Genomic DNA, 131,379 nt, shown 5'->3' on the forward strand with positions numbered 1-131,379 from the left:
AGTTGGTGGAGAAGAGTGTCAGGAGTGGTTTGTGACAGACAAGTATCAGTAAGAGTGAAAGGGAAGGTCTATAAGAGGGTAGTGAGACCAGCTGTTATATGGGATGGAGACAGTGGCATTGACAAAAAGGCAGGGGTTTGAGCTGGATGTGGCGGAGTTAAAGATGTTAAGATTTGCACTGGGTGTGATGAGGGTGGACAGGATTAGGAATAAGTATATTAGAGGGTCAGCCCAGGTTGGAAGGTTTGGAGACAAAGCCAGAGAGGCAAGATTACATTGGTTTGGACATGTGTTAAGGAGGGATGCTGAGTATATTGGGAAAAAGATGCTAAGGATGAAGCTACCAGGTAACAGGAAAAGAGGAAGGCCTAAGATAAGGTTTATGGATGTGGTGAAAGAGGACATGCAGGTGGTTGGTGTGACTGAGCAAAATGCAGAGGACAGGAAGAAATGGAAACAGATGATCCACTGTGGCGACCCTTAACAAGAACAGCCGAAAGATGATGATTATGATGATGATATACCACCAGGAACGTGTTTAGGATGGAAAGATCTAGGATTGGGCACCAAGTGCCCTCTTTTCTGAGTACCAGGAAAAGTTTGGAATAGAACCCTTGACCTATCTGTTCCACAGGAACAGGTTGAATTGCCCTTATAGAAAGCAGGGCTTGAACTTGGTTTTGTGCCTCTGCCCACTGGTTTGGAGGAAGGTCTGGGAACCATTTTGGGGTTGGCAGTGAGTGGAAGTAAAATTTGTACCCCTGGGATATAATGTTGAGGACCCATCGGTCTTTTGCAATAGAAGTCCAGTTTTTTGCATGATGGGCATGTTTTCCTCCTAGGGGCACAAGCAGTTGGGCAGAGGTGGGGAGTGGAGTTGAGAAGTCATTGGGAATTCTTCCCGTAAGGGGGGTGGCTTAGCACTCCCTGTTTTTGAACTGGAGCCACTCCATTGCTTAGATCTCTGCATACCCTGAGACTGTAGTCTGGGGGTCCGTTTCCCCTGGGTCTAGTTTGAGATGGCCTTGAGGGGGTTGGAAAGGACAGATGTTTCGAGGGGCAATGCCTACTGAATCTAGGAGGCTGTACCTGCAAGAAATCTTTGACTGTCTGCATAGATTTAGCTTTTTATTCCATCTTTTTAAGAACCTCTTCTGCTTTGGTGCCAAAAAGATTGTCCTTATTCAAAGGAGCATCTAGTAATTTTGATTTGACATGGTCTGGCAAGGTTTGCTCCTTAAGCCAAGCATGCCTTCTCATGACAGAACCAGTGACTGCTGCTCTGCAAGATGCTTCTAGGGCATCAAAGCCACACTGCAATGTATGCTTGCTGACTTGACTTGCTGAATGCATAAGCTCTTGAAATTCTTTACTTTCTGCATAGTCCATAAAGGTAGCTATTTTTTGCTTAATAAGTTCCATAATATGTTGTTGGTACTTCAGCATGTGAAACTGGCAATTCAAAGCCCTAATGGCGAGAGTTGCAGAGGTGTATACTTTCTTACCCCATCTGTCTAAAGCTCTGGAGTCCCTGTCCAAAGGGGTGGGATTCTTAGCTGTAGTTGTTTTGATACTTTTAGGCCCCTGGGAGATGACCTCTGGGTCAGCAGTAGGATTTTTGAAAAGGAACTTGAGAGAGTCAGGTACTCTGTAGTACCTATCTGGTTTCCTAGGAGCAGGGGATAAAGTATCAGGAGTTAAACTGTATTCCATAAAGACATCATCCACAACATCCAGGACTGGTGGTATTGCTAAAGGCCTATGTTGTGGCAAGTCTAGAAATTCTCAGTCTCTTTTTGGACTGAGGATAGTCTTGGCATTTCCAGTGGAAATGCTCTCTTAAAGTATGTAAGGTTTCCCCAAAAGAAAAATCATCTGGAGGAGAAGCAGAGGAGTAGATTCCTCTGCATCTGAATCCTCATAAGCATATACAGGCATGTCTTCATAATCAGATACCCCAAAGTTGTCGGACTCTTGGTTTGTTAAAGCTGCTGGGGCCAGGTCTCTTTTTTTCTTAGCAGGGGAAGGCTGACTTCCCCTAGTCAACATAATAAGGTCTTCTGCCATTTTAAGCATTTGATGTTGTGGCAAGGAAGCAGATGCATGAGTTTGGGTTGTCGTTTTTTTAGGCATAGTGCATACTCTTGACCTTAGAAAAAACAGCGAATGGATCCACCAAAACACAGTTTATTAAAACTCTGACATCTCGGCCACAGCCTTCAAGGAGTATAAACCATAAAAAACCACATAGGCATATATACTAATACAAACAAGCAATTCACACAATTATGCCCTTAATTATTCCTAATTAATTACATTAAATTTAATAGCATTCTCCAGTTAAAATCCTCATTCAAACCAACTGGATATAATGTTTTAAATTTTAAAATGTATATTGCTTCTTTATGTAACAACAATTTTTTAATATCCACATTATTATATTTACAATCATGTATTTGTTCTAAAACAGTTGCTTATAGCCCACGACTGTCACTATTATGAAAGTTTAAAAAATGCATGGCCACAGGACTTTCTTCTCTTTTATTGTTGATATCCCTAATGTGTTCTTGACCTTAGAAACTCTGTAGTTTTAGACAGAACTGAAGATGTGAAAGAAGTCATTGGTTTGTGTCGAATATCGTTAGTGCGAAGAATGTCCTCAGAAGCCGGTGCCTGCTCAGTGGCTCTGGACCCATCCAAGGTAGAGAATTCCACAGATTCCATCAAAGAATAGTCTCACAGCATACCGGACTCCGAACGGGTCTCAGTAGAGGCCTGCGAATCCATTGAAGCGGGAATCAGGGGCTGTGAAAGCAACTCACTGAGTACCAGTGAACTGGCGACTAGCTTAATGGAAGCATCATCGGCAGTTTTGGACCTGTGTGGTCTGTCTCTGTCTTTATCCTTACGTTTTTGCGGTAGATCGGTAGTTGGATGGCTTACCGAAGCCATCTCAGAATACGGAGAATGAGAACGAAAGTATTAAGTGACAATAAGGGCCCGACGATGAACAGTTCGGGTGTTGAACAAGGCACAAAATTGACAGCGACGTTGTGGTCTGGGCCTAAACAGATAACGCAGTAAGAATGAAAATCTCGGTGTGGTATTTGCTTTCCACAGGCAAGACAGTTGCTAACTTTTTCTGACATTGGTTAGAGCAAGAAAAAAGGATCCCCAACAGGGTACTTAGCTTTAGAAGACTTCAGGATAATTCAAATTCGATAACGAAAACTCAGGTAGAGGCCAACCGGCACTCTTGCGAACTGCTTCTGCTTCAGGCTCCTCGGCAAGAAAGACTGATGTAAGGCAAGAAAGACTGATATAATGGTGTTGGCTGCCTGTTTTTATACCCCTGATGACTTGACATTAGACCTGGAGCGACAGCAACCGATGCAGAAATACTAAGTCTCTGGTATTCGGGCCGACTGAGGGCTACCTGCAGGCAGATAACCCAAGTGTGATGACTGCAACAGTGAAACACAAAGAACATCTAGCCAATGTTCATAACGTAGAAGCTCCAGCTTGATAGTGGAGAATATAAACTCAACTTCTCCAACCTCCTAGTAACCGGCATGCCTACCACATTCACCTTTCATGACTTTTATATCTATGGTAGCACTGCTGTTGCCCATTACTGTACACCATCCCACTCCACTCAGGCAAATGATAACTGTTTCCAGCCCATCCATCCATCTGGCTTGGGTGGTCAAAGTAATGCTAATGCACAGCATTGGTAGTTGCACTGTAATGCTTGGCCTGGATGTATTAAAGCATAAATGCATTAGTTTTATTGTCTGTTGTCCTTGCCTAGAAGCTGCCTCTTTGCCAGTGTCATAATACCATGTGTCTCTCTGTGCTTTGCCTCTGATGACTGCACACCAAAATCTTCCTCTACTGCTTGCTTTGTCAGGGAGTACTGTGAAGTTCTAAAGTTGTAACTACTTTCATACTACCATATTATGTCACATGGCCCACATCCACTTATTGAAATGCACCACCAGATACAGCCAAACCAAAGCATACAAACAGAATGGTCCACATCTTCAAATGCAGTGTTGTAGGTCATCCCACCAGTCATCTGGGGATTTTGGATGGGGGTCATTGTTAGATATATATATCTTTAGACATTTATAAAGTACAGTTGTATACACTTACCATAAATGTAGATGTTCAAGTGTATTCCCTGTTGCAGTCATTACATTTGGGTAATCTGCTGGTAGGTTGCCCTCAGTCAGCCTGATTAACAAAGTCCTGGGTCCTGCGTCAGTTGCTGTCCCTTCTTCCATGATGTCAGGATGTCAGGGGTATAAAACATGCAGCTGACACCATTACATCAGTTTTTCTTGCCCCAGATGTCAGGTGCCCCCCAAATGGGGAGCAATATATTTATATATATATATATATATATATATATATATACACACACAAAAATATACCTCCAAACAAAAGCAAATACACCAAAAAGGCTTTTAAGCATAGTAAAAGAAAGAAGAGGTATAGTAAAAGGAAAACAGGGGGCTGGATTGAGGGTAAACAGGACTGCAACAGTGAATACACTCGAACATCTACATTTATGGTAAGTGTACACAACTGTCCTATGTTCATCGTGTTTCACTGTTGCAGTCATTACATTTGGATAGATTCCCAAAGCTAAGGTTGGGAGGATGGATTTATACAGCATTAGAAACAGCTATAAGGCCCTGCAAAACAGCAGTGGTAAAGCCAGCTCTGGATTTAGAGAAAATTGGTAAGTGATATTGCTTGGTGAAAGTATGAACTGAACTCCAGGTAGCAGCTTCTAGAATATCCCTGGTAGGAACACATCTGAGAAAGGCTGCTGAAGTAGATGCAGCCCTGGTAGAATGAGATCTGATCCCCTGGGGATAGGTTTTCCATGGTGATTATAACAGAAATGAATACAATGGCTTATCCATTTAGAAATAGTTTGCTTTGAAATAGCCTTCCCCTCTGCCCCTGCAGCAAATGCTACCAGCAGTTGTTCAGATTTTCTTTGAGATTTTGTCCTGTCCAAGTAGAATCTAAGTTGTCTGTGTACGTCCAATGAATGCAGAATCTGCTCTCCCCTGTTCTGTGGATTGGGAAAGAAAGTTGGCAAATGAATGGACTGATTAAGAGCCACACTGGATACCACCTTGGGCATGAATGATGGATTAGTCCTGAGTGACATCCTGTCCGCATGAAAGATGATGAAAGGCTGCACTGCCATAAGACCCTGTAATTCAGATATCCTTCTAGCTGAAGTGATTGCCAAAAGGAAGGCTGTTTTCCAGGAAAGAAATTTTAAGTCTGCAGTTGCAGCTGGCTCGAAAGGAGGTAGAGTGAGTTTCTCCAATACAAAGTTAAGGTCCCAGGCAGGAGTTGGAGCTCTCCTGGGTGGTCTCAAGTTTTTGGCCCCTCTGAGATACTGTTTTAAAAGAGGATGACAGAAGGGGGGGGGGTTGTGTTGTAATGAGCTGAAATGGCTGAGGCATGGAATTTTATGGAAGAAAAAGGCAGGCCCTTGTGAAGCATCTCAGTTAAGTATTGCAAAATTTGAGGTAAATTGGGCACTGCTGTGCTCATCCCTTGATATTGATTCCAGGCACAGAATCTTTTCCATTTGTCAGCATAAGATTTTCTAGTACTAGGTCTTCTCGCCTCCAAAATTACATCCATCACAGGTTTGCTGAGGGATGCTAAGGGGAAATTTAAATGATTAGCCAAGCTGCAAGATTCAGAGTTGGGAGATGAGGGTGCAGAATTTGGTTCTCCTGCTGAGACAGTAAGGAAGGTGTCTGAGGCAGGTGCCAGGGAGAAAGGTGTGTCACACTGCACAGAAGTGGGTACCAGTGTTGGAGAGGCTAGTCTGGAGCAATCAAAATGATTTTTGGTTTGTCCTGTTTGACTTTTAGAAGAACTGTGGAGAGCAAAGGCAGAGGGGGAAAGGCATAGTCTGATAGATTTTTCCAGCTGAAGGACAGAGCATCCACTTTCCAGGCTTTTTTGTGATGAGTTCTTGTGCAAAATTTGTCCAACTGGTAGTTCTGGGGTGAGGCAAAGATATCTATGCCTGGGCTCCCCCATTTGCGTGTCAACATGTTGAAAATCCATGGTTCCAGTTTCCATTTGTGAGGGTCCATGAGATTTCTGCTTAGTTCATCTGCCAGGGCATTCTGCTTTCCTGGCAGGAATTGAGCTTGTAGTTGTACTTGGTAGCTCAAGGCAGTGTTCCACAATACCATGGCTAGTCTGCATAGGGGGTAGGAATGTGTACCCCCCCGCTTGTTTATGTACCACATAACCGTGGTGTTGTCCGTCTTTATCAGTAAATGTCCTGGATGAAGGTAGTCCTTGAAGGCTGTCAGTGCATTCTGTACAGATAGCGTTTCTTTTTGATTGATATGAAGGTGCATTGACTTAGGGTCCATTTGCCCTGAATGCACTTCCCTGCCAGATGAGCCCCCCCCCCATGCATAGTCTGATGCATCTGTAGTTAGGGTTTGGGCGGCAGAGGGTGGTGTAAAAGGCAGTCCCTTGTTTTGGTGGCAGGCCTCTGCCGTCCATAGGAGCTCTAGGCGCTGGCAAGGGATGATAGAAATCATTGTTTCCAGGCTGTGACAATGCTGACTCCATAAACTTTTTAAGTACCACTGAAGTTTCCTCATATGCAGTCTTGCATATGGAATTAGAAGAATGCAGAAGGCCAAGAACCCCAAGGTTTGCAGTATTTGCCTTGCAGATAGCAGGGTTTTTGTGGTCACCTGTTTGAAGTGAGTCACCAAATGAATTTGCTTTTCTGGCATAAGGAAAGCCATCTGGGCAGTTGTATTCAAGCTTGCACCCAGGAATGTAAACTTTTGAGCGGGTACCAGTTGAGATTTCTTTTTGTTTATGGTGTACCCCAGACAGGTTAGAACTCTTTTTACAAATGCCAGATGTTTTAGAAAAATGGCCTGGTTTTCTGCCTGAATTAGACAATCATCCAGGTAGGGATATATCTGAATATTTCCTTGCCTGCTAAATGCAATTACTGGTGTCAGGCAGTTTGTGAATACCCTGGGTGCAGTAGATAAGCCAAAGGGCAGTGCAGAGAACTGATAATGCATACAGTCTGCTTTGAAGCATAGGAATCTTCTGCAAGATTCCCTGATTGGGATATGCAGGTAAGCCTCTTTTAAGTCAAGAGTTGCCAACCAGGCATCCTTGCCTAGCATAGGAAGTAACTGGTGAAGAGTCAGCATCTTGAATTTTGGAATTTCCAGGAAGGTGTTTAGAGTAGACCGGTCCAGAATTGGATGCCATAATTTGTCTTTTCTGGGTACCAGGAAAAGTCTGGAATAGAAACATTGTCCCTTTTCCTCTTCTAGTACTAGCTGAATAGCCCCCATGTTTAGGAGGGAAAGTACTTGTTTCTGTGCCTCTGCCCTCTGATTTGGGGGCAGGTCTGGCCACCCGTTTGGAGTTGGCAGTGCGTGGAAATGAAATATGTATCCCTGGGACACTATATTTAAAACCCATTTGTCCTGGGTTATAAGTTGCCACTTTCTTGAATGAAGAGCCAGTTTTCCCCCTAAAGGGGCAGCTAAGAGGTAAGTGCTTGGTAATTTCAAAGGGAAGTCATTGAGACTGTTTACCATAGGGTGGTGCCTTATTGTTTCCAGATTTGGAAGTGGAAACACCCCATTGCTTAGTTCTGAAAGTCCCTTGGGACTGAAACCTAGTGCTTTTGGAATGTCTGGGCTTGGCTGCAGTGGCTCTGGAGGAAGCTGGAAAGGACCAGTTCTTAGTAGGCCAATGCCTACTAAATCTAGGAGGTTGCACTTGTAAAAAATATTTCACAGTTTGCATAGATTTAGCTTTATCTTCCATCTTTTTTAGAACTTCTTCAGCTTTATTGCCAAACAGGCGGTCCTGCTGTAAAGGAGCATCCAAAAGTTTTGCTTTAACATGATCAGGCAGAGATTGCTCCTTAAGCCATGCATACCTTCTAAGCACAAACCCTGTAACAGCAGCCCTACAAGAGGCCTCTAAAGAATTAAAACCACATTGCAAAGTATGCTTGCCAACTTGTTCAGCTGAATGCAATACATCCTGCAAGTCTTTATTCTCCACACAGTCAGAAATCAACATCATTTTCTGTTTAAGCAGCCCCATGATATGCTGTTGATATTTTAGCATATGAAATTGACAGTTTAAAGCCCTGATTGCTAAGGTTGCAGAAGTATAAACCTTTTTACCCCATCTATCCAGCGCCCTGGATTCTCTATCAGAAGGGGTAGGATTTTTTGCAATAGAAGCCTTAATGCCATTAGGCCCCTGAGAAATGGTTTCAGGGTCCGCAACAGGATTTTTGAAAAGGAATTTGTGGGATTCAGGAACCCTGTAGTACCTGTCTGGTTTGCTAGGGGCTGGAGGCAAGGAATCAGGGGCCATACTGGATTCCGAAAACACATCATCAACAACATCTAGTACAGGAGGTATAGCCAAAGGCCTATGCTGAGGAAGAAGAAGAAAATCCCTACGCCTCTTTTTGGATTTAGAAAAATCCTGACTTTCCCAGTGGAAATGCTCCCTTAAGGTATGTAAAGTTTCCCCAAAAGAGAAATCCTCAGGTGGTAAAGCTGAGGGAATGGAATCCTCTGCATCAAAGTCCTCATAAGTAGGTATGGACAAATCCAGATCATTAGAAGAATCAGAAGAAACAGAGTCCTGTTCAGAAGATTCATAGACAAATTCAATCCTAGGCCTCTTGAAGGGGGGGGGGTGACTACCCCTGATTAGAGTAATTAAATCTTCAGCCATTTTGATAATTTGTTTTTTAGGCATAGGGGCTTGAACATGTGGCCTGGGCATCGGTTTTTTAGACATAGATCGAGATTTAGGCCTTAGTGCTGAAGATGGAATCGGTTTAATATGCAGGTCTGTAGGCCTGAATACACCCTCAGAAGCCGGTGCCTGCTCAGCGGCTCCGGACCCATCCAAGGTAGAGACATTCGCGAGTTCCATATGTGAAGTATCTCGCAGTACACCGGACTCAAAATGGGTCTCAGTAGAGGCCTGCGAATCAGAAGTTGCAGGTATCAGGGGCTGCGAAAGCGCCTCACTGAGTACCGGCGAACTGGCGACTGGCTTAGGAGAAGCGTTGTCAACAGTTTTGAACCTCAAAGACCTGTCTCTGTCTTTTTCTTTGCATTTTTTCAGTATTCCGGTAGTCGGATGGCTAACCGACATAGGATAATTAAACTGAGAACCGAAATATTTTGAAGCAAAAATGTACAGACGACAATAGTGCGCTGATTAAATAAAGCACAAAACCGACGGCAAGGTACGTTGTGGTCAGGGCCTAGGCAAGGTATACAGTACAAATGAAAATCCTTATGAGGTATTTGCTTCCCACAAGTAATACAATTATTAACTTTTACTGACATCAGTAAGGAGCAAGAAAAAGTTTCCCCAATGGGGTACTTAGCTTTTAGTTGAAGACTTCGGTTCTGAAACTCGAAAACGAAAATTTCAGGAGTCGGCCGACCGGCACTTACAAATTGCTTCTGCTTCGGGCACCGCGCGGCAAGAAAGACTGATGTAATGGCATCGGCTGCATGTTTTATACCCCTGACGACCTGACGTCATGGAAGAAGGGACAGCAACCGACACAGGACCCAAGACATTGTTAATCAGGCTGACTGAGGGCAACCTGCCAGCAGATTACCCAAATGTAATGACTGCAACAGTGAAACACGATGAACATCAGTGCATATACACTTCTGTTTGCTAGCATGTATACATTATAAGGTTAAAGGCATATAACTGAATGTATTACAAAATGTAAAGTACTTGGTGGAATCTTCAAGGACAGATAAAAATCAGGTGTAGGGAGTATTGAAAGACTGCTTTTATACAGAAACATTCTCAAACAGAAAAGACCCCCCCTAAGATTTCTTGCCTTGAAACAGAATACAATGAACAGACTGTATGACATCAGAGGAATACCAAAATACTGACTTTACAAGTTCCCAACAGACTGCAAATTCCAAAGACTGCTTTCATATATAAAAAAGACATTAAAAGTGTATGATGTTAGATCTGATTTCTTGTTAGATCTGCATACTGGAGAACATCATCCGTGCTACCTGAAAAGCTAATCTTAGACATTAGAGTTGCAAACTGTACAGTATTGTATGTGTCGTCTGTTGCATTGACAGGTTATTTTAGTAGTAACTGCGTAAAGTTGATAATATGATGGTGAAGAGGTTAATAGTCTGCATAGTTCAGTGCAATAATCAGACCTTTATTTTAGCAAGGCACCAGCAAGCAGCAGTACAGACACCTGCATTTTAATTTTTGTCATCAGCCACAGTTAAAAGTCATATTGTGCATTATAGAACATGTAATGTGTACACCTAATGACTAGATTACACTTTGGAAGGTCAGAGTACACAAAACACAGCCATACATCATATGTACTGGGAGTGGAAATCACTGGCATTGTCTGGCTCGTGCACAGATACACTGTATATCATATCTGCTGTGCTTTATACTACCTAGCAGTTAATGGAATGGGAGCCCTTTTGGTTGACATACCAGACACCTTGAAGAGCAGGGGGGAGGCCTTACTGGTAGTGTATATACAATCGATGGCCCTCAAGACTACAGGGAAATTGAGTATGTTGTACAATACCTGTATACTGATAGTTCTCTCCACTGTTGTCTATGGAAACTATATTCTTCACATACAGCATCATAGTCAAGAAACTGGTGTAGAATCTGCAATGCTAATACCTGTGAAACTTCTACTGCATCTCATGTAGTACACCGAAACATTCCCCATATCATGTATGTTAATGCTACATAACCCATTGTGCTCACTTAGATAGGTAGTCCATACATCCGCCTTTATTTCATGTGTGAATGTCACATGTCTACTAACTTTCACATGGTGACGCTGTCCACATATTAGTTAACAATGGCCTGGTCATATAAGTGATGGTAGGTCAGGTGCTGGCATACCCTTCTGCAATGTGAAGGGTGATGCAATGCAATACCAAGGACACTGGCTATAAAAGCAGCTATTAACACATGCCACTCAGTTAACATTGATGCTACACCTAACACTACTACACAAATTAAGCTTTTGTAAACTGAGAAATTCTGGAAATCAAGAACAGACAAGAATCATGATTCTCACTGCTACATTTATACATCTCTGAATCACTCAGTGTTTGATTTTATCACCCACATATGGAATGAATCTCATTAACATGATGACATTGACTTATATCCCATTATATAATAATTTGTATATTATGCATACCATGCAATTTCTCTTCTGGTGCACTCTGTTTACTTATCTCTGAATCACTGTCTCACTGTGCTTCACCACTGTTGCTATTTTTCACAATGCTCTGAATTAATTGTCTCTGAATATGCCAGTAACTTAATGTGTAATGCATATATATTTTATTTTGCATCCCATGGCCTGGTGTTGAATTTTGACCTCTGGGAATGGCCCAGGTAGTGATGGTCTGTAGCTGAGTTTTCTTCTGGTGCTCCATATTCCTCTCACATTCTTAAAAAAAACAAAAAGAAAGAAAAAAACGTTGCTGAATGAATTACTTACTTAACAAATTAATAGTTGATGGCAGAAAACAATGCCAAATAAGAAGGGAAGTTTATCATGTCCAGGTAGTAGAAATGGCCAGAAAAATTAAGCTTTATCTCAGTCCTTTCACAGAGCAAGCCAATTTGGCATAACCTCTGAACACTGAAATCTGACAAGGTAATGAGACCTGATACAATTCACTCAAAAATTCATAACTAGTAATACTGCTTCAATCTTCAGCAAATAATAAGATGAGGACACAATTTTTGAACCCAAGAAGGTAATATACATGTTTTCCATGGAGCATGCATTGCACTCCATGCACAGACAGCAGTGTAAAGACTCTGGGAAATAACCTGACATACAGTTATCCTATATTCTCTGTCAGGGTGAGCCCCCAACACAGCTGGATACCAACCTGTCTTGCTCTTGTTCTGTGTTCTCCATAATGCTGAGCCTCATCTCAGCTGGCAGTAACATGGCATGTCCTTGTGCTTTGTTACCTCACCTAATCTACAGTTTCCTATCTGCCACTATAGCTATCATGCACCACAAGTGCTTAGTACAGTGCTGAAGTATATTACCAGTTATCTGTCTTTCAATATGCCTATATCACAGTACAATCTCGTCTTCAATGAATTTCTATTTCTGACTTATTTTAATCTGATCATCTGCAATATGGCAACCTCATTTTTTATCATGCTACAACAGTCCTCTCAGCTCAGTGATTATGGTAAAGACGTAATTTAAAGTGACCGTTTCTGAACTGCTGCTACAGTATGCTGTGCTGCACACCCAAGCAGTGCTACTATGCTCATCCCTGCCCATTCTGTAGTTAAGACGTGTACACAGTGCTCATGGACACACACTGGGAATCCCATTCCACTCTACTGGAGTAATGCTTTCCATAGCACATTATTGTTGTCCAATAATATGCACTGCATGGCATCCATAACAAGTGATTATGGACCTGAGGATACCATTTTGCTCTTCATTCTGATGTATTTAGTGGACATGACTTCTTCAGGTGTTGGATTCAGGACAATATTTTCCTTGTACAGCTAGAAAACAATCTTTTTTTTCTGCTCTACTAGGACTATTAAGAGCACCTGCTGGGCCTTTATGATAATTCCTTGTATAATAAAGGCATGTGGCACCACCTTGCTGGTGTGGTGAGTGATAGTACTGGCATCACCCATTCTGATAAGCTGTGCAGCCATCACTATAGTGACCTGTGAACATGCCATCTTGACCTCCTTCAGTGAGAGGCAGAGGTTAAGTGGAGTAGGTCAGTGTTTTATACAGAGTACTATATATATGTTTTGTAGTATATTTTATGGCTATTTGTTGGGTTCCTTGCCTTCTGCTGGAAAGAGTGCATTGTACTGAATAGTTTGTTTTAGTTTAAAGCAGGCAGATACTTATCTTCAAGAAGGTCTATCTAAAGATGTCTGATACACTCTACAGGCAGCAGGTATGCATACCATGTGCATTTCTAATGCAAACAATTAGAATCCTATCTGACACACATGTTCTAATGTGTTGTACTTTTTACTGTTTTTATGTCCTCCTCCTTCTGCAGGGTTGGCTGTGCAGCAGAGGTACCCATTCAGATTTGCCTCAGCCAATATATTTGGTGCTGGGTCACCAGTGACTGCCTGGCCTGCTTCCCAGCTCTGGTGCATGCAGCATCCTGATGAAGTGGACCTCAAGGATTCACTAGTGGCCTCTATGGCCACCTCTCAGGAGAGGTCAGAAACTGCTCATCTGAGTGTGGTCTGGAGAGGTCCACCTTTGTAACCCAGAATCAGGTGCAGTGTTCAAATTCAAGTTTGTTTAGGTACTTGTTTATGAAGCATCTCTATAATCAAGGGATTATAAAACAACTACAGAAAGGATAAAAAATAAAATGAATTGCAAACAGGTATATGATAAAAATGGAATTATAAAATCAAGATGCAGTGTAAATTATGAAAGGAACTAATGGATAAGCCAAATGACATGATGAGAAAAGTAACAGCAAAAAGCAGAATGCAATTAACCAGCATGAAGTAAATTAGTTTTAAAATACCTACAGCCAGAGTTGGTACACCACATAAACACTGTGGGAGAAAGTTCCAAATACTTTGGGCATGACAGCAAAAAGATTGGACTGCAGCAATTTTCAAGCAAGCTTGAGGAACTTACAAAAGTCCCAGAATACAGGTGCAATGTGGCTTAATCAGAAAATATCGAACAAAAAAATCTCCTTTACAGTAAGGAGAAAACTAAGATAAAATCAGTCATGTTTGAATTGTGCTAGTAATCAGACTCCCACACTGGGATCATGGACTGCCTCTTGATGTAGCTGATAGAGGTGATGGACAGCTGGTCGGGTTCTCCTTTGGGCTGATTAGACAGGGTCTCTGCATGTCACCCTGGCCTCATCATGGTCTTCTCCATCTTTATGTATTATTCCACATACCCTGTTTGTAGTCAAATTCTCCCCATCACCAGCTATTATCCCTCTAGCTGCATCCTTCCACTGTTGACCCTCTTTTGTGTCCATGCTACCCATTTTATATTTCTTTCTGTCCAATACTTCTCCTATTCCCTTTTCATCTGATTCAAGCTTGATACTTCCCCTTCCAATCCTTCTTCAAGGTGTAAAATGGCCACTTGCCCCCCTCACAAACAAAAACAGTCTTCGACCTGTCTTTCTTAAAGGTATCCTTGTGTGTTCCTCTGCTCATTCTTACCCCATTTCTGCCTTATCTCCTTCTTTTCTCCTCATTTATATATCCAGAATTGGCACTTTACTGTGCTAGCCCTCTGTGGGCTGCTTGCAGTTCCACATTGCAGCTATAAAACACTTTAGTGCATGTGTGAATGCAAATAGCATGGATGTGACCTTACTTTCCATGCTATCTAGGTCTTGTGACAGTCTGTAGCAAGGCCATTTCACTATGGCACAATTTACAATGCAGATTATTGCCTGGAATACTGGCAGTCTGCTGGCCTTAATATATACTTAAGCAATACTGAACTGCACTAGAACATCTTTGATATTTGCATTGCATATCTCTGTTCATATCCATCTCATCATCTACCACCCACCCAAGCATCAGTATCCTTCATTTTTCTCCTGCTTTGCTGCCTTGTGCATCTGAAAAAAATATTTCATCCCCTTCTTGCTTATGCTTTCAGTTTTTGCTTTTCCACTTTTGTTTTAATTTTGTTCATTGTCTTCCTTCTTCACTGCTTCCCCAAATGTCCTAAATCTTATATTTCCCCTAGCTTTTGATGCCATCTTAGATAAGTATCAGTGACTATTTTGTTTACACTTGTAAGTCCTATTCTGTCAGTGTGCACTACCCCATCTGCCAATCAATCACTGATCCTTCTGTTTTCCATTTATGCTTAAACTTAGATGTTTTTGACAATGGTGTACCCGTTAAAAACCTTTGATTTTGTTCCCCATGGTATTAATATAAAGTGATCATTCATTCAGGAAGCCAGTTCTCATACAACATACTGAATAGTGATTTGGCTAGAGAATCAGGCAAGCTAAGTTAAAATCAGACTGTGCTTCTAACCCTTAGAGTTCATAACAAGAGTTCCTCAAGGGTCTGCATTGGTATCACTTTTTAATACCTTGAAGACAAATACTCCCCTGGCTGGCAAAACCTGACATTCCAAGGTTGATGATGACATGAAGTTAGCTGTCACAGTTGCAAACATTAATAATCACTATATTTGACAGAAAGCATTAGATGATTTCCTATGGACAAATAATGATATTGCACTAAACAGCAAAGATCATGGATTAGGGGACAAAAGATTTACACTTTTACGTACTGAACAGCAATGTGATGTCTTTTGTATCAAAGTTCAAGAATCTAGGGGTGATTATGGAGAATAGCTAACCATTTAAGTTGAATGATTAGTTAATGTTATAACAAGGAAGTGCTTCTGCCCAATGAAATTATTCCTACCATAATATGTTATGGCTCCAAATCCCTCTACAAAGCATTAATATGAAACATTGCTTAGCTTTTTGCTGTTGCACAGTTGTTGATTTCAAGCACACTTCTCAACTGTCCAAATTTTCAGCTCATATTTTTGGTCTGTTCCTCATAAATGTTTGGTTTTCTGTTGTTGAGGATGAAAGCAAGAAAGTAATGACAGGCATGTGAGTTTCAGACTTCATACCCCTCAGAAAATTCATGGTAATAGAAAACCTTTCATTCTGTCAACTTTCTAAGTTTACAAGAGTAATATTTAAAACTGTGCCTATGTTTGGGCCTTGGTTCCTCCATTATTTATGCCTTTGTCCAGATTTTTTGCTCTAAAAGGTTGAGAGGTATGTTTCCACAGACTGGAATGAAAAAAAAATGTATTATGAGACAATGTAGGATGACTATCACACTCAGAAAGGCTGAAATTAAACTACATTCCCATTATTACTGGATGCATGTGTGCCTTTGTAAGGTAAGAATATATAAAGTGCTCAAGGACTACTGCATTATGTGATACAAATGGACGGGAAGCAATAACCCACAACCGTGAAACAAAGACTAGCTACTTAAGTTTGAAGGTTGAGAAATATGTTATTTTTGAACTGACATCAGCTTGTAGCATACCAGCTTTTAAAACCACTCAAGATATATATAACTTTTTTGGGTTATAAGGTACATCAGGAGATTTCTACAAAATGCAAACTCCTTGATAACCTATTTTGAGTCTTGTATCTTGATGCCGCGGTGGTGCAGTGGTAGAGTTGTTGCCTCACAGCAAGAGGTTCTCCCATTCAGTTCTCGGCTGAAGTGCGGGGAGTGCCTTCTGTGTGGAGTCTGCATGGCTCCCCCGCAGTTGGGTGGCGTTCAAAACACATGCGTAAATGGGCATGCCTTCATTGAAGGTTGGATGTTGAGCTGGCACCTCGGCGTTCGTGAAAATCTACTGCCAATCATTAGTGGACTGGAGTTCCGCTGTGGCGACCCCTAACCAGGAAAAGCAGAAAGACATACAACGACATCTACATTGTAAAATTGTTTAAAAATAATAAAAGCTTCCAGCACATACCTGGGAAAGTACAGTTTTGTACCTACCATAAATGTAGATGTCCGATAGGTATGCATCTGCAGTCATAACATATGGGTCGTCCTGCCTCAGGCAGCCCTTCGGTCGGCTGGATTCCAAAGTCTGGGTCTGGGTCTGGCCTCGGCTGATGTCGCACTTTCCCCGACGTCATAGCTACTGGGGTATAAAGGCATCAGCCAACGCCATTTTCCTCAGTGTTTCTTGCCCCAGATGCCAGGTGCCCTCTAGGAAGGCTATATTTGGATAAATATTGAATGTTCCAAACAGTAGCAAAAAATATATATATATACATATATACAAACAAACAAACAAATACACCATAACAGATTCCCCCAGCTAGCTGAAAGAGGGGTAAGCACCCTAGGAATACCACAGAGGGGAAGGAGGGTGGGTAATCCTGACTGCAGATGCATACCTATCGGACATCTACATTTATGGTAGGTACAAAACTGTACTATGTCCTTCAAGGATGCATCTGCAGTCATAACATATGGGTAGAATACCATAGCCAAACTGGGGGAGGAGGTACTAAGATAAGGATGGTGTAGTTAAGATCCCCTGTAAAACTGCAGTTGCAAAGCCTGCTCGGAATCTGGAGTATAAAGGTAGATTATAATGCTTGGTAAATGTATGCACGGAGCTCCAAGTAGCAGCTTCTAATATGTCCTTGGTAGCCACTCCTCGTAGGAAAGCTGTAGTGGTGGCTGTGGCCCTTGTGGAATGAGGCCTGATATGTTCAGGAGCTGTCTTTCCATGAAAAGAGTAGCAAAAGCGAATGCAATTTCCTATCCATTTTGAAATTGTCTGTTTGGAAATTGCTCTTCCTTGCACCCCAGTTGCATAGGCTACAAAAAGTTGGTCAGTTTTTCTGCTAGTTTTACTTCTGTCCAGATAGTAGCGTAGTTGTCTGTGTATATCCAAGGTGTGCAAGAGTTTCTCTCCTTTGTTCTGTGGGTTAGGGAAGAACGTAGGCAAATGAATGGCTTGGTTCAAGGATACCCTGGATACCACCTTTGGCATGAAAGTAGGATTGGTTCTCAGGGACACTCTATCCTTGTGAAAAATAAGGAAAGGCTGCACTGCCATTAATGCCTGTAGCTCAGATACTCTTCTTGCTGAAGTGATTGCCAGAAGGAAAGCAGTTTTCCAAGATAAAAACTGTAAGTCTGCTGATGCTGCTGGTTCAAAAGGAGGTAGTGTCAATTTTTCCAGCACAAAATTGAGATCCCATGCAGGTAGAGGGGGTTTCCTTGGAGGTTTAACATTTTTGATCCCTCTCAGAAATTGTCTGAGTAGAGGGTGAGAGAGAGGCGGATCCATGTTGTATTCTGCTGAAATTGCTGAAGCGTGAATCTTAATGGAAGAGTAAGACAGGCCATTGTGGAGCAATTCTGCTAAGTATTCTAGGATGTGTGCTAGGTTTGCCACTGTAACATCTGTGCCCTTTGATGTGCTCCAAATGAGGAATCTCCTCCATTTAGCAGAGTATGCTTTCCTGGTGGAGGGTCTGCAAGACTCCAGGATAATGTCCTTGACCCTCTGAGATAAGAAAGTTTGGTTTGGTCTTAAGCAATTTTCCAGGCAGTTAGTTGCAGAGTTTTCAAGCTTGGATGTAGGGTCTTGAAATTGTTCTGTTAGAAGAAGAGGCCATAGGGTAGAGGCCATGAGTTCACCTGAGACATGTTTTCAGTAGCGGATACCAGTGTTGTCTTGGCCAGTCCGGAGCTATTAGTATCACCTTTGGCTGTTCCTCCCTGATCTTCAGAAGAACCTTGTACATCAATGGGAGAGGTGGGAATGCATACACTATTAGGGCATTCCAGCTGAAAGAGAGAGAGTCCACCCTCCAGGCTTGTGGGTGGTATGTCCTTGAGCAGAATTTCTTCAGTTGGTGGTTGAGAGGGGAGGCGAACAGGTCTATCTCTGGCAATCCCCATTTCTTTGTTATGAGTTTGAAGATGTCTGGATGCAGCACCCATTCGTGAGCATCCGTGGTAGTCCTGCTTAAGCTGTCTGCTAGTGAATTCTCTTTTCCTGGTACAAATATGGCCTGCAGCTGGATATTGAGATTCAGGCCTATGTTCCACAGATCCACTGCCATCTGGAATTGAGGGTAGGAATGCGTGCCTCCCTGTTTGTTTATGTACCACATGACCGTGGTGTTGTCCGTCCTTATCAGCAGATGTCCTTGCTGGAGGAATGGTTTGAATGCCTCGATTGCATGCTTCACTGCCAGCATCTCCTTTTGGTTTATGTGCAAGTTTAGCTGTCCTTGAGACCATAGGCCTTGGATACATTTGTCCTCCATTTGTGATCCCCATCCTAGGTCTGAGGCATCCGTGGTGATGGTCTGCCTTGGTTTTGGTTTCGTGAAAGGCAACCCTCTGTTGGACTGGCAGGCCTGAGCCCACCACAGGAATTCCTTTTGAAGGCATGGAATGATTGGTATCATGGTTTCTAGACTGTGTCTGTGTTGAGACCATACATTCCTTAGGTACCATTGTAATTTTCTCATATGCAGCCTGGCATGTGGGATCAAGATTATGCAGGATGCCATGAAACCCAGGGCCTGCAGGACTTTCCTTGCAATAAGCTGAGTTTGTTTTGTCAAAGTCATGAAATAATCTGGAAGTTGTTTTTGTTTTTCTCCTGTGAGAAAAGCCATCTGAGTTATTGTGTCCAGATCTGCACCCAAAAAGGTTATCCTTTGGGATGGCACTAGTCTTGACTTTTGGATGTTGACTGTGTATCCCAAGGCCTGTAGCAGGTGTATGACATAGGCCAAATCCTTTATCAATTTTGTCTTGTTGTCCGCTTGTATTAGGCAGTCGTCCAGGTATGGGTAGATTTGAATTCCCTGAAGTCTGCAATGTGCAATTACTGATGCCAGGCATTTCGTGAATACTCTGGGAGCAGTAGATAAGCCAAAGGGCAATACTGAGAATTGATAATGCTCTGATCCTGCAAGAAATCTGAGGTGTCTTCTGCAATCTGGTCAGATTGGGACGTGCATGTATGCCTCCTTGAGATCTAGAGTCACCAGCCAAGACTCCTTGCCCAACATGGGAAGAAGTTGCTGTAGGGTCAGCATTTTGAATTTTGGTACAATGAAAAATGTGTTCAGTGCGGACAAGTCGAGAATAAGCCTCCATTGGTTTTCTTTTCTTGGTACAAGGAATCGTCTGGAGTAAAATCCTTGGCCTTGTTCCATAGATGGTACTCTTTCTATCGCTTTCATCTGAAGTAAATTTTTGATTTGTCTTAAAGCCTCTGGCTTCTGATTTGGTGGTAGGTTTGGCATTCCGCTCTTTTTTGGTAAAGTGTGGAAGTTAAACCTGTATCCTTTGTCTATTGTTTGCAATGTCCATGTGTCCTTTGTAATGCAATTACAATATACTGGAAAAGAACACCAAACTGCTGTGCGTTTGAATTTTTTAATTCTGGTACCTCGGCCTTCGCCTTCTCCTGGAATACAATTCACATGTCAAATTCAAACGCACAGCAGTTTGGTGTTCTTTTCCAGTATATTGTAATTTGTGAAATTCGAGGAGGAGTGGTGGAGTTGTTTTTGTTCTTTGTAATGCAATGCCAGTTTTTTGAGAATGAAGCCAGCTTTCCGCCCAAGGGAGCTTCCAGTTGTTCCCTGGTAGGCGGAATCAAGCGGAATCATTGTGTCTGTCCTGTGCTAGTGGTTGTAGTTGTAGCTGTGGCAGTACTCCTCTGGTTGGCAGGCTGCCACTGACGGCCCCTATAGGCACCTTTGGATTGACCTCTGCCTCGAGGGTGTCTATTTCTGCCTCTGTGCTCTGGAGGTGTCTGGAAAGGGCCAATTCTTGGAAGGCCAGTTTCTGCTGAACCTCGGAGGTTGGACCTGTAGAAATTCCTTTACTGTTTGTACAGATTTAGCTTTTTCTTCCACCTTCTTTAGAATCTCCTGTGCAGGAGAGCCAAATAAACTTTGTTTCTCCATTGGAGCATGTAGGAGCTTAGCCTTGACATGGTCTGGCAGGTATTGCTCTTTTAGCCAGGCATGCCTACGAATTACTGCCCCAGTCATAGCTGATCTAAATGAAGCCTCCAGTGCATCATAGCCACATTTTAAGAAATGATTACTGACCTGCTGAGAGTTGTGTACCAAATCCTGAAGGACGGTCTAAAGGTTCAGTAGAAGAAAGCTTCTTATTCAGCTGATCTAACAAATATTCTTGGTACTGTATCATATGGAATTGACAGTTTAAAGCCCTGGCAGAAAGAGTAGCAGATGTATAAACCTTTTACCCCATCTCTCTAATGCTCTAGACTCTCTGTCAGAGGGTAGGGGATTTTTGGCAGTGGCAGCTGCAACACCTTTTGGGCCCTGTGAAATAGTTTCTGGATCTGCAGCATGGGCTTTATACAGGTGGAAGTGAGAATCCGGGACCCTGTAATATCTGTCAGGTTTGGCAGGGCCGGGGAAGAGAATCAGGTGCAGAACTAACATCATTATACTTCATCAATTACAGTTAGCACTGGCGGTATGGCTAAGGGCCTATGCTGGGGCAAATGTAAAAAAGTCCTTAGCCTTTTTCTCGAATCAGAAAAATCCTGACCCTGCCATTGAAAGTATTCCCTCATAGAGTGCAAGGTCTCCCCAAAGGAAAATTCTTCAGGAGGGGAGGCAGAAGGGATAGAATCTTCAGCATCTGAATCCTTGAAAGGAGAATAGGCCCCTTCTTGATGGTCTGACAAATCAGATCCATCCGTGCAGTAATCAGAGGAGACAGGTTCAGAGGGTTCAGTCCTAGGCCTTTTGTCTGGTGGTGGTTGGGAGGCCCTGTCTGGGTGAGGTTGGGAGCCCCTAATCAAGGATATCAGGTCCTCAGCAAGACTGAGAATCTGAGAACTTGAGGAAGGCCTCTGAGAAGTAGATTTGGCAGGTAAAGCTTCTGAAAGTTTGGCAGCTTTAGCCCTGGAGAAGGCCTTAATAGACATAGAAGCTGGGGGCCTAGCTGCCCCACGTGCAGGTGTAGATATGTCCAATGGAATGGTGTCCGACAAATCTTGGCTAAGCGGTAGGGATTTCTGAAGCCGACTCGGCCGGGGCCTCAGTGGCCTTGGTTGTCGGAGGTAAGGTTTCTGTCGTGGGAAGAACCGATGGCTCGGTTTCAGCCGAAACCGAGACACTCATGGTAAACCTAGCCGTGGTTTCAGCCGAAACCGCGAGTGTCGGTCCTTTTCCTGCATTTTTGGCCAAATGTCTCCGACGGCATTTTATATGCAAAAGCGGAACCGAAAAATTCTTCTGCAAACTCCGACCGACGTCTAAGAGTCTGTCAGTTGAAGGAGGCACAGGCTAAACAAGCTGATACGTCGTGGTCTGGGCCTAAGCAGGGAAGGCAGTAAGAATGGAAATCCTTATGAGGTTTTTTTTTCCCACAAGTTAAACAATTATTTACTTTGTCTGACATCGGCTGAGGCAAGAGAGAGTCCCCAACGGGGTACTTAGCTTTTTTTGAAGTATTCGGTAGCTGAAATCTCTGGATCTGACCGACCGGCACTTGCAAACAGCTTCTGCTTCGGGCACCGCGCGGCAAGAAAGACTGAGGAAAATGGCGTCGGCTGATGCCTTTATACCCCAGTAGCTATGACGTCAGGGAAAGTGCAACATCAGCCGAGGCCAGACCCAGACTTTGGAATCCGGCCGACCGAAGGGCTGCCTGAGGCAGGACAACCCATATGTTATGACTGCAGATGCATCCTTGAAGGACATCAGTAACTAGACAGTGTAGATGGAAGGGAAGAGGAATTGCTGCTCTCGTGTTCTCTATTTTTTATAAGAGAAAAAGAGGGCAGTGTGCCAATGAGGTGGAGGGAGGTAGACCAAGTACTGATATAGACATGGGAAACAGAAGTACAAAATCAACCTTCCAACATATTAAGAGTTATCAGCAGTGCTTGGAATTTCTTCCATCATTTATTTTCAAATCTTCCTTTTTAATTACACATACTGTCATAATAACCTCTTATTTCTGTTTTAAAAGTCATATACAGTTCACAGTCGTATAAATATTTTGATCTGCTAATCTTTCTGCATATCTGTTTTGAAACTCATACTTTTTAAGCTGTACTCTGCCAACTCCACTCAACTACTCACATTTCCAGTTACTTGTAATTTAATATATTACCAGGCAGGCTGTGGGTGAGATGGGTCCACTTTGGATCACTTCACTACACAGGTTAACAACATTTAATAGATAACATCAGTGGTACTAGAGACAGCTGGTGGCAATTCTCTTGCATACAACTGTACTGAATAAGTAGCTATAGAATAAAATTCTGCAAGTTTCAATTCCATCTTAGAGAAGGATACAGAAGAAGATTCTGCAGGAGAGGCTAGGAAAATTTCTAAAACGCAATCCTTTGCTAATGCGTACCTAAAATTAATATTTTGCTTAAAAGGTTTCACCCAATTTTTTGGTGGGGGGATGCAAATACCATTCATCTCACAGGTGGCTGAAAGAAAAATGAAAAGGTATGAGTTGCAGTCCAGACCAAAGAAAGTGACCTGAATGTAACACTAACGACTGGAAAGCAGCAGGTAGGGAGGAAATGCTAATACACACAGAGCTGCAATACAGTTTGGTACTGGTAATGTTTCTGGGCAACATGCCTTGATCAAATGCTGCAGTGGGGTTGAAGAATGCATTACCTAACCTGCTGAAGGGTTTAGTTATTAAAGACAGTGAGCCAGGCTTTAGCCTTTTCCAACTTCTACAGAAAAAGATGAGAAATGGAGTTTAATTTCCACCCCCCCCCCAAAAAAAGACAAAGTTGTGCAACAACTGAATCTCAAAAGCACCTCTATCTGTACTTATGTGAAAGTGAAGTAGACAATGCCAACAATAAGATGCTGAGGCACATAACTCTGTGAGCAGACTCCAAGACACTGAGGTCATCCATATATACATCGTTCAACGGACAGATGCCTGCTTGAGGAACTATGTGTTACACTGTTTCAGCTGTAGTGGCATGGAAATGATGCTGACAGAAAGCATGTAACAGCTGTGAACCTGGCAAAGGAGTAAATGGACTGGTGAAGGAGAATCATCTCTTCAAGTACATGCAGACAGAGAGGAGGATGCAATCTGGATGTACTCAATATACTGCTGAACTGCAAATATATCAGACTTTCTGCTTCCCAGCTGTATATTTCTATTAACTAACCAAAAGTTCTGAAAATGATCATTCTCTCTGTCTTCATTTCCCCCTGCTTTATCATATTTACTAAGAAATGCTACATTGTATGTGTGAAGAAAGCTCTTTTAAGGCAATTATTCTATTCTGTTTTTACCTTGCCATACACAAGAGTACCCAGAACATTATTCAACAATGATTAAGATCCTTTGCAGCTTGTCTGGCACAAGTGTTCTTTTCTGCATTTATTTTTATTTTACATTTGATAACCAGGAAAGTCCACTGGACACAGGTCCTTTTCCAGTGGAGGCCCCGGGGAAAAAGCTCCACAAATAACATATACAATTTGATTATAACACATACATCAACAAAACATAATTTGAAAGAATTAACAGTCTTGAAATGCTATGCACACAGATAAATCAAGGAAAAAAAAACATTACATTATAAAACAGTGTAATATATATTACAATGAAAAAGTTGTAGGCTATAGCAGTAGATACAGCCACATATGTGTAGTAATTGTTTAAGTAGGTTAGTAGAGATTGCAATATAAGAAATGTAGAATTAGCCTGGACTGGTGCAGGTACACAGCCACGTAGCGTGGAGGTGAGTTCTTAGTGCTTTCTTAAACTGGGTTAGTGAAGAGGTGGAAGATATGTGGGTTGGTAGTGAGTTCCATGTTTTAGAAATGCTGTTAGAGAAGACTGACTCACCTGCTGTGTTACTGACTTTAGTTACTTCAAGAAGGAATTTATAACTAGAGCAGAGATGAAGTAGGTTTTGCAGTGAATGTGTGTTTTCAGGTTGGTAAAGGATTTTATCTTCTAGCCAGTTAAGCTGCTTTAAAGATGAGCAGTGGTATGATCTGTATGGGGTATCTGAGGTGAACCTGGCTATTTTGTTATAGCAGGAGTCTAGTTTAGCTAGGTCTGTCTTCCTGAGTTTAGTAAGAATAGGAGAACCATAGAGAAGTGAAGAGATCAGACGAGTGTGTGCTATAGTGGATTTTGTGTATTTGGTAAGATACTGTCTATTTCTGTAAAGGATGCCTAGTTTTTTATGTACTTTTTAATGCTCTGAGCAATGTGTAGGTTGAATCTCAATTTGTTACCTATCTCAACTCCAAGAAGTTTGGTGTGTGCTGTGGGAAAAATAACAGTTTTATTGTTGGATGAGATGTTAAAGGTGGGGTCTGTGGAGGTGGATCGAGTAGGTTTAAAAAGAAGTTTGGTTTTATAAGGGTTAAGAATAAGTTGAAGCTTGGTAAGCCATGTTTCTATTGAGGTAAAGGATTCTTGTGTAAGTGTGTGGAGTTCATGTAATGAGGAAGCTGCACATATTAATGTGGAGTCATCTGCATATTGTATAACAGATGCATGAGGAAGTGTGAAGGTTGTTGGTATATAGACAGAAAAGTAATGGGCCAAGTATTGAGTCTTGGGGTATGCCAAGGGTGACTGGAAGAAGAGGTGAAAGCTTGTTTTGCCACAAAACTGCTTGCTGGCAGCCAGTTAAATAGCTTTGGAACCAGGTTAAGGAGGACGGCCAAGTCCAAGAAGAGTAAGGGCTTTGATAAGTACACTACGACTAACCATATCAAAGGCCTTAGACAAGTCTAGAAAGGTAGCGGATACATATTTGCCATTGTTTCTGTGGACGTTGACTGTATTGGTGAAGACATTAGAGCTGTGATGGTACTGTGAAAGGGACAGAAACCATGCTGAGTGTTAGAGAGGAGTTTGTTGGTTTGCAAGTAGTCTGTAATTTGGGTATGCATGTATCGCTCCATAAGTTTGGCTATAGGGGATAGAATAGCTACTGGCCGGTAGTTTGTCAATTTTGTAGAATTACCTCCTTTATGGAGAGGGATAATATGGGATATTTTCCAGATTGCAGGGACAAGGGATTCAGACAAGGATCTATTAATAAGAATGTTTATAGAGTATGTTATGGCTTCGGCAACTATTTTTTAGAAATTCAGCTGGTAATTTGTCAGAAGCTAATGTTGTGGGTTAAAGTTTTTTGAGGCATTTTCTTAGCCTATCAGTAGAGACAGGTTGGAAGTGAAATGTGTTATAGATGCAGGGTGTTTGACAAGGTTTACACTTATCAAATCATTCGTGAAGAAGAAACTTAAATTAAGCCAAATTATTTTGTGCCCTCATATTTTTCTCACTTGCACACAAAAACAGCAGCTATGCAGAAGGTGAACTTGAGTGTCACTGAGACACTTTACCATGAAAAACTCTTTGTCACATTTATCACATTAAAAAAAATGTGACAAGAGTTTTACTAAGTACAGTGCTCAATCTCTTCTTTCAGTTGATGTTTCCAACAGTTTGAAAATTTGCTGAGCATTAACAAAAACAGACGCCAGATCAAGGCATATTAATTAAAAAAAAATCACAAGACATGATTCATACCACATTACTCAAATGCCAGATCTCCACAATTAAACATTGCCACAAATCTTTATTTTCAAAAGAATGAAAAAACAAAGAATCATCTGTATAATTTGTCAATGCCTGATATAGAAGGTGGATTCCAGAATAATGTATATGCTATTTAAAACACCCAACTCCATTTTTATTATCTTTACCACATACGAAATGCAGTTGTGTTTAGACTGTACAGAAATAACATTCTATACAAACAAGATAGTCTTTGCTTCTGTGTGAACCTCCCATTTCTTGTCTTTCAATACCAGTTCTTGAAAAATGTATTTATTTCATTCCTTGGTAGGAAAATACAAACAGTATTATTTAAATAATTCACTACTATTAGAAATAACACTCGTTCCATTTTCATATTCTGAGACACTTGCTAGAGATAAAGACTGCTTATAGCCTGTGAACAGTGACACAACAATGTCCATTTTCAGACCATAAAAAGTAGTGAGTAAGCAGAACAAATACATTGTTTTATAACTAAACAGAGGCTGGAGGTAGCTCTGAAGAGAGATAAATTCAGGCTGCTTGAATATGCTTCTGCAGATCAGAATACTCATTTAAGTCTAATGTGGGTATGCTATAACTAAAATCTGCCTAATGCAAAAAAAAATAAAAAACAGTATTTTACAAATAATTTAATTTCATCATCAACCACCACCCCTATCCTGGTTGTACCCATTTTCTAAATGCAATAATACCTTTGGGTGTGTTGGAAAGTAGGAAACACAAGCCATCACTGTTCAGATATATATGGGTGGTACATTTCTCCCAATACCACATGCCCTTTTATGTATTAGTGTCTACAGCTAACTGTAAAGGAGATACAGAAATGCTTCTTTCAGGGCATTTCCTCATCCTTACAACAAAATACCACAAAGGCAAACAAAGATAACACACATTTCTCTTAAGATGAAAATGAGCACATTCCAAGTTGGCTGCACACTGCATAACAGCTTAACTTTGGCTCTTCCATTGTAAAAAAATAGAAACTGAAAGATAAGGGCTAGGAAGTCTGTCAATTTGGTAAATGTATTTACTGGGTGGTAAGAACACAGCCTGGATGCAAGCAAAAAAGAAACTAACCGAGCCTGATACAAAATAAACTAGAAAAGATAATTAAAAATGATTGGAAAGAATCCTGCAACTTTGCAGCAAAAAGCAGCTCAAGCTCCAGTTCTGGTAAAAGACATGGATTCCAGTAATCTAGAGGAAAAAATAAGTCAGACATACTCAGAACTCATAAAAATAAATGAAACACTGATGGAGTACATCAACTCAAATAATAATAATTAAAAAAAACACTGGGAAAATGGAAGAAGCTTTAACAGATAATCAGATGAGCTAATAAAACTTCAAAAATCAGAGACTGACATGAAGAAAAGGCTGGCTGAGTATAAGACTGCTAAAGATATGCTAAAAATGGCATAATAAGAGGACACAGCATGTAGGGAAAATCTGAGATTTTCTGCTGTACCAGAGAAACTGGAAGGAATAGACTATATTAATTTTATGACGGCACAAATAAGCAACTGAACTGGCATTCCACAGCAGGATTTGTTAACTGAAAGGGTGCATAATCTGTATGCTCAAAATCTGCCATGAAAAAGTAACCAAGAACTATTAGCAGAGATGCAATCCTACCAGCAGGAGGAATTGATCCTGACAAACTAGAAAGTACAGTGTTTATAGAAAACTATTATTCACTGTACACTAAGCAGAAGAGAAACAAATTTATCCCAACAGTAAGGGAATGCTGAAAGGTAAGTGCGAGCTTCAAGCTGATGCATCCAGTTGTCTTCAGAATGTTTTTTTTTTTTTTCTGGAGGAAAAACTCATTTTTTTATGTAGAACAGGCTAAGGAGGAAATATAAAAGTTTGTCCAACAAAAAAGTGAGCCATCAGTCAGAAGGGGACTCTGCTTCTCATTCTTCCGATAACAGAGCACATGGAGATACTTTGCCAATTAAACCTTTTCCAATGTTCAAAGAAAAACGCTTGAGGTACACAGAAAAGCACAGGAGTTGACTAGAAGAATTGGGAATACCTTAAAATATAACTGGAATCTGGAGTTGGGAGATGGAGATGAACAGGAAGAAGACTAGCAACATAGAAATTAGTGAATAAATGTGAGATTATTAAGCATCAGTCACATTTGTGAAATATCACAATCCAAGGAAATGTGGAAAGAATGGACTTTTGCTGACTTTGTTAAACCTGAGGGGAACTGAAAGGTATTTGCCACACTTCATGTCATTAATGCTTGATAAGACCTGAAGAAAAAAGGAAGAGTAAGGGAAAAGGTAACTAAGTAAACCAATTTCTGTTCTTAACAGTTTTTCTTTAAAAACTGCATGTTTTATAACAAAGCATTTTTAGTTATTGTTGTATGTGATAAAGATACTAAAGTAAGCAGATACCATTCTTTCTTTTTTAGTATTAACAAAATGAGTGGTGCAGTGGTTAGCATTGCTGCCTCACAGCAAGAGGTTCTCCGGTTCGATCCTCGGCTGGGATGCCTTTTGTGCGGAGTCTGCATGTCCTCCCTGTGTTCGCGTGGGTTTCCTCCGGGTGCTCCGGTTTCCTCCCACATATCCCAAAGACATGCTGCAGGTGGATTGGACACTCTTAATTGGTCCTAGGTGTGAATGTGTGCATGTGTGTGCCTTCTGTGGAAGGTTGGGCGCCGGGCTGGCAACTCAACACCGTAAAACTCCACTGCCAATCATGAGCGGACAAGGTGATCCGCTGTGGCGACCCCTAACCGGGAAAAGCCGAAAGAAGAAGAAGAAGAGGCATTACAATGCAAAAAGAGACAAAAGGCTGAACAAAATCCTATTTAAGTTAATAGGCTGTAATCTTGTGTTGCAAAAGTACAAAGACCATAATATATGTAAAGCTGATATATGTTCTTTTACTTTAGCACAGGTGATTTTCTGGATTAAGACCTTTGGCTTAATCTAAAAACAAGTTTTAAGTGGAAACAAGCAAATAAGAGAACACTGAATGTAATGTAAAGTTTTAGTTTAGCAATAAATGTTTTCAGCTTGTCTTCAGAAGCCTGTGGCTGAGGGCTACATGTTTTTCTTTTCTTTCCATGGAGACAACCTGATTATAGGACAATACGAGAAAGCCAAAGCACAGGTTTCTTCAAGGCTAAGTGTCAATATTTTCTGACAGCATGCAAGCTGTTTTTCACATCTGGGAGAGGAATAAAGATAAAAACACCAATTATTGTAAGTAAGAACACAGGCCGTAACATATGTATTCTCATGGATAACCTCATCTTTATGTTAGATAAGGCCTGTGTTCGCAGCTGTCTATTTGGGACAACTGTTTCCATTAGGATGGTTAAACTTCATTATTTGAGGATATAAATAGTTAGGAGCGTTTGTAGTAAGTTAACTGATTATGGGGTGTGTTTTTTTAGGGTTTTCATTAAAACATAAGTCTTGTAAAATGTGACATAAGTTTAAATAGTGGAGATGATGAAATGTATAATAGATCAACCTGCCAAACATTAGTGGGTGCATGTAGCACAAAAGAAGGAAACAAGACATTTAAAAAAGCTGTCATATATAATAGGTGGGAATAATGACTTCTTATCATAACAACATTTCCATATTATCATGGATTGTGAATGGCTTCACAGTATAGACAAAAAGGAAAGAATATTTAAGTATATTAAGAAATGCAGAGTGCAAACAGCAATACTACAGGAGACATATTTGAATAAGAACTGTGCATGTGAATTTGACAAAGAAAGGATTTCAGGATGGATATTCCACAGAATATCAGAGACAAAGAAAAGAGGTGTGCTAATATTAATTGTTAGAGGAGCACCAATACTGATCTTCTTCTTTCAGCTTTTTCCCAGTTAGGGGTTGCCACAGCGGATCACCTGTCTGCTCATGACTGGCAGTGGAGTTTTTATGGTGTCGAGTTGCCAGCCTGGCACCCAATCTTCCACAGGAGGCACACACACGCACGCACTCACGCCTAGGGCCAATTTAGAGTGTCCAATCCATCTACAGCATGTTTTTGGGATGTGGGAAGAAACCGGAGCACCCAGAGGAAACCCATGCAACCACAGGGAGGACATGCAGACTCTGCATAAAAGACACCCCAGCCGAGGATCGAAATGGAGAACCTCTTGCTGTGATGAAAAAACAATGGAAGATTTGTGGTAGTAAGGGACTACTGGCAAGGGATGAGAATTACACTGGCATATATTTCTGTTCCACCTAATTATGGAGCTTAAGAATATTTTGGGAGAAATAATCAGTTTCAGAAGAAAGTATTACTTAGAGGTAGGGACTGGAATTTGATTTGCAAAAATGAGGATGTATCTGGCAGCCTAGAAGGAAAAATATAACAAAGAGGATAGATTTCTGAATGTATTTATGAATATATTAGGTATGGATCAAGTGAATTCAGTAGCAGAAACTCTGACAGAAGTTGGGTATTATTCCCCGAGGGTACAATAGCTGGCCTTGACTAGACAGAAATTACTTGAGGTTTGGACACCCATCCAATAACTATTTCAGATCATGCACCAATAACAACTAAAATAAAAATGCAGAGTAATAAAATGAAAAATAGACACTGGTGATTCCCACATACCAGTTAAAAAGAGAGGAATTTATGGAATGGGCAGTGGAAATTATTCAGGAGTTATTAGGGAAGATAGGAAGTACTCCAGCATTTATAACTAGTGAGTGGGATAGGATGAAAGTGGAGTTTAAAAACAGGGTAGAAATAAAAGAAAAAGAGATCTGGTTAAGAACTAATAATTATTTAGAGGGGCTGACAAAGGTTAAAGTATTGCAGAACAAGGGGAATCTCACAGAAGAAAAGGTGCAAATGTAGAGCGCTAAAGACAAAATAAGTGAGTACCTTGATAATATGCATGAATTTAGAAAGATTATTGCTACACAACTGTTTTTCTTTTCCAGAGCACAAAAACTTTTAGCTCAACAACTTGGGGAACAAAAAGTAAAAAGGGCTGTTGACAAACTTAGGGAGCCTATAACAAGTAACATAACCAGATATCCTGTAGAGGTATTAGACATTTTTACGAAGTTTTATGAAAATCTGTATAAAACAGAGAAATCAACAAGACACACAAACAGAAATATTTTTGGAAGACTTAAATATGCCAAGGTTAGAGGTAGATGAGGCTCAACAACTACCAGTTAAGACAGGAGGAGATGAGATAAAAATCATGATGTACGACTACTCAGCAGGAAAGTCTCCAGGAATAAATGGTAATCAGGTGAAAGTTTGGAAGCTAGGAGGGAAGAAAGTGATCTGGAAAGTTTTGGTAAACAGTATTTTAAAAGGAAAGGAAACACCAACATCCTGGAAATAAGCTGTGGTGGCTGTAATACCTAAAGAAAGTATAGACCCATCAGATCCAGCTTCATATAGGCCCATTTAAACTTTAAACCATGATTATGAAGTGTTTATGTCTACAATGGCTAAAAGAATGGCAAAGGCATTGCCAAAATTGATAGATATGGATCAATGAGTTTTTGTGGAGGTCAGGCAAACATCTGACAACATTAAGAGGACAATGATGACCCACAGGGAAGCAGAATCTAAGAAAATACCATTGTTGTCGGTCGGTCTTGATGCAGATAAAGCATCTGACAGAGTAAACTGGTATTATATGAGTAGGGCATAATAAGGATAAATAGGGGGATATATGAGGTTTTGGAGGCAATAATCAAAATGGGAGGGTTCCTCTTTAATAAGCTGTAACTGAACCGAGGAACCAGGCAGGGGTGTCTTCTTTCTCCTTTGTTATTTGTACTATATTTAAGACCGCTGGCAAAGAAAATAAGAGACTCTAATTCAAGGATACAATCAGTAAGGTAATCAAGAAACTTTGCTTTACTTCTAGATGACATTATTTTGTACATGATAAAACCAGAAAAGGACATCTCAGTGTTGTGGAACATTCTGAGACAATTCAATTGTTTGGGGGGGATATAAAATTAATGAAGCTAAAACAAAGGCTATAGCTGTAAACTATGTACCTACACATGAACTGGTTCAACAATATCCATATTTATGGGGGCATCTTAAAATGAAATATTTGTGAATATAGGTTAAAATGATTCTGATATTGCAGCTAAGGGTATGTAGGAAGAAACCAAACAAAAGAGAATAAAAAAACTGAAAAACTGGAAGCTGTTGCCTATGGATAGCAAGATACAGATGGTAACATGGTTTTAGTCCCTTTAGTTTTGAACATATGGAAGGCATATTTTTATTAACCAAAGAAGAAGTTGTGGATAGTAATTAATAAAGAGTTGAAGGATTTTTATCTGGGAGAGAAAATGGCAATAGTCAAGAGGGATAAGCTGATCCTTCCAATACAGCAAGGTGGTTTAGGATTACCTGATTTGAATAGGTATTTTAGAGCTACACAGTTAAAGCACTTCTACAAAACACAAACAGAAAGCTACAATTCAAAGTGGAAAGGGATAATGATGAAGTAGGGGGGATTCAAGAAATAAGGAGTGTGTGGAATTTTGGATGCATTACTTTAAGGAATATAACAATCATACAGAATATTATATTCATAGCAGAAAGTATACTAAGAACTATGCCACAATGGGAATGAAGAAAGGACATTCTGTCAATAGGGATGATTGCAAATAGGAGTACAGAAAATAGGTAAGAAGGGCTGGAATTTAATGGAGGAAGCTTGCAAAGGAACTAAGATATTCGAACAAATAATTAGAAAGGAAAAGGTAACAGAATGGGAAGAGGTCAAGAAGACATTTGCACTGAAGGCTAGAAACCATCTTTCCTATAATAGATTAACAGAGTATAGGCAAAGAGAAAGGAATAGGGAAATCTTAAGTGGAAGTCCTGCACTAAAAAAAAATACAAGATTATTTGACGAGCGGTAAAAAAAAAAACAAAATAAAACGCTGTAAAGCTTAGTGGAAACAACTGTATTCAGTTGTTTCCAATACGCTTTATGGAGTGTGTGTGTGTGTGTGTGTGTGTGTGTGTGTGTGTTTTGAAAGACCTGTGCTGGCTGATTTATTGTTAAAAATGGGACGATTAGTAGGGCATATAAAATATTGCACGATAACTACAATAATAGTACAGTTGTGTACACTTACCATAAATGTAGATGGTCGAGTGTATTCACTGTTGCAGTCATTACATTTGGCTAATCTGCTGGCAGGTTGCCCTCAGTCGGCCTGAATTCAAAAGTCTTGGGTCCTGCGTCGGTTGCTGTCTCCTCTTCCACGATGCCAGGTCGTCAGAGGTATAAAACAAGCAGCCAATGCCATTTTCTTTAGTTTTTCTTGCCCCAGATGTCAGATGCCCCCAAAAAGGTAGCAAAAATTTATATATATATATTTATATATATATATATATATATATATATATATAAATATATATATATATATATAATGCATCATTATAAACTTTACTTCATCTACAAGCAAATACACCACATAGGTTGTAGAAAGATAGAAGGAAGATAAACTCCAGAATGAAAGGGGAATGGCGGGAGGGTAACCTGAACTGCAACAGTGAATACACTCGAACATCTACATTTATGGTAAGTGTACACAACTGTACTATGTTCTTCGTGTTTCACTGTTGCAGTCATTACATTTGGGTAGAATCCCAAAGCTATGGTTGGGAGGCTGGAGCTAAACAGCATTAGGTGCGGCTATAAGGCCCTGCAGAACTCCAGTGGTGAAGCCTGCCCTGGACTTAGAGAGGTAAATGATAATGCTTTGTAAAGGTGTGAACAGAACTCCAAGTAGCAGCCTCTAGAATGTCTTTGGTTGGTACTCCTCTGAGAAAGGCTGCTGAAGTAGCTGCAGCTCTGCTGGAATGAGACCTAATGCCCTTAGGCACAGGTTTACCATGGTGTAAGTAGCAGAAACGAATGCAGTGGCTTATCCACTTTGAAATAGCCTTTCCTTCTGATCCTGAAGCATATGTCACTAGTAATTGCTCAGTTTTTCTTAGAGCTTTAGTCCTGCTCAAGTAGAATCTTAGCTGTCTGTGTACATCCAAGGAATGCAGAATTCTCTCCCCCTTGTTCTGCGGATTTGGATAAAAGGTTGGCAGATGAATAGTTTGGTTAAGAGCCAAACTGGAAACTACCTTGGGCATAAATGTTGGATTTGTCCTTAGAGACACCCTGTCTGGGTAAAATATGATAAAGGGCTCCACAGCCATGAGGGCCTGTAGCTCTGAGACTCTTCTTGCTGAAGTAATTGCTAGTAGCAGAGCTGTTTTCCATGATAAAAACTTTATATCAGCAGTAGCAGCTGATTCAAATGGAGGCAGAGTGAGCTTTTCCAACACATAATTGAGGTCCCATGCAGGTATTGGTGATCTAGGAATTTTTCGCTCCTCTAAGATACTGCTTTAGTAAAGGATGAGAAAAGATTGGTGGCTCCATATTGTAATGAGCCGAAATGGCAGAGGCATGGATTTTAATTGATGAGAAAGATAGGCCTTTGCCAAGCATCTCAGTCAAGTATTGTAATATCTGAGGAATATTTGGTTCGGCTGTATCAGTTCCTTGTGCTTGATTCCAAGCACAGAATCTCTTCCATTTATCAGCATAAGATTTTCTAGTACTAGGCCTTCTGGCTTCCAAAATGACATCCATCACAGCTTTACTGAGAGGTGTTGTTCGTATAACTACATGATCAGCCATGCTGCCAGGTTGATTGTGCAGGATCTGATTGTTTTGCTGGGACAGTAGTTGAGGTCTTTGAGGTAAGGTTCAAGCTGGGTATTGAGACAAGTTCCTTAGGACTGGGTACCAGTATTGGCGAGGCCAGTCCGGGGGCAATTAGTATCATCTTTGGTTTCTCTTGTCTGACTTTTAGGAGGACCTTGGGAAGAAGAGGTAGTGGAGGAAAGGCGTAAACTGGTTTTTCCAACTGAAAGACAGAGCGTCTACTTTCCATGCTTGTCCGTGATAAGTCCTTGTGCAGAATCTTTTCAATTGATAATTCTGAGTGGAGGCAAATAGATCTATGTCTGGGCTCCCCCATTTCTTTGTTATCATGCTGAAGACTTGTGGATCTAGTTTCCACTCGTGAGGATCCATAAGGTTTCTGCTTAAATCGTCTGCCAGAGTATTTTGCTTTCCTGGCAGGAATTGAGCTGGAAGATGTATTTGGTAAGGCAAAGCTGTGTCCCACAGTGCCATGGCTAATCTGCAAAGGAGGTATGAGTGCGTGCCCCCCTGCTTGTTTATATACCACATGACAGTGGGGTTGTCCATCTTTATCAGTAGTTGTCCTGGATGAAGTAAGCCCTTGAAGGCTGTCAGGGCATTTTGAACAGCTAGCATCTCTTTCTGGTTGGTTGCGGCGGTGAAGTGGTGCAGCAGTTAATGCTGTCGCTTCACAGCAAGAGGTTCTCCGGTTCGATTCTCGGCTGGGGTGCCTTCTGTGTGGAGTTTGCATGTTCTCCCTGCATTCGCGTGCGTTTCCTCCGGGTTCTCCGGTTTCCTCCCACATTCTAAAGACATGCTTCTGGAGCATTTCTCCCCGGGCCTCCGCTGAAAACAGGATCTGTGGAACCTAGTCGGACTTTCCCGGTCAACAAATGTTAAATAAAAATAAATAAATAAAAAATAAATAAATATGTAGATGCATTTGTTTTGGGGTCCATAAGCCCTGAATGCATCTTCCCGCCATGTGGGCCCCCCAGGCATAATCTGATGCATCTGTTGTTAAAGTTTGGCTGGCAGGGGGTAGAGTGAAGGCCCATCCCATGTTTTGGTGACATGTCTTTGCCCACCATAGAAACTCCTGTTGTAGACAGGGAATGAGAGGAATCATTGTTTCCAGACTGTGACAATGTTGACTCCATAAACTTTTTAGGTACCATTGAAGTTTCCTCATATGCAGTCTTGCATATGGAATCAGTAGGATGCAGGATGCCATGAAGCCCAAAGCCTGCAGAATTTGTCTTGCAGATAATTGAGCTTTTGTTGTCATCAGTTTGAAGTAAGTAGTTAGTTGCCTTTGCTTGTCTGGCATGAGGTAAGCCATCTGGACAGTTGTATTCAAGCTTGCACCCAGGAATGTTATCTTTTGAGAGGGTACCAGTTGTGATTTCTTTTCGCTTATTGTGTACCCTAGGCATGTTAGAAGCCTTTTCACAAACGCCAGGTGTTGAAGAATCATGTCCTTGTTCTCTGCTTGAATGAGACAATCATCCAAGTAAGGATATATTTGAATACTTCTTTGTCTGCAAAATGCAATTACTGGTGCCAGGCACTTTGTAAAGACCCTGGGCGCAGTAGATAAGCCAAAGGGCAGTGCAGAGAATTGGTAATGCATTAAGCCAGCCTTGAATCTGAGGTATCTTCTGCACAATTGTCTTATTGGGACATGCAGGTATGCCTCTTTTAGGTCTAATGTCACCAGCCAAGCATTCTTGCCCAGTATGGACAGAAGCTGCTGCAAAGTCAGCATTTTGAATTTTGGAATGTCCAGGTATGTGTTCAAAATTGATAAATCCAGTATTGGCCGCCAGGCCTTGTCCTTTCTGGGTACTAAGAACAGTCTTGAGTAAAAACCTTGTCCTTTTTCCTGATCTGGTGCTGGCTGAATGGCCCCCATATCCATGAGGGACGTAACCTGTTTCTGTACCTCTGCCCACTGATTTTTATGGCAGATCTGGCCAACCGTTTGCCATTGGCAGAGTATGGAAATGGAATCTGTATCCCTGTGATACTATGTTTAGCACCCACTTGTCCTGGGTTATTAACTGCCAATTTTGAGCAAAAAGTGCTAATTTTCCCCCTAAAGGTGCTGCCAAAAGATAAGTGCTTGGTGAAGGCAGAGGGAAGTCATTGGGACTGTTTTCTGTATGTTTGCGCTTTATCTCCTCCAGATTTGGAGGTAGAAGCGCCCCATTGCTTTGACCTGTATGAATCTTGTGCCTGGTATCTGGAACCCTTAGGGTATCTGGATTTGCCCCTTTGAGCTCTGTCTGACACAGGAAAGGACCAATTTTTTTGTAGGCCAGTGTCTACTGTATACTCACCTTCAGTTAGCTGGCGATATTCACCCCAATCCAGGTCCAAATTTCTCTCCTACAAATCCTGGTCCAAATTCCTTTCCTACAAATCAGCCTAGCACCAACAACAAGTTTACTAATCAAAACCTCAAGTTCCTCACAATCAGCGCACGAAGCTTAACAAATAAATTAACACTCTTCCATGCCTGGCTTACCCATAATTCCCCAGACATAGCAGCCATCTCTGAAACCTGGCTAAAACCTCACATCAATGACTCTGAATTCCTACCTCCAGGATATCATTCTCTCCGATCTGATCACACTAACAGAAGAGGTGGTGGAGTTGCTTTAATCTACTCCAATCTCCTAACAATGACCCCATACCCTAACACCATACCCTCTCAATAATGCAGAACTAGTCATTGGTATACTAAAAATAAACAACCATAAAAGCATCTGTACTATTTCCCTCTGTATTCCTCCTAGTAACAATACAAATACTTTGGAAGACATCCTCTCATGTCCTCTTCCAACATTAAACTAGAAACCTTTATTTTGGGAGATGTAAACATTGACTGGGGAAAGATCAGCAATCCTAATCCTTCCATTACTATCAACCTATTCAACTACACTCAACTTACTAACTCCATTACTAGACCTAACAAAACCAACCCCCCTGGCACCATACTTGACTGGATACTTGTATCCCATCCTAACAAAGTTATAACATCTGGTGTCAATCCTGACCCTTTAGGAGACCACCTCCCTGCCTTCTCCATTCGAGCCACTCTCACCTCCCCTCACTCTCACCACTTTATTCAAACTCGTAACCTAACTAACTTTGATCAAAATTACTTCTCTAACTCCCTTAAGCTAACTAACTGGAGCCCTCTAAAAACACTTCCTCTAGACGAAGCCGTTGACGATTTCAATTCTACATTCTTAACTGTCCTTAACTCCCACGCCCTGATAAGAAGAAAAAGAATCAAAACTAAAACAACCCTTTGGCTCACCAAAGAGACAAAAAAGACTATGCAGCAAAGGAACAAATCCTGGAAAGCTTACCTTAAAAACAAACAGCCTGAAATTTTCCTTCAGTTTAAGCAATTAAGAAACCTGGCCAAAAAACTAGTCATTACAGATAAAAAGTCCTACTACATCAAACTACAAGAAATCCCAAACAATTTTGGAACTCCATTAACTCCCTCCTCAGACCTGGTACAAAAAACAACTCATGTCCAGACTCCAGTAAATCTGACCCTGAAATTGCCTCACTGTTCAATTCCTTCTTCACCTCTTCCATCGCCAATCTAACCAAAACTTTCTCCAACAACAACCCTCGCCCCTCATATCAATCTTCCCTTCCCTTTCTACCCCCCCACTTTCGAACTCAAACCCGTACCCACTGACCTAATAAAGAAACTGCTCCATAAACTCAAGCCTTACTCCAATGCCCCTGATAACATCCTATCCTCCTTCCTAAAGATAGCTTCTGATTCCATTGCTATACCTATCAGCATCCTAATAAACAGGTCTCTACACGAATCCTATGTACCCAAACTCTGGCGTTCTGCTTTCATTCTTCCACTTCACAAAGGTGGCAAGAATTGTAATGTCTCTAATTTCCGTCCCATTGCCATCCTCTCCCCTATATCGAAAATTCTAGAAAAATGTATCCACCTGCAGCTCTTGCCTTTCCTTACTGAACACCAACTACTCTCTCCTACCCAACACAGCTTCCGCCCAGGACACAGTACTTTCACCGCCCTTCTCTCCTTTCTTCATTCTGTGAACTCTGCCCGGGCAACGGTAACTTAGTATAATCTGTTCTACTAGATCTATCCAAAGCCTTTGACACCATCTCCCACTCCCTCCTTCTAAACCATATCTCTAACCTCAACCTTAGACAGAAAGCTCTTTCCTGGTTCACTAGCTACCTTTCAAACAGGTCCCAAGCTGTGAAATGGGGCCAAGCAACGTCAACCTTCCTTCCTACTCCTACCGGAGTACCACAAGGTTCTATTCTTGGCCCATTATTATTCAATATCTTCATTAACGACTTCCATAAAGCTATCCCCAACACTACAATTGTGCAATACGCTGATGATTCCACTCTGATCTGCCATGCCCCTAACCAAACTGAGCTCCAAGCTCTAACCCAAACAGCCTTTTCAACCACTGAAAATTGGATGTTCCAAAATCACCTCTCCCTTAATGCCAACAAAACTAAGATCCTCCTCTTCCCCCCTCCAAATCCTCATCTCTTGATAAAAATTCTTTCCATATTACCAGCCTTACCAACTCCACTATTGAGATAGTAACCTCCACCAAACGTCTTGGTGTTACAATTGATGACCAGCTGAAATTCAATACTCACATCCAGCTAAACATCAAAAAAACACACATAAAACTTGGCTTATAGTACAGAAACAACCACTTTCTGTCTCCTTCCACTAGACTAACCCTTGCCTCTACTTCCCTCCTTCCCTCTCTACTATATGGCGCCCCTCTGCTCACTAATCTATCATCTACTCTCACCTCCAAATTGGAACAATGCTACAACAAAATATCCAAATTTGCAATCAATGCCAAATCCTCCACTCATCACTGCTCCTCCCTTCACTCTCTAAACTGGCTTGAACTCCCCAATCATCTTACCTTTCTCCAACTCACCACAGCCCATACATTAGTGTTCCACCCAACTAACTGTCCTGCTCTTTCCAATATTCTTCTACCCTATAACCCCCTTAGATCTTCTCACCAAAACCTGATCACAGTACAAAAACCCAAGTGCCCAGCTGGCCAACTGCTCTTATCCTTTACCCTAGCTAAAAAGTGGAATGCCCTACCCACCTCTCTAAACACCTGCAACAACATAGAATACTTCAAAACCCAACTTATTCCCACCTTTATCTAAATAGAATATGTAACTGCACTCTTCAACCTACACCTTTCAAACTATCCTCCTCCTTCTCTCTTGGCTAATCTCTATACTTAACTAAACTTTTCTAGCCTCTCCAAAAACACTAGCTGTATAAGATACTAATACTTTTTGCACTATATGCAGAAGCTACTAAGCCACCCTAGGCTGACCTCCTTTCCCCCCTCACCTCTTCTAAAATACTAATTGCATAAGCTACTAAACAGTAAATTCTTCTCTTTTACAATATCACATAATGTTTTTTTTTTTTTTCCTGCTGAATTTAATCTGAAACTGTTAATACTTATGGTATTTTTAGCCTTCTGATTTCAGTATTGTGGACTATTTGTAGCTACCTGTTAATTCTATTGTACTTTTTGTCTGAACTCTTTTTTGTAATAAATACTGTTGTTTTTGTGGAGCTTTTCTCCCCGGGCCTCCACGCCCAGTGGACCTCCCCGGTAATCAAACTGAAATAAATAAATAAATAAATAAATGAATAAATACTGAAACTTGGTGGCTGCACTTTGTAAGAAGACTTTTACAGTTTGCATAGACTTAGCTTTGTCATCCATTTTCTTTAAAACCTCTTCTGCCTTAATACCAAACAGAGTATCATGCTGTAAAGGTGCATCTAGTAATTTAGCTTTAACATGATCAGGTAAATTTTGTTCCTTTAACCAGGCATGCCTCCTAATCACAGATCCAGTAACTGCGGCCCTGCAGGAGGCCTCTAAAGAATCAAAACCACATTGCAAAGTATGCTTTCCAACCTGTTCGGCTGCATGCAATAATTCCTGCAATTCTTTATTTTCTGCACATTCAGACATCAACATAATTTTCTGTTTCAGCAATCCCATAACATGTTGTTGATACTTGAGCATATGAAACTGGCAGTTTAAGGCCCTAATTGCCAAGGTTGCAGATGTATAAACCTTTTTTCGCCATCTATCCAGTGCCCTTGAATCTCTGTCAGAGGGGGTTAGATTTTTTGCTGTTGAGGCCTTAACTCCCTTTGGCCCTTGTGAAATAGTTTCAGGATCAGCAGCAGGGTTTCTAAATAAAAATTTCTGTGAGTCAGGGACCCTGTAATATCTATCAGGCTTGCTGGGAGTCAGAGTCAAGGGTCAAGCTTGACTCCAAAAACACATCATCCACAATGTCTAAAACAGGGGGTATGGCTAAAGGCCTGTGCTGAGGCAGAAGGAAATCCCTGAGCCTCTTTTATGATTCTGAGAAATCTTGACTCTCCCAGTGAAAATGCTCCCTCAAAGTATGCAAGGTTTCTCCAAATGAATAATGATCAGGTGGTGATGCAGATGGTATGGATTCCTCTTCATCAGAATCCTCATAGGGAGGTATAGATAATTCCTGATCAGAAGTGGAATCAGAAGAAACAGAAACCTGATCTGAATATTCATAATCAGTGTCTTGCCTAGGCCTCTTATCTGGAGGGGGATGGGAACCCATGATCAAGGTAATCAGGTCTTCAGCCATTTTGATCATCTGTTTTTTAGGCATAGAGGCCTGTGCACGTGGCACATGCATTGTTTTTTTAGTTTTAGAATTTGCTTTTGTCTTTGGTTTTGCAGCTGTCATCGGTTTGATATAAAAATTTTGAAGCCTGAATACACCCACAGAAGCCGGTGCCTGCTCAGCGGCTCCGGACCCATCTGAGGGAGATACATCCGTGGGTCCAATACTTTGTGTATCTCGTGGCATGCCAGCCTCCACATGGGTGTCGGTAGAGGCCTGTGACTTAAAAGTAGCGGGTATCAGGGGCTGCAAAGGCGTCTCAGTGAGTACCGGTGAAGCTTCGTCGTCGGTTTTGGACCTAGACTGTCTCTCTCTGTCCTTTTCTTTGCGTTTTTTACGTACTCCGGTAGTCAGATCGCTATCCGATGACATTTTTGGGTAGTTAAATCTGTTTCCAAAATACTTTGAGGCAAAACTATACCGACGCTTAATAGTGCATTGGTTAAATCTAGCACAAAACCGACAGCCAGGCACGTTGTGATCAGGGCCTAGGCAAGGAATACAGTATAAATGGAAATCCTTATGAGTTATATGCTTTCCCACAAGTAATACAATTATTAACTTTTTCTGACATCGGTATGCAGCAAGAAAAAGGTTTCTCCAACGGGGTACTTAGCTTTAGTGAAGACTTCTGAAACTCAAACTCGAATATTTCAGTAGTCGGCCGACCGGCACTTGCGAAATGTTTCTGCTTTGGGCACCGTGCGGCAAGAAAGACTAAAGAAAATGACGTCGGCTGCTTGTTTTATACCCCTGATGACCTGACGTCATGGAAGAGGAGACAGCAACTGATGCAGGACCCAAGACTTTGGAATTCAGGCCAACTGAGGGCAACCTGCCAGCATATTACCCAAATGTAATGACTGCAACAGTGAAACACAAAGAACATCAATCAGAGGATGTCAGAAAAGATTGGGAAGAGAGATCAGATAAGCAATTCACAAATAAACAATGGGAGGACATATGCATGGCTTCCAAATATGCAAAGTCTACAATATTTAGGATTTTTGCTTTGAAGTGTTTGCAATGGTACTTTTATACCCCAAGCAGACTCCAAAGATTTTTTTCCCCACATAGATGGTAAATGGAGGTGCGATGGCAAAAAAGAGGTACCTGGGTGCATCCGTTTTCAAAGAATAAAGAGCTGGTATACTTTAAAAGTTCCCTGCAGAGTACTCTGTCAGAAATGATAGGCAAGCAATGAGTTTAACTAAGGAAATTATTTTTTTTTTGAGCTGGGATACCGGACCTGAACTGTCCAGATATAGTAAGGCCCTGTCAATTTTAGTTCTGGTGGCTGCCAAAAAAAGCAATTAAAAATAGAAATCAAAGTATAAATCAACAGTACTTAAAGTAATGAATATTGTAAAAGTGATAAAAGAACAGGAGGTGGGATCTTTAGAAAAAGGTAGCAGCACATTACATAGAAAGAATGGAAACTGGGGGAACACTACATGCAGAAAAATGTTTTGCAGGAGGAATGAGGTTTGAGAAAAGTCAGGAGCTGAACAATTTTATGTAATGTTGGATTTATTATATTGTATAGAAAAACACATGGGATGTACATGTTTAAAAATATGAACCTGTTAATATGGTTTGTTTGCTTCTAAATAAATACAAGTTTGCCTGTGTCACTACTATTAATTTAAACAATGGTATTTAAAAAAGATGAAAACTAGCAACATAGAATAATCATGGCAATAAAAAAGTTTATATATATATATATATATATATATATATATATATATATATATATATATATATATATATATATATATATATATATATATACATGGGTCTACTGTAAATGGTCGAATTCCCACAATCTCGAACTTCATATGGCCGACCCCAGATCGAGTTTGTGAAAGCTCGACCAGACTGCATGGATATATTAGTGTTATGCTCAAAAGAGATAGAGCTTGGAAATTCCTCTTGCAGAGGTCATAGCTACCCTCCAAAAAATAACAAATTAAAAACACAGAAGTAAGGAAAATTTATTCCTTAGGAAACTTACTATAATACAAATTCAGGGAAAGCAAACATTAACTTTGTTTTAGACATTTTTTTTTCTCCCTTCCTCTCCTTCATGGTTACTGGCTCGGCCCTGCAGTTCCTGTCCAAAACTGGTCTAATAGCTGTCTACCTTGCCCCCCATAGTCTTTAATCCAGTATACCAAAGCCAGTCATAAATAGGGCATCCAGGGATGTGGCCCATGTAAGAATCCATCCAGAGGTTGTCTTTCTGCTTTATGAACTACCCATTCCTCCCTACCTTTTGTCCCCAATAGTATGCCTGAGGGAAGGTGGACATACAATGGAGAGATGCAAGTGTTATCACCCCACCTCTGCAGCAGTTCAGCCATGTCTCCACCCTATAACCCTCTTTAGTCAAGCCTACCATGTGCTATCCTCAGTGTCCACCAGTCATAGTCATCGTAAATGTCCACTCGCCCAAGGATAGTGACATCCATCCCTCCCTGACACCTCCATTAGTCACCAGAGTTGCTAGTCGAATCCGGAACGCCAAGGTCATAGTCAGGGCTTTATCCCTCTATACCACTAAAGTAGCTTTGAAAAAGCAAGCATATATGTTAATGGTGGAGAGGTTTGGTCATGAAACTGCAGACAGTAGTCCAAGAACATGAGATATCAATGAAAGCTGTTTGAATAGCTGGTTTCTTAGCAACAACAGAACTGCAGCAACTTCATACAACACCCCAGATCTCATCAGCACCTAGTCCTCAAGTCAGTTGTTCTGCTTCAAAATTATATGCAAGGGATGCAGTGTAGGGCAAAGAAAAACATTTTACTAGGTAGACGTGGAGGAAGGAATGTAGCAGGTCAACAGAATAAAATGCACAGGTAAATCTCCCTTCCACAGTATTAATAATGCATCTTAACTTTAGCACCCTTCAGCAAAAATGCAACAGCTTGTGTTTTTCAGGATCTACAATTGCAAGTACTACACAGCACTCCTCTGTCTCATGCATACCTCTCAGCTGTTCGCGATTTTTAGGGCTATCCCTGATTTTGACTCAAATTTTAGCTCTAGCCCTCTTAATTCCTCCTAACACTGGTGCCTTTGTTGTGGTTATTAGTCTATCCGATAGTGACGCTGTGAGGAATTAACAGGCTGTACGGACTTAACCATTGTCTTGAAAGCACTTTCACATCACTTCATTACTGAACTGTTCAGCTAGGGCTGTTTTAAAAACAGAGAGAGATTCTTTGCATTTTATTTCAGCAAGAAGCTTACTCCAAGGACTTAGCCTGGAGAAAACTTTTTCTCCTATATCAGCTTTAAAGGGAGGTCTTCATACGGAGATACTGTCATCTTTGGTGTTTCTTATGGAGTAGGACTGCTCCTTAAAGGGGAGATGCCTTCTTAGGAAAGGTCAGTACCCCTACTTTAATACTATGAATAACAGGATGCCCAGGAAATGGGTAGATACCTTTGAAAACAATTAGGATGATAGTGTTTTTATTGTCAGCTACAGTAACATCAGTTAGTTGAGGAGATTTACGAAGGGATGTGAATAATATGACATTTGTTTTGATGTAATTAATTAGTAGTTTATTATTTGATGCTCATTTACATAGTTTAGTGAAGAAATGTTGCAGCTGGGATTGCAAGCTGGAGTTATTTGAATTTAGAAGATGAGTGTTGTTAGCATATAAAGTAACATTTTAAGATGAGAGTTTTTTTGTAAGATTAATGAATATAGAGAAGTGGTCCTAAGATTGCACCTTAAGGGAAACCAGTATTTAGCATTCCCTTGGTGTGAGATGATTAGTGGCATGGACTCGAAATATCCTACTTTCTATATGGCTTTGGAACAAATTGACTGTATTTTCTTCAAAGTTGAATTTTGCCATTTTGTAGAGAAGTAAATTATGGTTAAAAGTTTCAAATGCCCCAGTCAGGGCTATAGAAAATTTCACCTGGAATAAGTGCATCATTCATATTGCAGTAGATAGCATCAGGTGCTGAGAGCAAGGCTGTAGAACTACTGAAGGAGGTTCTGACGCAGTGAGGTTTGTCAGAAAGTAACCCACAGCTATTTACATGTTTTAGTAGTTGCTTGTAAAGGATTCTTTTCAAATACTGTACCAAGATGGGATAGTACAAAATACATCAAAAATCATTTAGGATTTTGGGACAAGTTACATAGGGAAGGGGACGATGGAGTGTTTTAAAGTTGGGGGTACTATTCTAGTGCTTAAGGAAAGGTTGTATATGTAAGTTAATAGTCTGGATATTTTTCCTGCCGAGTATTTGAGGAAGGTGGTGTGGAGTGTAGAGGATGTGAAAGAGGAGTGCCTTTGTTTTTTTTTTTTTTTTAGAAGGTTTCAGTTTCTTCTAATTATTGAAATTTCTCTGAAGTGGAACATGGCAGCGTATCTGGCTAGTGGATATAGTTGATTTGGCTATTTGTTACTACACTGCTGCTATTACTTCAAGTAACATACTCAGTAATGACTTAAATGGATGAGATGATGGCTGTTATTTGCTAGTACACTGCTGCTAATACTTCAAGTAACAAACTCAGTAATGACTTAAATGAATGAGATGATGGCTGTTATTTGCTAGTACACTGCTGCTAATACTTCAAGTAACAAACTCAGTAATGACTTGATGAGATGAGACATTCTCTGTAGTTATTGGCCACATTATTCTGCAAATCACACCTTACAGTACTCCAGGTAGGGCTTTTACCTACAATTTGTCCAATCAGACGTTTTAGTTCCTTGCAGAACTGCTCGTGCTTGCTGCTAGCAGACATTTGTTTCTTAAGCAGAGGGAGCTTTTGAGAGTTTGTTTCTATTTTTGGTTGCTTTCTCAAACCAAGGCAGTTTTAGTGCAATTCTTTGTCTTGTGGGTGGGTTTTATTTCCGTAATGCTTATGCATCATCTTTCGTGTTCAACAGATTTTTTGTCTCATTAGCCACTGGCATATTTGTCCCCCAAGCCTCCTTCCTCCAGCGGAGATGGCATCTTGAACAGAACGGAGATTATTAATAAAGTTAATACTGCTGCTGCTGGAGCCTTGCTACGGTAGAGAGGTGGCCAATCAAGGTTATTTAGAGATTGATTGAGGATGTTCTGCTTATGTGTTGGAATGGATTGCCTATAATAATCTGTGATGTACATCTGATAACATTAAATGACCAACAGAAGACAGTATGGGGCAGTGGATGCTTAGGGAATTGGGTAGGATGGTAATATTGCTGCATCTGTGGGCTACATTTCAGATGATGAAATAAAGCATAGTGTGTTTGCCTCATTTTAGGTTGGACCTTATTGGATGGTTTTACTAGTTGTTCCAGGTTAAGTTGTGCTAATACATTGTTCAATTGTTTGGCCTACAGTTCCTTTAGCAATAAGTTGAGATACAGTATGATGGTGTTTTTCCTATAGCCTTTGGGGAAACTTCTAACAAGTGTCATGAAGGAGGGGGAATGTGAATAACTGCCAAGTGAAGAGGAGTGTGATTTCCTACAGTTAGGATAGCTCTAATCCAGTGTGAGGCTTAGTTATCAGCTTGGTTGGCACAGCCTGAGTCAGTGTAAAAGGTAGCATTTTGTTTTATAAGCAGCATGACCCCCCCATCCTATTACCAAAGAGGACTGTGCAGTTTGATTGGATGCCATGGGAGGGGCAGATTGTGTCTTATAGCCTGGTCTCTATTATGAAAAGTACATGTGGGCTTTCTGCTATTATCCAATTTTCTAAATCTGCCCATTTATTGCTGATGTTATATGCATTGAAGCAGGCTGTTTTGAGATCACTGGCAATTGAAGCTATGGCAATAATGGAGTATTGGCTAATGTTACAGCTGGGGAGGTAGTGATAGCAGTAGGGCTAATTGTAGTGTAGGACCTGGGTTACTGTGGAGCTCTCCAGCTTTTAGTGGTTTAGGTTTTATGTAGGAAACTACATACTTTAGGTTTGTCTCAACACTTAAAGGAAGCTTGATGCACTGTAGTAGAAATGCTTGGAGTAGATGTTGTCTCCTGCTTATATAAGTAATGTATTTAGTAATACTATTAAGATGGAAAGAGTTTGATTTAGGGATATCTAATGAATCTGATATGTTATTGTGATTAGTAGTGCTGGGTAGGGGAAAACTGTCTACAAGGTATAGGCAAGTTAGGCTTAAAGCAGTAAAAAAGCTCGACAAGTACAGTGTTGAGAATCGCACATATTAACTGGGATTGTTGTTTATAGTGGAGGTGAAGTTGGAGTATGGAGGATGGAGACAGTTAGTACCATGTTGGAGTGTTTAGTTAATGAGCTCGTTAGCGATTAGTTTATTGTATGCAGAAGTGGCAGTTATGAATGGTATACAAGATTAACTGGTATTATAGTTGCAAGTAGGGTTACTTAGCTGAGAGTTCATTACCACTCATAGGGTGTGAAGGATTCTGGGTGAGACAGGTTTTGTATTAGCTAGTTTCCTGAAATGAGTGGAGGAAGTTGGTGACTGATGGGCAAGGGATGTGGTTGGAGAGTATAAATATAATAAAGGGTGAGGAGCAGACTGGAGCTAGCCCCATGCCTCATCAAAAAAAAAAAAAAAAATCAATCAATGTTAGGTTATGTCCTTTGTCTGTAATTCTATCCATTCCACATATCAGAATGGCCTCGGGGTCTGTGGTTTTGTAAAAGTTAAGCAGAGGCAGCAGATGTCCTCATAGGGAGCTTTTACAGCTATGCTTTGCCTTGACTGCTGACCAAGTGGGTTCACTATCCCAGGCTAGGTCAGGAAATAACAAGTCATAAAGTAACAGCAAATTCAGAAGCACTGTCAAGCAGACGAGAGAGAAAAGTAGTTGACTACTACACTAATTTTGTTATAAAAGCAACTTTGCACTTACTTAAAGACTAAGAGCAGCAGCTGAAATACATTTCAGAAAATTAGCAACAGGTTCTGTTTCTTTAATTAATATTAATGCAAACCACAGGGTTGCATGTGTACAACTTCACTGGGGATAGGCATTTCCTAACGTTGCATCACTCTGTTAAAATGAGATAACTGTATGTCCTCAATTACTATAACCTTTAATCTATCTGGTTGTTCTTGCTCTGAGTATAAATAAGGGCAGATTTAGGCAAAAAGAACTAGATGTACATATTTAAAAAAAATGACTTTATACCGAGTTCAAATTATCCTTCTAGTCAAGTCCACATCAACTGAAAGATGGTAGAATCAACAACAATCAAAATGGTGGAGGTGTTGATTTGTCTAACAGATGGATTTCAAAATAACAGCTAATGAAACTGACAGTTTTCCAACTTGATTCAACTGGCATTATGTTTTATTTTTAGGGGTTATATTCACAGTTTGTTATCCACGAGGAACTTAGATAAAAGCTCCAAAGGCGGTGGTGTCTCCACATTCATAAAGGATGTGCACACTTCCAGACTGGAAGCCCAACATAACGCATCAGAGATACTTCAGGTGCAGCTAACATTGGGTAAGACAGCGATTCAGGTCATAGCCTGCTATAGGTCCCCAATCGTGTCCCAATACTCACACTCCATGTTCCTAAGCACCCTGCAGAATATTAGGGTCCAACCTAACACTCTCTTACTAGGTGACTTCAACTACCCCTCCATAAACTGGGTAAACTGCTCATGTACCAATACATTTGCCCAGTGTTTTCTGGAGTTCATTAATTCCAATGCCCTGGACCAGCTCGTTCTTACCCCCACTAGAGGTAGCAACATCCTTGACCTGGTCATTACTAACATGGGCAACCATTGCTCTACACCAATAGTCAGCTCCTCCCTGGTTAGATCCGATGACAAACTAATCACCTTGGAAATCCACATCCCCCCACCCCCCCCCCAGCAAAGGTAGCCACCATGAAAAACTTCTCCAAAGTTAACTTTGGGATCCTAAAAAACAGAGGTGGCTAACTTCACGGCACTCATGCAAATGGAGAATATTTGCATTACTGCAGATTAATACACCAATGCACTGTAGGAACACGTACACAAATGCATGGATCTCGCCATACCCAACAGAACCAAGACATGGAAGCCAGTCTGGTGGTCCCCTGCCATAAACAAACTCTACAACAGAAGTAGGAAACTGATGCGGAATAAGATGAAGTCCCAAGACTGGAAAAACTCCCTTATCTGCCTCAACAAATAGTTGAGATCCCTCACCAAATCCTCTAAAGCTAGGTATGAAAACAAAACTGCAGCAGATAATAAGGACAACCACAAGGCCTTCTACAGTCATGTAAAGACTCTCCATGGCAATACCCAGATTTGCTCTGAGCTACTGCACAATGGTACCTCCTATACCGAGCCAACAGATATTGCAAGTATACTGGCAGACAGATTCAGTGCCAACTTTACCCCCCCAAGGACCAATCACAACACCAGTAGATTGCCAGGCACCCAGTATTACTGCTGCACAGGTTAAAACAGCGCTGTCCAAGGCCAAGAATACAGCTTCAATGGGACCTGACAATATCCCTGGTTGTGTTCTACATGAACTACAGCGTGAACTGACACCTCACCTGTGTGCTCTGTTCAATCACAGCCTCACCTCAGGCTTTGTCCCTGCTGAATGGTGAACAGCTACAGTTATCCCTCTCCACAAAGGAGGAGCAACTACAGACCTTGGGAACTATTGCCCCATTAGCCTGACTAGTCTGATATGCAAAGCTATGGAATGCATCATCATGGACCCAATAACCAGGATATAGGGAATCTCCGAACTCTGGATCCCACACAGTTTGGTTTTGTGAAGGGTAGATCATGCCTACTCAACTTGGTCGACTTCTTTGAGTCAGTCACTAGAGCCGTGGATGAAGGCAAGGTGGTTCATACAGCCTACCTTGATCTGGCCAAGGCTTTTGATACCAATCCATACAGGAATCATAGAAAAACTCACTAAGCTTGGCATCAACCCCTATATCACTAGGTGGATTGCAAACTGGCTCACAGATAGAACCCACAGTGTGAAAGTAGCTGACTCCAAGTCAGACTGCCAATTAGTCATGAGTGGAGTCACACAGGGTTCAGTCCTGGGTCCTCTTCTGTTTGGTATCTACTTCTCTGAAGTCCAGGCCAACATGAAGGGACTCTGGCTAACAAAGTTTGCAGACGATTGCAAGTTGGGAGCTATTATTAACTCCCCAAATGATGTTGACATCCTACAGAATGGCCTCACTGTGACCAACGACTGGTGTCAGAACCATGACCTTAAGCTCAATGCCAAAAAATGTGTCGTCATACCCTTTAGGAAAAACCCAGTTCCCATGAATTACCACATTGATGTTAGTCCACTGAACACAGAAGACATTATAAGAGATCTGGGAGCACAGGTTGACAGCAACCTCTCTTTTGATCACCACATTGCCACTTGGTCAGAAAGTCCTTCTATGTGGCACATCTGTGACCTGAGACGTACCTCTCTGGACTACATGAAAAAAGAGACATGGAGGAGCTCTCAGATCTTGTAGCCCAGGTCGATATGACCCTAGCCCTGAGTAGCATCCTGCCATCACCCAGAATGACACCACAGTACAAGGACAAAATGATTGACTTTAACAATTGGCTAAGCTTCTAGTGTCATTCTAAGGGAATCCAGTATCTGTCTGCCTGGGATGACATGATCGACAGACTACGCTGCTTTGCCAGAGATGGCCTGCACCTGTTGCCCGTGGGATTCCGGATACAGGCAAAGGCTCTTGCCACCCCTATAGTGCCCTTTTTAGGCAAGGTTCAAATGACAAATTCACCACTGTAACAGGTACAAGCAAGCAAAATCTGAGGGAAATGCTACTCAATGCTAGAAGTCTAAACGTCAAAATGCACTCATTCGAGGCACTCCTTAAAATGGAGAACATTGACATCTGTGCAGTGACAGACCTGCTTCAAAGCTCCAGAGAGCACCCCTGCATTACCAGGCTATAATTCATACCAACTGAGACCGAAACACTAAAGGTGGAGGCGTGTCCATATTCATTAAGGATATCCACACCTCCAAGCTAGTTGCTCAGCATAATGCATCCGAGATTATCCAAGTTCAACTAACTCTGGGCAAAACCACAATCCAGATTGTAGCTTGCTACAGACCCCCCCCCCCCCACCATGCCCCAGGATTCCCACTCCTTGTTTCTTGATACACTGGAAAATATTAAGGTAGAACCCAACACTCTAATAATGGGTGATTTCAACTACCCTACCATTAACTGGGAAAACTACTCATGTACCAACTCTTTTGCTCAACGTTTTCTGGAAATCATCAATTCCAACTCCTTGGATCAACTTATCCACACCCCCACCAGGGGCAGCAATATCCTAGACATGGTCATCACCAACATGGGTGACCGGTGTTCCACACCAGAGGTCAGCTCCTCGTTGGTCAGATCCAACCACAAGCTAATCACCCTAGACATCCACATCCCGCTCCCACCCCCCATTAGGAAAACAACCGTAATAAATTTCTCCAAAGCCAACTTCACGCTTCTCAAGACAGAAGTGGCAAACTTCATGACACTCATGCAGATGGACAATAGAGGTACGAGTGCTGAATCCTACACAAATGCACTTTATAAACACTTACACAAATGCATGGATTGTGCTATCCCTAACAGAACCAAGATGCTATCCTCCAAAGAAAGGAAGCCAATCTGGTAATCTTCTGCCATAAACAAACTCTACAACAGGAGAAAGAAACTGTTGCAAAAAAGAGTAAAGTCCCACGATTGGAGGAACTCCCTGGTCAGCCTCAGTAAGAAGCTGAGATCCCTCATAAAATCCTCCAAAGCTAGTTATGAAAACAAAATTGCCACTGATTCTAAAGACAACCACAAAGCATTCTATAGCTATGTCAAAAATCTCAATGGCAACACTCAGATCTGCTCTGAGTTACAGCACAATGACACTAAATATACAGAACCAACTGATATTGCCAACATCCTGGCAGATAGGTTCAGTGCTAACTTTACCCCCCTCTCACCCCCTAAAGGGCCCATCTTTATACCGGAAGAATGCAAAGTTCCTGTAATCATGGTTGCACAGGTAGAAACCTCACTCTCCAAAGCCAAGAACATAGCATCCAAGGGACCTGACAACATCCCAGGTTGCCTTCTACATGAACTACAGAATGAACTGGCACCCCACCTAAGTACCATGTTCAATCATAGCCTCACCTCAGGCTTTGTGCCCATTGAATGGTGCACCGCAACAGTTATCCCACTCCACAAAGGGGGAGGGGCCACAACAGACCCCGGAACTACTGCCCCATTAGCCTGACGAGCCTCGTCTGCAAGGCCATGGAACGTATCATCATGGAACTCATAAACAAAGACATTGGATATCTCCAAACTCTTGACCCCACACAGTTTGGGTTTGTAAAAGGCAGATCAGGTCTCCTAAACCTGATAGACTTCTTTGATGTAGTCACCAAAGCCACAGATGCGGGTAAGGTGGTTCACACAGCCTATCTAGATCTCACTAAGGCATTCAACACCACCCCCACTCTGGAATTATAGATAAACTCACTAAACTAGGTATAAATCCCTATGTCACAAGATGGGTTGCCAACTGGCTTACTGACAGAACCCACACTGTGAAAATAGCAGACTCCAAATCAGACTTCAGACCAGTGACAAGTGGAGTACCACAGGGTTCAGTCCTGGGTCCTCTCCTGTTTGGTATCTACTTCTCTGAAGTACAGGCTAACACATGAGGTCTTTGGCTAACTAAATTTGCAGATGACTGGAAACTAGGAGCCATAATCGAAACTCCTAATGATGTGGACATTCTACAAAAGGGCCTCACTGAGACAGATGCATGGTGTCAAAGACATGGTCTCAAGCTCAATGCCAAAACGTGCATTGTCATCCCCTTTGGTAAATACTCTGTACCCATGAACTACCACATAGGTGGTAGTCTACTTAAAACCGAAAGTGTGATAAGAGACCTTGGGACACAGGTGGACAGTAGTCTCTCGTTTGATAATCACATCGCCACAGTAGTCAGGAAATCCTTCTATGTGGCACACCTCATCACAAAAGGTTTCTCATCGAGAAAAAAAGAGGTCATTGTTCCCCCTCTACTCATCACTCATTAGACCCATTATACAGTACAACGCCCCTTTTGGTATGTACCTCACAAGACATCTACAACAACTGGAAAGGCCGCAAGAATACCTCACAAAGAGGATTACTGGCTTCAAACAGATGCCTTACGCAGACCGTCTCAAAAAACTCCAGCTTTACTCCATTGCATATCACCTACTCAGAGGCGATCTCTGCCTAACATACAAAGCTATGTCAAACCCAGAGCTGTTGGACATGCTGTACTTAAAGAAATCCCAATCCCTCCGATCTACACGCTCTAGGGGACCTAAACCTTGTCACCACAATAAACAGAACATGCTGGAGGGATAGATTCCTGTCCCAGAGACTTCCCATACTCTGGAAAAGACTACCTACCTATGTCAAACAGAGCTCCTCATTAGCACTCTTCAAGAAAAATCTTGATGATTGGATGGGTAATAGGAAACTGACCCCGGGGATCACTTCTGTGGTTCTGCTTGACAGGGGCACAGGAAAATAATTTTCTTGGGTGGCGAAAGCCAGGGTACCTTTTTGGCTAGGCTTGTATAGGCCCTAGGGCCAATAGCCTAGTACCCAGCTATGAACTTCTTATTACTAAGGGTTTTGCATCCAGGAAGAAAGAGGTCATTGTCTCCCTCTACTCTTCCCTCATTAGGCATGTACCTCGCTAGACACCTGCAACAACTGGAGAGGCCGCAAAAGTACCTCACAAAGAGGATCCTAGGCCATAAACACTTGTCCTATATGGACAGACTCAAAATACTCCAGCTATTCTCTGTCTCATATCGCCTACTTAGAGGCGAGCTCTGCTTGACTTACAAAGCCATGTCTGACCCAGCTCTGTTAGAAATGCTACATCTAAAGAAATCCCTCCATACCACACACTCCAGAGACCTTAATCTCATTACCACAATTAACAGAACATGCTGGAGGGACAAGTTCATAACCCAGAGACTGCCCATGCTATGGAACAGACTTCCCATACATGTCAAGTAGAGCACCTTGCTGACCCTCTTCAAGAGAAATTTTGATGAGTGGATGGGAAACAGAAATTTCACCCCGGGGATAACACCAGTGGCTCTACTCGACAGAGGCACTGGGAACTAAGGTCGGGTGGCACTATGCCAGGGTAATCCTATGGCTAGACTTGTAAAGACCCCAGGGCTATTAGCCTAGTACACACCTATATCACAACAGTAAAGCACATAAAAGCAAATAATACAACAAAAATGTCACAGGATACCTTCTCCTTGAAAAGGACCAGACACCAGGCAGGGTAAGGTTATAAGCGCTTTTGTTCCCTTTATTCATACTCAATACAAATGGAACTTCATCAGATACAAAACCTTACACACTGCCCCTCTTTTTTATATACAATTCAATTGATTAATCACAAACAGTTAACTTAAATGAATTAATTAGTTAAGTGTGCTCTCAAGTTACAAACACATTAATATGTTCTTTCTTTAAAAATATATAGCTGTGTATAATACATGAATAATTCTCCTATAAAAACACATATATAATAAACATTTCATCTGTTAAGAAAATATATTTATAAATAACAATACATATATTAGATACTAACTTAATTGCTTCTATGTTCAACCACTTAAACCATTTTTATCTAATTTTGTCTGCCTTTAAATGAAGCAAGCTCCTTAGAGAAATCCTGTCATTGATATCAGGAAAAACTATGGCATTCAACAAAACCTGCCAGTGTGTTTCCCTGTATTCTAAAAAACATGGCCAATTACCACCGCCCCCCCCCCCCCGTCTACCTACCTTTTTCAATACACAGAATACGAATGTTTTAAAATCCTTACAGTTTATGCTGTGTCTAAATAAGATATTTGTTTTGTCTTGTCTCTTAATTGCATAAATGTGTTGGTAAATTCGCTTTTTTAACTTGTTTTCCGTTTTTCCTATATAATATGCACAGCATGACTGGCACAAGGCCACGTAGACAACTCCTTTTGTATTATAGTTATAATTCCCTGTCACTGGAATTATTCTATTTTGACCCTCTATCACTATATTCCTGCATTCACAGATGTACCTACATTCCCTGCAGCCATTGCATTTCCTCATACTACCTAATGAAATCCTATCTTTGTCTTGCTTCCTTTCAAATAAGTTCTTAATGTTGGGTCCTCTTCTGAAAACTATTTTTGGTTTATTACTCAATTTTCAGTTAATCCATATGCCCCAAAAACACAATTCCAGTTCTTTTCCACCATTTTACGGACCTCTACACTATCCTCATTATATGTTAGCACAGAGCAAGTAGTTACCTCTTCTGTCTTCTTAACATTCAACAAACTCTCAGGTTTTTTTCAATAATGGGGGATAAAAATCTTCTCTCCTGCTTGTTGCATAACTCTCCTGTCCCTGTTCTCTGTCTCATTTCGCCTAATTAGAGGCAATCTCTGCTTGACTTACAAAGCCATGTCTGACCCAGCTCTGTTAGAAATGCTACATCTAAAGAAATCCCTCCACACCACACACACCAGAGACCTTGACCTCATTGCCACAATTAACAGAACATGCTAGAGGGACAGGTTCATAACCCAGAGACTGCCCATGCTATGGAACAGACTTCCCATACATGTCAAGCAGAGCACCTCGCTGACCCTCTTCAAGAGAAATCTTGATGAGTGAATGGGAAACAGAAAATTCACCCCGGGGATAACACCAGTGGTTCTACTTGACAGAGGCACTGGGAACTAAGGTCGGGTGGCACTATGCCAGGGTAATCTTATGGCTAGGCTTGTAAAGGCCCCAGGGCTATTAGCCTAGTACACACCTATGAACTGCATAAAGAATTAGGTTCTATTCTGGTTGTGGGGCTACAAAGCAAGAGAAGTTTGAAAAACTGAAAGTGCTGTGCCCCTTCCGTTTATGAGATAAGAACTAAGGCATCTCCCATTTGAAAAAGTTCTAAAATATTTATATTGCCTGGTAGAACTGGCAACTACAAATGCTCTACTCCAGAGACTGTACAGATGGGTTACTTCTTACCACAAGTTTGTAGATTTCACCTGATAGCACCTCCAACCCACCCACCCCCACCAGATAAAAGGTAGCTAAAATGGTTAACCCAGTTCTAGGGTGGATAGTTTCAAACAGTACACTTTCATTGTAATGAAACTTAGTGCATTAGCAGTATGAGAAATGCCACCAATGGCTCAAGAAGATATCCAACTGCTAGGACTTTTCAAAAGGAAAACAAGCTTCAATTAAGTAGAGTGTTTCCACTTGGAATACCAGCAGCCCTAATCAAAATGCCACCAATGGCACTAGTATGCTGCCATTTGCCAAACTTTACACCTTAGAACATTAAAACACATGGCTTGAAAAATGTGCTATGTTTCAATTTGCCGCTCAGTCAGTATTTTAAGATGCCCTGCTAATGGCCACAGTGGTCTGCAATCAACCAGTCCTAAACACTATGAAACAAGCCGCTGATAAGCATAGTACAGCTACACTTAAAACCATATAAAGCTATGTAGTTACAGCTAGAATCAAAATCAGTTATGCAGTTTTCAGCCGGAAGCTGAACTATTATAACTGCATCATAAATAATTGTCCATACTTGTATCCTTACGTAGTTCAATTGCTGAATGAGTTGGTGATGGGAACTATTAGCATTTAATCAATTCTAACATAACACTTCTAGCTGGATACAGTAAAATGTGTATTACATTCAAAAGATGTTTCATTGGCCAATGGATAACAGCCCACCGTATTGTGCCCTTTGGGTGTCAGGTATCTCCTGCTTACTTGGAATGTAGCTGGCCAAATCAAGCATCCATTTACATATAAGAGCTATTCAAAAACCGTCAGGAACAGGCTTCAGCATTCAATAATAGCTCTAAATGGCTGAGATACAAGAACTCCAGAACATGCTGAAACTCTAAGGGTGTTGTACGTACATCTGCCTTACTAAACAGCACGGCTTTGTTGTAATGTTATGGCTCACCGGCCGTTTTGCACAGAAATGGGCGTGGCCAGAGTGATCGACAAGCCTAATGTCTGTAATGTGCTATGCAAATGATGCATGACTGGCATGCAATGCAGATTTGTCAGTGACATCATGCATACATTGATTGATGATTAATGCATGCTTGCATGCAGTAAAGTAAAACAAAGCCTAGTTTTCTATATACCTTTGACTGTACTTGCAGTAACAAACTTTAAAAACCAAAGATGTGCTTTTGTTTACTTGTGTGTCCACTGCTAGCAATAGTAGAAATGTTTTAATGGAAGATAACTTGTTTTTAATTTAGTCTGAAATAAAACAAAAATTAATTAGTAAAACTATGCGGATGAGTAGTTATACTCCCTGTTAACGTTTAGAAACGTTGGCGTTATGTTTGGAAACATTGCAGTATGCACCATGCTTCTGTTTTCCGTTATTTTGCCTTTACTATGAAGTTACCCACAGCAGTAGGACAGGAGCTGTGAACTTGATACTACTAAACTTACTGCAACACATTAGTTTGCTTGCCTGTATGTTGAGTGGCAGGTAGGTTTTATTAAACAGTAGTTTACACTGCTGCCTTTTATAAACTTCACCCTGATATGCATGGTCATGGCTTTACTTAGAACCGTATTGCTTGTAGATAGGGAAGTAAATTGTCAAGCTGTGTCCACCAGTTTAAAAAGATATGGCAACATGGTACTCAGTTTAAATGGAGAAAGCCCTACAAGCTGTATCTTGCTTAGCAGATGTGCCTTTTCCTCCTCATTCTGTGTATTTAAAATTGCATTTTTGATTTCAATTTTCATTTAACGTGCACAGCTTATGCCTCTGGTATTCCCCCTATAAAATTGTACTGAGAGTTATTGCAACAGCTTGAATTTGTGATAAGGTGTACTGTTGAACAGAATGTTAAGTGCCTACCTCCCAACACGGAGAACATTTTTGTGTAGTTTGTGCCCGTCTCTTGTCAGTACACTTACGTAGTAACTTTTTCTATACTGCCTGATGCACAGAATGACAGGATCAGAACTGCTTGCATGCAGATGGGTGTCTGTATTCTAAGAAAGTCTGGCAATAAAGGCCTTAACTGCTGCATGTTTTCATAATTTCATCTTCTTTCTCCTTGTGTCTGGCCACCTATTGCCATACACTCCCCATACAAATAGACACACATGCATGTGTAGACACACACACACACAAAAATACTCACCTATCTATAGCAAATAAAGACTGCTAGATTTATTGGCAAAATGAAATTACAAAAGGTTGTTTATTTTATTTCACTTTATTTTTCAGGCCAAGTTTGGAAGAGTGTATGCCTATAAGTTGTTCTTCTTTTGGCTTTTCCCAGTTAGGGGTCGTCACAGCGGAACTCCGGTCCGCTAATGACCGGCAGTATTTCTTTACGGTGCCAAGGTGCCAGCCTGACTCCCAACCTTCAATGAAGGCACGCCCATTCACGCATGTCTTTCGTACTCCACTCGACCGCGGGGAGGACATACAGACTCCACATAGAAGGCGCTCCAGCCGAGAATCGAACGGGAGAACCTCTTGTTGTGAGGCAACAACGCTACCACTGCACCACCGCAGCTTCCATAGTGTGTGCCTATAAGTCTAAAGATTAATTTAAATTAGTTGTTGAGTCTGACTTAATGGCAATGTCCACAAAACTTTATTAGTTTAATGGTAGTACAAACCTTTGCTAAATGTCTAGACATTTTATGTAAAAGTTCACATTGAAAACATTCATATGCTGTGATGAATTTTCAGTACATTACCTTATTATAAAATTTGGACTGGATAACTTTTTTCCAGGTTTACCTCTTGACATGGCAGCTGTATCAGTGCTGCACTGATTAGTACATTTACTCATTTGTCACGCGAACCCATGACCTGTCCCATACCAAACAACTGATAAAAATATTTAGCTGCTTTCCATTCAAAAGTATACTTGAATTAAACTGGTTTTGCTCTGTTGTAGGAATACATGCTGCTCGATTCCTTGTACCTTGTCTTGCTTTGTTGGACAGGGTAATTAACACACACACACATTTTATATTTATATATATATATATATATATATATATATATATATATATATATATATATATTTATATATATTACCAAGCCGCCCTGTTTGGTGAATGAACAACTCCGCAGTATGTGCCTGCTTATCAGAATGAATATTTCCTACAGTAATTCTGTGCTGCGGTGGTGGTGCTGTGGTAGCGTTGTCGCCTTAGAGTAAGACGTCCTGTTCGATTCTCAGCTAAAGTGTCTTCTGTGTGGAGATATGCGTGAATGGGCGTACCTTAGTTGAAGGTTGTGCGTCAAACCTGGCAAGCCGGTACATAAAAATCTACTGCCAATCATTACCGGACCGGAGTTCTGCTGTGGCGACCCCCTAACCAGGAAAAGCCAAAAAATACAACAACAACAACACAGTAATTCTGTATCATGTAATATTTCCAAAACTTTCCTTGACCAGTGTCTGTTCAAAGACTAAACAAGTCTGAGTATGTGATTCTTCATCCAGATGAATATTCAAGAGGAAGAGAAACAAATGACAATGTTTACTCATGATTACTGTCTGACGTCAACCTGTTGCTGGGTGTTAGGCAGCACTTGCTACTGCGCATCCAGTCAGCCAGTACAGTACAACATCACCAACAAAACAAGTTAAGGCAATAATGAGTCAGCAAATAAAAACATTACAGACCCATGTTTGAATTTATCAGCCTTCCCATGCATGCTGCGTCACTTTGCTAAACATTTAGAACACAGCAGCATACTCGCGTAAACCTTGAAAACAAAGGTATTTGGTAGGTCACATGGCTGACGAAGTCCAGATGAAATGCACTTCTTTTGCATTTAGCTTGACCTGAGACAAGAGTACATTTCCTTGCATAATCAGAATAGTATGAACTTATAGCTCATATCACGCTTGAATCCCACTGTTCTGGTTAGCAAGTAAAACAAAGTATACTTTTGCAAAACATATTCAGATGAAAGCTTATTAGAATGCCCACTTAATTTCACACACTCATATTATGATGAAAAACACTGTAGGTTCTCAGCCCAAGGATAACATGAGCTAAAGATCAAATGACATGTGCCTGAACCAGTTTAAATAAAATATGGAGAAGACAAAGCATCAAGTGTCACGGTGAATTGTTTCTGTCTGTTTTACAGTTTTACCTTGCATGTACAGCTGTTGCTGCAACAGTGGGGGGAGGGGGACGACTAGGATAAAATCTTCTCTGTCTTTCGTCACTGCTAAAGGAGAAGCTGGCTGCCAAGAAGCTTCTGTGTCTTTTGTTACTGCAAAAGTAGAAGTTGACTGCTGCATGTTTGCCTGCCATTTGTGTTTCACCCAAATTAAAAATGTACACTACCAAATTAAAGTAAAGACTTGCATTTTTGAAGACATCCAGTAAATCCTTAATTTTTCAAGGGGCTTCTCCAAAGTCAAATGACTCAATTTTCCATGAAGTAAAGCAAATGTTCCATCTGTGCCTATTCTCCACTAAAAATTTCAGTTTGTGTTTTTTTTTTAATACTGTAAAAGCTGGACCAAGGTCACTTTCAGCTACAACCTAATTTCTGTGTAAAAAAAAAACACTACAATTAGGATAAATGCAACAAAACCAATGGACAGTATATATACATGTAAAGCACATAAATCAGGACAGAGATGACTGTAAAGTCAACAATGAAAACACTGCCAAGAGGAAGAAAGTACAGTTGTGTACATTTACCATAAATGTAGATGTTCGAGTGTATTCACTGTTGCAGTCATTACATTTGGGTAATCTGCTGGCAGGTTGCCCTCAGTCGGCCTGAATTCCAAAGACTTGGGTCCTGCGTCGGTTGCGGTCTCCTCTTCCATGACATCAGGTCGTCAGGGGTATAAAACAAGCAGCCAACTCCATTTTCTTTAGTTTTTCTTGCCCCAGATGTCGGGTGCCCCCAAAAAGGTAGCAAAAATATATATATAAAAACTGTATATACATGCATCAATACAAACTTTACCTTCATCTACAAGCAAATACACCACATAGGTTGTAGAAGATAGAGAAGGAAAGATAAACTCCAGAATGAAAGGGGGATGGCGGGTGGATAACCTGGACTGCAACAGTGAATACACTCGAACATCTACATTTATGGTAAGTGTACACAACTGTACTATGTTCTTCGTGTTTCACTGTTGCAGTCATTACATTTGGGTAGAATCCCAAAGCTATGGATGGGAGGCTGGAGCTAAACAGCATTAGGTGCGGCTATAAGGCCCTGCAGAACTGCAGTGGCAAAGCCTGCCCTGGACTTGGAGTAGAGAGGCAAATGATAATGCTTTGTAAAGGTGTGAACAGAACTCCAAGTAGCAGCCTCCAGAATGTCTTTGTCTGGTACTCCTCTGAGAAAGGCTGCTGAAGTAGCTGCAGCTCTGGAATGAGACCTAATGCCCTTGGGCACAGGTTTGCCACGGTGTAAGTATAAGAAACAAATGCAGTGGCTTATCCACTTTGAAATAGTCTGCTTTGAAATAGCCTTTCCTTCTGATCCTGCTGCATATGATACTAGTAATTGCTCAGTTTTTCTTAGAGCTTTAGTCCTGCTCAAGTAGAATCTTAGCTGTCTGTGTACGCCCAAGGAATGCAGAATTCTCTCCCCCTTGTTCTGCAGATTTGGATAAAAGGTTGGCAGATAAATAGTTTGGTTAAGAGCCACACTGGAAATCACCTTACGCATAAATGAAGGATTTGTCCTCAGAGACTCCCTTTGTTTGTTTGTGTCTTTCGGCTTTTCCCAGTTAGGGGTTGCCACAGTGGAACTCCGGTCCGCTAATGATTGGCAGTAAATTTTTATATGCTGGCTTGCCGGGCCTAATGCACAACCTTCAACGAAGGAACGCCCATTCACGCATGTCGCCACACAGAAGACGCTCTAACTGAGAATCGAACGGGCAACGTCTAACTGTGAGGTGACAACGCTACCACAGCACCACCACCGCAGGTAAAATATGATAAAAGGGTCCACAGCCATGAGTGCCTGCAGCTCTGAGACTCTTCTTTCTGAAGTAATTGCTAGTAGCAGAGCTGTTTTCCATGATAAGAACTTTATATCAGCAGTACCAGCTGGTTCAAATGGAGGCAGGGTGAGCTTTTCCAACACATAATTGAGGTCTCATGCAGCTACTGGTGATCTTCTAGGAGGCCTTAAATTTTTGGCCCTCTAAGATACAGCTTTAGTAAAGGATGAGAAAAGATTGGTGGCTCTGTATTGTAATGAGCCGAAATGGCAGAGGCATGGATTTTAATTGATGAGAAAGATAGGCCTTTGTCAAGCATCTCAGTCAAGTATTGTAATATCTGAGGAATATTTGGTTCTGCTGTATCAGTTCCTTGTGCTTGATTCCAAGCACAGAATCTCTTCCATTTATCAGCATAAGATTTTCTAGTACTACGCCTTCTGGCTTCCAAAATGACATCCATCACAGCTTTACTGAGAGGTGTTGTTTGTATGCCTACATGATCAGCCATGCTGCCAGGTTCAGTGTCTGGAGTTGATTGTGCAGGATCTGATTGCTTTGCTGGGACAGTAGTTGAGGTCTTTGAGGTAAGGTCCATGCTGGGTATTGAGACAAGTTCCTTAGGACTGGGTACCAGTATTGGCCAGTCCGGGGCAATTAGTATCATCTTTGGTTTCTCTTGTCTGACTTTTAGTAGGACCTTGGGAAGAAGAGGCAGAAGAGGAAAGGCGTAAACTGATAGGTTTCTCCAACTAAAGGATAGGGCGTCCACTTTCCATACTTGTCTGTGATAAGTCCTTGTGCAGAATCTTTTCAATTGATAATTTTGAGGAGAAGCAAAAAGATCTATGTCCGGGCTCCCCCATTTCTTTGTTATCATGCTGAAGACTTGTGGATCTAGTTTCCACTCGTGAGAGTCCATAAGGTTTCTGCTTAAATCGTCTGCCAGAGTATTTTGTTTTCCTGGCAGAAATTGAGCTTGAAGATATATTTGGTAAGTCAAAGCTGTGTCCCACAGTGCCATGGCTAATCTGCAAAGGGGGTATGAGTGTGTGCCCCCCTGCTTGTTTATATACCACATAACCGTGGTGTTGTCCGTCTTTATTAGTAGTTGTCCTGGATGAAGTAAGTCCTTGAAGGCTGTCAAGGCATTTTGAACAGCTAGCATTTCTTTTTGGTTGATATGTAGATGCATTTGTTTTGGGGTCCATATGCCCTGAATGCATCTTCCCGCCATGTGGGCCCCCCAGGCATAATCTGATGCGTCTGTTGTTAAGGTTTGGCTGACAGGGGGTACAGTGAAGGCCCATCCCACGTTTTGGTGACATGCCTTTGCCCACCATATAAACTCCTGTTGTAGGCAGGGTACGAGAGGAATCATTGTTTCCAGACTGTGACAATGTTGACTCCATAAACTTTTTAGGTACCATTGAAGTTTCCTCATATGCAGTCTTGCAAACAGAATCAGTAGGATGCAGGATGCCATGAAGCCCAAAGCCTGCAGAGTTTGTCTTGCAAATAACTGGGTTTTTGTTGCCATCAGTTTGAAGTAAGTAGTCAGTTGCCTTTGTTTGTCTGGCGTGAGGTAAGCCATCTGGGCAGTTGTATTCAAGCTTGCACCCAGGAATGTTATCTTTTGAGAGGGTACCAGTTGTGATTTCTTTTTGTTTATTGTGTACCCTAGGCATGTTAGAAGCATTTTCACAAACGCCAGGTGTTGAAGAAGAATGTCCTTGTTCTCTGCTTGAATGAGACAGTCGTCCAAGTAACGATATATTTGTATACTTCTTTGCCTGCAAAAAAGCAATTACTGGTGCCAGGCACTTTGTAAACACCCTGGGCACAGTAGATAAGCCAAAGGGCAGTGCAGAGAATTGGTAATGCATTAAGCCAGCCTTGAATCTGAGGTATCTTCTGCACGATTGCCTTATTGGGACATGCAGGTATGCCTCTTTTAGGTCTAATGTCACCAGCCAAGCATTCTTGCCCAGCATGGGCAGAAGCTGCTGCAAAGTCAGCATTTTGAATTTCGGAATGTCTAGTTATGTGTTTAAAATCGATAAATCCAGTACTGGCCGCCAGGCCTTGTCCTTTGTGGGTACCAAGAACAGTCTCAAGTAAAAACCTTGTCCTTTATTCTGTTCTGGTACTGGCTGAATGGCCCCCATATCCATGAGGGATGTAACCTGTTTCTGTGCCTCTGCCCATTGATTTTTTGGCAGATCCGGCCAACCATTTGCCATTGTAGAGTATGGAAGTGGAATCTGTATCCCTGTGATACTATGTTTAGCACCCACTTGTCATGGGTTATTAACTGCCAATTTTGAGCAAAAAGTGCTAATTTTCCCCCTAAGGGCGCTGCCAAAAAGTAAGTTCTTGGTGAAGGCAGAGGGAAGTTATTGGGACTGTTTTCTGTAGGTTTGTGCTTTATCTCCTCCAGATTTGGAGGTAGAAGCGCCCCATTGCTTTGACTTGTAAGAATCTTGTGCCTGGTATCTGAAACCCTTAGGGCGTCTGTATTTGCCCCTTTGAGCTCTGTCTGACACAGGAAAGGACCAATTTTTTGTAGGCCAGTGTCTACTGAATCTTGATGGCTGCACTTGTAAGAAGTCTTTCACAGTTTGCATAAACTTAGCTTTGTCTTCCATTTTCTTTAAAACCTCTTCTGCCTTAATACCAAACAGAGTATCATGCTGTAAAGGTGCATCCAGTAATTTAGCTTTAACATGATCAGGCAAATTTTGCTCTTTTAGCCAGGCATGCCTCCTAATCACAGATCCAGTAACTGCGGCCCTGCAGGAGGCCTCTAAGGAATCAAAACCACATTGCAAAGTATGCTTTTCAACTTGTTCAGCAGCATGCAATTAATTCCTGCAATTCTTTATTTTCTACACATTCAGAAATCAACATCATTTTCTGTTTCAGCAATCCCATAACATGTTGTTGATACTTCAGCATATGAAACGGGCAGTTTAAGGCCCTAATTGCCAAGGTTGCAGATGTATAAACCTTTTTTCGCCATCTATCCAGTGCCCTTGAATCTCTGTCTTAGGGGGTAGGATTTTTGGTTGTTGAGGCCTTAACTCCTTTTGGACCCTGTGAAATAGTTTCAGGATCAGCAGCAGGGTTTCTAAATAAAAAATTGTGCGAGTCAGGGACCCTGTAATATCTGTCAGGCTTGCTGGGAGCCGGAGGTAAGGAGTCAGGGGTCAAGCTTGACTCCGAAAACCCATCATCCACAATGTCTAAAACAGAGGCTATGGCTAAAGGCCTGTGCTGAGGGAGAAGAAGGAAATCCCCAAGCGTCTTTTTTGATTCTGAGAAATCTTGACTCCCAGTGAAAATGCTCCCTCAAAGTATGCAAGGTTTCTCCACATGAATAATCCTCAGGAGGTGATGCAGATGGTATAGACTCCTCTGCATCAGAATCCTCATAGGGAGGTATAGATAATTCCTGATCAGAAGAGGAATCAGAAGAAATAGAAACCTGATCAGAAGATTCATAATCAGTGTCTTGCCTAGGCCTCTTATCAGGAGGGGGATGGGAATCCTGATCAAGGTAATAAGGTCTTCAGCCATTCTGATAATCTGCCCGAGGGCCTGCATAAGCATAGCCAACAAGGTTCCCTGGCTTATGCCACCCAAGAAAGTTATTTTCCTGTGCCACTGTCGAGCAGAGGCACAGAAGTTATCCCCGGGGTGTATTTCCTATTTCCCATCCACTCATCAAGATTTTTATTGAAGAGTGCTAATGAAGAACTTTGCTTGACATAGATGGGTAGCCTGTTCTAGAGTATGGGAAGTCTCTGGGACAGGAATCTATCCCTCCAGCATGTCCTCTTTATTGTGGTGACAAGGTTTAGGTCTCTAGAGCATGTAGCTCAGAGGGATTGGGATTTCTTTAGGTGTAGCATGTCCAACAGCTCTGGGTTTGACATAGCTTTATATGTTAGGCAGAGATCACCTTGGAGTAGGCGATATGCTATGGAGTAAAGCTGGACTTTTTTGAGCTAAATGATGTATTAAAGTAAAAGGATTTTTTGTTGCTGTTGTGTTTGTTTTTTTTTTTTTTTTAGCTTGTGTAACTCTGACACACTGCGAATATTCTGCTTACAAATTAATAATTTTGGCCATAAGGGCTCTAATTGCTTAAAATAACAATGTTGGTTTATACAAAGTCATCAGAGTCCAAGTGCTAAGTTTTTCACATCAATTTAGAGCATTTTATTGCATCTTATATCTACTTTAATGTTAAATTAACCCAGTAATTGTTATAATGTGGTTATGAGTATAATGATATGGAAACTAATTAATCACATAGCAGGATTGTTGTCAATGTATTTTTCTGCCACCTTGGTATCAATGCCGGATTTCACTGAACACTAGCGGCCTCCTTTTAAGAAATCATTTTAACATTACATTAACTGGTATATTTTCTGTTCAGGCACTGCATTTGCAACACTCTTGAATCTTGTGTACTTTTTTATACAGGGTCCTTCAGCTTTGCAGATAGGTACTTCACTAATACAAAGCCGATAAGTGAACTTTAGTCATCGGTAATGGCCGTTAAGTACGATCATTGCACCGCACAACAGAAAGATCAATATTCATGCCAGCACAAGTATGAATATTTAGTAGTGTACCCGCACTGTCAGAAAATCTCAGAGGGAAGGTGTGGTTTGGGTGGGACTTGCTACTGCGCATCCTGCGAGGTACTTCATTAATACCAGTAAAAAAAGGGCACAGCACAACCATCCATATAAAACAGGGTTTATTACAACAAGCTTTCGAGTTGAAACTCTTTTTCAAGAATGAATCAATGCATTACAACCACAGAATAAATGTATAACACCAACTAAAATGCTTCATTACAACCTAAAAAGCTTCATAGGACAAATATAATATTTTTTTATTAAACTAACAGTATTAAACCCATTTTAAAACTAAGACAAGCATATGTCACTTAGAATATTATATTTGTCCTATGAAGCTTTTTAGGTTGTAATGAAGCATTTTAGTATACTATTAAGTTGACTTTAGCTTTTAGTGAAGTTTTTCTAAACTAGGTTTAGTCAATTAATTATATAAATTGCATAATTATATAATGTGTTTATGAGTTATGTTATGCAATTGGCTGGTGTTATACATTTATTCTGCGGTTGTAATTATAGACTCATTCTAGAAAAAGAGTTTCAACTCGAAAGCTTGATGTAATAAACCCTGTTTTATATGGAAGGTGCCCTTTTTTACTGGATTTAATTTTGTATTGGTTTACCAGTATATTTAGCTGTTCTACACCTGGTTCTTGGACTCTGTACTTCAATACAAAGCTGAACTTTTGCTATGAGGTGACAAAGCAAACCACAGCACCATCCAGGCTCAATGTCACATGAATCAGTCACCTCCCCTGCCACTATACAACTTAATCAGCATGGTAACTGTCCCTTCTGTCCATCTGTATTCAAATAATTCCACTTAATTACAAATGATTGAACTGTACCTAGCTAAGGAAGGTTTGCTCAAAACAAAATTCAAGAAAAAGTTGTGCACATGCACGCACGCACACATGCACACACACACACACGCATACTTACACACATGCACGCATACACGCAGCTAAGCAGCAGATTAAAATGCATGTCAGTATTCTGCTGGTATCCGCTTAGATTCTGCAATGGAAAAGACTGGTGCACTTTATTGATGAGTGCTACCTGCTGTTCAGCAGAGAAAGACTTAAGGACTTTTTGGCTTTGTTGAAGTGTCTTACCCCACCAGATGCTCAGATGCTCAGTAGCAAGCCCAGCCCAACATTCAGGAACAGGCTGACATGACACAGCATACCTGAATAAATATTTCCCTGTGTTTGTCGTCCGCAAGAATAGTCATTGGGATCAGCAAGCACATACTGCAGACATATTTAGTCAATGAAAATTCAAAGAAGTTCAGTAGAAGAAAGTCAGACTGCGGGACCTTTTGACTTGCAATACAGTATTTGGTAATCACTGTGCGGAAGTGTTTTTTTTTTTCTATTTGCCCTGAGAGGAACCCTAATTTGTCCAGTTTACTAGATTAACAGAGTTACAGTTTTCGATGTACAGTGATTATTTGTGGTTACACAACTGTTAAGTTATTGGTATACTTTAGTTTATCTCTGCAAGTAAAGGTTGCATTCCTCACCCTTCACCTGAAAGTTTTGAGTTTGTAAAGTGAGACTGAGCAAGAAAGCATCCTCTATGATTTATGGAGGGTCTATATTAACCGATTGAAAAACCTACACATAGAATGCCTTTTCACCAACCACTAAACCTCGAAAATTTCTAGGGGGGAAAAAAAAATCGCTTGGCCATCATCGTGAATTTGCCCTTTATCCCATTGTAGTGCGATCTTGGAGTTGGTATATTTAGTTAGGGGAGGTGAGCGGGGAACAAAGCCCACCACATTGGGGGTGTGGGGAACAAAACCCCCTCACTTTGATAGGTTTGAAATTGTGTGTTGTTTCTGGTTGGCCAAGAGATTTTTTTCCCCTAGGAAAAAATCTCAGTGGACAGTCACAGAAATGGATGTTCGATGTTTAGTGGTCGGCAAAAAGTCATTCGATGTGTAGGTTTTTCGATCAGGTAATATAAACCCATTTATGGACTGTCTTAACATTCGTGAGTCAGTTAAAGGTAGAAAAAAAGTGATTTTCACATCAGTAGCGAAGAAGTAATGGTGTGCCATTGCAGGGGCATACTCTTTATTAAACGTATCTTTTATTTTGAATTAATTTAAACCATTTACAGGTTCCGGGGGATCGTAAAAAGGTAACACAAAAAATATAAGTTTGTAGTACAGCTTACAGAATTTTCAGAGCAAAAAAAAAAAAAAAGTTGCAGTGCACAATATCTTGTAACTGAAGTGATAGCAAATCAGTAATCAATTGATAAAACATAGTCATTGGGAGAGGTGTTATGAGGATAGAAGAGTGCACTGATAAGGAGGTAAAGATGGATCCACACCTGAAATGGGAGACTAGCAAGTATACAGATATAATCACAAAAATGAGAGTAAGAATAGGCTGAACATATACGTACACAATATCTTTTTCATAAGCCTGGGGTGTTACATTAAGGTGGAAAAGTGTCAGCATTGCATTTGTTTGACCCCGAGATGAAATGAGTGTTAGTATTACATGGTGTTCCTTACTGCATCACTGCTGCAGTAGCCTTGGCTATGTGGGTTATATCCTACCCAGGATATAACAGTCAGCCAACTCCCAAAGCTTAAGAGCACCTTCTACGTGCCAAAATTACTGAAAGCTCAAGCTAGGCAGGGAGAATAAGCAGCCTGGGCATCAAGCCTTTCAGAGCTTTCCTATCACCAAAGAGTGCGCCCTCTTGCAGGCTTTCAAGGCTCGACAGTTGGCCACTGTTATTCCATAAATGGGCAGATAAGTTGCCTTCGTGGGGAAAAACTTTCACATTTAATTTTTATGATTATAACAGTACATGATTTTAAAAAACTAGTAATAGAAAGATCACCACAAAATGTGAACCAATGAAAAACAGAAAGCCAGGAGTGAAATGACCCAAAACTACACCTTTATTTGAAACAAACCAGTATTTCTCCCTGGGCCTCTGCTGAAAATTGTTTTTGTTCCGTCAGAAGTAAAACTGACAGGCATTTGAATTTCAGACTTCATATTCTTCAGAAAATACATAGTAAAACAACTTTTTATTCTAGCAATAAATATATAGTAACACAACCTTTTATTATAGCAATTTTTTAAGTTTATAAGATGACTATTTGAAATTTCTCCTTATTTTTGGGACTGTAATACCCTGTTATTGGCTTTGTCCAGGTTTTTTGTGCTAAGGTTGACAGCTATGGCAAGAACTGAATTCACTGAATATGTTTGAGGGCTGTATTCCCTCATTACTGGATTTGTCCAGGTGTTTTGTGCTAAGAGGTTGACAGCTATGGTGAGAACTGAATTCATTAAATGATAGCCATTTAAGTTTCAGTCTTCCTCTCTTTCACAAAGCAGCTGATTTGGCGTAGTGGTATGTTGCTCTTGACTGTTTTGCACAGGGACCTTGGCAGTAAAATGTACGGTGGTAACACAGCATTTTTCTTTCACAAAGCAGGTGATTTGGCATAGTGGTATGTTGTTCTGACTCTTTTGCACAGGAACCTTGGCAGTAAAATGTATGGTGGTAACACAGCATTTTATTCTAGCAGCTTTCCAAGATTATACAAGCAATGTTTAATGTGTCCCTGGTTTTGCCCTTTGACCCACCCCAATAAATTTGGCTTTTTCCAGACTTCTTGTGCTGCGAAGTTGAGATGCAGTTGAGTATTGCGTAGATTTTACAAGGAGCTGAGAGCTGCAGGGGAAGAGACGTTTAGTGCTGATTATGCTAAGTTGGCTCACACTGCTAATAGCACAACAGGTTGTGTACTTGCCTTTGATGCAGTAGGTTGTTGGTTCTACTCCCATAAGGGGTGAATGCTGCCGTACTGAAAGTTAAGATACTAACTATGAGCCTGTTATGAGTTTGCTATCCATTTCCTATTGCAATATTACTAGCTTATTTTTAATGTAATTTAGGCAATTTATTCCTCAGGGGCATCAGACACTTTATTTTTCGAAGAAACCATGAAATATAAAGGTGATTGCTAGCAGTAACCTCTTCATTACAGATTTATTTAACGTGGAATTATTTAGATGAGTTTTTTACTACTTCAGAGATTGTGCATATTTACTGATAATGGTGGACTGCAGAATTGTGCATATTTACTGATAATAGTGGACTGTAGAAGTTTGAGTAGACTTTTATGATGGAAATGTTCTGAATTGGGCAGTTTTGTTTCATTGTTTACTGGAAAAATGTTCAAAGCAATAGGAAGGTGTATCAAAGAGCACATGTATGTTTCATATGCAAGGGGCCTATGATTTGAAAACAGCCCAGAATTATTTTTTATCTGCCATGGGTAAAATGTATTTTCTTTGAATGTGGGTTTTAATGTTGTTTCAATGAATGTGAGTTTCAAGGGCAGAGAAGTTTTAATGCCAAGTTTGTTTAGCAGATATCTTAGTGTTTGTGCTGTAAAATACAAAATAAAACTTTCAAATGAAGTCCAACTCATCATAGAAGTAAAGCAGTATGCACATTAGTGTTTATGGTAAATGGAGTGAAATAGCCAAGTGATGGTTCATTGGAATGGTTGCAGAGGCTCCATTCAACCATGATTTTGTCAGGGGGGAAGGGCAGCAAACTCAGACAGGCCCAGCTGAAATATACCTCCCAACTGTCCAGATTTTCAAAGAATTAATAGATTTTTGCTTTTTATTTTTGGTTTGTTCATAAAATTTGTAGTTTTCTGGCAAATCATTTAGGAATTAAGTCACTGAATAATGATACACTGAGTTTCAGACTTCATAACCTTTAGAAAAATGCATGTTAAAGTAAGAGCTGTTCTAACAATTGTTTCAATTTATACAAGAGCAATTTTTAGTACTGTTTATATGTTCCCAATATATTTGGCCTTGTTCAGATTTACTGCATTAACAGATTGAGAGGTACATGCAAATAAATTGCTTTATAGAATTAGGCATAGCCAACCTCTCAACTGTCCCCGATTTTGGCTCAAAATGTTGCTCTTCCCCCTAATAATCCCTCCACAAAATAGCAATTTTGGAAGAAAACATGGAGGGTTTACAATTAAGAAATAACTGTAATAATCAAAGTTATAGATTACTTGAAATGCATGTAGATTCTTTTATTTTGTCAGCTGCTCAAGTTAGCAGTACTAATATTAAAGTGCCCCTTCTTTGACAGGTTCCCAGCTGTATCGTGTGGCTATTTTATATTTTTGCATCACATTTTGGTCCATTTTTCATAAAATTGTGTTTTTTGGCAAATTAGTGACAAATCACTAAAGACTGAAGTTAGAAAATGACAGACATTTGAGTTTCAGATTTTATACCCTTAAGAAAATTCATACTAATGCAATACTTATTCTATTATCTTTCTAAGTTTATTAGAGCAATATTTAAAAATTGTCCTTATTTTTGGGCCTTTGCCCACTTCTGTGTATGGCTTTGTCCAGATTTCTTACTCTGAGGTTGAGAGGTATGACAAATGTGTCAGGGCCATCACAGTCAGCCAGAGACATTTCAAATTGTGACATACTTGTTGCACCCCACTCCCCCATGTAGTGACTCTGGTTGTGTCCAAGCAAGGCAAGGAGTAGTTATGCAGTGTAAATGTGCAGTGTGTCCCCCCCATCCAAGGTAGACACAAGTACTACAGTGGCTTTTCATCTGTCCTTGATTTTGCAGAACGGTCTGGTTTGTCATATTTTGTACTGTTTTTATGCTTATTACTCAGATTTATGCTTATTACTCAGTGTCTGTTGCTCTGTGTTTAAGTAGCAATGCTTTAATGACCATAAGGTAAGCTTGTCTGAGATCGTAAGATGCAAGTAAGCTTTAATAAGCATACTGTTAAAGAATTGCCAACATTGAAAGCCTTTCTGTTGTTGCCATGTAGAAAATACTTGACTAGATAATGTATAAGCCTTTGGTATTAAAGGACAGGATTCCATTATTTTAAAAAGCTCATTACACTTGTTGGAGACTTCCAGGCATCTCTACAGACTTTACCCGTAAACTAAACAGAATGCCAATCATGTGTGGTCCATAACCTGTACAGTAATCCTTTAAGCAATGTATCTTGAGCTTGTTTCTTGTTTGCTTTTCATTTTTTTACTTTGATCATGTTTTCCCCATGAAACAAGTAGATAGTTGTCAGGCAGCAGGTCTTTTTTGGATAAGAAACATTTTTACAAGTGGGGGCATCACAGATTTCTACTTTCAGCATGTTACTTGGTACTTTAATAAAGCTGAATATAAATTATAATTAGAACTGCAGTGCAAGGAGAAGTGGTTTGAGTTGAGTGCTTCTGGTTTTTCTTATACTTGATTTTGACTGGCATTCCAGTAATGTATTTAAAAAGTAATTTATTTTTTCATGCCTCACAACCTTTTGTTTCCATCTAGATAATAAGTAAGCTGTCATGCAGCCAATGCATTGAAATATTTTTATTCTTCTACACTTATTTTTGTCTTGATTGGACTCTCATAATGATGGTTTGCCACCCAGGGCAGCGTATTTAATTAAAGTGAGTTTTTGTGGTTTTGAGCATAGCTCCTCCCCTTTCTGGGTGGCCACACCCCTTCCCCTTGACCCCACTCATTCAGCTGTCTCCTGCAGCCCCCCTTTGATTTGAAGTCACCAGCCGCCACTGGATCAGACAGGAGTCCCCGTGGACTATGATGTTTGTAGATGACACTGATCTGTAGTGAGAGTAGGGAACAGGTGGAGGAGACCCTGGAGAGGTGGAGATATGCTCTAGAGAGAAGAGGAAAGAAAGTCAGCAGGACTAAGACAGAATATGTGTGTGTGAATGAGAGGGAGGATAGCAGAATGGTAAGGATGCAGGGAGTAGAGGTGGCGAAGGTGGATGAGTTTAAGTACTTGGGATCAACGGTTCAGAGTAATGGTGAGTGTAGAAGAGGTGAAGAAGAGAGTACAGGCAGGATGGAGTGGGTGGAGAAGAGTGTCAGGAGTGATTTGTGACAGACGAGTACCAGTAAGAGTGAAAGGGAAGGTCTACAAGAGGGTAGTGAGACCAGTTATGTTATATGGGTTGGAGACAGTGGCACTGACAAAAAGGCAGGAGTCAGAGCTTGACGTGGCAGAGTTGAAGATGTTAAGATTTGCACTGGGTGTGACGAGGATTTACAGGCTTAGGAATAAGTATATTAGAGGGTCAGCCCAGGTTGGAAGGTTTGGACACAAAGCCAGAGAGGCAAGATTACGTTGGTTTGGACATGTGCTGAGGAGGGATGCAGAGTATATTGGGAAAAAGATGCTAAGGATGAAGCTGCCAGGTAACAGGAAAAGAGGAAGACCTAAGATAAGGTTTATGGATGTGGTGATTGAGGACATGCAGGTGGTTGGTGTGACACAGCAAGATGCAGAGGACAGGAAGAAATGGAAACAGTTGATCTGCTCTGGCGACCCCTAGTGGGAGCAGCCGAAAGAAGAAGAAGATTGGAAGCTGATATAAACACCTAAAATCCTTAGAATATTTACAATAACATCACACAACATGTCACTTAGGTAAGTAAACATTAAAAACAATAATTAATAAGTACTCATTAAAAATAAACTGGTTTTAATCTCAGAACACATCCTATCAAAGTCTTATCATTTAAACCTGGATCCCCGGTACTTCCAGAGGTTCTTAACTGTGCACATTTTCTATTATTTGATTAAAAGGCAGATGATAGGAATACTTATTAAAAGAGATAAGCTTCTGCATTTTACTGCATGATTGGGGTCTGTTACAATGCTTGTGCAGAGGAAGAAAAAAAACAGTGCATCAGTGGTAGCCCCTTGGGTAGTTATTCTGCATTTCACACAATACTCCATTTATATAATGTGTATTGTATATGTAAGTGAAGTGTAACACTCTTTTTACCTTGTACGTTTTTGTTGCCGACTAAAAACATTACTATTTTATATACATACTATACGTGAACATTTTTATTACACATACACTACAGTAAACTACAGCAGAAACTGTTGCAGGTGCAGACTTGCAGCACACCTCGTATGTGATAATCACAAAGCGATGTCTGCATGATGTCATTAGCAAATTTGCACGTCATGCCAATCATGACACATTTGCATATTACATCACCAGCTTTCTGCTTGTCAATCATGCTGGCCATGCCCATCCCTGCACAAATCAGCCGGTGGGTTAAGACACTCCAACAAAGCCGACTTTTTCTTGGGGTAAGCCAAAGTAAAATAAAACAGACTCTAGGTCTGTTGCTTCGGCGTGGTGATACTATCATCACTGCTTCTTTTTTTGGACTTTCTAAAAATGCTGAACTAATCAAAACTGGTCAAGGCAATTTGAAGCAGCTAGCTCTATGAAGTACAAAGCAGCTTATGTTTCAAGTGTGGGGGAGGGTATAACTCAGATTAGGTCCAGTAAGTGGCAACTATGGATGCTATTTATACTGTTTGCCACTTCTGTACAGGATCTCACTCTACAGCCATTACTCCTCTGGTATGAGAGGATTTAGTTAAGGTGGTTTGCACAGTCAACAAATAGTGCCACCCCTTTGGCTGCCTCCACTAGAGGCTATAAAGTACAGTTTGATGAGAGAAGGACCCGAACACACCTAAGACATGCTGCACATATTCTACTATACAGGAATAGTGAAGTATAATCTGCACTACTCCCCTTCCCTCCACCTTTGCCAAGACAGTTTATTAACCATATGGATGGACTGCTGGGCTATGTCTGGCTACCCCCATGGTGCTGGTAACTCTAACTGCAACTTACAGGAATGCTTGGAGTACTAACCACTGAGAATGGGATAACCATGTAATGCCTCTTTCCACCAAGACGTACTAACACAAGAACTGATGCTAATAACTTGGTGGGTGAATTCTGCAGTACCAGTTTTGCTTTTCAATAAAATGTCCTTTTACTGCAATTGGCAACAATTTTAAAAAGATGCACAGCTTGACAGCCTTGGAGAAAGCACCCTTTGCTCCCACTAAGTTTTTTTTCCTGCCAAAAAGGATGGAATAACTAACAGTTTTAACTTACCGGTGCACATGAAAATTCCTCTTCAAAAAGGAGTGAGGGAAAATACAGGTTCAGTGTAGTACACGTCAGGATCTAAAGTTTCTGACAGAGCCACAAAAACTGAAAGAAAAAGGAGGGGAAAAAAGGCAAAAACAAATGTTAGAATACCTTACTTTTAACAAATGAAACAATGCAATACACATATATGTGAGCTTTTATATTTTTCCAGAGCAAAGGAACAGCCAGATACAAAGTGTAATTTCAAGTTTGCCTTAAGTACTTCAAAAAATAAAAAGGCTATTAACTCGGCTGATACAAATGGAATGTCACAAATGTGATACTAGCACGGACAAAGACTTGTGATATCCGTACTTTGCTTTTACTTTAATTCAGTCAGGACCATATTTGTAAGCTACATTTAAGCTTTGTAAAACACACAACAGGAAATGCACTGTGGAAGTCTACTAATAGGATGCCCTGTCAGTGACACAAAGAATACATTTGATCCTTCATGTAACCGGTGGCACAAAAATATGTTGGAAAGCTATAAACTTATTCCACAGTAACTGTATAAGAAAATGCAGTTTCACAGGAAAGGATTGATTGTTGCCTGTAAATGCAAGATCATAAAGCTGACAAGGAAAACAAATAATAAAAAATGCAATTAAAGGATTCTACATAGAGATGTTAGACCTGGGATGGAAAAGCAGTCAATAGTATGCAAACATGAAAATAGTCAATTGCAATTTTAGAGGTTTGAATTGGAAAAAAATGTTGATTACACCTCTGGTGTATGTGTAGGACATTGATAAAAAGCTAATATATACTTGGAGTTAAAATGAATGCAAAGTTTCAATGTCTACATCTATGAAAGTCTGCTGTTTTGCAATCTGTCTGAACATTTTACCACTTAACATAGTTAAGGGTTCAGTATTCCTTCATTTAAACACAGCTATAATATATATATATATATATATATATATATATATATAAACAGAGTTTTTTTTAAATATTCTGACTATACAGCTGATTCTTATTTTCTGCTCACTGTGCAACTCTCTTGCATATGCAATGTGTGCCACTATTCTAACGCTTTTATTTATTCCCTTTGAAGAGCTTGTGGATGGTAATCATTTACTCAGTATTTGCTTACTATCTGAGGAGAGCATATTGTTTAGCACTTCAGGTTGCTGAGCTGCTGGTATCTGTCACAAACTGTTCAGACTGCTTAGCACATTACCGTTTTATTACTTTAAATTTGTTATAAAAAAAGGACGGGCATGGTAGCTTGTATGTCGCTGATGCTATCCAAATAATCTAGAGTGGTGGCAGTACTACTTTGCCAGAAGAAAGGTTGTGGGGAATTGGAGAATTTCACCAGTCTTCCTTGGGAACTCTGTGTCCTGAGGTGTGTGTATGTGAAAAATATTTGTTTGAAAGACAGTCTCCATGGACAAGGAGCACTGGAAAACACTGAGGTGCAAAGAGACAATGGTGAGAAAACAATCTGGGTTTCTGTGCCAAAGAAAGAGCTCATGGTCAGCATGCAGTCCTAGCTTGGGTGTGGCTATTGGAAGCCCATATACCATGCACATTCCCTGTATGGACATGAGACCAGGTTGCATTTGGCAAATTGGTTAATGAAATAGGTGTGTGCACACTTTATCATCTGAGAAACTGATCTGTCAAAACATAAAAAGGAGAGCTAAAGCCTTGGATGATATGGGAGACTCTTGCTTCGCATTTAGCACCTCTTACTTGAAAACACAGCTACATGGTAGGTTACCACAATTTCAGAAAATGATCTGCTACCTGTCTGTAACTTAACTGTAAAGTTGCCTGCCAAAGTAATATGTAAAAATGAAAGGCAGGCTACAATAATCAGCCAAAAGTCTTACTCCATCTGTCAGTGTTTTCAGGTAAAATTTTAAAAGACAGATTAGCACACCTGTTTAAACAACAACTGTACTGCTCAAAATGAGAGACAGTGGCTGCAACTGCAAATGCAAAAAGACTATCTGGTTCTGTAACAGCAATGTACACAGGCAAATATTGTAGCAGGAAGTTAATTTATCAGTAAAGGAAAAAGAAAACACAGAGCAGGTCAAAGCTTAAGAAAACAATGATGTCTCCATCCATTTTCTACATCCACTTTTTAATCCTTTACAGGCACCGTGCACACCATAAATACCCCAAACAGCAATGTGGACCACTACCAATTCACATTCCCATTTTTCCTCTAGGATATATTTCCTAGTGTAAACTCATAGTGACAGAGAACAGCATGCAAACTCTACCCAAAAACCACCACTTCTGGTAAAAGTACTGGAAAACTAAATGTTTAACTACTAGGTAACCACTGCACCAATGTAGTACCTAAACTTATAACCCCATAAATAATTTTAAACAAAATTATAAATAAATTTGCATGTTTAAGTATGCATTTGTTATCTGCAAAGTACGCTTTTGTAAAGGTAATTGCTGGGATTTCCTCTTTTGCTACCCTCAGTTCAACAATTCTTCTCATTCTCCCATGCTTGACGGTGATACATACCTTCTGTCACTGTATGATGCAGCATTACATATCAAGCTAAAAAGGACACACTTGGTCCCTGCAACTTTCAGTTCAACCTTTGTAACCTAAAACAGTACAACATAGTCTTGCATGTTCTGTTTAATATCAGACAATAGCTATGTACCTGACCAACAACGGAAAAAACATCCAGAACCTCAGAGGGACAGTAACAGGATAATGAACAGTCACTGCAGGTTTCAAGCAATTAACAGATATCAGATTAATTGGCATCAGTTATATCAGACTTCAGAAGACTTTTACTGTGGGTAATGGATGGGAAAAATCCTAAGCAGTGAAAACTAAACCTCCTGGGACATCAGTGCTGCAGGAATACCTATAGGAAAGGGATCAGAAGGCAAATGTCTGAAGCACTGAAGTGTCAAATGCAGTCAAATTCCAAAAAGCAGCATCTGCGCAAGTGAACTGATGACTTAGGAACAGATTCCAAAAGACTTACACTGGGGTAAGTCATTTACATCGACAGCAAGGAGACACACAGCAAGTCCTTTGAAAATGGGGCAAGCTTTCACTGGAGTAAATTTCTTACAGCAAGAGAAGGTCTTTTGGAATCGGGTCCCAAGTGGCCACAGGACAGATGCTTATAATGGAACACTTTTGAAGGAAGCACTTGAAGCACTCCCTCCCACAAGCACAGACCAAATCACAGCCAAATTCTTCTATGGCATGTCACCAAAGATTGTGGTTTGGTATAATGGTTAAGGTGTTTGACTCACAGACACAAAATACAGGGTTTGATTCTCACCTTTGGAAAAGGAAATTGGCTAAGTTTCGAATGTCCTATTAGGAAAGCTGGCCCAGCAATTAGCTATAACCTTATGAAACCATGAAACTAAAATAGAAAACAAACATTTTTTAGGAGTGGGACGTTGGCATAATGATCAATATGTTTAACTTACAGGCACGCAAGGTTTGATTCTTACATGAGGCAATTGACTAAGCTTAAAATTGCTCACAAAGGCAGTTAACCTAGTACTAATCTATAAACCTAGAAATAACGATGCAGTTCAACACATTAAAAGCAAAACCCTACCCTGAAATTAATTTTTTTGTGTCATTTTATCCTTGTTTTCCGATTATTTTAATGCATCAAAATCACTCTACGTGCTTCTTACAAAATTTTAATGTGTTTTTCACAAAATGCTCTCTCTTCAGCTCTTTTTATTGATCTTTCAAAAGCTTTTGATATGGTAATCCACACATTGCTTATAAATATTCTCAAATCACTTTCTCTTGACACTCTAGCTGTACAATGGTTCAGCTCTTATCTGAGCGACAGGCAGAAAGCTGTTATGTGGGAAAATAATCTATCATTCCACCTGCCAGTTACACTAGGTGTCCCCCAGGGCTCCATTCTAGGTCCTCTATTACTCTCTATTTTTATTAATGATCTCTGCAAAGCTACTCCTCATGCAACCTGTATACAATACGCAGATGATTTAACAATAATCTGCACAGCTAAATCTTCATCTGAACTACAATCCCTAACTCAGAAAATGTTTAACATAGTGAAGTCATGGTTCTTAAAATGCTGCCTCTCCTGAATCCTAAAAAAACTAAGCTCCTGCTCTTTACCCCTACCCGTAAGTCTACACCTATAGATTTCTCTGTTACTTCTAATAATGGTACCCTCATATCCCCTGATGCTACCACCAAGCTCCTAGGAATTACTATAGGCAACAACCGTAACTTCGACTCCCATATTAATAACACTATAAAAACAGTTAACAGAAAAATAGGCTCCCTATATAGAGTCGAATCCTTCCTTTCTCCTATAGCAAGAACTACTATTGCCCACTCACATCTAATCTCAACACTCCTTTATGCCTCACCAATCTATACTAATCTGTCAAAAAATAATCTTCTCAAACTAGCTACCTCCTATAACAACATTGCCAGATTTGCTACTGGTAATCCCTTCAGAACCCATCACTGTGAGAATCTAAAACAACTAGGATGGCTTGAACTACAAAATCAGCTTCAATTTAGCCAACTTACCATTGCACATAAGATCCTCAACCACCCCAGCAATACTCTCAAACCTCTTAACCCCCTATAAAAATCTTACTAACTTACGATCATCAAATAAACTGTTAGCATAAGTAAGTCGAACAACATGGCAGGTGATTCTCCGTTTTCAAACATTACTGGGAAAAACTGGAACCTTCTACCTACTGAACTGACTTCTCTTCCTTCCCTACCCCTCTTCAAACAAAAAATGAAAATACTCCTCAGAACAAACTGGTTATGCCCTTGCAGCAACCCTGACTAACCTATCACCTCTGTTATTCACTCTATTCTCCCTAACTGAGTTTATTATTTATTGCATATGTAAGCAGAACTGTTAACCGGAAACTGTTATGATAGACTTTATGTGAATATCGTGTTCTACATTTTGTAAATAGTTTTAACCATTGTGTTGTAAAATGTATTTTAGTATACTTCAATGTTAACTTTATTGTAACCTTAAACATTATCTCTCTCTATTTGTCTTGGAGCTTTTCTCCCCGGGCCTCTACTGAAAATGGACATATATCCAATTAGACTAGCCCGATCAACAAATGTAAAATAAAAAATCAATAAATAAATAAATATCATAGATGCACTCAAGTCACTGCATCCCTGGTACTAATATGATTTGATCGTAGTCCTTGTCTGTGTAAATGTTCCGAGACTGTTTAAGACAGCCATGATGGATATCTTTGAATGTACATCACAGACAGGTATGAGCCTTGCACTGAGCAGCATTCTGCCTTTACAAAGAATGATGCCATAGTACGGATATAGAATGAATGATTAATAATTGTCTTAGTTACTGGTGTCACTTCAGGGGGATCTAATATTTGTCTGCATGATAGGGCATGGTCAAACCACACTGCTTTTGCCAAGGATGGGCTACGCATGTCTCCCCTAGACTTTCAAATACTGGTTAAAACTTTTATCCACCCTGTTACAGCACTTTTTAGGCAAAATTGAACAGGCAAAACTACCAAAATAGTGAAATGTCTCCAGGCAACCTTACAGTGTTATTGCTCAATGCTATGAGCCTAAACAAAACTCTATCCTTAAAGCCCACTGCACTCTGAAGAATGTAGACATCTGGTTTATGACAAAAACTTGGTTTAAAGCCATAGAAAGTACTCTGGCAGTACAAGGTTACAGTGCCTTCCATACATTTACAACAGCAGCACAGACTGGGGCCAAAGGTGGCAATGTCTCAATCTACGTTAGCAACCTCCAGATTGGTTAAAGAGGAGGATACAATGGAGCTCATTCACGTGCAAGTCATCACAGATAAGGTCACTCACCATATCATGGCTAGCTACAGGTTACCATCTATGCTTCTAGTCTCACTACTCATACCTAAACCTACTAAATGTGCTCACCATCCAATCAAATACCGTCTTAATGGTTGACTTCAGCTACCCCCACTATACAGCGAGAAACTCACACTGTCTTAAACTCATAGGCACAACACTTCCTGGACTTTATTAATACAAACATTCTGGAACAGTCATTATATGCTCCAGCCAACCAGAGGCTCAAACTTTCTAGATCTGACTCTCACCAGCATACCAAGATGGTTGAACATTGCACCCCCCTCCCCCATCACATCTTCACTAGTGAGGTCAGAACACAATGCTGTCTCCTTTGAAGTAAACATTAACCCAGCTAAACCAGTAACAGTTAGGAACTATTCTAAGGCAAACTACATCTTACTAAGTAACAGTTTGTCAAAATTCAAAGCTCTCCATAACCTAAAGACCACAGCTACCTATGGAAAATTATTCAAAGAGTCCCTATACAAATGTGTGAACTTCTGCATAGAGCTGCTGTACTTACCAGAAATAAACCCAAAACAAATACTAAAAACAAATCCCACAGCTGAAATCCTCACCTAAACAGGATATATAATAAAAGAAAAAAATATCATGGTCAAAATCAGGAAGAGCAACTCCCTTAAAGATAAGGGCTCTCTTGTACAACTAAACAAGAGACTAAAAGGTCTAATTAAGTCCAGCAAGGCCAACTATGGAGGCTAAGATAGCTGAAGAAGGCCTTGTGATTGTCCTTAGCCTGTGAGGCTATGTCCGTAACCTTATAAGATAAAAACTATAAGCTAGAGTTTTCATTGTATGATGACAACTTAAACCTCCGGTAACAGAGGCCCATGGGATATATGCAAATGTCCCCTTAAGGGCATCAAATGTTTCAGCTATATAGCTTTTGAATGTCCATGACTTTTTACTTTTTCTTTTTTGTTGAAGTCTTTATGGACATATTCAATCCAATAAAGTCAAACCCCACTAGCTCAGAGGCTCCTCAAGCAAGTCCCGAGAAGCTGTTCAAACAGAACCTTTCTAGGGAATAAAACATCCAAAATGGCCTACCTGACTTCATCTGTGAAAGGAGAACGCCAGAGACACCTCGTCCTCTACTGCTGCACTAAGCACAGTATTAGTACAAAATTACAGTGGGGTCAGAGAAATTTTCTGACGAGGTTAGGCTATAAAAAGTGAAGACAAAACTTCCATTGGTTGGTCCACTAGAGAAGGACTGGAATCTGAAAAATTGACTAAAATAATCAACAGACTTAAGCCCCAATGTAGTAAATGACATCCTCTTGAACAACTTGTCCAAAGCCAGTTTTTCTTTATTCTCTGTATTTCTATTTCTTATTTACTACATTCCATTTAAGATGAAACTTGACTAACTGGGGTAATAACTGTCTGATTTAGTAACCAAATTCCTTTCTTTCTGAATTACTTTTACAGTAACAAACTCTGCCTCTATTAATTTACATGGTTTTACACAACTAATATTCACACTTACTTATACCTCTAAATCCACTAATCATTCATCTCTTCTTGACTAGATCCTAGTAACACAACCCCATAAGTATCATTTACCTGAAACCCTACCAGATACCTTTAGTGATCACTGCCCTATTAAAGTCTTCAGTTTTTCTCCTCACATGTATAAACCTCACAAGATCAAAGCATGTCGAAAACTAAACAACTTTGACTCAGACAAACTATACAGCCAGCTCTCAGTCATCAACTGGTCATTCCTTAAGACACTTACCCCTTGATGATGCAGTATTGGAATTTAACAAAATATTCCTTTACATACTTAACTCCCCACTCCCCATACACAATATTAGAATAAAATTAGTTGTATCCTCTTGGCTCACAAACACCACTCATACCCTAATGTCTCAGAAGGATAAATCCTGGAAGCTATGAACTAAAACCAAACTCCCCTCCCATCTCCAACAGTATAGACACCTACATGACCTTACTAAAAAGGCTGTTACCAATGATAAGAGAAACTACTACACCCAACTCTCCTGACACACACCTAAGCATCCCAAAGAAATTCTGGCATACAATTCACCATATCTGTCATCCTGGAAACCCCTCCTCTCCCCAACCTAGCTCTAAAAATACTCCTCTCCAAACTGCTACTAATTTTAACTCCTATTTTATAGACTCCATCAGTAAACTAACCAACCATCCTATCTCCAGTTGTTGTTCTACTTCATCCACCAACCCACAAAAACCTCCAACACCTCCCCAGCCTTCATCCTGAAAACTGTATCTACCAACTACATTAAATTCCTACTTCTTAAACTTAAGCCATGCTCCTCCTCAGCAGGTGATCTTCCTCCACTCTTTCTCAAGAAAGTAGCCAACTCCATAGCCCTACCCATCTCTATTCTCGTTAACCAAACTATCACTGAGGCTAAAGTCCCAGCAATATGGAAAAAATTCTTCATCCTAACCATCCATAAAGGTGGCAGTTCCACTGAAATATCTACCTTTAGGCCTACTGCAATTCTATCACCCCTCTCAGAGATCCTGGAAAAATGTGTTCATAAACAAGTTTTACAATACCTCACACAAGAAAACCTAATCACTCCAACCCAGCATGGATTTCGCCCTAGTCACAGTACCTCTACTGCCCTCATCTCCTTTATCAACACCATCTCTCAAGCCAGAGACCAGAGCAAACTAGTCTCCTGCCTCTTTCTTGACCTCTCAAAAGCTTTTGACACCATCTCTCACCCTCTCCTCTCTGAACTCAACCTATCTACCTTTACAATCTCTTGGTTCTCTAGCTACCTTAGCAATCGCTTCCAATCTGTAAAATGGCTTTCTGCTATCTCCCCAGAACCACCCTATAAACATGGGAGATCCTCAAGGCTCAATACTAGACCCACTACTACTTAGAATTTTGACTAATAAATTTTCTACCTCCACTCCTCAGTCTTATCTGGTACAGTATACTGATGACTTCACAGTCATCACCATAGCTGATACCCTCTCCGATCTACATACTACAACTCAGAATTCTTTTGTTTACTGAAAAATGGCTCAAACAATACCAACTAATCTTAAACCCTAAGAAGACTAAACTCTTGCTTTTTGTCCCCAAAACAGTGTATCATCTAAAACCCTCTTTCTCTATCTCTTCCCACAATAACATACCTATCACGGTTGATACTCACACCAAACTAGTTGGCATCATTATTGATGACCAGCTAAAATTTGACCAACATGTACTCAGTAATATGAAAAAAAAAAAAACACCAAAAACTAGGACTGCTCTACAGGAACAAAAACATTTTGTCTAGTAATGCCAAGACTGCTCTCACACCTGTCTACTACCAACCCTTCTCTATGGCTCTCAAATACTCAACCAACTTACAAACTACACTCATCTCTAAACTAGAAACCACCTACAACAAGATTGCTAAATTTGCTGCCGAACTCCCATACTTTTCTCATCACTGCTTGGCTCTCAGGAAACTAAACTGGTTAGAGCTTCCCCATAACCTTCTTCGCTGTTAGCTTCAGACAGTTCACTCTATACTGCATCAGCCGTCTTTCTGTCCCAGCATTACCTCTATTATCTCCTACTACTCCCCACCTAGAACACTTAGAAGCTCTGAACAACATCTCCTTAATATATACAAGCCAAAGATCAACTTTGGCAAGAATCTCTACAGCTATTCACCAGCTGAAAACTGGAATAAACTTCCACTTAACATTCGAATCATTAAGTCCAAATATCAGTTCAGAAATGCATTAAAAAACCATCTAAGCAATATAAAACTATGTCAGGGTAGTCATTCCCCCAGATTGATCTTACTTCTCTCCACCTAACCTGTCTCCCTCCCCCTCCCTCACAAATATCACCCTACTTCCTTTCTCCCCCACCTAAACTCACTGTATTACTCCTACTTCTTCTATCTTACTCTACCTTGTACCTTCATTTTACTACACACATAAATACATAAAATTGTACCTAATGTTTTCTTTCCTACTGCTTCTTTGCAGGTGAACTGAAGATAAAGAATGTCATTTTTTTTTCTATTTGTGTAACATTCACTCTGTACTGTAATAGCCTGTACATGTCTGATTCTTAGAATCTATTAACAATCTCATATATCATCTCTACAGTTTCCTCAAATTGTCATTCTTGTTGTATATATCTATATGTTTATGTCTTTTGTAGTTATGCATTGCAATGTCTATGTATTTGTGGAGCTTTTCTCCCAGAGTCTCCACTGAAGAAAGGGCTTTTGCTCAGCTGGACCAACCCGGTCAACAAATGTTAAATAAATAACAGAAACTTTGCAATGTCTTAATGTCAACAATACTGTTTCAATATTCTCATTTTTCAGGTATTACGTTTCATTTTCCTCTGTAGCAGTTTTAATTTGTAAAATACTTTAAAAGTTAAAGCTCTCACATAATTTGACTTAACTCTTATCAGGCAGTAAGGTGCAAAATGCTGTGGTCTCAGTGATTACTAGAGAATCCATCCTACGATAAAGAACCCTGTCTACTCAGATCAGGGATTATGGAAACCAGCAGCATCCTTAAAAGCAGAATGGCAACACTTCTAAGCTTTAATGACAGCAACCTTAAAGAAAGGCTGCATTTCCCCAGGGCTCCATATACTTTTTAACAGCATTACTGGCAAGGTTGTTGCTCCGGGGAAGGTAAAGAAGTTACAAGCTTATATATATATATATATATATATATATATATATATATATATATATATATATATATTTATATTATATATATCACACACACACAGACACACAAACTTCGTAAGCTTCTCCAAAAGAGGGGACATGATGTTCACAAAGCCCTTTCATTAGCATACTTTGAAGGAAGGGAGGTTACCAAAATGTCTGGCCTTCAACTCCCTTAACTTCGCACACTGCTCTGATATGCCTTTTTCAGTTATGTCAGGAACCTCCATGGTAAAGCCCAGGTTTATACTGAATTAGTTCTTAATGGTACCACTTACATGGATCTTGCTGATGTAGCCAAACTACTAGCAGATAGGTTCAGCGCAAACCTCACCCCCTGTGTCCGCAAAGGCCCTTTCGACATCCCTGATACTTGTCCCGCACCTCACATCTCTGTAGATCAAGTGTTAAAGGCCCTATCCAAGGCAAAGAACACAGCTTCCATGGGACCTGATGGTACAGAATGCAGTCTGGGATACTATCTCCAGCAAGAGCTAGCCTTGCCATTGAGCACCCTCTTCAACCATAGCCTAAGTACAGGCTTCATTCCAGCAGAATGGAGAACTGTCATTGTCATCCCTTTGCACAAAGGTGGTCCCGCTACTGACCCTAGAAACTATCACCCCATTAGCTTGACAAGTTTGATCTGTAAGGCCATGGATGGAGCATATTATTATGGACCTCAAAAACAAGGGCATAAGCAATCTCCAAGCACTTGACCCCACCCAATTTGGATTCGTCAAGGGCAGATCTTGCCTGTTGAACCTGGTTGACTTTGAGACTTTCACCAAGGTACTGGATGAGGGAAAGTCAGTACATACAGCTTACCTTGACTTCGCTAAAGCCTTTGACACAATCCCCCACTAGGGTATCATCGAAAATCTGACACAACTTGGCTTAAGTCCCTATCTCATCAGGTGGGTGAACAACTGACTCACAGATAGGACCCACAAGGTCAAAACAGGTGCCTCCACCTCCAGCAGCAGACCTGTCACGAGTGGTGTACCCCAGGGATCTGTCCTGGGACACGTATTTGGTATCTACTTCTCAGAGGTCCAGGCAAAGACAAAAGGCCTGTGGCTGACCAAGTCTTTGGACGACTGTAAGTTGGGTGCTGTCACTGACTCCCCAAATGATGTTAACATACTACAAAACGGTCTCACAGTAACAAATGACTGGTGCCAAAGTCATGGCCTTAAGTTAAATGCAAAAAATTATCATACCATTCAGCAAAAACATGGCCACTACAGATTACCACATCAACGGCAAACCACTAAGCACACAACCTGTGCTGAGAGACCTGAGTACACAGGTTAACAATCTCACATTTGACCACCATGTGGCGGCAGTGGTCAGAAAAGCCTTTTACTTGGTTCATCTCATAAGGGATTGCATCCAGAAAAAAAGAGGTTATTACCTTTTTATAGTCCTCCCTCATTAGGCCAATAATGGAGTACAACTCCCCATTTGGTATGTAGCTCTCCAAACACCTGCACCAACTGGAAAGGCCACAGCAATACCTTACAAAGAGAATCCATGGCCTCCAACACCTGTCCTATTGTAGACAGGCTCAAATCATTATCACTCTACTCGGTATCGTACACATTGCTCAGAGGTGATCTGTGTCTTGCCTACAAAGCGGTCTCAGACCCTGCTCTACTAGAGATGCTCCATATCCTCAAGTCTAACTCTTCACGCATTACCCGCTCAAAAGGTCTAAATCTAATATGTGTCTGAACAAAACCTGCTGGATTGACAGGTCTGTTTCCCAGAGGCTTTACCGTCTCTGGAACAGACTCCCCATACACCTCAAACAAAGTATGTCTCTGACCCTCTTCAAGTGCAACCTTGATGAGTGGATGGGAAACCACAAATATGTCCCAGGGGTTCCACCTGTGTTCTTCATTGACAGGGGTGACAGGTGCTGATTGAGGTTTTGTTTTTGGGGATAAACTCTTGGCTAGGCTTGTAAGGACCCCAGGGCCATTAGCCTACTAATCTCCTGTGATCGTATGATATCTTCATGGGTATGTCAAACCCAGATTTGATGAACATGCTTCATCTCAAAAAATCTAGATCCCTCAGAGCCACAAGAGCGGGAGACTTAAACCTCGACACAGTTATTAATAGGACATGCTGGAGGGATAGATTCATCACCCAAAGACTCCCTATGCTGTGGAACAAAATCCCGGTTTATGTGAGGCAGAGCACCTTGCTGGCCTTGTTCAAGAGGAATCTTGACCAATGGATGGGAGATCGCAGATACACCCCAGGGGTTACCTCAGTGTCACTGCTCGACAGAGGCACAGCAAAATAATGGGCATAGTTTTTCCAAACTAAAGGGGTGGCGTAAGCCACAAAACTATGGGCTAGGCTTATAAATGCCCTCGGGCAGATAGCCTAGTATGAACCTATGAACCTATGTGTGAGGCCACTGTTCTGCTCTTCCATGTATAAAGAACGATTTCACACAGCTTAACAACCTGAAGGTTCTACCCCTCTGCCCACAGCTGGCTGAACTAACCTGTTGGCACTTATGCCTGAAGCTGCTCTCTACCCAAGCAATGGAGGCAGTGCTGGTGCAGATCTGGCTCATGATCCAGCTGGTATCTGCAGGAACACATGAAAGATTTCATCTCCATAGGCATCAAGTGTGTGTGAATGCTCCTATAGTGAGCATGTGTAAGTGGCATAAACAAACTAAAGGACAGGTTCTAGGTCTGACCTTCAGCTCCAATACATGATGACATGGCATGTACAGGAAGAAAGCTTTCACCTCTAAAAGGAAGGCAGGAAGACAAGAAATGTTGTCAAACCATAAACATTGGAAAAAAAAAAAAAAACAAGAATTACCCAGTGCAAAAGGATCAACTATCAGAATCAATGGCAAGAAATTTGGCAGAAAGGATGTAGAGAGGAGATTTACACACAAGTGCATCCTACCATTTTTTTCCCCTTACAGTTACAAAGAGAATTTGTTTTGTTTGCTCGGTACACATGCCAAATCCAGTCCATTTACTGGAAAAGCATAAAATAACTAGTTAAAAATAAGTACATAAAGCAGTAAAGTAAACAATTACATGTATTTCTTACAGGACACCTGACATGTTAAACCAGCTGTAATATTGCGAAACATGACAGGATTTGCCATGCCTAAAATTGCTGAGATTGTTAAACAGTTTATCCACCGAAGACTTTATTTATAGAAAATTCAGTGAGATAAACAGCGAGTACAGTATTAGCATGAAAAATATATCCAGCCTTAGCATATAGCGATACAAATAGCACAAGAACTAACTGCAGTAACCATTTCTTACAAACTTGTACAATGCTATAAGCAGGCACACAGGTACCCAGTTTACAACATTGAGAAATAAAAGCTAATTGAAAAAAATGTTGCCATATTACTCTACCAATGTCTCATACTAACACATAGAGAATTCTGGACATTGCATGATCTAGGGTGGAAATCTAGTACAGTTCAACTACATTCACATATTTAGACACTTGAATTTACAGTTCCTTGAGCTTTCAGATTACTAGGAGAAAGGCTGTGGAATACAGAGGTCATGTGGTACCACAGACATAGATGAATTCATCTTCAGATGTTCAAGTAACAGCAACTCGATTTCTCTTTTCTTAAGCAGCAGCTGTCAGTCAATGATCCATTTATAGGCTTACATCCTTATGGTAAGTCCCCTGTAAAGCAACATAAAAACAGTGCATTAAAACACTGCTACTTATTAATGCCTCATGCTTTCTCAACACTAGAAGCCCTTGCGACCTAGCAAACTACCATAAAAAGGGGCAACCATTTTAACAAGGGTAGACACATTAAAAAAAAAAAGAGAATGTAGTGAAATAAACCCATGAAGAAGGAACAGACAACAAGAAATCAAGCAGTTTCAGATCCAGTACCTTACAGCATAAAAATGCAATACAGTATTGTATCTGACAAAACTCCCTTGTGTTCAGCTACGTATTTAAAAACTTCAGAAAATACAACTCAGAACTGTCTACACTTGTAGAATGATGCAGTGAAGGTGCACTATATGTTGCTATATTACGTTGCACCACAGATCTTTAACTTCAGCTCCGATTGCAAACACAATGGAATAAACATTAGATGCAAAATGGAATGCAAGGAGAATCACCAAAAGGCATAAACCATATTAAATGCTTTCTTTTATTACAGAGAGGATTAAGAAAAAATATTCAAAAATATTCAAACTGCTTCTAGATAATGTTAACTATTGGATGGTGTTTTTCGGGACACCCTGTGATCCATTAAAAAACGAAACAAAAAAAAACAAACAAACAGAAGCCTTAACAGCAATGTTATGTACTCCCAAACATCCCTCAAGCCTGACAAGATGACATTTTTTCATTGCATTTCTTTCCACTGATGGGTGTGATAAGCAGTCAGATTCCCCTACTGTACATTTTGGGGAATGCAACTCCACTAACCGACTGTGGGTGAAAACAAAGAGTCACTGATTAGACAACTGAGTGACACAGGGAAGCAATCTTTGTAATAAAGCAGTGGAAGTATAATATTTCAATAGGAAGCCAAATCATATCACTCAAAATGGTGACAAGCCAAATCAGCGAGAGAAAACACCCAGAGAAGAACAAATCTCAAAATAAAATCTTCATCTCCTTAAAACTTCTTTTTGTAGGGGATCGACCCTCCTGCACCCCCAAACTTATATATACCAACTCACAGATCATCATACCTCAGGGAAAAGGGAATATTCAGAGAAATGGCATCTCAGACTTAGTATATGCAAGTCCAATCTTTCAGCCATTCAGTCTCTGCGTTTCGGGACTAATTCTAGCAGTTCCGACATTTAATTTCAAGTGGTTACCATAAAAATGACTGTGTTCGTCTACATGAATGCCAGACTGCCCCCCCCCCCACACACACAACACACACCAACCATTTGTTTTGCAAGTAGAAAATAAGATTCAGTGCCCCCCCCCTCACACACACACACATAACACACACCAACCATTTGTTTTGCAAGTAGAAAATAAGATTCAGTTCCACAGAGGAAAGGAGAGAGGAGAGAGAGACAGACACACACAAAACATAAGGCAAGTAACACCAATCATAGGCTGTAGTTACAGATAGGTTTTCTTTTTCATATTACAAAAAATATTTACATAACCCCCATATGCAGATTCCTAGAGATCAATCCTAAAGGAAGTTGCATTATATTTCAGATACAATATTTCAAAAAGCTCCTTAAGTGGCCAAGATTTACAGTTGCTACATTCAGTACTACTCTGTCATAAGATGAGATACATTTTAACTTTTACTTTACTTATTCTAGTCAACATTTGAACTAGCCTATTTTCAAGTAGCCGAGTTCATGATTAAAATATATGTCATGCACACATTTTATGCAAGTCATCAAAAGATTTACTATTGAAGTTAAAAAAACTAATTACCCTTAAAAGTTAACATGGTTCCTAAGCATAGAAAATACATCTAAATATGAGATTTTGTTGATCTAGCCTTGGAATAATGACAAACTTCCCATTTAAACAAAATGAGAATGTCTAGTATTTCTAACAATTGCTTACTGTAGCTTTAAAAGGTGCAATATAAATGACAAATTTTCTAAGAAGCACAGACCGTACAGTTAAGTCATGAGGATACACTCAATTCACCACAAACATATGAAATTGAGTATGGACATAGGTAAATCTGCAACAGGTCATGAAACAGCATGACACAAAAAAGTTCATTTTTCATAATGTTTTTCATAACAGCTTGTGTAAACAAACTGCACGGCAAAGATAAGAAGAATCTATTTGGAATTTCCCTCATCAGAAATTTGATTATACAAATGCAGAATGATGCCAGCTTACACATAAGCAAACACAACCTATCAATAAATACTTCAGACTTTAAAGATGACTCTATTAGTAACCCCAGTAAAGAGATATGAGACTATTCAACAAACAGTCACAACTAACCAAACTCTGATATACTACAGTCTTAACGGTCAACTAAGCCCTGGCCCCTAAACAAAACATTGTATTTTCCCAGAGTATGTTTTCCTGCTTACAAATTTATCCTTGTAGACCAATATATTAAACATGCCTTAGCAGTTTCTTCCCCTCTCTGAGGCACCTACACCCTCGTCAGCTTTCTTGGTGCAGACTATGATGGGATTGAATGAAATGTCATGATACCTTTTTTCAGAATCAGTCTCCCTTACTCTTAAATTATTCTTCCCATCATGTTTCAGAATTTATTGCTAAGGAAAGCACACCTAACAAGGCAGCTTTTTTCCATACCTACTAGATTCACGAAACTGCTCATTGTTGCTTACAGCTGCATTCTTTTCCTCCCCTGCAGCCCTAAACCTATTGAGCATTTTGTATTCCAAAGGTAAAAAGGAGTTTGATATCCCCCTGGCAGCAACTTCACTAATTAGCTCACATTTGCAAGCCAGGAAATAAGATACTTATGTTGACTCAGGGAATGAGGGAAACAGAGGTGGGCTAAAACTCCTAAAATTCCAAGTTATCTCAGATATTTCTGCTAGAACCTTCCTTAGATTGTGTAAGGTACATAGCAGAAACAAATACTCAAAGTCACTAATTTTTTTACTGAGGATTCTCAGACTTCACGGTATTAAACAATGCTTTCATTCTAAATTAAATGGAGTTGTAATCCAACAGGTGAGACTAGGGCAAATTAATATAGTCACCTCTTCCCTCACAGTGCATTAATGTCTAAAAAAGTAGCTGTCAAAGAAAACCAGATGACATCAGGATGTCTGCCCCCCCACTGTGAAGGCATTCAGAGAAAAAAATACAAAAGTAATTACTGTGCCGCTGATAAATTTGACATTTTACAACAAAGTAAAAATATATATATTTTTTCAGTTTTTACCCATAGTGGTCCCTTAAAGAAAACTACAGCCTGTGCTTTACCTAAAGGGAAGCAACCCAGGTCTGAATAAAATCAAAACCTTTCTGTAACATTGAAATTGTAGACTCCTCAGATTTATCTGTAGTTAACAAACTGATATCATCTGCATAAATGATACAAAATGACTTCAGGCATTTTTTCAGTGTTCCTAATAAACAATTATATAAATTAGAGCCCCAAAATGGAATAGTGCATTACACATTTACCTTTAATTATATATTTAATAACAGATGGCAATGTTGTACTCTCTGTATGTATCTAAAATGACTGACAGGTCTGTGTAAAGCCCTACAAACCCTGATCATACTTCTCAACTGTATAGATTTTCACAGAATGCCCAGATTTTTGTCTCATATTTTTGTTCTGTTCCTCATAAAATTTGTAATTTTCTGGATTTTTGAAGCAAATCAGTGAAGAAGGAAGTCACTAAATAATGACAGGCATTTGAGTTTCATATTTCATATCCTTTAGAAAATGCATGGTAACCCAAGACCTTTTATTCAAGGTTTAGAAGAGAAATAATTAAAAATTGCTCCTATTTTTGAGGCTTTGTCCCCCATTATTTTTGTCTAAAGTTTTTTGTGCTAAGAGGTTGAGAGGTATGACTCCGATTTATCCTAAGCTAGAGCCACACCTGCTCTAGGAAGGAATGTCTAACTGTTGCTGTACAGTGCCCTTTCCTGAAGCCACGTTAGTAATTGTCCAGTATTTTCTCTTCAAAATATTCACTCAGTTGATTTACTAACAGCTTTTTCCAGATCTTTCAAGATCTTCCCTAAAATCTTGTTTAGGGAAACTAATTTATTGATACACAGGAGAGTTCCTATTTATTACGTTGGTAACACACACTAATGTAGCAAACCAGGCTTCAGGAGAGCCTGATGAAGGAGGACTGAGTAGCTCTGGTCATCTCTTATTTCACGGGGAGAGGGGTGTATGGTTGCTTTTTGCCTGGATACAGCCCTCTGTGGGGCAAAGGTGCCACAGCTGAAGCAGACAAAGTGAGGGAAAGCACAGACATATCACCCACAGTGGAGGCTGAGGGAGTGGTAGAAAATCCACAAGGACCACAATGAATTTTGTAAGAGGGCAAGGGTTAAGGGAAGGTCAAAAGTGGGGGGGCGGGGTCTCTCACAGCAGAAAGGAGCTATTGCAAATGCCCACACTGCCTCTCCATTTTGTTGGAGAGAGTGGAGAGGGGCACTTGACATTAGGGGAAAAGATGGAGAAATACGTACTGAAAAAACATCTTATTTAGACTAGGCTGTCAGACAAGATTAGGAGGGGTTCTGAATTAAGTTATCCCTTCAGAGCAAGCAGCACTATCTGAACTGATTTATGGGGACCCTTCCTTCAGCAGAATAAACTTCCTCTGAACATATAAACCAAGTTAACAGCGGAAAACTGAAGGCATGTAAAAAAATGAGAAAAACACCAGAAACAACATGTGAACACTGCAGACACTTGGAAAATAATGTCGGGCAGAAACAACCAACATCCAAAGTTTATTTAGTGCTTTCATACTGGTAAATCCAGAACTTCATCAGAATAAAATACAAACCAACAGCAAGCTTTAAATACAGGTTCATCTTATACCTGGTTAATCAGTATGCAAATTATTTAAAGCTACAATAAAATAAAATACCATATTCCTACTTTATTAAGTCTGGAAATAGTATAATAGAATAAGACCCAAATTAACATGATCATTTAATCCAGGGGGGAGGCACTGTGTTTAATCTCAATTGTCCGTACAACTCTCTCATAGCAATATGGTTTTCCCAACCCCTCCCCCCCAACATTGTATTTAACTAATTCAATAGTATCAAACTGGAATTTTTTGAATTAGGACAAACTAATGTGTGCTTAAACAAAGTGTTGCTACTATTTTTCCACTGGATAGCATATAAATGTTCATATACCCTTTTCGAAAGACTCTCTCGGTCATACCCACATAAAAGAAGCAACAATCTTGACAGATTGTAATATATATTAAAACCTTACTGTTACAATCTCCTGTATCCAAATAAATATATTGTGGAGGGTTACCTACAGTCGTTTGTTGCTTGGCTAAAATGTAAGGACAATATTTGCAAGCCCCACATTTATTAATGCCTTTTTTATGACCAGATCTTAGGATTTGGTGTTCCAAGAAGTATTTTAAGTTGAGCTCTGTTTTGTACAAATCGTGGGATTTCACCCAATGTAGTAATCAAATCTATGTTTGAGTGAAACATAACCCATTTCTTAACTATAATGTTTCACACTTACTTACTAAAACTTCCATAGTACAATACCATAGAATCAACTTTTGAAGTATTACTTCTTTGGTCACCCTGTAGAATAGAGGGTTCATCAAACCCCAAAAGTGGTTTATATATGTATCTCCAATTAGTAATAACACTGCTAGCACATGTAGTTAATAGATCTGGTGGATACCCTCTTTCACTGCACATAGCACACAGGAATGTTTGGTACAGTGCAGTTTGGTTTCTGTCTGAAGTATGGGAGTTAATTGGGAGAGGTTGTGGTGGTTGTAGGGGGTGGTTTATTATGGAGTTTGGCTGCAAGATGCAGGAAGGTACCAGTGTGAAATAGTTTGAAAAGAAGAGACCCTGGAAGTAGATCCTTATTTTAATATCTTGTCCTATGCCCTCCTCTTGCATGTCTCTGGGGATTTTGTCTCTGCCGCTCATCTTTTCCCTGGCTCTACAACACTGTCTTTAAAAACAGAAACTACATTTGAAGCTTCAGGGAGTGGATAGTCATTACAATCTGCTGTTTGCACCCCCCTTCTCCCCCCTCTGTCCATCCTGCTCATGACAAACCCTTCACATCTCCCTAAAATCATCTTCCGCACCAATCTCATGTTTCCCTGTCTCCTCTAGTCTCAAGGCAGAAGAGCTCTATCTCCTCTAGCACCGGGTCTTTTCCCTTCCCCTCCATCATATGGAACTTTCTAGTAGTTTTCTTGACTGATTCCCTCCAGCTTTTTATGTCCATTTCCTTATATGACCTCCAGACCTGCAAGCAGGACTGAAGGTATGGTCTGACCAGGGTTCTGAAGTCAGGAAATATTACCTTCTTGCTTCTGGAATAAATCCCCAGAGGATACAGCTGAGCATTCTGTTTGCTGATGTCACTGCCCTCTCACACTGTTGCCAGTGGCTCAATCCACATGTGATCATAACTCCTAAACAATTCTGCTCTGCTGCCATTAATTCACACCACTCAACTAACCATTTACAAATGGAGTGCTGTGACTTAAGTGTAGTACTATGAATCTCACTTGCTAACTTTTTACCCCAAACCCTTTCCAAGTTTCCAATTCACCACTGATGCACCTTTCTGTTAAAACCTGTTCTCTATTCCCTCAGATACATTGCAGACAGACATGCTGTAGAATGCTGGAACCATGTCACACCCCTGCAACACTACAGAAGACTAGACAATGTTCCTCTCATCACAGCTCTTTGTATCCAACCACTGAACCATGTGTCCAGCCACTGAATCATGTAATGATCCAGTTTCCTCGTAAAACTGGAAGGATCAGGGCCTGGGACAAGACTATTAGCTTCATGTGCGAGACTGAAAGGCCTTGCTAAAGTCCATGTAGACCACATTAACTAGTTCCCCCTGCCATGATCTGTAACCTAGTCATACATCTGAATCAGATTTAGATTTAAACTGACAGCTCATTTTGGCAATAAACCCATGTATGCGGTTTCCTGCACAATTTTCTGCTGTTTTAAACATTCTTCAGGGTCTCACTGCTATTTTTCTGCTGTCTTAAACATTCTTTAGTGTTTCCCACTGAAACTAGGGTAGCTAGTATCTGTAATATAGTCCAGATCTAAGCCTGTTGCTTCTGGAACTGTTTGCGTTTGTTTGTTCTGAGCATGTTTCCAGGCCATCTTGGATTCTAAGGGGCCTATCTGCACTTTTTTAAGAGAACTGTGTTGACTGGGACCTGACTGGTGCAGGGAGGCTGGTCTAGGGCTCGGAATAAGCATCCTCATTGGTCCTTTTGAATTTTGTTATTAGAGTTTTTTTTTTCAAGTTTTAGCTTCTGGTATTTAGGCCCTGCATCTGAGTAGGTTTTGGTTGTTTACGCATTGCACAGCACTGCCAGACAGTTAAATTCAACAAATTTTCCCTTAAAATCCAGGCAGAAATATCCATTTGTCGAGCTCCTCTGCAATCATTTCTGAAAAGCCACCCCTAGTGACAACAGTCTTCAACCTAGCATTATGGACAGTTGGATTACCCTTGTTTCTCCTGTCAGCTTTGTTGACTTGGGTCTCTTGAGGCAGTGTAGCAACTGCATGATGTACACAGACAATTCTCTACTAATAACACAATCTAGTACAGAGTGCGAGAGATGTATTTACACTAAGAATCTAGAATCCATGCTCTCTCTCTCATTCAAAACAGCATCAGGGAAAAAGGTTGTCACCCACCACTACATATTCACATAGAACCACTACTCATACACACAGTACACATCAAACACCTAAATCCACATATACAGAGGTTCTCTCAGAAAATTAACCATAACACTAGAGACCTCCAAAACACAAGTCTGCTACAGCTAACACAGTCTCCACAGAACCCATGACACATAGCAACACCAGTGTCTCACCCACCAAGCCAGTAAAGCGTAACACTGAAAAAACAATTTTCTTGTCATTGGAGACTCAACAGTGAGACACCTGGATGTCCCACTCACCAGGATGGACAAGAAGAAAGTCATGCTCAGCTGCCTGTGCGGTGCCAGGATTCACCACTGAGCATGCACTCAGGTCTCTCAGCAGCAAGTACTGTTATGACTCTGTCATAGTTCATGTTGTTGTGAATGACCTGAGATGTACCTCACTGAACTATATGAAGAGAGACATAGTCCAGCTCTCTGACTGTGTCCTAGCCAGGTATGTCCCTAGCCTTGCGCAGCATACTATCCTCACCTAGAATGATGACACAATATAAACAAAAAATTATTGATTTCAATAACTGGCTTAGTTTTTGTTGTCATTCCAAGGGGATCCAGTTCCTGTCTGCCTGGGAAGCCATGGTCAAAAAACCTCTCTGCTTTGCCAGTGAAAGTTTGCACTTGGCACCCCTAGGCTTTTGGCTGCTGGCAAAGGCTCTTGCCTCCCCCATAGTGCCTGTTTTAGGCTAGGTCTCGAAAACAACATTACCAATGTGAAACCAACCAATCAGAACAAAATAAGGGTCATGCTGCTAAATGTTAGGAGCTTAACAAAAAAACACACTTCCTGGATGAACTTTTATCACTAGAAGATGTAGATGTCTGTGCAGTCAAAGAAACTTGGTTTAAGGCCTCTCAAAGTACCCCAGCCCGGAAAGGCTACAATGCCTTCAGCACCTTTAGACCACAAAATGAACATGTGAAAAACAAAGGAGGCAGTGTTTCAATCGACACTAGAGATAAATTCACCTCCTGTCTAGTTAGACTGGACAACTTCATGGAGTTACTCCAGGTGCAGGTGACGGTGGATAAGACCCCTATTCAAGTCCTAGCCAGTTACAGATCCCCCTCCATGGGTCATGACATCCATGAAGCCTACTTAACCAAACTGAAGATAATCCAAATTTTACCAAACACACCAGTTATGGGGGATTTCAATTTTCCCACCATCAACTGGGAAACCTACTCTAGCCCAAACTCGCTAGCACAAAAGTTCCTTGACTTTGTGAATTCAAATGCCCTGAAGCAAACTGTTCATGCCCCAAGAAGAACAACAAACATTCTAGGTCTGGTCCTCACCAACTGGTCAAACAGGTACATTGCTGCAACTGTTGGACACTCATTAGTTAAAACTGACCACAAATCACCTTTGAACTGACACCAACACCAGAACTCACAAAGGGTGAAATAAGACTAAAAAACTTCACAGAGGCAAACTATACCTTCCTAGGTGAAGGTATAAATACACTCCAAGCCCCACCCCAAGCTGAAAATGGTAACTGTGTCGAAGCTTACACTAAAGCCCTGAACAATCACTTGCATAAGTGTATAAACTTGGCTGTACCAGACATTACAAAAGCCAGAGCCTCACGTACAATCAAGCTGCCATGGTAGACTTCCAGCATCAACAAACTCTACAATAAACACAAAAGGTTGCTGCCCTAGAAAACAAAGACAAGGACCCAACAATGAAAAAGCACCCTCCCCTCAGCCTCAACAGGCAAGCAAGACAACTTGTCAAATCCTCTAAGGGCTCCTTTGAGAGAAACTTAGCAAGTACAGCCAAGGATAATCATAAGAACTTTGACAGCTACGTACATAACCTAAAAGGTAAAACCCAAGCATGTGCAGAACTAGTGACCAACGGTATCTCTCTCACTCACACACACACACACACACACACACACACACACACACACACACACGCGCACTCTGACCCCATAGAGATAGCAAACCTGCTAGTGAAAAGGTTTGGTGAAAATTTCATTCCCTTATCCCCTAATAACTAATCACAAACCTTCTCCCACCCTACATTTCTGAAGAGCAGGTCCTCAAAGCATTGTCCAAGGCAAAAAACATATCCTCTATGGGACCAGATGACATCCCAGGCTGTCTTTTAAACAGGCTAAACCATGAACTAGCATCACCACTGAGTGCCATGGTGGACTTCCAGCATCAACAAACTCTACAATAAACACAAAAGGTTGCTGCCCTAGAAAACAAAGACAAGGACCCAACAATGAAAAAGCACCCTCCCCTCAGCCTCAACAGGCAAGTAAGACAACTTGTCAAATCCTCTAAGGGCTCCTTTGAGAGAAACTTAGCAAGTACAGCCAAGGATAATCATAAGAACTTTGACAGCTACGTACATAACCTAAAAGGTAAAACCCAAGCATGTGCAGAACTAGTGACCAATGGTATCACACACACAGACACACACACACACAGACACACAGACACAGACACACACACACACGCACAAACACACACACATACATACACAAACACACACACACACACACACACACACACACACACACACCAAATAGAGATAGAAAACCTGCTAGCAGAAAGGTTTGGTGAAAATTTCACTCCCTTATCTCCTCATAACTAATCACAAACCTTCCTCCAACCCCCAACCCCCCACATATCTGAAGAGCAAGTCCTCAAAGCATTGTCCAAGGCAAAAAACACAGCCTCTATGGGACCAGATGACATCCCAGGCTGTCTTTTAAACAGGCTAAAACATGAACTACCATCACCACTGAGTACCCTTTTCAATCGTAGTCTAACCATAGGCTTTGTTCCTGTGGAATGGAGAACAGCTACAGTTACTCCCCTCCACAAAGGTGGCCTAGCAACAGACTTGGCCTGACCAGCCTCATCTGTAAGGCCATGGAACATATCATTATGGACCTCCAAGAACTGTAAAAGGGAAAGAATCTAAGTATGGCATGGACTGACTACAAAAAAGCATTTGATATTATCCCACATTAATGGATAAAAGAATGCTTAAAATGTATAAGATACACCCTACACTCATTGACAAGCACAGCACCTCATTGGCCCTCTTCAAAAGGAACCTTGATGATTGGATGGGAGATAGGAAATTCACCCCGGGGATCATGTCAGTCACCCTGCTACACAGGGGTCCAGAGAAGTAAATATTGTGGGAAAAAATTTCCAGGGAATTGTTATAGCTAGGCTTGCATTGGCCTTAGGGCCGATAGCCTAGTACCAACCTATGAACTACATTACAGTGACCATGAAACAGTAGCAGACAACTTTGCAATTAAGCCATGATAAAAGACAACTTATTATCCCAGGGATAAAAATTCAAAGGGGGCTATTCCAGGGTGACTCACTGTTGCTATTCTACCTTGACCTTAACCCATTAAGCTGTTTACTTAACAGCTTAGGCCATGGCTATAATTTGGCTCCTAAAAAATAACAAAAAGAATTCTCATCTTTTCTTTCTCGATGATTTAAAACTATACAGCTTATCAGATGAGGAACTGAAAGCACAACTGCAGATTGTCAAAACTTTTTCAGATGATATAAGAATGTGATTTGGTCTTGATAAACAAGAATGTGCCATAAAAGAACATGAGCAAAAGGGAGTGTATAAATATTTGGGAATTGAAGGATCAACAATAAAACATGAACAAATGAGAATAAAACTTAGTAATGAATACTTTAGAAAACTTAAATTAATCCTGAAAACAGTGTTGACATCTAGGAACAAAATCCAAGCTATAAACCAATTTGGTCTTCCTGTCCTAACTTACAGTTTTGGAGTGATTGACTGGCCCAAAACGTGTTGGATAGATTAGATAGGAAAACAAGTAGGATGCTTCATGCTCACCACATGATTTATAAAAATCAGTGTATAACAAGATTATATATTCCCAGTTCCAAAGGAGGGATGGACCTCCTTGAAATTGACTGCATGTAGAGATCTGCAATCGTGGGACTACACACATATCTGCTGACCTCACAAGACCCAAACATAGTGAAAGTTTTGAAACATGAGGAGAATAAATCTAAGATAACTTCTCTGCTTAAACTAGCAGAAGCATATTGGCATCAAGCAGGAATGGAAATCAAAAGAGAAGTAGATAAAAATCAGGCAGCAACTGAATGTGCCAAAAAACAAAAGAAAGAATATAAAGTGACGGATCAGATGAGAAGGCAAGAAATGTGGAAAATGTATAAATATAGTTGCAAATATAGAAAACGTCTGGAAGAACTTCATGTTGATTATGAATGAATGCAGGAATGGTTAAGGAGAAGCAAATTCAAACCAAGACATGAAAGGTTAATATTTGTGGCCCTAGATAGTGGGCTACATACACACTGGTTTACAAAGTCCATTTAACATGTGGGAGAAACAGAGAAATTTGTAAAACCGAATTGGAAACAGTCACACACCTTGTTGCTGGTTGTGCTATACTAATAGCAGGAGGACTGTATACTGAAAGGCATAATAATGTGGCAAGACTGTTGCACTGGGGATTGTGCAAACATTATGGTAATGAAGTGGCTGAGCTGAGAAACACTGGAAACATGAGGCACAAAGCATCACAGAAAATGAAAGTTTATATCACATGGGATCACCCATTACCAATAGTTCAAAAGAAAGATGCTAGAAAAATGGATATAGTGGTCCATGAAAAGAAGACAAAAGTAGCATTAATCACTGAAATCACCATACCCAGTGACTACAGTGTGTTGCGTAGAGAGAGACAAAGTTATAAAATATCAGGATCTGCAGGCAGAAATGAGAGCAATGTGGTAAAAAGTTACACAGACAGTTCCAATAGTAGTAGGATCAATGAGCCTTATAAAACAGAATCTACAATCGTATTTAGATACATTACCAATACATGTAAAACCATACGAATTGCAGAATGAATCATTACTGGGCACATTGCGGGTGCTGCAAAGAGCACTTTTGGCTGACATCAAAGATTAAAACAATACTAATTTCATGATCTTTAATTGTACGTTGACTTAAGAATGGGGTCCATTACCATCATGGTATTAGAAACTCAAAAGACTTGGAGAAATGAAAAGGGCAAGACCTTCAAACCCTGGATCCTACCCAATTCGGCTACATGAAGGGCAGATCCTGCCTGTTAAATCTGGTGGATTTCTTTGAAAGTGTGACCAAGGCCAGTGACGAGGGCAAATCTATGCACACAGCATACCTCGACTTGGCAAAGGTTTCTGACACAATCCCACATTCAGGCATTACCGATAAACTTAGCAAACCGAATGTAAACCCCTTTGTTGCAAGATGGGTTGCCAAATGGCTCACAAACCGGACACACACTATCAAAGTGGGTGACACCACATCAACCAGCAGACCTGTTACCAGCGGGGTAGATCAGGGGTCATTTCTGGACCCCCTGCTGTTTGATATATACTTCTCAGAACTTCAGGTCAAAACTAAAGGGTTGGGCTGATCAAGTTTGCAGATGACTGCAAACTAGGTGCAATCACTGAATCCCCAAATTATGTCAGTATACTCCCAATGACTGATGTATTATTCACGGTCTCAAACTGAATGCAAAGAAATGCATCATCATTCCCTTTGCCACAAACAATGTCTCTTCACACTATCAAATAAACAACAATACCTGACGTACCCATGAAGTGGTAAGGGACCTGGGATCACAGGTTGACCGCAACCTTAACTTCGACCATCACATGTCTACCATTGTAAGGAAAGCTTTCCACGTAGCTTGCTTGATTAGTAAAGGCATCATCTCAAGAGCAAAAGAAGTTATAACCCCCCCCCCCATACTTGGCACTTATCTGGCCCATAATTGAGTATAATGCCCCATTCTGTACGGTAGTAAGCACCTGCAGCAATTAGAGAGACCTCAGAGGTTTCTAACAAAGAAGATCAAGGGCCTCCAGCATGTGCCTTACAAGGACAGACTAAAGTCAGTGTCACTGTACTCTAGATCATAAAGACTTCTTAGGGAAGACTTATGCCTGGCCTATAAAGCAACCCAAGACCCAACCTAATGAATTTACTGCACATCCACAAATTAAATGGATCTAGGGCTACCCATTCCAGGGACTTAAATATGGTCTGTGACTTAAATAGCACAAGCTGGAGGGACAAATTTATCTCCCAATGACTGACATGTCTTTGGAATAGGCTACCAATTCATGTGAAACAGAGCACCTCAATGACACTGTTCAAGAGGAACCTGGACTAGTGGGTGGGGTACCGTAAATTCTTACCGGAGATAGCACCCACAACCCTCCTGGACATGGGCAGTCATCACTAAATACAATCTTGGGTATTGACTAGTACTTCTATGCTATTACATTGGGTTGAAATGGATAAGCTTAAAATGACCTGCGGGGTTGATAGCCTAGTAATCTCCTATGATTCTATGAATATTGCCCTCTAGAAATACTACTACCTTTCTCCTCATCAGACTTTCATTGCAACTGTTATTAAGATAACAGGTCTTTATTTCCATGGGTCTTTTCTGCCACCTCCCTTGTACAAGGGTACCTCATTTGCTGACTTCCAGTGCATTGGTACTTCTGCATTATCCTCTGAAGGTATCTGTCAGGGGATCCTCCAATACACTGTTCATATTTCTGATGACTCCCTGTGATAGCCATCTAGCCTTTGTGCTTTATTCTCCCCAAGAGAAAATGCCTCTTTGACCAGCTGCTCCATCTGGATCCTGGTGTCTATGTACTACTTTCCCCATTTTGCTCTGTCTCCTGCCCTGCCTTCATACCTGCAAGTCACCCTTCCTATGCTTTCTTTTGCAAAGACTGAAGCAAAGTATTAATTTAACATCTGTCTCCCCTCTCACCACAATCTTCTGCAAGCTACATCTCATCTTTCTTCAGCCTGGCTAGTTCTGTCTCAACCTTCCCAGTTTTCTACTATATCCACAATCCTTGTTTCCCTTCTTGATTGCTTCTGCCAACTCTTTTCAGCTTTCATCTTTGCTGCCCTCTCCACTGTTGTCCTTCTCCACCTTCCCCAAGTCTGTCTTTCTTTCCATTTCCTCTAGACCCTATTGTTTCCCTAAATGCTAATCTTACACTCCTATGTAGCTTTACTCTGATTAAGAATATCAGTACTGTGCAAACAGATAACATTTGTACATTGATATCACTATCTAGCAAATAACAGCATTACTGTCCTTCCATGAAAAAGACCAAGTGGTTGCAAATAACTGCATCACCCGCTTTGCATATTTCCAGCCTACATTTAAACTGCTATATACCGCTAACTGCCTTGCCAGTGTCATGTAGAGAATCAATATGGACTTGAATATATTCCCCGAGATCACTCAACAAGGCTGCCATATCCTTAAAAAAGCCTAACCATGTTCTTTCCACTGAGGAGAACATTTTTAGAAATGCAGCTTTGCCAAAATGCCATCTACTACTGCATTAAATCAGGAATGATAGACATATGGTCTTTAGAAAATAATCAATCACCTCACCAGCAACTTCAAATGCCAATGTTTTCAAGAAAATGGGTTAACATGGCTCAGGTATTTAGGATCCCTCATGACTGTATTCAAAGCAGGAGCTACTACTTGTTGCTCTGCTCATGAATGTATACAATTCCTTGATCTAGCAAACAATATATTTGAGATTCGTACACAATCCTCTGATCCAATATATTCTCTCCTATGCTTCTGCTTCCATGAAACTGTTTTCTGAGTACTAGCAGGACTCTGCTACAATGTTTATTACTTACATACTACAATGTGTATTACTTTCATGAGAGGATCTTTACCTAGCAATGCCTTAATGGCTTCTCCCGTTAGGGGTCAGCACAGTGAATCACTGGTCTGCAGACTGACTGGCAGTGGAGTTTTTACTGTGTCGAGTTGCCAGCCCAACACCCAACCTTCACAGAAGGCACACAAAGACGCACCTACCTGCATACCTATAAAACTTACTCAACGGCAGGGAGGACATGCAGATCCCACGCAGAAGGCACTCCAGTCAATAATCGAACAGGAGTACCTCTTGCTGTGATGCAACAATGCTAACTGCTGCACCACTGCTGCCAACATGTGAAGATCTTTACTTAGGAACAGCATGAATTCTTACACCCATTACTAATCACTTCTACTCAGTACTTGGTGATAATGGAGAACACTGGACTGCAGTAGCCTATTTTCATATCTCTTAGAATATTATGGCAGGAGTGTAGTTTGACAGCTGTATACTGTTGCAATAACTTTCTAAAACTTATCACTATTAATGCACAGGAATTTAGACTTGTATGGAAGACGGCATTCTTGTAACACTAACACATCTAAAATTTTGCAACAAATACTGCTCTTAGCACTGCACAATTTTAGAATGTAATTTTGTTAATTTCTAAATGTGCTGTGCTTTACTAATAACTTGAACAATAGTAAAACAAAACAACACAAACTCGTGTTCCTCTTTGTCCATTCGTTTGTTAAAGTTTTGATGTTCTGGTAAATAACTAAAGGTTGCTGTCAGTCAGTAATGTCAGATATTAGAGATTAGTTATTCTTGTAAAGATATGCATGTTAATACAAAACATCTGTGCCATTAACTTTTTTTTTTTTGAGTCAGACTATTTTAAAAAAAGTTCCAGTCACTACTATTGTAAAGAACTACTGTACTTTTTTAAAGCACAACACATTTGGATACCGCTGTTAGTTTTAGTCATTTATAGTTAGTGTTCTTCCAAAATGTGCTGTGCTTTAATAATAACAAAAAGGAAATGAACACTTGCTCAACCAGGATTTTAGAAAACTAACTGAAACTGCCATTTGCATTCTTGACTGAGACTTGCACCCAGTTCAGTGTTCTCCATTAATGTCAGGCTCAAGTTTTGACTCATTGGCATGTCAGTTAGTGGCCTTGATGAAACAGGCATCTGCACTCTTGACCACAGAATATACATAGTCCAGAATTCCAATTATCGTCTAGGGCTTTTTGGCCCAAGTCATAAAACAGTCTTCACACCAGCCTATCTAGAAGGTTACACAAGGCAGCCAAGACAGGATCCTCACTCACTGTAAGGAAAATGTCAGTTATCAGAATTCAAAACAGGCTCAGCTGCAGGTAACAAGTCCAACATTGGGGCTGGTGGGAACCATCCACCACTCTTAAGCGCAGAGATATGGGCTGAAACCAGTAGGTGATCTAGGAGCACATAATGATCTACAACCACTGACATCTCACAGCCAAATGTAAAACCCACTTTCTCATACATTCAAAAAGCACTGTGAAGGTTGTGGCTGCCATTAAGCCTAAAAACAACAGGACTTAGGAAGGGATGAAGGCCTTTTAAATCCTAGTCTACTATGAGGACTGGAACCTGGCAAGTTGAAGCAGATGGCTGGGGGATTTAAGCAGCAACATAGCAGAGGAACCTCTTGTCCATCTTATCCTAATCAGCTGGTAAAATAGATAGGTCCTCTGATGTTTAGAATCTGTGCTGGATTGCAACGTTCACACAGGACGTAGGACTAAGAAGCTTATGAGAGAACTTCCCTCAACTCAGCTTGAGGAAGCTTGTACAAAGTACATGTATACTTGAGAAGTGAAGATGTAGTATCAGGTGGCAAAGACTTCATGCTTGAGCATCCAGTGGAGACATAACCTAAGACACCACCCAACCTTCTCCAGATACACATGCAAGGGGGCTACAGGCCAGTTACGAATAAATTCACAACACAAAGAATTTCTCTAAAGAGATAATTTTGGATGGGGGGGTGCTGCAGGGAGGAAAGGTCTTGTTATCCTCAGCTGTCTGGGACACTAAAGGGTCTCCTGGTCCTCACATTCGCATTCAGAAGGCACAGTATTTAATTTAGACCCACCATGGTCAACATGCGAGATGCTCTCAGATTTTTTTTCCTGACAAGATTGTTCCTCTGTGAATCCATAGTACCCATTTTCCACTTTTGCTCCAAAAAGACAAGACAAACTGCTCAAAACAAAAGCCAGAAGCTATGAAGTTCAGTTCGTAAAAACATGCACCAAATTTAAAAAGAAACAACTTTTTATTGTAAGCGCTTTCGGAAGACTTAGTATTCCTCCTTCTTCAGACAAACACCTCTACATTTTAAAACCAACTTAAATAACTTTTACAAATCATGTGCTACCATTAATTAGATGATTAAATAATTAATTAATTAACTCACTTCCCTCTGTATATTCTTATGCAAACCTAAAATGTAACCAAAGCATTGTATGCTAGGTTAATGTTTGCAATACATTTCGTTGATACAAATTCAAAGAGTTTACATGTCAAATCTAAATTATCTAAGATTAATTCACTTCATGTACATAATAAAATAAACTCTCGCATTTTTGTTAGCATTGATGCAACAATAAATAAACTGTTTAACAATAAAACGAAGAAAATTAATAGAGACATGCAGCAGTATGCTAATAATAGAGCATACCCACATCCACCTACCATTACAATAAATGATGGGAAATTTAATTACACTGCAGAAACAAGAAATACGAGAGAAGGGATGGGGCCCTATTTTAGAACAATTTCAACTGACCAACAATTACATCAAGTACAAGATGATAATTTTTATCAAGATCATCATGATGTGAACTCTCAGCGGAATTATTCTGATGATGGACTTCCCAGTAATCAAGAAGAGTTTTTTCAAAACAGTAATGATGACAGACAACAACCAAAACATAATAATAAGAACAATACATCAATAAAACAGAACCAACAGGGTTTTGGGGATGGACAATATGTTCAACAAAGGAACTTGAGATCGAACACACATCAGTCGAATCAGTCGAATACGAAGAACAAGCGCAATCGGAGATAGAAAGTATAGTAGAACAAACAACACCTACTATTATGTATAGCTCCGAGGGGGATTTTAAAATTTACAATTATTCATATTTTGTTATAGAGGAGGATATGGTTAATTTCCTCTCTAAAGGTTTGTCCTTCGTACTGGACACTCGTTTCGACTTGGTTAAGACCATCATCGATCTCAAGTTATTTGTGCGAAAATTAAATCTAACATTTTTGATGGGTAATGTGTCATCTGTTACTAACTCTTTTAGACTGGCAAGTTTATTTAATCCACCTTTGGTAGATAGTTTAAAAGCTTTTGAAAGAACTTGTGAGCTTGACCTTAGGGCTTTAGCAAGTAACCCACATATAAAACCAGCTACACTGAATGTTACCAAATATCAACGTGAACTTATTAGGTTACTCCAAGAATGTAATATCAGAGTCATGAAACCCGATAAGGGTAGTGGCCTGGTTTTCATGGAGCAGTACAGATATATAAATAAATTAGTTGAACATTTAGAAATAGGGCCTTATCGAGAGGTCAGTATTAATGAGATCAATAAAGCTTATAACACTATTAGGTCTACATTGGAAGATCTGCTGTTGGAAAGATTTATCGATATTGACATACATGGGTATTTGAGTGTGTTAGCACCTAGGCTACCAGTTTTCTTTGGGGCACCAAAAATACACAAATCCCTAGAGGACCCACCTTTTAGAACCATAGTAGATGGGAGGGGTTCTATATTATATGCCTGTGCAAAATATGTAGACAGCATCCTCAAGCCCTTCAATGAAAAAGAACCACAAATATGCAAAGATTCGTGGAGTTTCCTAAGCAACATTTGCAAAGTGCCTTTTAACCCTGACTTCGTTTTCCTGACAATTGATGTCAGAGATTTGTATACGGTTATCCCACAGAAGTTAGGGTTAGAATGGGTTAGAGACTTTTTACTAGAGAGAAAAGTTGGAGATGAAATCATTTATATAGTTGAGACCTTATTAGAGTTGGTCCTAACATATAAATTTTTTGGGTTTGACAATAAGATTTATGTTCAAACATCTGCAGTTGCTATGGGATCCCCATGTGGGGGGGCTTTTGCGAATGTAGTGATGGCTCAATGGGAAAATACTTTGTTATTTAAAGAGCCTTTATTCAAAAAACATGTCGCCTGGTACACTAGGTACCAGGACGACATGTTTATATTATGGAGAGGGCCACTTGAAGACATTACACTGTTTATTAATAATATGTCCCAGCTTACAGGTTTTTAGAATTCACTCATGAAGTGAACAATAATCACATTAATTTTCTAGATATCGAGCTTCGCAAAGACAACTCAAATCATAGGTTTATGAATAACATCTACAGGAAACCCACTTATTCAAACGGGTTTCTTCATTACACCAGCTGTCACCCTTACCATCAGAAGAAAGCAGTGGTTAAGGGGCAGATGGTAAGGGCAGCTAAGATGATTACCGATGAGCTTGATTTTGTAGAAGAGTGTGATAAATTGAATAATATGTTCTCTAATAGAGGGTACCCCTTAACCTTAATTGAGGAAATTAGGTTTGAAGTGACCCATAAACGTAAAGTGGGGCATTTTAGACCAATACTAAGTGAACATGTCAATAATATACAATCGGAGCGAGAACCTTCTCTGATTGAAAAATTCCAACACAAAGAGGCGGATAGTAAGAGTAGATTCCTATGTACGTTTTCAATTGACCACACCTCCATTAGGAATATTCTTTATAAGAAGTGGGTCCTAATATCTGAGGATAAACAGCTTTTTAAGTTATTTGATACGTACCCTAAGATTATCTATAGGAGAGGGGTCAACTTGAAAATGTTATTAGAAAGTTGTAAGCCCAAAATAGGGAGGAGGAATAAAGGTATGTTAAAATGCGGGGCTTGTCGTCAGTGTAAGCATATAAATGAGGGCACAACTGTTATAGTTAATAAAACTTCATATAAAATAGTGGGCACCTTCACTTGTGAATCTAAGTCTGTGGTATATGTTGCATTGTGCTCACACTGCTCGGCCTTCTATATAGGGAAGACCGAGCGTAATTTTAAAAGACGGATATATGAGCACCAATATGGAATTTCTAAGAAAGATTCCAACAATGCCTTGGCAGTACACATCATGGATAACCCAGATCACAATTTCAAATTTTCAATTCTGAAACAAATAAATGACAACTGTAATCTGGGGCCATGGCAAATACTTTTAGAAAAGGAAGAACTATTTTGGCAAATATGCACTAGCGCATTTATGCCACCAGGATTAAATGAACACATCTCTTTAGCATGTATTTTAAAACATTTAGCTTTAAAGAGATGAACTAACATACACTTCAATGAATTGATATATATTGTTGATGTTCAAATGGTATAAAATTTGTTTAAATATGTATAGTTATTTTAATATAGTGATACACTCTATTTAATATAATTTATTATTTTTAAAAAGGAGTTTATTTTATTATGTACATGAAGTGAATTAATCTTAGATAATTTAGATTTGACATGTAAAATATTTGAATAGCATGTATCAACGAAATGTATTGCAAACATTAACATAGCATACAATGCTTTGGTTACGTTTTAGGTTTGCATAAGAATATACAGAGGGAAGTGAGTTAATTAATTAATTATTTAATCATCTAATTAATGGTAGCACATGATTTGTAAAAGTTATTTAAGTTGGTTTTAAAATGGAGAGGTGTTTGTCTGAAGAAGGAGGAATACTAAGTCTTCCGAAAGCGCTTACAATAAAAAGTTGTTTCTTTTTAAATTTGGTGCACGTTTTTATGAACTGAACTTCATAGCTTCTGGCTTTTGTTTTGAGCATTTTCCACTTTTGCCCACTAGCTTTCTTTCAGTATTCCCTAACTACTTACTTAACTCAGTTCAGGGTCCCAAGGCAGAGAAACTAGTTCTGAATAGGTTACTAGCCCATTACAGACTACACTCACATAAGAAACACACATACAGATAATCCGAAGGAACACCATTTCCCCATCTTTGGGATGCTGTCAAAAGAAACCCCACAAAGTTCCCAGTGAAAATGAACAAGGAGGACATGCCCACTGCTCAAAGAAGGCACCCAAGCTGAAAACCAAACTAGAGAACCAAGTCCTGTATGCCCCCATCATCCACTGGCTTTCAGATAATCATTATTATTCCATTCAGAAGAGGTAAAGAGTTTCCTAAACAAGGTCTGTTGTCAGTTTCTTTCATACTTTTACAAGAGAGATTCACATTTGTCACTCTGCAGACTTCAGGTATCTTAAATTATTTCAAGTCTTGTTTTGGGTGGGAGAGGGATAGAGGATCATAGGGCTCAAACAGATGCCATATGCTGCCCGGTTAAAGAAACTCCAGCTCTACTCAGTGGCATACCGCCTGCTCAGAGGCGATCTGTGCCTGACGTATAAAGCCATGTCCAACCCGGAATTAATGGACATGCTGCACCTCAGAAAATCCAAATCCCATCGAGCTACGCGCTTGAGAGACTTGAACCTCAGCACTGAAATAAATAGGACATGCTGGAGGGACAGATTCATAACCCAGAGGCTCCCTTCACTCTGGAATAAAATCCCAGTCCAGGTTAGGCAGAGTCCCTCATTGACTCTCTTCAAGAGGAATCTTGATGAGTGGATGGGAGATCGTAGGTTTACCCTGGGTATCACTTCTGTGTCACTGTTAGACAGAGGCACAGTATACTAACCTCGAAAAAGGGCATAGCAAAATTAATTTAAAATGGGTGGCGAAAGCCAAACACACACTGGCTAGGCTTATAAATGCCCTAGGGCAGATAGCCTAGTATGAACCTATGAAGCAGCAGTGTCATTACTTTTCAACATTTCACAAGGATCCACTTCTCAATCCTCTGAGAGGGACCTTATCCTGGACTCATAAAAAAAAAAAAAAAAAATGTAATCTCTCTGTCTCATCTGCTGCTACTTATACAATACACAATAACACAGCACAGTAAAGATGACCGATGCCAAAAAATGCGTAGTCATCCCGTTTGGGAAAAAACAAAACACACACGAATTACCACATAGGTGGCAGCCCCCTTAATACGGAAGAGGTAATAAGAGATCTGAGGACCCAGGTAGATAGTAATCCCTCCTTTGACAATCATATTGCCAAAGTAGTTAGGAAATCCTTCTATATGGCCCATCTAATTACTAAAGGGTTCGTATCTAGAAATAAAGAGGTTATATTGCCCCTCTACTCGTCACTCATCAGACCCATCATAGAGTACAATGCCCCATTTGGGATGTACCTCACAAGACACTTCCAACAGCTGGAAAGACCACAAAAGTACCTCACCAAGAGGATTATTGGCCTCAAACAGATGTCCTATGCAGCCCGACTGAAAAAAAACTCCGGCTGTACTCAGTGGCGTATTGTTTACTCAGAGGTGATCTCTGCCTGCCTTACAAAGTCATGTCCAACTCAGAATTGATGGACATGCTCCACCTAAAGAAATCCAAGTCACTGCGAGCCACATGCCCTAGTGAGCTAAACCTCGCCACAACAATAAATAGAACATGCTGGAGGGATAGATTCCTGTCACAGAGACTCCCCATGCTTTGGAACAAAATTCCAAACTACATTAGGCAGAGCCCCTCACTAACACTCTTCAAGAGAAACCTTGATGAGTGGATGGGCAACAGAAAATACACTCCTGAGATCACTTCATTGGTTCTGCTTGACAGAGGATCAGTTAATTAATCAATGGGGCGGCAAAAGCCGACACACTCTGGCTAGGCTTATAAATGCCTTTGGGCAGATAGCCTAGTACCTACCTATGAACCTACATATAAGGCAAGATATTGCTGCACACATCAGCGAGACAAACTTGAATTAAGTGCTCAAATAAAGTGAATCATGAACTAATAATTGATTTGTTTACTTGATCATAAATATAACTGACTGCTTTACCTGCGTCCTAACCAGCTGCCCCCTCTCCCTTCACCTTCTCAAGTCATATTCTACCAAATTCTTCATCGTACCATACAAGAACCTCACTCCCTCTCTGCAAACTTTCTGCAACAACTCCATATATATCTACCACTCATCACTCATGTACAATTCTTTCTCTCCTGCTCACTGACTTATCTTCTGTTCTAGAGTTTCTCAGAAGTCAATGCTTTAATCTCAGAGATTGTTGGGAGGGGGCTATACTGTCAGTCCTCCCTCTGCACACGCAACAACACCTTTATATATTTTTCACTCTTTGTCTTCCAAAGATGTGGCTTTACCAGTGCCTGGTACAGTGGACTGGCCATCTTCTCCCAACTACACTCTACTGCATTTTCCTTAAATATTTAAGTAATCTTAACCCCAGTCCCTTTCAGTGTGCTACAGCTTCTTGCCTCTAAAATTGTTTTATTTCCCCAAGGTGTACAAGTTTATACTTTACACTGTATCCTACTTTGTATATAATATCTTGATAGCCTAAACAGGTGTCAGTGAATGCTTGCTACTTCAGTCTGTATCTACTGCACTAAATTCAGTTCTGTCAGCACATGACCTGATCCTGCCCTCCAGGCCCTAGTCATACTGGGCACAACTGTATTATATGGGAAAAATCCAGACAGTAATCCTTTTAGCACTTCACTAGTCAGAAATTACTTCTGACTAAGGTTCACTCATAATCACTCCTGTTTATTAATCCATCATCTAGTTTTCTACTCATTTTACCAAAATGGATCACATACTCCTCATTCTCTGCATCATCCTGGTACAGAGGAATCAAAGTTTAAATATAACATTTTCTCCAGGATCTCAACACTTGGCTCATCTGTAGAACTGGGTTAAAATTTCTCTGACAAGACCTTTGTATGAAGTTGTGCTGTCAGTTAGATGGCAGGGCACAGAGCATCCTATCTAGCCTGCAAAATTATTTCTAACATTTTACCAGGGTCAGGAGCAAAACCAGCTCATCTGGACCTTAATCCTTCCAGGACACACTTGCTGGCCCCACCACTTCTAAGCAAGGACATCACTGAAGCTCTCCTTTATCTTCACACAAAAAACAGAGACCAAAAGGCTATAGATCATTATAAAGGCCCCTTAAACACTTCCAGCAACTTAAATTAGAAAGAATGGCATATCAACTACAGCCTCAGCACTTGCCATGGTCAGAGTTTACCCTTCACCTATTCTGCTACTACATAGCCTGTCCAGTTCTCCTTATTACTACCTACTCCTCTTTTGACATTGTGGCACCCTGACCTACAGAGATTAGGGATACATTTGACAACTTCACCTGCCCTGCAGCTTTCCTGTAGAGCTATCTTCCTAGCTGTTTCCACTAGCTCAGTCTCTGGCAATGTCCTTCAGTACTCCCCATTATTTAAAAACCTTATGTCCATCTGCCACCCACCAAACTCTGCCTTCTGTACAACCTTTGTTACCAATATTTCAACTTCCTCTTATGTAATTATTTCACTTCTCATTGTCTTCTGTCATTTAAAGCCACTTGCTTTTTCCTTTATACCACCACATTTCATTTCTAAGTGTAATATTTTCTACAGCATCAAGAAACAAAAAATGCATGTAAGCCAACAAAAGACTTTCTGAACAGGATAATGTGAGTGTTTTCACACTCACTGACTCTCTTCTACAGCAACTTTATTGTGAGTCAGGACTAACAAGGTAAAACAATGTAACACATGCCTAACATAATACAAACGTGTGTAAGATATGTAGACATACCATTGCAAAACTTTAAACTGATATTCAGGTAAACATTTATATATAAATAAATAAGGAAGCAATAAAATTCTGATCACCAAAAACAAAAACAAATAAAAATAATAAATATAAACTTAATAAGTTGCGAAAAAGGAAAATTAGGTACATAAGTTAATTTTTTACAGTGTCTAGGTAATAAACACTTTTAAATAAAAATGCATGTGGAGAGAAACATGAGACGATCATAAAAGAAATTAACATACCTGCTGTTTTAACAAGGAAGTCTGTTGGTTTGAAATATGAGTGCCACCAAATAATGTACCTCCAAAACAGAAAGTCTGATGCTGAGCTGTCTAATTTCACATTTTCTTTAACCATGTTTGAGAAAATTACACAGCATTATTAGTGCGTACTATAGCAGTAACTAGAGCAAGCAAGACAAAACTTGAAATTAATAATTAATCTGCAGGACGGAAGCAGCTCAGACAAACACCTTTAGGATTAGATGTGTGCTACACCTTTAGGATCAGTCAGCAATGTGATTCAAATGGAGCCATAATGGAGGGAACACTGCATCCCTGATCTTTTACGTGTAGTTTGCTGAGTCATTTAGCAGTATTAAAATAAAAGTATCACTCCCCCAGTGGTCACTGCTCATTTATGCATTTATTTGTTGCATTATTTATTCAGTTTTACGGTATTCCACATTACATTAGAAGATAAACACATGCAGTGGTATGAAAAATAAAACTTCTTGATTCAGATTACTCACTGCCCTGCCTTTGTCCTACTTATGATAATCCTTCTTCACCTTGGACATGAGGATTCTTCACAATTATTCTCAGATACCTTCTTCTGGACTGGAGCATCCTTATTAGTTTAAAAGAAATAAGCAGTTATTTTACTTTTGGGGAGTCCTACTAAAGAGAAAAAAAAATAAAAATAAAATACCCGATGATCACATAACTAGTAACCTCAGCAGTTAGCTGTATATTCCACACCCAAACTGAGCACTTCCTGTGCATCACTGAAAAATGTCCCTATGCTATTCAAATTAGACTGTTAATATGCATATAATTCTAGGGCTGGAAGTATGCCTCTTATAGGACCACTACGGGAAAAATAATAATAATAAAAATACACTTTTTTTAACTTTTCTTTAATTTCTACACATTGCTAGTAGTAGTCAGTACTAATTTTCTTGTTATTCATCAGAAAGTAGTAGTCAATACTAATTTTCTTGTGTTTGTAACCTGCAGTGTCCTTCTGGGGGCAGATATGCTGATCAGAGCTTGCTTTCTTCTAAAGCTAAGTGCTCCCCACAGTGCAACAGTTGTTGAGATTATAATGCCCATAGATGGACTGTCACATCTCAGTTTCATTTACTTAGAATGGAAGAACAGAGAAACTGCTAATTTTGAAATGCCACTGCAGTGCCTCTTACAAATGTTTTCCCTAATGATGTGTTGCATATTCTGTGTAAAAAAGCATCCAGAAATGTCAGCTCAGACTTTTTTGGGAGATAACTGTTTTTGTGTGCTTCAGTTCCTTCTCAGGTTACTCCCCCCATTTTCCCTCCCTCGGTAAGCCACAGTATACCATTATCTGCCCTGCAAGGTTTAGTTAATTAGCTATCTATGCATGACAATAGAGATCAGACAGAACTGTCTTGTGTGGTGTGCCAGTAAAAGTGTTCCCTCACCTCTTTTCTTATTCATGTCATCTGAATAGCACTTTCACAGTAAGTAATGTTACAAAACAAAGTGCTTGCATCAATCCTTAACATGCAGAAGTATAAGTATTCCAGAAACTGTGTTTTGTGCTGTTTATTAGAGTTCTTATTGGCTACTCACAACTGTTATGTCTGTAAGCAAATACTCTTATCATCCACCAAATAATAGTCTTATCAGACAGAAATGTTGTTACCCCTCAGACAGGCCACTGATGTTACATTCTACTTTTCCTTTCTGTTGCTTTAGTATACACAGTCAGTGAAATTTTCATTGCACATTTGCTGTTATGTTACGCACTGTTTTTATCTGTAAGCACAACGTAATTCATAATATCAATGCCCCTAGCAATGTGCACACTTTTCTGTCCACATTAATGCCAGTACTACTTTCCAGTCTATGCTGCTACATCCTTTTCTATTCACGCCTATCCAAGAATTTTAACAGTTCCTTGAGAAGTAAAAAATGAGTGACTGTTGTAAGCTTTGTGTTTTATACCGTAGTTATTTTTAAGCAATCTGCAGATGACCTAACAACAGTTTCATTGGCCTTTGTTGGAATTCTGTTAACTTTTTTCCTCAGTGAATATTATAATTATTCTAAAGTTCTTATAATTCTCCCAAGCTGTGCTCATTTTTAAATTTTGGTTCGTTACTATTTGTAAGTCAGACTGCGGTGGTGGTGCTGCGGTAGCGTTGTTGCCTTACAGATAGACGTCCTGTTCGATTCTCAGCTAGAGTGTCTTCTGTGTGGAGACATGCGTGAACGGGCATACCTTCGTTGAAGGTTGTGCATCAGGGCTGGCAACTCGGTACGTAAAAATCTACTGCCAATCATTAGTGGACTGGAGTTCCACTGTGGCGACCCCTAACCGGGAAAAGCCGAAAGACACAATAACAACTATTTGTAAGTCAGACACAGTGTCCAACTCAGTTCTCAAGTTCTAACCACACATACCTGTAGCAGGGAAGTAAATATTGTGGGAAGAAATTGCCAGGGAATTGTTATGGCTAGGCTTGTATAGGCCCTAGGGCTGATAGCCTAGTACCAACTTATGAACCAGTAAAAACACACTGCTGGCATCAGATGGCAAACACATATGCATCAGTGTTTCACACGTCTCTGGTCTTTTCTGTTTCACCATTGACTGCATGCAATTACAAACACACACACACACACACACACACACACACACACACACACACACACTATAATACTATAATGTACCACCCAAAATTAGCCATTATGCTTCTCTGTACAGTCACAATTGCAATGTCCATGACCTGAACCAGACACCTCAAGTCATGCCAATGCACCATCCCAATGCATTATTAACCATGCTCATTAATTATGACAGCAGACACATAGAATGGGCAACACCCAGACATGTATAAGACATAAGTACAAACACATACACCACATGTTGTATATAACTTTGATAAATTACATTCTGCAGCATACACTACATTCCCACAGCCCTTTCCCACATACACCACCACAATCCCCATACTGTAACACAGATACACAGACAAAGAGTGAAATACTATTTGTATGATATGGGCATTTTACAGCATACCAGCATGACATTATCAAACAAGTGATAGACTAGACATAATGAAGGTAAGTTAATAAAACACATTTCTCCATTACATCTGTTATCTACCCAACATACTCACAGGGAGTCAGATATACACACATACTATGCCAGGTAACCATGGGCCTTTGCCCACCTCTCCACAAAAGCAATGCTTCAACTGTTAAAGAGGACCACAGTTGTGTCAAGTCTGCTGCATTGACATTAGAAGCTCCACTGCCATGGTAGGTATCATTCAATCTCTGCTCCATCACTTTCTATTACACCATCCAAAGTAAAAACACACAGACGCACATACATATACTTGGTTCTGGTGAACCATGGAAATTCTTCTGTATCTCCAAAACACAATGATGCAAGGAATATGAGGGACTACAGCTGCTGAGGATCTCAGCTTAGAGCATCCAACAGTTGTTGCATCATGCCCACTGCACTGATGCCAGAAGCTTTCACAGCAAGTCATGTGTTAGTCCTGTTCTTCTCAATCAATCTCTGTTTTACTTTACACACACACACACACACACACACACACACACACACACACACACACACACACACACACACACACACACACAATGTACCGGTGAACCATGGTGCTCTGCCTACATCTCCACAAGGCAATGGTGCAACACCTCTGGGAGACAACAGTTGCTAAGGATAACAGCTCAGCTCATAGCACCCAAAAATTACTGTAACAAACCCACTGTACTGACACCTGAAGCTTGATGAACAGAGCAGGTGTCAGCCCAGCTATGTTTCATTGTTCAGTGTAACACCATCCACAATAAATGCACCTAGACACAGGCACAGACATACAAAGACACACACACACACATGCAAACACAAAATGTACTAGTGAACCATGGCATTTTTCCCACCTACCCACAAAATGATGAATTACCTGCTTTGGCTTAATACAGCATGCGATGATCTTAGCTCAGAAAAATCCACTGCCATTTCATTAAGCACACTGCATTCACAGAAGAATCTCTAACACAGTATAAGCAGCATGTGTACGTTCAGCTCAGATTCATACTTCCCCATAACATTGTCACACAAAATACACATGTACAACATACTCAATATACTATTGTGCTGTCAGTCTTCATCAAACTTTCTATAAGTTTCTACAACAGCTGCAAGGTTTGTTGTTATTGTAAGTTCATGAGCTTTGTCCATTAATTAAGCTTATGATAGTGAATTTTGGTCAGGAAATGTGTGTGAGAGACTGCTGTGGTGATGAACATGTGTGCTGCTCATGCAGCAACTAGATATGCAGGCTGGGAATGGTGTGTACGTGTAAGCACACACAAGTATGTAGAGTAGAATATAGTCATGATGACCCAATTTCAGTAAACTTGTTGTAACATGTACTTTGGATCTTGGATAGATATCTGTCACAGAGATTCTGTCATAGGTTTATGTCCACATGATAGTGTGTTTGTGTGTGTTTACTTTGTGTGGTATTTCAGAGAACAGTGGTGCAGAGCTGAGTTGATACCTGTCCTGGTGGGGTAGTATATAGTAACAGCATGGTGGGATTGATGCAACAATGGTGGGCTATCTTGAGATGAGGTAATTACCACTTGGTGTTCCTGAAGCTGTTGTAGAAATTTGTAGAGGATTCAGTGAAGACTGACAGTTCAACAGTATATTGAGCATGTTGTACATGTGTATTTTGTGGGACAATGTAATGGGAAAGTGTGAATCACAGCTGCACGTACATATGCTGCCTATACTGTGTTGGAGATTCTGGTGTGAATGCAGTGTGCTTGACGGAATGACAGTGGATTTTCCTGAGCTGGGATCATCGCCAGCTACGTTAAGCCAAAGCAGTAAAGCAGTTGTTTCATAGTTTTGTGGGTAGGTAGGAAAAATGCCATGGTTCACTAGTACATTGTGTGTTGTGTGTGTGTGTGTGTGTGTGTGTGTGTGTGTGTGTGTGTGTGTGTGTGTGTGTGTGTGTGTGTACCTGTGTCAATATGCATTTATTGTGGACGGTGTAATGCTGAACAATGCAACAGAGCTGGGCTGATACCTGCCCTGTTGGGAAAGCTTTGGGTGTCAGTACAGTGGGCTTGCTACAGCAACATTTGGGTGCTTTGACCTGATATCCTTAACAACTGTCATCCCCAGAGCTATTGCACCATTGCCTTCTGGAGAGGTAGGCAAAGCACCATGGTTCACTGGTGCATTTTGTGTGTGTGTGTGTGTGTGTGTGTGTGTGTGTGTGTGTGTGTGTGTATGGCAAAACAGAGACTGATGGAGAAGAACAGGACTAACACATGACTTGTTATGAAAGCTTCTGGCATCAGTGCAGTGGGCATGATGCAACATCTGTTGAATGCTCTAAGCTGTGATCCTCAGCAGCTGTAGTCCCGCATATCTGCTGCATAAGTGTGTTTTGGAGATACAGAGGAGTTTCCATGGTTCACCAGTACAAAGTCTATGTATGTATGTATATAGATATGCATGTGTGTCTGTATGTTTTTACTTTGGATGGTGTAAAAGACAGTGATGGAGCATTGATCGAATGGCACCTACCATGTGGGAGGAGCTTTTGAAATCAGTGCAGCAGGCTTACCACAACTGTAGTCCTCTTTAGCAGTTGAGGTATTGCGTTTGTAGGAAGGTGGGCAAAGGCCCATGGTTACCTGGCCCAATGTGTGTATGTCTGACTCCCTGTGGGTATGTTTGGTAGAAATCAGATGTAATGGAGAAATTTGTTTTGTTAGACTAGACATAATGAAGGTTAAGTTATCACTGGTTTGATAATGTCATGCTGGTATGCTGTAAAATGCCCATATCATACAAATAGTATTTCACTCTGTAGATGGCATATCTTTTAACCTTTATGATATGGGAATTGTGGTGGTGTATGTGAGAAGCTGTGGGAATGCAGTGTATGCTGCAGAATGTGCATTTGTCATATTTACTCACGAGTGTAATTTATCAAAGTTATATACAGCATGTGGTGTATGTGTGTATGTGTATACTTATGTCTAACACGTGTGGGTGCTGTCAATATAGTGTGTATGTTGTTCTTATTAATTTGCATGGTTAATGGTGCATTGGGTTGACATGACTTGAAGTGTTTGGTTTAGACCATGAACATTGTAACTGTGTTTGTACTGAGATGCATAATGGCTAATTTTGGGTGGTAAATTATAGTGTGTGTGTGTGTGTGTGTGTGTGTGTGTGTGTGTGTGTGTGTGTGTGTGTGTGTGTGTGCGTGCTCGCATGCAGTAATTGTAACAGAAAAGAACAGAAAAGTGTGGAACAAACGCATAGGAACACTTACTTGATGTCTATGTGTTATCCAGCTGATGTCAGCAGTGTTTTTTGACTGCTACAGGTGTCTGTGGTTGCTGCTTGTCAACTGAATTGGCCACTGTGTCTGACTTACAAATAGTAACTAACCAAAATTTGAAAATGAGCACAGCTCTGAGTGGGAAAATTATGAGTTCTTTAGAATAATCATAACATTCGCTCAGGGAAAAAAGTTAATAGATTTGCAACGAGATCCACTGAAACTGTTGCTAGGACAGATGCAGAGTTCTTAAAAATAACTATGGTATAAACACAAAGCTTATGACAGTCACTTATTTTTTATTTCTTAAGGAACTGTCAAATATTTTGGGTAGGAGTGAATGAAAAAGGATATAACAGTGTAGACTGGAAAGTAGTAGTGATATTAACGTGGACAGAAAAGTGTGCATGTTTCTAGGGACAGTGATAGTATACATTATATTGTGCTTAAAGATAAATAAAGTGAGTAGTAACATCAGAAAAAGTTCTGGAGAGGATGATTGATAAATAGATACACAGAGTTTTAGAATGTAAGATAGGAGATGACCATTTTGGATTCAGATCAAGATGCAGCACAACTGACCCGATCTTTGCAGTGAGACAGATAGTTGAGAAGAAGCTAGAGATGAGAAGAGAGTTGTAAAAGGAAAAACTTCAAAGATCAATGCACATAAGGTTCAAGCAAGGCACCCTTTATTACGTGCAGCAAGGAGACAAAGCATGTAGGTACAAGGTTTGTCTAACTTTCTGGAGATCAGTATGTTATTCTTATACAGTTCTCTTCATGTCACACAGAAAATGTTACTAATCTACTGCTGACATAGTTGGACACAGCTTTCTGTATGTTACACAGAAAATGTTACCAGACTTATTGCTGACATGGTCAGATTATTGCTGTCTTGCAAAAACATTTGAGAAAAACAACCTGGCCTTGGGCTTATTTTAGCCCTCCTTGATTCTTCAATTCTTCAATTGTACAGTTCTAATACATGCGTTACATTTTGTCTAGATTCAAGGTACATTTCTAGCTTTGGTACAAGTAATGCTGACTATGGTTTAAGCTTTCAAACATATATTGTTTTCTTTATCAAGGCTTCCAGCAGCTGCACATTTTTTCATGGCATAAGCAGAAATAAAATGTCTCTTATTAAGTTTCTGGTAGCTGTACATATTTTCATTGCATAAGCAGAATAAAGTGTCTTTTATTAAGTTTCTAGTAGCTGTGCAGATTCATACAACATGAACAGAATAAATGTATTAACCCTTTTAAGCCTTTAATGCACTAAGTATGCATATTGCTACTATGCATTTTTCTAACAAGAGTCCAACTGGACATTCCTAGACTTGGAGAAAGCATATGACAAGGTCCCAAGAAAGCTGATTTGGGCAGTACTGTGGTGGTTTGAAGTCTCAGAAACATTGGTAAAATTAGTGCAGGCTATGTACAAGGACCCAATGACTCAAGTATGCACATTGTTCGGCCTCACAGAGGGGTACCCAGTGGGAATGGGTGTACACCAGGATTCAGCTCTGAGCCCACTGCTATTCATACTGGTGATGGATTACATTAGCAAACAGATCGGAGGGGACAGATCAGCAAAGTTTCTGTATTCAGACTATGTGGCATTACGGGCAGACTCAGAGCTAGAACTTCAGCAAAGGATAGGAGAATGGAATGCAAAACTGAAGGCACATGGGATGAAACTAAGCACAGATAAGGTGGTGGTAATGGCAGCAAATTGGGGAAATTAGAAGAAACTGAGAATAGAGATAGAAGGGAAGATAGTGGAATAGGTAAACAGCTTCAAGTATCTGGGAAGGGTGGTTGAGGAGAAGGGGAGTCTGAATTAACAGGTCAAAGCTAGAATCAGATGTGTTGCAGTCAACTGGCATAGAGTGTTATGTGTAGTCTATGACAGAAGAATGCCAAAGAAGCTGAAAAGTAAGGTGTACAAGACAGTGGTGCAACCAGTATACTGTATGGTATGGAAACCTGGGCATTAAAGGCAGAACAGTTGAAGAAGCTAGAGGTGATGGAAATGAAGTGCCTGAGAAGGATGGTAGGATGCACATTGTGGGACAGATGAAGAAATGAGGACATAAGAGCAGAAGCCAAAGTAGCTCCAATTGCAGAAAATATCAAAGAGAACAGATTACAGTGGTTTGGACACGTGTGGAAAAGCAGAAGACAATCTGGTGAGGAATATTTGGGACAGACAGGAAGAATGTAAGAGGAAGTGAGGACATCCAACAAAGAGGTGGATGGATTGTGTGAAAGATCTGCGACTGTCAGGCATGAGTGTTGAAGAAGGTATGAGTATGGCACTGAATCGAAAGAGTTGGTGACAGTTAACACGATACCCTGACCCCATGTAGAAAAAAATGGGAAAAGGGGACTGCTGCTGATGATGATGATCAGAAAATGTGCAACAGAAATTTCACTGACTGTGCATACTTAAGCAACAGTAAGGAAAAGTACAAGATAACATCAGTAGCCGGTCTGAGAGGTAACAAGACTGACAACTGCATAATTATATAATGATCTGTCTGAAATAAGACTTATTATTTGGTGGATAACAAGAGCATTTGCTTTCAGATATATCAACAGCTGTGAATAGCCAACATGAATTCTGATAGAGCAGAGCACAGTTTATGGAATACTTAGACTCCTGCATGTTAAGGATTGATGCAAGTGCTTTGTAACATTATTTATTGTGAAAGTGCTATTCAGATGACACGAACAACAACAGAGATGAGGCAACACTTTTACTGGCACACCACACAGACAATTCTGTCTGATGTTTATTGTAATGCATAGATGGCTAATTAACTAAACCTTGCAGGGCAGGTTATGGGATATTGTGGCTTACTTATGGAGGGAAAATGGGAGGAGTAACTTGAGAAAGAATTGACGCACACAAAAGCGGCATCTTCCCAAAAAGCCTGTTATTTAGGCAATGAGCTGATATTTCTGGATGCTTTTTTCATAGAATCAGGGCTGGTGTTAGCATTTTCCGGGCCCTCAGCAGGTGACAAATTGGGGGCCCCTGGGCACTTCCAGGTTACATATCACCCTGCTACAGTCACCCCTTCTAAGCAACCTCTTAGTTTGTGCTTCAAAGTTTTAGGAGTAGTACGCACAGACTGACCTGTAGCTACATACTCTTACATTGCAACAGGCCTTTGTACCACACTATGTTGGCCTGTCTCACAAAGGGATATTTATAGGTACTGACGTGTAGTTGCAACAATGATATATTGCAGCATCTCTATGTACATGTGAATTGGCACCCTAGGCCTACTGTTTCAGCAACCCACCCACCCACAAATATACATACCCTCTAATCTTCCCATATTTTCCCCCATCTTGGGCTGCCCACATTATGCACATTACTTTTGTCTTCCTCCTTACTCTTCAGCCATAACTTCCTGTATGCTCTGAAGTGCATTTTATTTTATTTTATTTTTTTTTCCTTTTAGGCAACCTTTTCATCCAATGATGGCTTGAATAAAAATTATGACTGAGGAAAGAAATTGTGCTGCTGTTCAGCTTTAGGTTTCCTTGTATCCTTTTAACACACCTTCCCTGACCAAGACAGCACAGTAATAACCATTTAGGAAATAACTCAAATAAGTCAAGGCCCATGAAACCATAGGTTATAGATGTTCTGGGATGTATTTTAGAGCATTTTTTCAGACTTTTAATCCAATGTTGACCTAAAAAAAAAAAAACCCGAGTAAGAAAAGAATTTCATTCTTATTTTTTTTTCTTTCAAGGAAGACATAAGATGTACAGAAGGTTTAATGTTCAAAGATGGCGAAATAGTAGCTCACAATAAACTAACAAGCCACTTGTCTGGATACACAGTTCCTAACTGGGAACTGCCTACCTCCATAACCCTCCCACCATACTTCTCAACCTGGAAACATCAAAAATCTGGACAAGGCCCATGAAAAATAATTACAAATCTGTACGCTGATTAACATAAAATTTGCATACATAATTACATAACCCTGCACACTCCAATGGAATTATGGGATAATAGCTTTCAAATGCAAACTGAAAAACAGACAACCAAAATATGGCAACAGAGTCCCCCTGCAGCCATTCCAGTGTCCCATTACCTGGCTATTTCACCCAATTTACCATAAACACTAATGTGTGCATACTGCTTTACTAATACAATGATTATCTGGATTTTATTTTCACATTTTATAGCACAATGCACAAACACTAATAGATATCTGCTAAACAAAGCAATACTGTCTCACAATGAAAATAGACTCGGCATTAAAACTCTGCCTTGAAACTCACATTCATTGAAACAACATTGAAATCTACACCGCATCCAAAGAAAATGCATCTGGCCAGTGGTGGATAAAGATTACCTTTGGGCTGTTTTCATATCATAGGCCCCATGCACACAAAACAAGAAACATACATGCATTCTTTGATACACCTTCCTGACTTTATTAAAATGTTATTCCTTGTATAATACAGCACACTTGTTAGACTTAAGTTAGAGCGCATTTTAAAATTTACACATGTTAGACTTAAGTTAGAGCGCATTTTAAAATTTATTGTTTGAACATTTTTCCAGTATGTATTAGGCAATGAAACAAAATGCATGAACCAATAATGACAAAACTGCCCAATTCAGAACATTTCCAGCATAAAAGTCTTCTTTCACACACACAATAAATGTTATATATATGTATGTATATAATATATAAATTATATATATATATATATATATATATATATATAGAATGACTGTAGTGTAAGCCATAGGCATCTTGCACAGCTTCTCGCACTTGATTTCAATTTCAGTTTTTTTTTTTGGGGGGGGGGCAAAAGAAAAAAAAAACAGGGACACATTTTAAACATTGCTTGTATAATTTTGGAAAGTTGCTAGAATAAAATGTTGGGTTACCACCATGCATTTCACTGCCAAGTCTTGAACCCAAGACGCTGTGTACAAGGGTCAGAACAATATATCACTATGCCAAATCAGCAGCTTCCTGAAAGCCATGAAGACTGAAACTTAAATGGCTAACATTTAGTGAATTCAGTTCTCATTTCTCACTACCATAGTTCTCAACCTCTTAGCACAAAAAACCTAGACAAAGCCAATAATGGGGGAATACAGCCCCAAAACAGGGACAAATTTCAAATACTGATCTTATAAACATAGAAAATTGCTAGAATAAAAGGTTTGTGTTACCATTTATTTTCTGAAGAATATGAAGGCTAAAATTCAAATGCCTGTCATTATTTAGTGAATTCAATCCTTTAGTGATTTGTCACAAATGGGCGGCCACTGTGGTGCAGCGGTTAGTGTTGTCACCTCACAGCAAGATGTTCTCCGGTTTGATCCTCGGCTGGGCTACCTTCTGTGCGGAGTCTGCATGCCCTCCCTGTGGTCATGTGGCTTTCCGCTGGGTGCTCTGGTTTCCTCCCACATCCCAAAGACATGCTGTAGGTGGATTGGACACATTAAATTGGCCCTAGGCATAAGTGTGTGTGTGTGTGTGTGTGTGTGTGTGTGTGTGTGTGTGTGTGTGTGTGTGTGTGTGTGCGTGTGTGTGTGCCTTCTGTGGAAGGTTGGGTGCCGGGCTGGGGATTCAACACTGTAAAACTCTACTGCCAATCATGAGTGGACAGGTGATCTACTGTGGTGACCCCTAAGTGGGAAAAGACGAAAGAAGAAGAAGTGATTTGCCCCAAATATCCTGAAAACCAAAGTAAGAGACACACACGCACCAGCAAATACAAGGTGGTACCATAAAATTGTACATATACACACACACAGAGCAGCAAATACAAGGTGGTACCATGTCTTCAGTTTGCTATTTAATTTAGCATTAGGGTCAGATAAAATTGTATCTAATCTGATGAACCAAGCTCTGGTGGGAGACAGGCCAAAGGAATCTTAAATTGCTGATCATAACAGGAAAAGAAGTCCTTCCTTAGTTATCAAGATAAGAAAATTCTGAAAAGTTAATTTTAAATCAGTGCTGAATGTCTTATTGAAGACTCCAAAACATCTGCCAATGGCTGGTAACTCTGCCAACAGTGTAATTTGTGTGTCAAACATGAAAAAGGCATCATCAGCAGAAGCAGCAGTATCAGCAGAAGCAGCAGTCTGTGGCATAATAAAAACAGTAGGGTATGTGATCTTTTGGCATAGAACTAACAAGATAATCTGCAACAAAAAGAAAATTGCTAGCTTAAAACTGTTCTATTATAGTCAGAAAGATAAAACAAAACAGGAGGAAACTAAGAAAATCAGTGGTTTATTGAGTACACAGTACACACCCTCTGCTCCTTTTAACCATTCAGCATTTAAAAGACACTCATCTCCATATTCTTTATCTACCCCCTTTCTTTGTTGCTGTAAATACGAGTGAAATATACATCAAGCTGTTCTCTGTTCATTCTCTTGAACAGTGTTTCATTTCTACACCTGTCAGTTTGCAAACACCATCCTCTAGAAATCTTTATTTACTACTTTCCTGCCATTACCTTCTAAGTGTAGCTTTTGGTATGAAGCAGAAGAACAGGACACAATCACAAAGTCTTGCAGTAAAATTCAGGGTATTTAAATACTTTAATATGTGCTACATTTTTTCCTGCCCTACTAAGAGTACATAGGAATCCCAAGCTGTTCTACTGTTGCCTCAAGTCACTGCTACATGTTGCTGTCAGTCCGTCCTATCAATCACTTAAAAAAAACTGCTATGCTACCTTGCTGAGACTGCACGTGCACACACACACACACACACACACACACACACACACACACACACACACACACACACACACCTCTCTTGATAAGAAGAAACAGTACCTTACAAGCATACTCCATTCGTAGCAGCATTCGTTTCCTTCAGCAGTCCAGAAAATAGCAGCTCACAGATGCTTCGTTCAGACCTTCCCTAAGAAGCCCAGAATAGGAACTCCTAATAGCAGCTTGCAGATGTCGGGAAAGCCCTTCCTTAAGTAAGCAGCAGAAAACTAAGCAGCTCGCAGATGCCGGGAATGGAAAGCCTTAAGTAGCACCAGAAAAGGAAAGTTCTTTCAGTGCATAAGTAACAGGAAAGCCCTTCACGTTCCTTCCTTCAGTGTGTAAGTACACAGGTAGCTCGCAGTTGCCTGGAAAGTCCTTCATATTCCTTCCTTCAGTGAATAAGTACACGGGCAGCTCGCAGATGCCAGGAAAGCCCTTAATGTTCCTTTAATGTGTCGCAGACAGATTTCAAGCAGCCAGCCATCCGGAAAAGCCCTTAAGCTCAATTCCAACAGGCTGATGGCAGTGACGTCATTGCACACATGATGACATCAGCTCAGAAAGTGCAGAAAATTTTAAAAACCTGGAAAAATCGGAAATGAAGGGGTGCCACTTGGGAATTGTGGCACCCCAGTATTTGGACCCCAAAACTCAGTAAAAAATTAGTAATTCAGTACGACTGGGAGGTATGCCCCCTCCCCCCAAAAATGACTGGCTATGCATCCTTCTGGTATTAGACCAGGATGAAAACATAGGTTCTGCCACAGTCATATATTTCAAGTGACTGCTGACATACATAATCATAGCATGCCTCCTCACCTCTAATGCCAAAAAGCAGCCACCTGTATAAGTGCTTGAAGTGTGATTGTTAGGAAAATGAAAAAAATAATAATTACAGTAATGTATTCTACTTTGTTTCTCCTGCACAATACACTGCCCCTACACAAGCTATAGTAACCTTCTTTGTACACCTCTGAGTCTGTAGGAAAAGTGAAAGAAACAGTGGCCACACTGTCTTGAACTCAAAAGCTTTAATGACCTCTAAGGTTTGTCTGTGATGAAAATTAAATAATTAATAAACACACAACCCCCCCCCCCCCACACACACACACATAACCTACAGAAGCTTTCTGTATACGCACATCTGAGCAGGACTGGTTTTAGAATGGGTGCAGTTGAAAGAAGAGGCCATTATCAGCTTTATCCTAACAGGGTCATACCACAGCCCTGTTCAGGTTAAAGAGCACAATCAGAAAATGAATACATTTTTCTCTTCTCATTTTCCCCAAACAACAACAGCTTTTGTGGGGCCCCCACACAGTCAAGGATGATTAAAGGGCCCCCCTTGCAGCCATGGTTATTGCAGGTACCTAAAGCTTGATATGTTGTTAGTTTTAGTGGAGAGAATATTCTCCAGCAGGGTTTAACTAAGCCAAGGGACAATATATCAGTGGTAAAATATTTAATGGAATTGTGAAAGCTGTTGCTTGGTAAAACATTGTTACTCTAACCAGTGATATCTTTGAATTTTAAAGGAGATATAAATAAGAGTTTTCACCCACCTGGTTTATTAAATAGACAAGATTGCTGTATTAGCTTTTGTTGGTTTTATAGACATGTTACAAAATATCAAGATAAGATAACTTGCTGTGGTTGGGGGCCCCCAGCGACAGCAGGGTTTGCTGGTGCATAAATCTGGCTATGCCTACTGGTATGACTTTGGGATGTGGGAGTTTACAGGAAATCTCAGTAAAAACTCACACAGACACAAGGAGGA

General features: G+C 40.3%; 1 long non-coding RNA gene across 5 annotated transcripts; it reads right to left on the minus strand.

The window, feature by feature from the left end:
- Positions 1-10,267: 10,267 nt before the first annotated feature.
- LOC122795586 lies at positions 10,268-117,198 on the minus strand. Of its 5 annotated transcripts, none has more exons than XR_006363832.1 (5): positions 116,951-117,198; positions 116,442-116,546; positions 90,776-90,896; positions 76,576-76,674; positions 10,268-11,566 (listed from the first exon to the last, which is right to left on the minus strand). It is a non-coding gene; the product is annotated as an uncharacterized LOC122795586 (long non-coding RNA). The 5 variants fall into 5 exon arrangements; XR_006363835.1 differs by lacking the exon at positions 116,442-116,546 and having other exon boundaries at positions 116,951-117,048; positions 117,153-117,178; XR_006363831.1 differs by lacking the exon at positions 116,442-116,546.
- Between the last annotated feature and the right edge of the window lie 14,181 nt (positions 117,199-131,379).

The sequence above is a fragment of the Protopterus annectens genome, chromosome 2.part2 (genome assembly GCF_019279795.1).
Source record: "Protopterus annectens isolate FY-2018-M chromosome 2.part2, PAN1.0, whole genome shotgun sequence".
NCBI lineage: Eukaryota > Metazoa > Chordata > Ceratodontiformes > Protopteridae > Protopterus > Protopterus annectens.